Source organism: Drosophila rhopaloa, unplaced genomic scaffold, assembly GCF_018152115.1.
Source record: "Drosophila rhopaloa isolate 14029-0021.01 unplaced genomic scaffold, ASM1815211v1 contig_163, whole genome shotgun sequence".
Classification (NCBI taxonomy): Eukaryota; Metazoa; Arthropoda; class Insecta; order Diptera; family Drosophilidae; genus Drosophila; species Drosophila rhopaloa.
The window spans coordinates 15,360,930-15,475,363 of NW_025335043.1; the positions used below are offsets into that span (position 1 = coordinate 15,360,930).

Genomic DNA, 114,434 nt, shown 5'->3' on the forward strand with positions numbered 1-114,434 from the left:
GGATGACCCAGTTTTTTGGGTGCAGCAACAGCGGCAGGACACCCAGCTACCCATTCATCGGCATCCTTGTCGCGTTCAATGACACAACACACGGGGCTATGAATGAAAAAGGGACCTGTGCGCATGCCAACTAGGTCAATATCCTTTGCCGTGACGTCACCAGTGACACAGTTAACCACCCAGAGTCCGCATAGTTTACTCCCCTTTTCCTTCTTTCCGTTTTACAACATTTTTGCTCTTTATTCTAAGTTGGCTCTAACAAAAATCGCAGGCTAAAAATGGATATTCGCAATAAGCGTTTTACAAAAATTTGATTTAAAACCATTATAACAGAGTTCTTCAAGCGACAACTGCGATACGACGACGGCTACGGCTGTAAACCATAAAAATGAAACTAAGCTTAAGAGAAACGATCCTTTTGCTTCCTGAAAAGGACACACCACAAGCGCACAGTCTGTAGTTTAGATAAGTTATAGCGAAAATCTCTCGTCGGTTGTACGTTTGCAAAGTTTGGCAAGCGAATTCGCTTATAAGATCTCGAAGAGCTTCTTCAGTTCCACCATCAGCGACCAATCGGCCTTTATTAGATCATCGCGGAAGTAGTCCTTGCAGGCATCGATGCTCTGTCGCGAAATCTGTAAAGGATAAGAAAAGAAATTGAAGTGAAATTATTGATTGGCATTGGATGATGTGCATAGAAATATCTAAGATTTCTAGTGGATTTAAGATTTATTAGTAATATAGTTCAAAGATTAGTGCCTAATGGATTATGCTTATTACAAATAAATGAATGCATTTTCTATCATTACTGTATCCTTATAATGAGGTTACCAAAAAGGAAAGTTATGTAAAAATATTAATTTGTATTGGATATGCATAGATATATCAGAGATCTCTGGTGAATTTATTGTTTAATAGTATCGCAGTTAAAAATCGAGTGCTCAATGAATTTTGCTTATTAAAAATAAAAGATAAAACGTCTCAACTAATTTGATCATTTCCTTTGAATTTTGTTACCTTATAATTAGGTTGCCAATAAAAAAAGTTACAAGAAAATATTGATTGGTAGTGGATGATATTATAAAGAACTATTAAACTATTATACATATATCATATATATTATAAGAACTATTATATTATTATACATATACCACATATACCATATATTAATATAATAGTTATTTATAATATTATAATTCAAAATGTATTGCCTAATGGATTATGTTTATTAGAATTAAAAGAATTTAAAAGTCTCAACTAATTTGATCATTTCCTACTATTACTGTTTACCTTAAAATTAGGTTACCAACAAAGAAAGTTATAAGAAAATAATGATTGGTGTTGGATATGCTCAGAGATATCAGAGATTTATGATTTAATGGTATATGTATGATAACATAAAATTTTAATATTATAATATTATAGTTAAATATGTATTGCCTAATGGATTATGTTTATTACAAATAAAAGAATTCAAAGGTCTCAACTAATCTGATCATTTCCTTTCATTACTCTTACCTTAAAATTAGGTTACCAACCAACGAATTTGTCTACGAAACATGCTTGCTGAATGGCAATTCGATTAAGCCAAAATAATTAAAAGTCCATTAAAACTCAAGAGCAGAGGCACAAAGTGAAATTGTAATAATATTCTGCACCGTGCGCCTATAAATGCATATTAATAACACGCTGCGCTACACATAAATCATTTGCATTTTGAAATCAGCGAAAATGTATAATTGGAACGTGCCAATTGTCATAACTCCAAAGGGAGATCGGGGATGTCTGCTCCATCAATCAAACAACGGGGCGGCACGTGTCGTTCCCGATCCCCCTTACCCCTTCCCCCTCCCCTGAAACCCCGACATATGCCGCATAACAATTAAAATCATTTTCAACAATACTTTTTTTTTCCATATTTTTCGTATCCGATTCAGACAGACTTTATACTTCAGCAGGCAGCAACGCTTTATCGAAGCTATTTTAGTGTCGCCATTTTTTATGGCGCCTTTTTAATGCGTTTTTTAATGGGTCGCGTTTATGGCGAGTCTGAAGACCTCATGAATAGTTCCACTTTCAGGCCCCCCAAAAGTCCGATTACAGCACGCCCTTGATAAAGACAACACTCTGTCCTTTGTCCCGCTTAATTATTATATTTATACCCATCCCCTTCTCGTTTTTACTTTTATTTTTTTTGGCGCAGCGCATATTAATTAGGCTCGATCAATGGTTTTGATTATTGGAGCCGTATATATTTATGTTCGAGAGATTTCTCTAAACGATAAGCGGAATAATGCCTCTCAAGGAGTCCCCATTTATGGCCATGCATATTAAATGGGCGAATGGGCTGGGCTTTTGTCCGCAGTCTCGGAGTTGAAGGATATCGTTAAAGACAGAGCCTGAATTTAAGTAGCTATTGATTGGTTATCTATGGCAGGGAATGGGATAGTTCAAATCGAAATTTATTTGACTTGCTGATTTTGATTTTACAGCCCATCAAGTCCTGGCATTCAATATGCAATCAGGGAATTTTTCAGAGAATAAAAGAGTCAGAGTAATAGTTCTTAAGGCCCTATTATCAATGGTAGGAAATATATTCATAATTAAAACATTAAGGCAGATAAATAGAGAATATGTTCGTAAAGTTAAATAGATTTACTTAGCAGTATAAAAAAAAAAAAAAAAAAAATTAATGGGTTCAGTAAATCCGGCAATAAATGGAATTAAAATCAGAAATTCAAATTTAATAAGTACAGTAAAGTACATCATGCGGCAATAAATGGAATTAAAATTAGGCAGCATAATTCTAATGCAGATTAATAGAGAACTGAAGGCTTTGTTATCAAAAATAGATTTCCCACACAATAACTGCACATTCTCGATTGCAATGGAATTTAGCCCACTGAAAGCCCATTTAGTGCCCCAATAATCCTAATCTCGACTAATTGCTGCTATTTTTAGCTCTGCCATGGGCCTTGTCCAATTTTGCAACTGAACTGGCTAACAAGGCCGAAACCAAAGCCAAAGTCTATGGCTGACCTCAGCTCCGATTTTCAATGGAGGGGAGTTTCGAGGTTTCGAGGTTTGGGGTTGGCTTCTCTGCTCTCCACTCTCTGCTCCATTTTGGGTCACCGAATGCGTCATAGCTGATAAATTAAAGCCAAAAAAAAAAAAAAAAATAATGCAACAAAAAACGGGCGAAGAAGTCGATATACCCGCTGCAAAACACACGGTAAATTATATTCTCACAAACTGGTTCATGATGCATCCTAGAAAACTGGGTTAAAGCCCGACTTGCTAACTTGATGCTCGGGCCAAAGTAGGTCATTCGAACTGTTGCAAGTGCATTTCGCCGCTATAAGGTAAAATGTGACGTCAGCCGGCGACTCGGATTGTCCAAAAATACAGCGCTAGAAAATGCCGACTTTCAACATCAAAGTTATGTCATTTCCGATCAATCTGGTTGATGGAGGCTATGGGCCATAGCCCCCACGACCCCTTCATAAAATTGGTACGTCAAATTGAATGGCCAAAGGTAACAGCCATAGACATAATACCAACTTTCATGGCACTTTACAAACACCAAATTGCGGCATTTCCCATGGTTCAGCTGATAAGGCAGCTATAGGTATGCGTTCTATAAATAAAATTGGGAGTGTACACTGGGGTGGTGGCCAAATGTACAACATGATGGCTTTTGATCGGAGGCTGCAACTTCAAAAACCCCAAATTAGGCATTACCGATCGTTAAATAATAATAACAAGATAATCAGATTGAACTAGATACCATACGTTGCATTTTTTAATCAATATTGATTGGAAGTAGGAACTTTTTGCATATGCCTTAATCATAAGTTTTAAGAATTGTTAAAGGTCCAAATGATAATCAGATTGACGGACTAGACTTACATTTTTACAGCCGTTACGTCGGATAGAGTAAAAGGGTATATCTGGTGATCCTGATCAAAAAGTATGTATACTTTTATGCTAGGAGGATGTCTCGTTCTCCGTTCACCCTTTGACCAAAATATATATTCTCTGCATCAGGATCACTAATAAAAGTCGAAAAAGGCCAAAATGACCCGTCTGAAAATCACGGCACACAATCTGGTCGATCCGAGGATCTGGGTTAGTCCGTGCTGACGATGCTCGGGGCAGAGGTCAATGATCTGTCCAAGTCATGTCTGTCCGTGGACCGTAAAATGAACGTCAGCCTGAGATCTCGGAAACAAATACAAAGCTAGATTAGATTGGAATGTGTGTATGTAGGTTTATGGAGGCAGGGCCACCCCCAAACGACCCCGCATGCATAAGTTTGTTTCAAAAGGTCAGCCACGACATAATCCCCTTTAACGCCCAGGCAATCAGCTTATATACGATTGGGTTCTATAAATTTAAGGATATTTCTGGGGTGGTGGAACCCAACATGTGCTTTTGATGGTGCTTTATCAATACCTATCGAAAGGTTAGCGAAGAAATTTTAATATCAAGATAATCAGATTGAACTAGATACCATAAGTTGCATTTTTTAATCAATATTGTTTCTATCTACCATCTCCTTTGCACTTGCCTTTAATCATAAGTTTTACTGAATAGTCAGGGCACCCGATGATAATCGTTCTAGATTACATTTTTTAATCAATATTATTGGCCATCCAGAATTAATATGAAAGGAGTTGCAACAAAAGTTGATTGGAATAACGATCTTGAAAGTAGAAACTGTTTGCATAAGCTTAAATCATTAGTTTTAAGAATTGTTAAAGGTGAATAAGTTTTTGGACAATGCAAACTATATCATCCAATTTGGAGGCCTAAGAATACATATATTATATAATACATATATTATTAATATCTTTTGATGGAGGCTGCACTGCGAAAACCCCAAAAGGTTATCGATGAAATAATAATCCAATAACAAGTTAATCAGATTGAACTAGATTAATTTTTTAAATCAATATTATTGCCCATTAATAATTAATCACATCAAAATTTGATTGGAATAATGATCTTAAAAGTAGAAACTGTTTGCATATTCTTAAATCATTGGATTCAAAAGTTTTTAAAGCTGCAGCTTAGAAGGAAAACAATTTTTGGGCAGTGCAAACTTTATCATCCAATTTGAAGGCCTAAGAATACATATATTATAAATAGACAGGGAGTGTGTCACTTGGATAGTGGCATCCAATTTAATGTCTTTTGATGGAGGCTGCACTGCGAAAAGCTCAAAAGGTTAAGGATAAAATAATAATCTAATAACAAACTAATCAGATTGAACTAGAAACCATACATTACAAATTTTAATCATTTCCATTGCCCATCAATAATTAGATTGACTATTTGAAAGATACCACAAACAGGTTTAGTATTTCCTTATTAATAATATTCATAAAAAGTAGAAATGTTAACTGTGTATTTGGCTCTATCGAAACGCTAGCTTTTAGTTTTAACTTTAGATTAATAATAAATAAATTAATTGTGCATTTTTAAAGCTGCAGCTGATAATCAACACCGTTTTCGGGCAGTGCAAAACTTTATCATCCAATTTGGAGGCCTAAAAATACATCAATTCATCTTTATTTTTACGCCGCATTAATTGAATAAAGCGCTCTGCCAACTGAATGGGCAATTAGCGATGCCTGGCGTTTTGACGTCACCGATGTCACCCGCTGATAAGGGACAAAAATGAATCGAAAATTAAGTTAGCTATCGATTTTGGTTTTCAGCCAGCCACCTCCCATCGCTTTTCACCACCCACTACCCACCCCCCGTGCGCCCACTCATCAAGGGCGCTTGACGTCAGAGCTGGTAAGTAATTGTTAATCAAATGATTGAACGAAAGGAAGTTGCAAAGACCTTTCAACGCCACTTAAGCAAGTTAAGTCATCCCATGGAATGGCGTTCCATTCGATTCGATTCGATATTGTAGCCACTTAACACTTAACACACAACTTGGCCATGTAATTTGATAAGCCAACTGGCCGAGGTGGAAGTGCCCAAGGTGAATTGATATTTCGGAGGTGGAGTGCCTTTGCACCTGGCCAGTGATTCCACCCATCCACCCATTCACCCTTCCAGGTGCAATTGACAATTGCTGTTCAACTTAAGTGATTTGCACTCGAATTTGTACTCAATAGCAGACTGGCTTTTCCGCAACCAAAGTAAATTGATACGAGGAGTTCCAAATTAATTGGCTCAATGCAATATTATTCTAACAACCTAATTTCAAACACCTTAATTAATTTGGAGAGTGTGGTTACTTGAGAATTATTGGTATGTGTATATGGTATATGTAGTATTACTTGTTCTTATAATTGGGACAATGAATTGCTTTAAATTTAAACTTGTACTTAAAAAACATTTAATTAGAATGACAGGAATAATTTAAAAATGTAGTTCTAAGTACTTTTAAATTTGGCTTAATTATGCTATGTTTTGAAAATACTTTCAATAATAATTTATACTTGTTTAAAAACTTCCATTATAACCAAAAAATCAAAAAAAAAAAAAAAAAACCCCTAGGCAATTAAAAAGTAATTACCCATTGTTTGCAAAAGCCAAAGCGCAGTAATTAAAAGAATGAGGTTACAATAGCGCCACTCCAGATATCTAATCCGCCTATAAACATCTGCCACATGCCCCACAAAACAATGATATGGCGGTTCCTAACTTCCCGACCATAATGCACTCGAGTCTATCTTGAGTTCCAAGTTGATTCTTCCGCTCCCGAACACTTGTGAATTTATGGCCAGTCTATTGGTTATTGCTAAGGAGTCTGAAGTGGGAGGCCCCTTAAAAAAATCGGTATATCGACTTCAACTTACCTTGCTGATCAGCATGTCCTCGGCCTCGAAGTGGCGACCAAACATCTTGGGTGATTCACCGGGAATCGGGTCGATCTTAATGCAAATCTCTTGGCCCTTGCGCGCCGATTCGATTTGCTTGTGATTCGATTCGATGGAAGTCACGATTCCAATGTCCACAAACTGCAATCACACAAAGAAACAGAGAATAAGTGGTCAGAGAAATTGTGAAAGTGTTTTGCACTCGTGGCTTAAGGGGCGTATGTGTAATATCGCTGCAAACTAGAAAAAATCAGTTGGCCAAAGGGGATTTTTATGGGCTGGGGACTTCCGCATGTCATCGACTGAATTGCTGATAAGTTTCGCCAGCTCATTTAATATGCCAGAGCCGTAAAATAACTCCACGTTAAATGCTAAATAAAAGGTTTGCCAAAAAAAGTAGAATAGGCCGAGTGGGTGGGGAAATGGGTGGGTGGATGGGTGGGTGGGTGGGTTTGCTTATCAGCGCATCTGGCGCGAGTTTCATGTGCGGTGACCACTTCCTCAATTCCACTGATAAACTTGTGGGTGGATAGTTGTCTGTGTTTTTTATGCTTTTTGTGGAGTGCCGAGGGGCTTACTAGATAACATTTAAGACCGAACTCTAACAACTCACTGTTAAAAAAAATTAATAAAATATATTATATAAGACACTAACTTGAGAGCAATACGCAAAATTAAATGACTTAAAAAGTAATTTATCACCAATTATACAATTTCGTTTAAAAGCAGCATGTATATTTTTAAAATAGTTATTTCATAAATAATTAAGTCGGAAAATTGTCATTTAATAAGGCAAATATGATTTTAAATCAGAAAGTTTTCAAATATATTTGTATTTAAAATGTTGATTTTTAAACGAGAATTTAATTTTTTTTCATTAAGTTAAATTTATTAAAATAATTTTTATTTTATGATACAAAACACTTTGATTTGAGCAAGAAATGGGTATCTCTAGCTACTATATTTAAAACCAGTAAACGCTATAATACAATCCAAAGAAATTTAATTAGAATATTAATTGAAATGTAAGTAATGTAAATTAGTTCTAAATTCTTTCAAGAACCAGCAGTTTTCTCGTCGTGCAGCGAGTGCCTATCTCGATGGCCTAACAAAGTCATTGAACCAAATTGTAACATGTTTGTTGTCGTAACCCGTTTGCACTCGACAAAAACAAAACAGGAAACTGTTGCCAACGTCGCGTTTCCTGTGGGCGCCCCAATGGCGGTCGACGTCGCTGCCCTCGTTCGTATTTCATTCAAACCAAATAAATTATTGAAAATCTTTTTTTTTTTTCCTTTTTGTTGGCCTGTTGCTATCGGTGCAAATAGCTACATAGCACATTTACACACCCTCTAGAAAGGGGGGAGGGGAAAGAGGTGGGGGTGTAGCAGCATTTGTCACCATTTCCTGTCGTTGATTACTCATACGCCCCGTTCCACGTCTTCCGCTGCGGCGGCGTCTTCGCGTTTTCGCGCTCTCTTCGAAAATTTTCATTAAATGTGTTAATTTATTTCCATTTCCACACAATTTTTTCTTTCAACATTGCGCTTCTGCGGTGCTAGCCGGCGATTTTCGTCTTTTATGAGAGCAACGAAATCATCCCAGTGGGGAATATTTATGATATACAGATAGATATGGTATATGGCGCGGGGGGAATGGGGGAAAACAACCCGGCCCATACCAAAATCGTACGAAATGATGAGAGGAGAAATTTATGGCCCTGTTGATGCAAGTGGCAAAAAAAAGCGACTTGAAAGGAGATAAATCGGTAAAGAAATACGGATTCTTATGAGCGAATTTTATTACTCAAATAAGCAAGATATATTTTACTTTTAATGACTTTTGAAAAATAATTATCTATTAAAAAAGGAAAGAGCGTTAAACACAAATATTTATAATGGATGTTTACTCTCCAAAAATTCCAGAGAGACGTTAAATGTATTACAAATTACTCCCGTATTTAGCAATAAATTGATCTATACATTTTTTATTATTGTATTAATAAAGGTCAAAAAATGCTTATAAACTTAAAATTTGTTGTTTCTGAAGATTTCCTTTTGAGATTTTGAAATATTATGTTACTGAAAAAACAGTTTTATTAAATATTCTTTAATTATTGAAAAATAGAAGGCAATATTTAAGGATTCGTCCCACTTTCTTGAATTAATCCGCTTTGACTACAATTTAGTACAGCCAAAAATAGTTCAACAAAATTGGGATTTATTTTCGGTTTTGATGCCAAATAAAACAAATTCTTTATTCGATGACGACGCGGCCGTCTCGTGTCGGCGAAAAACCCAAACAAGTTGACTACGAAAACAACATTTTACATTCTGCTTTTTTTTCGGTTCGATTTTGTATATTTTTTTTACAACTTTTTCTGGCTGGCAGATCGTTTGCCCGAGTGTGTGTGTGTGCATCGGCATTTATCTAAAAATATGATTTATATATTTCGTGCAGACCGGATGTCGTCTATTTTCGAAAAAAGCGCTGCCTGTATGAATGAACGAAAACAACAAATCGAAAGCTCACAAAACGAGATTCAAAACAATTTGGCTTTTTGTGAAATATTTGATAGAGAGCGACAACAAGAGAGACAAACAAATAGATTGTCTGATATCATTTTTTTTTTTTCATTTTTGGGCAGCGCAAACATTTTAGTGACACAATTCTCTGATTTCTTTGCAGCTTGTTTATGCTGTTGTCAGCAGGAAACACTAAATTAGTTGACCGTAGAGAGAATTACCCCATATATATGGCGCATAAAATATATATATACACATTTATATGTGTCAAAGACGAAAATTCGCAACATCCGTCGCGCGGGAGACTCCAAAAAATATATTTTTCAAGGTTCTTTTCGCTCTGCGCAGCTGCAACTTCAAGGGGCCTCGAAAAAACAGTAGCCACATCAATTCTTTAAATCTCGGCTGCCGGTCTTGGATTCTACCCATCCCCGCGGGCTGCTGATCTACGCTTTTCAAACGAATCTAGAAACCTGCCTACGTCATGCTTTTCGAGGGAGAGAGAAGAACTTGTCGCTGATTCGAGTTCGAGTTCGGCCCGCAAGCCCCCACAATTTGAGGAAGCATTTATATAGTCATCATCACCGTGATCGCTATGAACATGATCACGATCCATCCGTCCACGGACCACCAGATAACCCCACTCATCTGGCTGCCCACAACATTCGGGGAGGAGGAGTTGGATGGAAGATGGAAGACAGCTTGGGCAGATCTTGGTAGCTGAACAAGTAGGGAAATAGAAAAGTAGGTGTGCAGCAGGGCTGGAAAATGGAAAAATATTCCAGAAATATAATACTTTCCATATTTACAATGTACACGGATTAACGAACAACTTTATAATTTAAAACTTTCTAATGTAATAAGACAAAGCATTCTTTTAAATGTCTCTTCTGGTTTGAGTCAAGATCCAAAAATTGTATCTTAATCTAGTGTTGAAAAGTTGTTATTGATTAATGGCTAATAAGGCTTGTAAGTAATAATAAAAGTACAAAATTGTTTAACCATATTCTAGGATTGAACAGTTAATACTTAAAAAAGTATTTGAAGTTTAATAAATGTATTGATATCTATTGAGACTCTAGAATTATGTGTTGATTAACTTTAACTCACCTAGGCTTCAGTATTGATTAACTCTTTGTAAAGCAAGCAGTGACATACAAATTCTTTTTTTTTTTTTTTTTTTAATACTGGTAGTAATACTTTTTAATTCAAAGCTTATATAAAAGGCATTATTTCCTAGTTATTATCCATCCCTAACGTTCTCCAAAACCTGGCATCTAGAGTCATGCAACGCCCAGCGACATGGCTTTCAACGGCAATAACAATGCCCACAACACCTACCAAATGAGCCAAGTCAGACTGCTCTGAGCCATCCATTCATCGTCTTCGCCTTCGTCAGCAGAAGTCTAGTCATGCTCATTAGCATCTCGAACCTCGAGTCTCGAATCTCCAGTGCAGCGACGCCCACCAGCAACACTTGGTGGCTCGTAGGAGGCCAAAAAGAAAATCTTTCACTCACAGGAAGTCGGTGGGCAAGCTCATCATCGTCATCATCGTCATTGCCATCACAATCCAGCATAGGCAAATCCCAGGTGGGAGTTGTGTTGCCAAGGTGTTAAAGACCTCCGCTGATTAGAAATGATTAGCGGACGCAGTATATCTGTATTTGGTTGTTATTCATTTCGATGTCGTAGTTTGCGCCACTCGAAAAGCAAAAATTAAAGCCCATTGATTATTGTTTAATTTGTTTGGGTTAACGCCGTGTTATCGGACATCGGAAATACTTGATAGATACCCGCCAGCTGCTCGGCATATGGCCATTAATCAGTTGTGTCAATAAAGTGGGTTCCTCTATCCATGCCTCGCCCATATGTATATTAATCCGAGTGCAAAACAATCAATTATGCGGCCAGGTGAACGAAATTGATGAAACCGTTTGATGAACCACCGATAGCAATCGAACAAAGAATATATAAAAATACACAAAAGGCGATAAGAACGCCCCCAAATGCAAGTCAAAATTGGACTCTGGTCTGAAGGAAGTGAATGCGAGTAGTTGAGTTAGGTGAGTTATCAGCCAAATTCGTATCAAGTTCAATGCCTGACTTAATGGCTATTATTAATATTCACTTGATTGGCTGGAATAGGAGTCTCCAAGGTTCTGGCGTCTCACTAAACGACCATAAAATATTATTCCATCGACGGTTTTCCCCACCCAGCCATATAAAATAAAACTTCAAGTACATTTCTCCTGTTCGCCCGACGAAAGTGGAGTGTGCGGAAGTTTTTTATTACACCATCTACATACTTCAAGTTGTGTAAACAAATAGTAAATTCTGTCTGGGATTAAATGGAAATTTGTTGTTCTATTTCACAACTAATGGAATAATTTGTAGTGTTGTTTCAGCTAAGATTTTCAAAAGAGTTAGTACTATTTTTCCTGTATTTTTTAGAAATAAAACGATTTCTTCAACCTGACCTATGCTAACCCTTTTATCTCTGAACTGGCAACTTGTAATATTTATCTTAGAGTCTGGTGCCTCCCACAATATAATCAGCTATCTGAAACAGATGTGAATTATTACGACAACTGAAAACAAACCGAAAACGAAGAAAAAGTCATCAGCGGAATCTTGCCAGACAATTTGTCAGCCCTTTTCTGCTGCCGGTTTATTGTTCCACTTAGTTGGAAAATTTTTGCGTAGGTGTTACGTCTGCTCTTTATAATATTTCTCTTTTTCATTTCATTTTTTTTTCATTTTTCCCCACATGCTGGTTTTTTATTTTTATAGCCTGCACCCCAAGAACATTTAGCGATTAAACAAACGTCAATTAAGTATATTTATTTTGGGTGCGCGTGTAAAATGGGTGGAAATGGGGAAGAAGCAGTTGAGAATAAGAACGTTTTTATGTCAGTTTTCCGTCGGTTTTTGTGCAAATTCAGCATTTCCGGCCAAGAAAAACTGAAATGTGACGAAGGCGACCAACTGACCGAGCAAAGGCGAAATAAAACCAACATAAAACAGAAACAACGACGACGTCAATTTCCAAGCCGCAAAAACAAAGGCAAAGAAAGAAAATACAAAATAACAAAAAAAAAATACAGAGAGCGACGAGTAATTTGCTAATTACGCTAATTTCTTTTGTTGTTGCTGGTCGGTCTGCTTTTATTGCAATTGCCATTTGTAATCGCAGCCATTGTTGTTGTTACTCTGCCTGTTTATTTTCATAGTAAAATAAATATATAAGGCAAGCGTACACAGAAAGAAAAAATAGGGGATAGGATATGGCAAGTTTAAATTTTTGCTGCTGCTACTAGCATATTAAATTGATCTATAAATATATGAATGTAAAAAGTTCATTTTTGCGAAGTAATAAAAAGTAATAAAAAAATATAAATATCAAGTTTTTCTTGATATTATTGATTTTTTATCAACTATTTTTTTCTGTGTAGATGCAGACACATGAAGACGGGGCAAAAAAAAGCGCGTATCTAAGCGGATTTTACTATCTTATCGTTTTGCCCCAATGCATGTGTGAGTATCTTGTGTGTGTGTCGAATATCCAAGTGTGTGTGTGTGTATTTTATGGCCGTCGAAACACGAAACTCTCCCCACCACCCACCAAACCCCCCGCATCCACAATTGGCCTAGGCAATAGTCAAGGCAACAACAGGAAATAAGCATTTTTATGAATGAAACGAAAGCGAGACACAGACAAACAAACAAATAGAGAGACCCGCACACAGACACACACACACCTATTCACACCCATACATGGCCAAAGGCACTTACAGTTATGTGCAAAATGTTTAGCTAAAATACAGTAGGTGGTTTAATTTAGTTGTAGGAAAGTTAATATGGAGGTGATATATTACTCATGTTAATCGTGGGTTTTTAAATTTACTTTCTTTGACAATCATTTTTGATAGAGAAAATTATAAATCAAAACTTAAATTTGTTCATTTCATAGAAGCATTAGTAACACATCAATTACTAGAGTTTTAAAATGTATGGGGTATTGTTACCCCTCTTTTTTTATAGTTACTTAAGAAATCTCATTTGTATATAAATAACAAAAATCCTCTAAGAACGTCTTTTTTTAAACACTTAGTATTTAACAAAAGCACTTTTTAACAAAAGCAATAACTAGAACACACTCCATACTTTCGCCACTTTACCCCAACGATAATATTTATTCCCATTTGGGGAAAACTACTTTATTGTATAAATTTGTATTTGTAGTTTTCATTCATGAGTTGCGAGCGCTTTGTCGTGTTGTTGTTGCCACTATTTGTTATGGTCTGTTTGCTCTATTTTATATTAAGAGCTTTTATTGCGGCCGTATCCGATAGATACAGGCACACTTTGAGATACATTTTTCGGCACGGCAGAGTGCGCCCACATGTCTTCCAACTGTTCTATTATGAAATCTCCGACGCTGCCCCCGCTTATCATAATAAGATACAAATGTATCTCGTAGCTGGGTTGGGCCATTCATAAAATTCCCATTTCATTCATAAGCAAAACTTCCGCTTTCCCGCCGTTTCGGCACGTTCATAGGAGCACACCTGCCTTATCTCGGGGGTTGCTCTGCCCATCCACTCCTCACTATTCGGCATTCGGTGGCACTTCCTATTCGGATCCTTCCTGCACTTCCGACGGAGGCTTCTCCTGACCCCTGACCCCCGACCCCAAACAGCTGGCAACCTCAGCACACTTCTGCCATGAGTAACACACTCAGCTCGCTATCTCTACCTTTTCATTCATAAACTTCTGGGCTTACACTGGAAACAAATATATTACGAATAAAGGTATAATATGGACAATAAAAGTTCGCTTATTATTGGTAGATTGGGCATCCCCAATAAATAAAATAAATTATTAAATAAATTATTCTCGGCATTAAACTAGAAATCTTTTGGGATAGCAAATCATCGGAATTTTAGATTTCTTCATTCTTAAAAACAGTTATTCCAAGAAACCTATTACAACTATTATTTAATCTTATTACTATTATTTAATATTTTTTTAGAAAAAAATTCCTAATAATACTTGGCTCTACTACAAATATCTTACTTTAAGATCATATTCTTATAATTGTTTGGCTTTTGTCTTAATGTGAAAGACTTTATATTCAAGAGTATGATAACAAAATCCAATGTTTGATTTTTAGAAAAAGGGAACAAAAGTAAATGCTAGTAATTTTTCTAGGTGTAGCCAATTATTTAGTTCCTACGTGCGGAAGTATTCACTTCCGTTCTACTTCCGCTCTGCCTCAGCCAGCTGAAAAAACTGCAGCTGGCTGGCTGTCTTTGGAACGCCGGCAATCCGCTTCCGCAGCTCTTTCTTTTTATTTTTCTCCTTCTCCATCTAAATATTATATATGTATATACCCACCCCGACTTCTTTTGTATTTAATTACTGGTTCCGGTTCTTAGCGCTGTTTCTTCTATCGCTTCATCACCATCCTCGCCCTACCATTATTATGTGCCCCTTGTTGTGGCATTGTCTAAAGTGTTCCTTTGTCGCACACGTATCCGTAAAACCGATTTGAATTCATAACAATCCCAAATGGCGAAAGATGACGCAGTTCCGAAAACCAAGACGAAGTGTCCGGAAATCATCGATTGTAATCTGAAAAGTGAGATACTCTTCACGGGTTCTCAAATTCGATGGTTAAGAAGATCTTAAGGGATATTGGTTTCCAGGCAGGCAATAATCAGGGTGTTAACTTTATGCGTTGTTTTGAGTTGTTGGGAAATTACCAAAATTCATTCAATATTATAATCTCTAAGAAAATATGTCAATATTTATACTATTTGAAAAGATAGTCTTTGTTTTAATCTTTATGAAGAAACCAATCTAAATTTAATGTCCTACTAAAAAGCACACAATCTATGGGATTTTCCAGTCTATTCATTCTTTTCCCCCATAAATTGCCAAAGCTCGTAAGACTCTTTCACTCAGCGAATAGTCATTCATTCACAGAAAAGAAACGCGTAGATCAACTGGGTTCTTATTGAGGCGACAACGGAAGTCGTAAGCCATGAAGGCTCAACAATTGAGGCGACCGGCGAAATAAAAAATAATACTTAAATCTCGCTCTTAAATGCCCCGACAGGTTCGAGAATAAAAAGGGGGCCTGCGGGGAGTGGTGGAGACACCCTTACCTACTTAAACTTAACTCGCAGCCCATAAATTAGGCAAGATCAACAACAAAAACAGAAAAAACAAGAAAGGAAAGCTAACTTCGGGCGGAGCCGAAGTTGATATACCCTTGCAGAATACTCTGTAAATTATATTCTCCAAAATTATTCATATGATGCATTCTTAATACTCATAAAAAATCCCAACTTTCTAACTTTAAAAACACCAAAGTTATGGCATTTCCAATCGTTCAGTTATATGGCAGCTATAGGATATAGTCGGCCGATCCTTATGAAATTTGGTAGGTCGGATTGGCTGGCCAAATATAACACCCATAGAAATGCCAACTTCCTAACTTTACAAACACCAAGTTATGGCATTTCCGATCAATCAGTTATATGGCAGCTATAGGATATAGTCGGCCGATCCTTATGAAATTCGGCATGTCGGATTGATTAGCAAATACAAAACCCATAGAAAATCCCAACTTCCTAACTTTACAAACACCAAAGTTATGGCATTTCCGATCGTTCAGTTATATGGCAGCTATAGGATATAGTCGGCCGTTCCGACTTATATACTGCGTGCAAAGGAAAGAAGGGTGTGTGCAAAGTTTCAATTCGAAATCTTTAAAACTGAGAGACTAGTTCGCGTAGAAACAGACAGACGGACAGACAGACGGACAGACAGACGGACAGACAGACGGACAGACAGACGGACAGACGGACAGACGGACAGACGGACGACGGACATGGCTTATCAACTCGGAGGTGATCCTGATCAAGAATATATATACTTTATAGGGTCGGAGTGTCTCCTTCTGCGTTCACACTTTGACCAAATTATAATACTCCGGTATAAAAAGAATAAGAAATGGGCGGAGGCGATCGGAACGAACAGCAAGGCAAACGGCTACTATATAAATATGAACGTGTATATATAAATCGAAAAACTGCAAGAGCCCAGGGGCCATTTAATTAACAAAAACCAGCAGTAGCCGCGCTCCGAATGAGCTTTCATTTCCGCTACAGCAGCCAGGCACTTGGGGCATGAATGAAAATATTAAAAGATATCGATCGCCTTTCGATCTCACTACTTGCTACTCCAACTCCAACTCCACCTCGCCACTGCAACCGAAAACTCTTTCTGCCACCAGATTTCTGGTTTCTCTGCGGTTTGGGCAAAAGAAAAGACAACAGCAGGCCGCAAAATAATATCTATATACACATATGCAAGACGATCTGCAAGTGATCTGCCACAGTCTGTCTCCCCGGCTTTGAAAACGGTCTTTAGGAGGCAACAAGATTGCAGCCAATTACAGTGAAGATTCTAAAACGAAAACGAGTATGTGGGTTTCCCAAATCAAATTAGAAAGACTTTTAAAATTGATCTACTTTTTATTTTAATAGGTTTTAAGGGAACTTTAGTTCAATGTTCTAGCCTTAAACCGTTCGAAACCAAAACTGTTCCTCTACTGACTCTACTATTAAAGCCCCTCTTAACGTGCGCATTATGTTCGAATCATTATTTAAACCCGATTTTCTATGGCTATAGAGGAAATAGTAAATATTATTAGTCAAACATTTAAAATTTATCAAAAATAGTAATGGTAAAACTAATAATTATTTCCAGGTCTTTAGATATTTATGGGATTATCTGTAAAACCACACTTTTCTAGTGTCTGAGCTCTAATTTGAGTTTTGTGAAGTTGAATTAGAAAAGTTATCTTTATGGATGTTAGACTGTAGTAGCTTTAGCTAGATATTGCCCCGTATAAATTGCTCGTAGACACGTACACACTCGCATCGCAACGTCCATATGTTAAGTGACTGACGGATTTGGATTTGGCGCTGGGTAACGCCTCCAACTTCCGTTTGCTGTTTTGGCTTTGGTTTTTAAGTGCAGGCAGGCAGTCGGCGAGGGAAAAGCGAAATAAATGTATTCCCCGGTAGATGTAGATGCAGATGATCGGTGATGGTGATGGTGATGGCGATCCTCCATTCGCCGGTTTGGATGATGGTGATGTCAGTGGGAGACGACGCGGATCGCAGATCGCGGTTCGCGGATGAGGATGTGCGAGAGTGGGGCGTGTTTGGCTTAGATTGTGCCTTCGATAAAGTGAAACTCTTTGATGTACGAGCACGGGGGCTGATCGAGGCGGATCTGATGAGATCGGCGGATAAACAACGGCCACAGAGTATGGAAGAGCAGCCAAGATTGCCCGATCGCTGCTTAATTAGCCACGGTGACCCTCAAGGCTAAAGAAAAGGTGGGGTGATCATGAACTATTGGATCGGCGATCAGGGAGAGGGGAACTTTTTAATTGAATTCGATGGGGAAGTTATTTTATGAAAGAGGAAATGATCCTGACATCATCATCATTTCCCTAAATACGATTGATCAGGCGATGGTTTTTTGTTCTCTGTGTTTACCTTAAGTGGTGGAAATTTTTATAAAAACAAACAATCTATTTACTTTTGTATTTAAATCTCTTGCGGTTTTATGAAAGTGCTTCGGAGATCATCATCACTGCCCTAAATAATATTGATCAGGCGATGGTTTCATTTTCGGTGTTTACCTTAAAGCTGTGGAAATTTTACAACAGCAATCTACGTATTTCTTTTTGTATTAAAATACCTGAAGGTTTCCCATTTTCAAGGCTTGATTGAAGAATAATGCTTTTATTTATATACATGAAATATTTATATTGGAAATAGCTGTATATATTTCTTAGAATTTAAGTCGAATCATGCTTTAGTCACCTTTCCCTAGAATGAGGCTACTTCCAATCACTTCCCCTGCTTAACCCCAAAACCAATGAACCCTCTGACCGTCCATTGATCCCTCACCCTTATTAACCCCATTGAACCGTCTGCGGGCATATCGCATTACCGCATTTTGACACTTGCAGTCCCCAATTCTCAGGGGTTAAGGGTTGAATGGTCACCTGTTTAACCCCAAATGGCCAAAATGTAATGACAAACCCCAAAACGGGAAGTGGAAGTGGTTGGGATTCCGTCTGTCGTGTCGTGGCTTTCGTGTGTGAGAACGGATGTTTTGGCCGGCTCGAAACAATTACGCGGTCCGAGAAACAAAGGCCAGAAACCAAGTGATCGGAGTGGCCTGCCATTACAGATTTAATTATATAATTAATAAATGTAATCAACGGCCATGGCAAAGACAAGGGCCCAAGACCAAGACCATCTGGTGGAAAGACTGGCACTGGCACGCATGCGCAGCAGAATCGAAAGGAAGTTGTCGCCGGGAGAAAAGCGAAGAGAAGAGGGACTGGAAGGGGGTCTGCAAGAACTGGAGAGCTGGAGAATCCCCAACCCTTTCGGAGAAGAGCTCCCCCAGCTGCAAGTCAACGGAAATCGCAAAGGCAAAAAGCAACCGGGCAAAGGGGCAGAAGCGACAAAACAGCCACGACGACGATGGCCCAGCATTCTTGGACAGAAATGAAGTGCAGATCTAAAGTAGAATTGGATCAGGATGGGGGGATTGGGATCGGGAATGGGATTGGAAATGGGAATGGGTATATGGGTCTGGGGCAGGGGTTAGCATACGATCACATGTGTGTGCCCGCGGAGTGTAAGCCTCAGGTTGTGGGGACTTTGTGGATGAGCTACCCATGGGTTTTTGCTAGTGTAGGGTTTATTTAAGTTATATTACAAGTAAAGAAGGATATTTATACAGATATATTGATGGATTTTATTAAAGAATAAATGGGGACTATTAAATATCAATTGTTTTGAAAGAGTCCAAAAATTTATGCAATGATCTATTAATAAATAAACATAAGGCGTACTGCTAAAAATTGAGAATGATTCTAGTCCTATAAAAAATTCTGGAAATGATTTAGTGAATAAAATATCTATCTAGGTTAAACATTGCATAGAATATCAATTCTTTCAAAAGACTTGAATTTAAAACGTTGTTATGTTAGAACTCTCTTCTAACTATATAATAGTCTATCTGAACAAATCGTAGGGTATTTCCTGGACAAAAATCAGTATTAAAGCTGGCAAAAAGTGAGAAGGAAGACCCCTTTGAGAGTGAGGGAGAGGGAGAAGGAAGACGTTAAAAAGAATGACGATGAATGACGGGAAGCGCACAGCTTAGCAGCGCTTCTCTTGGATAATTGAGGAAGTTATAATTGCCAATGAATGGTCCTCCTGTCCCTCTTGTTCCTGCTGTTCCTCCTGTCCCCTCCTGTTCCTCCTGTTTCTACTGTTCCTCCTGTCCCCTCCTGCTCCCACTGTCACCTCCTGTTCCTTCTTTTCCTCCTGTTCCTCCTGTCCCCTCCTGTTCCTCCTGTCCCCTCCTGTTCCTCCTGTCCACTCCTGTCCCCTCCTGTTCTTCCTGTTCCTCTTGTCCCCTCCTGCTCCTCCCGCCCCCTCTTGCTCCTCCCATCCCCCCTGCTCCTCCTGTTCCTCCTGGCAAAAAGTCAAGAGCGGGAAGCAGAACATAAACCCTTTGGCACAAGATCGAAGAAGCGACAAAAAGCGAGAGAGGTGGAAAGGAAACAGTTGTTGTCTTTGGCGAACGGGAAACAGGACATGTCGACGCATAAATTGAAATGAGTGTCGTCGTTCCTTCTTTCCTTCTCTTTTTTTTCTGCATTTTATCATCATCAACGGAAGGACAATAATTGAGGGCCTGCCAGTCGGCTGTTATTAAGATGGAATTCAGAAATCGTTTTGCGACGCAATTCGTTCGAGCGATGAGCTAATAACTATTTGTGCATCACGCACATCCAGCGAGAATATAATAATGAAAATAAAGCCGCACCACCTGTGTCAACAATGAAAAGCTGCCCCGCCAAAGGTAGCAAATCAAACAAACAACTCATCGGGCCTCCTTATTATGTGCCTGAATACTTGACACGATTTCCAAGACAACACACCATAATAATATCCAAAGACAAGGACTTCCATTGTGCGTCCATTGTGCGCATAGAAGAACCCAGGTCCCCAGCAATCGCGATCTACACCGCCGATCTGCAGCACTCCTAAATCTAAATAAATGCGTGCCTATTGAATGGAACCTTTTGTGGAGGGAAACGCGCAGAATAGTCAAATATTTGCCAGCAAATTGTGGCCACACAGAAAAATATTGGACAATTTTATAGATTTTTTTCCTATCAAAAAGGTTTATGATAAATAAAAGATTTGAACAAAAATCAGTGTTTTAAGAATTAAGAAATATCCCAAAAAAAGTTTAGATACAATATTTGTCATATATAATCATTTCATATTCATATTTAGTAATTTGTATTTAAAAAAACAATATTTAAGATGTCCTAAACCATGATAAAAAATTTTTTATGGAATGTCATTATAATACACTTTTAAAATAACGAAAGAGTTTATTCTAGGCAAAGAGTTTCAGTAAGGTGCATTGCTTAATTTTGTAAGCCCACCGAGCGATATAAATAGGAGATCTTATCTATTATTAGAACTTATTAATGTTTTTTTCAGTGCACTTACCTCCTTGCTGGGCACGCAAATTGGAGTGCCCACTTTGACAATGCCGTTCTCCACCATCACGCCCATCACGATCGGATCTCGGCTGTTGAATATGAACTGTGGCAGTATCTGTGGGATGGAATCGAAGAGATAAAGATAGAGAACGGGGAATTAGATCAATGACTGTTGGATAGTCGATGATTTTGTGGGGTATAACTAATAAGCGGCTCAATCGGGAACGATCGATAACGATGGGCCGTCTCTTAACTACTTTTTAAATAATGTCCGATAATTATGGTGGCTTAGGCGATGCCAACAACGGATTTCGTAAGATAACATAACAACTTTGTGTCGGTTGAAGTACCCTATAAAAGGGGTATTTTGTTTTATGGGTTTAATCTTAAAAATTTGAATGGAAAATGGAAAAAATTGTTTTATAAACTACTACCTTAATAATATTTATATATTTAAAATAAGTCTTTAGATCTTTAAACCACAAACTAATAGACGTTTAAAGTCTAGACTACTACATTATGTACTAGAATTGTGCTTTAACATCTTTTACAGCACACCTTTCATTTCCCTTTTATATTAAGTGATCTGAAAATTGAATAAAACTTTGAAAATCACTATCTTTAAGATGAGTATAATATTCAAACTCTATTTTCTAGCGCATTTCCGTATCGTTGTGGCCCATTAATGAAGTGCACAAGCAACCTCCGACCAAAAACAACTTTGACTACACCAAGAACAACTTAATTTCCGTTGCGTCAACTGTTGAAGAAGGCCTCAAATGGGATGCCGCCTGCAGCACAGTTGAAGAAGCGGCACAATCAGAATCAGCCGGCATGGAAAATGGATCGTCCGTTGCCGGGGAAAACGAAAAGTGGCCCAGAGAACACGTTTCTCCAGCTCCAGGTCCACATGCACATGCACATGCCCATTTCCCCAGCTCCACAGCAAACTCCTTAAGACAGAAGGCGAGTTAATAACTCAAACTAAACAACGTCATTGTTATTACAAGACCTGCGACTGGGACTTGGACTCCAGAGAATCGTTGTTTTTTGAACTGGCAGAGTGCACTTAAAAAAAATAACCTACTACTATATTACTACCATATTTATTTGATTAAATTATAATCGAATTGCCTTAATCAAGGTCATTGATTCTGATTAAGAACACAATACTTAATAGAATAGGTAAATGAAATCTCTTTTTTACTGCATAACATACATGTATCTAAAGTTATAATAAGAGTAACAAGAGTAATACAAATCGAATTAAAGGATAACAAAATATCAAAAATATTTCAATATTTAATATGTTATAATTTGAGTGTAAAGATCGAACGAATGCTACTAACAGCTGTGCGCTGTGTGTCCAATTACCAGCACAGTGGGAGCCCAGTGGCTAGAAGTGGCCTAGAGTGGACCCGAGTGGACCTGAGTGGACCAAAGTGGCCCCGAGTGGAGTGCAGAGTCGAGTGGAGTGGAGTGTGGCGTGTTGAGTCCCAACATTGCATACGACCAAAATCTAATGATTGCCTATAAATCAAATACGCTGTTTAAACATTATTTGAGCAGGAAGTGTGGACGTGATGCAGGCGTCTGTTGGGATCTAAGGCTTTAATCGCTTGTTGAGTGGTTGTCTTGGCCCGGCTAGTATACTATATCGTAGCCCCCAGCCCGGAGTTTGGGCCAGCTCCATTCTTGTTGGCCAGCATCATTAGGCCAGCGTCAAGACAAGACAAGCCACAGCTGGAGATCCATTCTGCGTCTTTCTTGCAGTCGCAGTCAGAGTCGAAGTTAAAGTCAAAGTCTCAGTCTGATTCTCATTTTCCGTTCGGGGCAGATTGCATTTTACACCTGTAGCTTTTGGTAGTAATTGCAGCTGAGCGGAGGGCGAAGAAGTGGGGAAATGGAACACGAACATGGCCGCATTAAAATAATGCCCATAATGACACCGAATCCTTTTGGTTTCCGTCCTTAATTCGTAACAACTGATACCTAGTACAGTTAACAAACTAGTTGCAAGTTTTAAAACAGACACAAACTATTCACACATTTCAGATATCGCTTCTTGAAAAAAAAAAAAAAAAAATGTTCCGGTCGAAGCACTTCAGTTTCCAGTGCCATTTTCTTTCCATTAATTTTAGTATTGTATACTAGTTTTAATTTGACAAAATAAAAAAAAAAAATAAATAAAAAAAAAATATTTTTCTGCCGTTAAGGCTCTTTTCAAAACTGGCATTTTAAATTATTGGTTTGATTCCCATACAACTCAGTTCTTAAATTATTATTATATTATTTTATGACTTCGCTTTGAGATCGGTTTTTTTAAAGTAAAACAAATTTAGATCGACTTTTCCCCTTAAGACCCCACATATTTTAAATGCAAATAAATTATAAAAACAATTTAAAAACTTACCCTTAGTTTGCAGGGGAAGACAGCTACGGAGCGGAACTCTTCGCGCTTCTTCTGCTTGAGTTCCTCGCGGAAGGCGGTGAACTTGTCGAAGAGATGATAGATGATGTCCGCTTGGAATATTTTCACGCCCAGGGAATCGGCCATTTCCTGGGCTTCCCTTTCGATCTTCACGTCGAATGCCAGAATCGTTGCATACCTGAAGGGGAGAGCGACACAAAGAAGATAGTTAATAGAGATCAGTAATTGAAAACAATTAAAAGTATATGCACTGAAGAGACGGGCGACCATCCAAGTATAATAATAATAACTATAACCATAATGACACTGCTGCTGCCTCGATGGGCTTCCTGTCTAGAGAAGAGTTGGCCTAATGATCGGGCCACATGGCGATCCAAAGCACCAGGAAGCGTTAATAATTGAAATCACAAACAACCTCCCGACGGACGAAATCCAACGAAACGAAAGCAACTCAAGATGTTGTTTGTTTAGCTTGGTTAACTTTTGCCGTGTGGGGCTTTTTCAATGACAGGAAATGGTTGGCATTTCGAGAATCGAAACTGTCCGTCGACAGGAAAAGGTACCCAAGTGGAGTCAGCTAATGAGGGGCACTTTTTGGGATCTCTCCCGAACACACATCAAAATGGAAATGGGCTGGGGATTAAATTCGTTTGGGTAAAGGCGAAAACAGTTTAGGATAGAGCCCACGACTAATCGATCTATGAATTATGGGCAATTTGTGGAGCAAGGGGAACTAATATGGAGAAGATTAATAAAAGCAGGGCTGAGAACACTATTAAATTGTGATATATCTTTTGGTTTTGGATGCCAAAGAACACCTCAACTTGTTAAACACCTTCCAATTAAAAAAACGATTTGAATATATTGTCCAAAACAAGGGTTTATCTTTTTTATCGTTTTTCTTTTTGTTAAAATCAATTTAAGATCTTAAATTCAATAAGAAATAAATATAATTTTATAGCTCTTTCAAGAAAAAAATCACTATCAACATATTATTAGATTTTATTAAAAATTGGATAGAAAAATTAATATTTTCAATAACTGTTAATGTATTCATTTTAATTTAAATTAAGATGCACCTAATCCGCCATAAGAATAGTTCTTTCATTCCGGATACATTATAAAGTCATCGAATTTATGAATATCTGAGCTCTAAAAATTAAGACCCTTTTAAATGCAAACACTTTCGAGGCTAGCTTTTACGAGGATCGATTGGGAACCTCTCAAGGGGCAATAAATAGCCCACCATCAGATCACTTTCGAGTGGACGAGCCAATTTTATGCATAAAAGATCACATAAAAACAGTTAAACATTTTATGGGACTCGTAAATGCGACAGGAGGGCGATACGTACGCATATAAAATAGAACCCATTGAAGGCACTTTTTTTTTCCCCGGGACAGACTTTATTTTTATGGTCGCTGCTCGCAGCGTAAAATGCAAAATTTTATGGTTCGAAAATTCCACACGCGTAAAAATCATAAATAAATGAAGAGCAGCCACACATAGTAAAAGATAGTGGGGCGTGTATCTTTCGGATGGGCGGATATGTGCCCAAAAGTGGACATAACTCAGGCAGAAGTCACGCATGCGCAGGAAAAAAAAAAGGGCCGGAAACGGAAATGCTCCGTCTTGAGACACACAGATACCAGATACATTTTGTGACTGCATTTCTATTCGAGGTTTTTTCCGTTTTCGCGCTTGTGACAGCGTAATTTGAGTGGGCCGTAAATGTATCTGTATCTCCATTTGCATTTGCATGTGCAGCTTTTCTTGTTGCCAAGCAGAGCACGAAAATAGTTTTGCAATTGGAGACCGGCAAAGTAAAAGAGACAGGATTGGAACTGGGGACTGGGGAAAAGAAAAGATATAGATACTTGGACTGGACTATTTGGCACCACTTAATGCCGCTAATGAGACAAAGCCGCCGGCCCAAAGGTTTCGCTCTCCACAATAAATCATGGCCAGCCCATCCCGCTTAGCTTTATCCATCCCCCCGGTAAAGTGCATTTTGTGATTGCCGCTAAATGAATCACTTAACCCGACCATCGGCTCCTTCGTCGGCTAATATCACACACAATCTTCAAAGATCCGACCATATTGCGTTGTTTATCAAGTGGCGGGTGGAAAAGCAGGGGGGAGATTGTGTTAATGAAGTTAAGCGGCAATAAAATTGCATTGTTCGTTGTCATATATCAAAAAGTCGTTTATTCTCGCTGTCTCGCGGACCTCTTGCTGCCTTAAGTATTCGAATATAAAGCGGCAATGGCCTACAATGTAGTCAAAAGTGCGGATACTATGGTGTCGAAATGTGTGTGCCATGGCAAATGGAATGGGAAAGGTGTTACATGTAAGTTGGACACGTTCTCGAGAGGAAGTTCTAAAGTTGTAAACCAGAAAGGTGGTAAAAAGTAGGGGTTCATTGTAGCGAAACAGAGTTTAAGTGCATTCAGCAAAAGCCTTTAAAATGGTACTTAATATTTTTAAGTCTGATTAATTAATACAAAAAGTAATTGGGTACTAACATGTGTAGATTAATTTATGCATAATAATTTCTATTCAAGTCACTGATAATGAGTTCAACAACTTTGACTTTTCATTTCCGTCTCTCAACCCAAACTAAATAAGTCAAAGTGTGGAATTTCGCTGATTCATAATATTCATAATGTTATTTCCAAATCTTTTGTGTAATCTCTCTGAACCAGGAAGTCTGCTAATCCGCAGTGTCTGAAATATAATTCCGATGAATAATTGTCGAAAGAATTCCCCCTCATCACTTTCGTTGCTTTGACTAACAAACCAGCCGTTTGTCAATTATAGAAAACAACCAATGGATCAATTTCCCAGTTGTCGACACAATTTCTGCTTGCGAAATCCCTCAATGGGGGAGTTCAATAAACCCCCTCGAAAGTGAATTTGATAGTGGAAGTGCCACTACTCCAAAGTCGTTTTGGGGGACTCGACTGTACAAATTTTCGCATTCAGCGAATTCCCAAGAACTCTGGATATTGTATTATTCCATATGACACATCCGCAATCAAAAAGGGGGAAAGTGAACATAGAAGTGGTTAATTTGGGTTTACTTACTGCGCCTCATGTTCCAACATCGTGGAGGCCTTCATCACATCACGTTTTACTACGGGACCAATGCGAATAGCAGAGTACTGGAAATAGTAAATAAAAAGGGTTTGGGGTTATTATAAGTTTGGATTATTAGCATTATATATTTAGGAAATATTTCATGAATATATGACATTTTATTATAATAGAGAACGAACAAAAAATATTACTAGGCATGTTTTTCTATAATATTACCTATTAAGATTATTAGAATATCCTTTTCAATAGGATTCCAATGTATCTAATTATTTAGTTTTAACATCATTATTTATCTTTGGTTTTTATAACTAAAGATTCCAATGTATCTTATTTTAGTATTCTTTGTTGTTTAGATAAAACCAGCTCTTTCTGTTTTTAGCAAATGCACATTGTATATTTATAAAAAACTTTATTCATCAGAAGGCAGACATGTAAACGTACTTTGAGATACTATGTTGTCAACCATGTGTGGCTGCAAAGTTTTTCTTTTTTATGTGTGTTCTTCTCTCTTTTTGTTGGCCCAAAAGCATTTGACCCAAAGAAAACTTTGGCTATTTTTAGTCGCATGGCCATAAAAAAAATAAACGAAATAGAAAACCGAAGAGAGCAGCAGAATCTAAACTAAACAAGCAGTCCACTAAAGTGAAACATTTTTAAAATGGCCAGGAGACACTAGAACGAGACGGGAAACGCCGACGATGGGTTCATTCACATCGAAGATGTTCAATTTTTATTTTATTTTTCCTTTTTTTTTCGTCGCCAGATGATTACAAATGATCATTGATAAAAATAACAGCAGCAGCGCCAGAGTCTGACATGAATGAATGGATGGATGGTCGGGTGGTTTGGATGGTTTGGATGGTTTGGGTGGGTCGATGTGGTGCTGCGGACTCCAATGAGTGGGGCAAATGGAATTTGCTGTCGATAGCGACTTAATTGCGCCACCGGATATGCACGCGCCGTTGATAAGACCGAAATAATGAGAGGCTCCCGATTGAACCCATTAGCCAACTGGCACAGTGCAACTCGTTTCACTCTCTCTTTTACAGCTGCCTGATAAATTGAAATGTCGGCTTATCGGCCAGATTAATCGGATTAATTTAAATGTCAGTTTATCGCAGGCATAAATTAAGCATTATTGTAGGGGCTTAAAACGGAATGGTCTAAAATGGTTTTGTATATAGTACCATACTGGTATGCCGAAGTTTATATTCCCCTTCAGGTCTTACAGAAATCAAATATTCTATTCAATTTGGGTCACCTTTTTATATGTCATAGAAAACTTGAAAATAACTAACATAAAAATGCAAGATAATAAAAATTATATATTAAATATAATATATATAAATATAAAATTTAATATATATAAATATATAATATAAATATAATTTAATTATATATTAATTTAAATGACAGTTTATCGCAGGCATAAATTAAACACTATTGTAGGGGCTTAAAACGTTATGGTCTAAAATGGGTTTTTATGTATTAAACTACTGCAGCTTTTACAGAAATCAAATATTCTATAAAATTGGGGTCACCTTTTTACAAGTCATAGAAAACTTCAAAATAACTAACATGAAAATGCAAGAGTATACAAATTATTTATTAGTAATCATTATGAATTGTAATCGTAGCTTTTTTATAGACCTATGGTCTGCTATATGTGAATACCATAAAATAAATAAAACTCACAATTTTCTTTGCCTTCTTTGTAATAAATTTTTACCAAAACCCTGCTAAATTTTAAGAAAACATTTTTAGAGAGTCCATTGAATCTCCGCTGACGTCATATTAAATTGCTGACTTTCTGCTCAAGTGTTTCGATTGTAAATGGAATTCAATTACAGCTTAACCCATTCATGAGCATTTCATTCATTACTGCGAAACGCCTCAGCTGCTGACGCTGTTATAAAAGAAATTGTGTGTAACTAACGGAAAGCAAATAGGAAAAAAATAGGAAAATGCGAGAAAAGCGGGAGAAAAAGAGTTTTGCAATCAGCAAAACAATGAATGAAATCGGAAGTTTATTGTTGTATGCAATTGTGGCACAGTGGCAACAAAAGCGAGCAAGAAAACTCATAGTAATTGAGGAGGCGAGAAGAGAGCAGTCCTCGATTGCATGTAAAACGGCTGCAACGGAAGTGATAGCCAAATGCCCCCATTGCTGCACTCAAAACTTTTTAGCACTTAAATAAAATATATAAATAAAAATTTTAAAAAATATATATGATTTCAATAGTGAAAAAAATTGATATTTTTATAAACTTATTTTTTATTAATAACATAATAAAAATATATATATTTTGTATTTCTATATAAGATATTTTATACTCTTTTTAGAAAAATAAATAATTCAAAAAAATATTATTTCAAAAGTGGTAAATGTCTAAAAACCATTTTATTATTAATAACATTTACATTAAAAACAAAAAAAGACTAATGAAAAATACTTTTTAATTTTTGGAAAAGGTAAAAAGACTATTTTGAAAAATACTTGAAAAGTCTGGTAAATTAATCTTATTAGAATAAGGAAAAATAAAATTTTTTAGAATCTAACTATAAATATTTAGTAAATTTATATTTATTTAAGTCCATTTTTCAGTGGGTTGCTATGGGACTCAAAAGAAAGGTGTGGGTGTGTGGTGATTGGGGCTGGATTTCCACGTGGCAGCCGGGCGTCGATTTCCAACTGAATATCATTTCCCACGAACAATCAGTACGTGCGGCTGACTGACGCAGCAGCATTCACAATTCCACAATTCCACAATTGGCATCAGCAAAAAGGCCAGAAAAGCCAGAAATCGGAGACGAGAAAAGGCGTTTGCGAGGAATTTGTGGGCGGGAAATGCGTAAGTGGCAAATGAAAACGCAACCCAACGTTGAGCTAATTAGCAGGGAAGCTTGGAAGCCAAAGAGGGAAGCACACGCCCACCGCCCACCTGCCGCCCCTTTTCTGCTGACGTCAAGTGGCAACACCACTCAATGTTATCGATGACACGAGCAAAAGGCCAAGGCAGGTGGGTACACTGAACGAAAAGTTGTGAAGTAAGGGAATACAAGAATACAATTTATTTTCCCTCTTTAATGATAATATCTTACAAATTAATTAGTAGACCTAATGATATAATATACAATTTATTTAACACAATGCACAATTTAAACTTAATCTTCCTCTGTTAAACAATATCTTCCGACTGTCTATAATTTCTTTTAAATATTTAAGATAAATACTTTATTGATATTGCTCCCCATTTTAAATACATAGGATCTAAAGCAATATTACATCCCAAATCTTATTTATTTCAGCTATTCATTCCGTTTCTATATGTTTTTCTCGGTGCACAAATCGATTGTTTAGTTATTTAAACGCTAATGATGCCAATTTTGATGAAAAACAACTAAATTAATGGCACATGTCGACTCGACTGACTGACAGACAGCCTAAACAGGTGATTAATGTCGGGGGAACCTGCCTTTCGGAATTGGAAAATTGCGTCGATTTCGAGAAAATGCTGCACGTTCTTTGTGAACTTCCGTTTCGATTTTTGGGGTTCTTAAATGCAAACACATAACTATTATTTCAAACTTCCTTTCCTTCCAAAAATGCGGTCGCTACGTGTTTATGAATGAAAATTAAGCAATAAGCTCTGGAAAGTATCTGTGAGTTGCTCTCTGCATTTGTGTGCGAGTGATAGTGTGCGTGTGTGTGTGTGTGGGGCAGGAAGAATTGCTTCCGTTGTTGTTTTTGTTTTCGTCTTTCCATTTATACATTCATTCATTTACTCATTCACTTGGGTTCACTCATTCATTCATTGTTTTTTTCACTTCTTCCTTCCTTCTGTTTTTATACTCTTGCAGAGAGTATTATAATTTCCATAAAAGCATATATATTCTTGATCGGTAAATACAATAGGCAAGCAACTGTCCCAATTTTAAATCTATATTGTTGTATCTCCAAAAGACTTATTTTTATCGTTTTCACATTTATAAATATTTTGTTATTTAATAGATGAAAATATGAAATTATTTTTAGGATTTTAGATATTCATTTTAAATGTTATCAAAATCTGATGGCTATGTCTTATATTTATAAAAATTTAGGACAAGGTAACATAACTTAGTTTTCTCTTTATTTATTAATGAGGAAAAATTAATTTTGATCAAATTATGAACATTGCCCAATTAGTTTTTATGATAACTGCAAGGGTATTGAAACTTCAGATTCCTTTCTTTCCCGAATTATTTTTTTTTTTTTTGTTTTCTTGGTGGGGCAATTTGTTTTTGTTGTTTTTGGCAACTGCGTCGCATTAATGAAAACATTGGCATTGTCTGCTTCTTACCTCACTTCCTTCCTGCCGCCGTAATGCCCATCTAGTACTACGAAACACGCTAAGCATGAGAAAAAGAAGAGCCACGACCGCAGCGAAATGAAATTCATTCATGAAATTCAACGAAGAGCGTCCAAAAAAACACATAAAGGGGCGGAGGAGAGGGTTTAGCACCCAACAATGGACATTTTCAGGGTCCAGTCTTTTCTTCGGGGTCACCCTTTGCCCCCATGCCCCCCTCCTCCATCGAACCACTCATGAATGGGCCTCCGAAGACGTCACGCCACTCGATCTAAACAGTTTTTATGCCTTCAATGTTTCCCAAGATATTTGCGTGGTATTTTGTTTTTCGCTCATTAATTGCGTAGTTTTTCTGCTATACGAAAACGTAACTTAATCAGCAATAAACAAACTCTACCTAGTATAAAACAAATTCCGAGAATATTTTTAGACTGAATAATTTAGAAATAATATTAGTAGTTATAAATAAATAGGTAGATACACTATCATTATTATTTGATTAAAAGGAATGTCTTGGAATTTTAACATAATTTAAAACTCATTTATATGGTAATTATTAAAAATGAGGTAATTAGGTAACAATTAGTTTATTAAAGCAAATGAAATGATTGATATGGATAATTTAATTAACAAAAAAAAACTGTTATATAATTTGATATTCTTCCTAGCAAACTACAATTTTGTCAGCATTTCTAATTGAAAAGTAATGATTTAGCCAGCGACTTCTGTAAAGGAAACCAAATATCCAACACGGCCAATTATTTCCACACCTGCTGCGATGTAACATTGATGTCCACCCATTCAAATGAGCTGGCCAACAAAATGGCTAATTATCTTAACTGCGGCTACTGCAGCAGGGCTTCTGCAGCGAGTGGGCGGAAAACCGCAACCGTTGGCAGTGGGATTCGCATAGTTTTCCGTTTGCATTTCGCATTTTGCATTTCGCATGCAAACGTGCAAATGCGGTGCCAAATGGCGGCCCCAAACGGACGACAAGTCGCCGAGCATGACGAGCTGTATTTGCGAAACTTTCTGTTGTTTACTTTTAATTAAAATGCATGTGGGAATCAAATTACGTCGGCCATACACATTTGCGGCTGACTGCGACTGCAACTGCGAGTAGATCTGCCCACCTGGCCCACCTACCAAAATCCGAATGCGAATCCGACTCCAACTCTGAATCCGAATCCGAATCCGAGTCCACACCAAAACCAGCAACAACAAGTGGCACACAATTATGGCAAAGGCAACCGCAGCACAATGAATGCATAGGAATAGCTGATGGCTACATAATTACATTTTCGCCCAAATGCAGAGACACAGCATCTGGTGTGGTGTTTTGGAGGGGAGATGAGGGGGATATAGCCACATATAAATAGAGGGGAGGGAGGGTAGGGTAAGGGGTCAGGTCGATGGGTTGAAGAATCAGTCGGTGATGTGAATTTATCTAATTTAAGGAGCAATCCATTAAACATATTTTGTATGATATAAACTTTTCTAGAATTTTGTTAATAGCATATAAGTAGGCTTTAAAGATTTTTTAACTTACAAAAAATACTAAAGAAATTAAATATTTTAAATTTTAAATATTTTAGGATGCTTTAGAATTCTTGGTTTTTCAAGAACTACATGGTTTAATGTAATGGATTTTGGTACTGGACTTGAAATTGAAATTATTTTTTTGTGATTTTTTTAAAAATGCTAAAGAATTAGCGATAGGCCAAGTTTTCTTTTATAAATTTGATGCTTAAGAATTCGTGGTTTTTCAAGAACTACATGACTTTTATATGAAATAAATTTTGGACCACCTAGTCTTGAAATTGAAATACATCTTCTTTTAGCCTTTTAAATTTAGCAGCACTGGTAGCAGTTGAAAAAATGAAGAGTCTAGCCATTTTTCGAGTGCGCAATGTTTTCATTCATGAAAAAATGCAATGAAGAAAAGGCAACAAGACAGAAAAGAGTTGCGGGAAGCATTGTTGTGCAAAGAAAATACAGGTAAATGTGAGCGAGTGTGTGGATTGCAAAATTGAATGAATGAACATGAACCCGGCCACGTTGCGGGTGTGCGAACAGCAAATGCGGCCCGTTGTATAAGCCAAATAGCAAGCTAACCAACACAACGGCCTTTTTATGAATGGCAGACGGCAGCACCGCTATATTTGGCCGTTGATGGCTACGAGGTGCAAATGTTAATGAAGCCAACGCTGCAACATCCACACCAAACAGGCAGTGATGTGAGGTGCATGTACCGGGATGCAAAAAATGGGTACTTAATTGGCGGGATTTTGAAATATTTAACCAGCTTATCATGGAAAAACCAGCAATTTAAGCTAGAAATCTATACAAATGTGTTTTAAAAATATTAACAATAATTCTTATAATAAATTGTGTTAATATAGATGCCAAACATAGTTACTTAATTGGCAGGATTTTAAAATATTTAACTAGCTTATCATTGAAAAACCACCAATTTAAGCTAGACATCTATACAAATGTGTTTTAGAAATTATAACAATTATACGTATAATAAATTGTATTATTAACGATGGGTGGTAACAGGAATTCTGAATATGAACCTATTAAAAATGCTCAAGAATTCGCGTAACTATAATTCCTTCTATTAAAATGTTATGTTCGTCAATCCACAAAATAACCAACATTTGTTTCTAAACCTTTTATTGATTTTAATTACCTATATCCCCTTTGATCGTAAAATATACACTATTTTGGCCTGAATTTGTACCACACCCAGGTGTTCCCATCACTGAAAACGGCCAAAGAAATTGCAGGCCAAATGCATAACGGTGTTTGCAATGGCCCAAAGAGGGAGACAGGGCGATTGGAGAGTGGTAGCAGCCGCTCATTCATGTTGTCTTTGGCATGGTTTTTCCGGCAGGCGATCATAAAAATGTGCAGCCAACGGACCATAAATCTGGCGAAAACATTTTCCATGACGTAACCGAGGAATGTCTGTTGACTGGAGGCGGAAAAGTGCATTTTAACATGGATTTTTATCGGTTCTGCTATTTGCTCTGAAGAATAGATTTCTTGCACATTGTTTTTTAAAGCAACTCTTAGAAAACGCCAACACATTTTTGTTAATTTTTCAATGAGTTTAAGGTTTAAAAAGCTGATAATTTATAGTACCTTCCGCAAAAAGGGGAATTTCTTTTACAGAAATAGAAATCTATAAATAGTTATTTTCTGAGAAGCAAATCTGGAGAGTTATTAGAAAATAGAGAGATGAGGAAATAGAAAAAATTTAAAATGGCGCCAAAAACCAAATGAGTTTATCTGTATAATCGATTATATAGGACAATTTGTTTAATCCAAAATAAAGGGAGGTAAAAAAAGAGAAGCCATTGGAGGATGGGTAATGGTTAATCGTAATTGTGACGCACATTCTCCACAAAAAAAAACACATGGCCACGAATAGCTGGGTAACAAGTGCAATCAATTTTTATGAATGAATCGAAGACGCGGCATTGATCAGTTGCTTTTGTTGTATTTAGTGTGCTTGTTGTTATTGCTACAATTACGCCCTGCTGGGCAGAGGGAAAAAAGGGGGCGGGGCAGGGTGTGTGTAATTTATCTAAATGTGTAGCAAATGTTTATTTGATCAATGAAATGAATTATTGTACGAGCACATGTGTATGTGTGTATCTATATCTTTGTATCTTTGTATAAACGAATGGAAAAACAAATATCAACTATAGATACAATATCCATAAATGCGGCTCAATATGTGGGACGCAATTAAAAACAAAAATGAAATAAAAACGGGAGAGCAACACATCTGTAATTGATTTGTTTTCCATACAATTCCATTGTCCGGCTTGTTTTCATTTTTGCTCTTTTCGGAAACTGGTTAAGGCTTCTTGTTGCTCTCACTCATTGTTCTTTTTTGCCGCGGTATTGTCCATTAATTAAATGCAAAAACTCAATGAAATGATGCACGAGGCTGTCCAAATTAATCAGGCGTACAACTCAATTAAGCAAACAAACAAGTTTATAACAGGCGATTTTTTTCTGAGTATATGGAAGGGATTAATTTAAGAAAATTATAGAATTAATGCAATTAAATTCATATTTAAACAGTCTTTTTGCATTACTATTTAGCAAAATTGTATAGAAAAAATCATTGATAAAGAAAATTCCATTTAATCTTCAGCAAGCCTTGCAGTTATTGGAAATCGACTACATTTCGATTACTGTGCCTGTATTACTAAAAACAATGAAGCTATGTCGATTTTGCGCTGCATTTGGCCATCGTTTCTATGGCAACTATATGATATTGTTGTCTGATTTTAATTTAATGAAAACCGTAATTCCACAATATTTAAATAATACCAAATCTTAAAGAACAAAATAAAATAATTAAAAACAACAAAGTAATAATTTTTTAAAAATTTTTTTTCCGATTGTTCATATGGGAGCTATATGATATAGTCGCCCGATCCGTCTTGTTCCGACTTATATACTACCTGCAATAGAAACACAACTTTTGGGAAAGTTTCAAGCAGATAGCTTTAAAACTGAGGGACTAGTTTGCATAGAAACGGACGGACGGACAAACGGACAGACGGACGGACAGACGTACATGGCTAGATCGACTGTCCTGGTGATGCTGATCAAGAAGATATATACTTTATAGGGTCGGAATTGGAGACATTTCACTGTTTTGACTGAAATTATAATACCCTTTGGCAAGGGTATAAAATATGTATAATACAAATTTAAATTTTTGCAGAGGAAACCACCTGGTTGACTTGTTCATGTCGCATTCAGAGTCGGTGGATTTATGTTGCGCCTCGGGTGACTTAAAGGGTCCAGGTCGGTTGAATACCAATTAATGGAACAGTGCAAGCGCAAGATTGATTGGCAATCGCCAATCAACGCAACCTGCGACGTGTCAGAAATTAATGGGCTAAGCGAGACAAAACTTTAGCGCGGTTTTTCTTGACTTTTTTTCAAACGGCAGCAGCGACCACTCAAATGACAATTTCCGGCCGTCAGTTTGGCAGTGCCAATAAATTGGCAACCCTGCTCGTATTTCAACGGCCACGCAAGAAAAAAGCTAAAGCAAAAGCACCGAATCCAATTCCAATTCCAAAAGGCCGCCATCATATGTGGGTGCCTAGAAAAATGACTCTGGCAGCGATAACCATAAAGTTTTATGGCATTTTACATTTTACATAGCATTAGTCGCTCCAAAAAAAGGTAAAGAGTCGAGAGTGTCTGTGAATGTGGTTAGCCAGTTACTAAATTTGGCTTAAATGAAGGCGAAACTTGTTACGTAGCCGGCCGGTGGTCGTCGGCCCACATGGTCAGCATCTCTAACTCGGCTCGAATCATGAATGAATTCAGCCCCCGGCAGAAGTCTGTCACTCCGTCCGTTTGTCACTCATTCACTCAGTCAGTCAGCAAGCCAAGTGAGCTGGCCATAATTGATTTTCGAAACGAGCGCAGTAAACATGACGGCGACAAATTTTTCGTCTAAAATGTGACAAAATCGGAGGGAAAAAAGAGCAAAAACCGACGACAACGTATCGAAAAAGCGACAAAAAGTCGTGGCCATATGGACAACATGTGCATGCGACTGCAGAAATTGTTAATTCATTCATTAAGAGTTCAAGTGGACGTCCAAAAAGCGATTCCACATATAATGGGCGCGACTCGGAAAAATGACTTGGAAATTATTTCAGTGGGCCGCAAAGACAAAAGGAAGCCAAGATGGTTTTACTTAAATACGAGCGGAGTTTTCTTAGAAAGGTTTAAGGCGAAAATGTATAAAATTAGCTAGAGATTGGTTTAGGTACTTTTAAATATTACTAAATGAGTTTTGAGGAACTGGTCCAATTTAAATTTAAATTTTTATATAGCATTTTTATAAACCATTTCAAGAAGATCTATTTTATATCCATCCTGTTGTTTTCAAAACTATACTTGTAAAGAAGTATGAAAATTGAAATTGACAGTTGAAAATGTTTTTTCTATGGGATTTACTTTATATATCTTATCTTAATATTTCCCGCAATTATAAGAAGATTTAAGACCACTTAAATGAAACTGCGAAGGTGGACGCATTAATAGCCAATATCCATTAAGCCGCTTAAACCTCCTAAAATCTAGTGTTTCCACGGGCGGATTAAGAACATATATATATATAAATGTATCTGAAAGATGGCCCCGTTGCGGCCTGAAACGTCCCTGGCCTCGTCTCATCATTCAGTCAGTCGCTCATTCATTCAGTCCACAACCACGCGCCCTGTGGCTGCATTTGGTGGCTAATTTGCATAGTTTTTCTGCTCGGTGTGCTTTATATTGCGTTGGCGTTTCGGCCCGGATCGTATTGGATTCGTATAGGAACCTTAAGGCCTGGGAAAGTGTTGCGGCCTGCCGGCGATAATGATGCTACATGGAGATGATGATGACACTGTGGGAAACCTTAGCAAATGTGGGCTGCTGTCACTAATGAGCTTGTAGTGTCAGCAGAAACAGAAAACAAATGTAGGTAGAGTATTTAGTCAATACCAAAAAAAAACAGAAATAAATATATAGATGCTAGGATTAATCTTTTGTTTATTACTCTGATACTCAAAAAGTTTGTAACTAATTGATAATTGAAAATTAATGTATTTTATTTTAATTTATTACACTCACTTTGTATGCATTTAAATTTAATATTAATTTTTAGGGTGTTTAGTTAATACCAAAAAATAAAGAAATAAATATATAGATGCTGGGATTAATCTTTTGTTTATTACTTTGATACTCAAAAATTTTGTAACTAATTGATAGAAAATTAATGTATTTTATTTTAATTTATTACACTCACTTTGTATGCATTTAAATTTAATATTAATTTTTTCAATGAAAAGAAAGGAAATCTTTTATTTGGCTTAACCCTAATTGTGTGTGTGGGGCAGAAAAAAAGACTTTGCTCGGGAATAGAAAATTGCTGAAACAACAAAACGCTCAAATATCGCGGTCTTGGATCAAATGGCCCATATGTGTTCGTCTGTTTATTGTTTTGTTCACTTTATCCGCGCTTCCGTTGCAACATTTCCGCAGCTGAGGCAAGCGAAAAATTGAAATTAAATTAAATAAAGCGAATAATTCTGATTATCTAATTCCCATTAAAAAGCCAAGCAAACTCGATTAATTCATTCATTTACGGCGTGTGAAATTGATTAGGCGCAATCGTTGCTAGAAAATAAATATTTGCTAAATTGGAATTTGAGTTGTCATATCCGCTGCGGCCATATATACACCGCCGGACTATAAATATATATATCAGCGAATGCGAATGCGAATGCGTTTGCCTTTGCGTATCTATATGGTGTATATAGAGCGGCCAGTATTTTTAGTTGGGTGTTCAATCTTCTCGAGACTTTGAGACTGGGGGGCAGACAGCGAAATGAAATGGTTACAGTGCGTGTTCAGTTGGCTGGGCGCCCGCCATTCGGCTTCTTTTGGCATGAATCATCCCCACGATCACCATCATCATCACCATCACCATCATCATCATCATCATCATCATCATCATCTGGTGGCTAGAACGGCCGGGTTTGCATTTTACAAAAATACGCATTTTTATGTTTACGACGTAGTCCGCCAGACAGGAGCATAGAAAGTCGGCGCCCCCGCCTCCTCACGCACTCATAATTCCCAAATCCGAAATAGTTTTTTGGCCAGCGCCAAATTTACAACTTTGTCGCAGCAGCGAATTCAATTTGCCGGCCACATATCGAAAAGTGGCCAGGGGAAAATGGCAAATTTTCCAAACTGCGTACTAGTTGCTTTTCCGACTTTTCGACTTTTCCGACTAGCGAGATTTTGTTTATCGCCGGACTATACGAGCTGTTAAAAATATCCCGCCATGGGCAGAAAACAAATAATGTGTACATAAATTGCAGAGCCCACCTATTATCTCACCCTCCGTTTTTCTGCGATCTACTATGTGGCTGGCCAGAAAATATTCTTTTGGCTAATTGTCTAAACAAACGGTGCGAAATTATGTTAGCGCATCTTTCCCTTGGGGGATTTTTCTTTTCTGGTTGTTATTCATTTCGAACTTGTTGCATGGGCACGTGTGGTCCATTATTTGGCAGGGGATAGAAAGGTATTGCGATGATTTAAAGGGCGGCCATCAATTGGCAAGGAAATATGGCCAAACCTGGTTTGCATCCACTGCTTGTTTTTCTAAGTGCAAATACATTTTGCAGAAATTATTGGCCATTCTGGTATGCGTTTGCATTTTGAATAAATACGACTTCAAAAAAACAAATATTACAAAATAATTTAAGGCTTTTAATTGATGTTCCTAAAATATTTAATAAGCAAATAAGATATTTTCTACTTAAATACTATTAAGAACTAAATAGTAAGAGTGATTAAGGTACAAGGTGGGGAATTACTTACCGGAATTTTAGATGTCCGCAGGAACTCCAGAAGGGCCTCCAGCGAACCCAGTGTGGAAGCCTGGACATGAACGCCTATCTGGGCAAGTTTAATGTGACTAAGGGCGCTCTTTAGCTCCCGGGCAACTTCATCTCTGAAAAAAACAATAAAGAAGATATAATATAGTACATGTAAAAAAAGGACAAACATTAAGAACATTAAATTACTACATTTTTTAGGACTACAAAAAGAACAATACTGCATTAAACAAGTAAATAACTCAAATAAACGCACGTGCAAATCTCGACTTCATCCGGTTTGTGGGCAACCAGCAGATTGATGCCTGCAATGGCCTTCTCCAGATCCTTGGCGGCGATTTTGACGCCCTGCGCGGCCTTCACCTCCTTGTACTCCACATAGGCGTTCTTCACGCGCAGCTCCTTCATCGGTTGGGGCATCAAAAGCGAACGGATCTGGGTGACAATGGGTCCATCTGTTCCGGCAACGACCATGGTTTGACCCTCGCGCAGCTTGCCATTAATAAGGATGGCATCGATGGTGGTGCCCAGGCCAGGCAGTGCCTTCACCTCCAGCACGGTGGCCTGCAGCTCCTCGGAGTACATCAGACGCTTGGCCAGCATATTCTGACAGAAGTCGGCAATCATGAAGAGCAGATTGCCCATGCCCTCGCCCGTAATCGCACTGGTTGGCACCAGCGAAATGTACGTCTTGGGATCCGTGTTCTCGTAGAACAGAGCCGCGTTCAATCCCTGCTCCGCGAACTGCAGGATCACCTCCTTGGTGCGCTGCTGGAACTCCAGTTGTGTGTTGCTCTGCTGCTCCTTCAGGACATCCCTCACATCCCGCCTGCCCAGCTGCTTCCAATCGTACAAACGATCGATCTTGTTGAGGGCCACTATAAACGGACACTTCTTCTTCTTGAGCAGCTGAATGGACTCGATGGTTTGCGGCTCCAAGCCGTGCATAATATCCACCACCAGGATGGCTATGTCGCAGAGCGAGGATCCTCGGTTTCGCAGGTTGCTGAAGGACTCGTGGCCGGGTGTGTCGATGATCAGCAGGCCAGGCAAGCGGTGCTCGAAACCAACAGCTGACTTTACATATTTCGTCTGCTCCTTGATGGCGTCAATCGGCACATTTGTGGCTCCAATCTGCTGGGTAATGCCACCCGCCTCGGAATCCTGGACGTGAGTCCGTCTCAGTTTATCCAGGATCTTGGTTTTGCCTGTATCTACGTGGCCCAGGACACACACGACTCCTGCGCGGAGTTCATCGGTTGTTCGCTTCTTTTCCGCCTCATCTTGACGCTTCAGGATTCGGGCTTCGGCGCGGAGTCTTCGCGACTCTGGGTCATTGGCCAGTGCCGTTCCCTTCTCCTGGGAGTCATCGCTGTCCTCATCGGAATCCTCGCTGTCATCTTCATCCTCATCATCCTCATCCTCTTCCGTGTCCTCGTCGTCTTCCTCAGCAGCCTCGTTCTTGCCATTGTTGGTGGTCTGCGAGGATTCCTCCTCGGGCTCCGCCTCCGCCTCGCTGTCGGTGGCATCCCAGCTCTCCTTGACCACCTCCTCCTCGGCTTTCTGGGCAGCCGCTGCAGCAGCGGCCGTGGCAGCCGCTTGGGCCTCCGCCGCCTTGGCCTCCTCCTCAGCGGCCTCTTCCTTGGGACCCTTCTTCTTATTCGGACGGATTCGGGTTCCTGAAAGAGATTATTTGGGTAATTAGGTTGAAACAAGGCATATAATTCGCTCAAAATTATTATTGTTACTGTGTTGAGCTGTTTTTGTTGATGCTATAATTAATTCACCTAACAATATCTAAAAGTGGCCTAAAACTTGCACTTCTAGGCCCATAACTTTTCTTACAGAAATCCGATTTCCAAGAGGCTTACTTCTAAATAATTGTGTTTTAATTCTCTAAAAATCTGCGTTCTCAGTTTGTTTTGTATTTTGGGCTCGATTTTCCGTCATTTTAACGATGTTACCCCTTTCCAAATTTTGGAAAAATGGCTTTGCCGAAAAGTCACCTAAATCCTGCACTTCTAAGCCCATAACTTTTTTTACAGACATTCGATTTCAAAGTGGCATACCTCAAAATGATTGTGGTTTAATTCTCTAAAAATCTGTGTTTTTAGTTTGTTTTGTATTTTGGGGTCGATTTTCTGTCATTTTAGAAAAATGGGCTTGCAGAAAAGTGGGTTAAAACCTGCACTTCTAAGCCCATACGTTTTCTTACAGACATCCGATTTCAAGTTATTGATTATGTAATGTTAAATGCCAACAAAAATCAAAATGAGTTGTGAAGTTTAACTTTTACATAATAATTTCTGTAATGTTTTTGTTTAGTTTATAAACATTTGCTGATTTAAAATATAACTTTCACTTCAAGTTGATTTAATTATATGATATTTAAAGTATTTATATTACCCCTTTCACAAATTTGACTAATAAGAAAAATGGGCTTGCAGAAAAGTTTGTAAATTAATTCTCCAAAATTCTTCATATGACCCATACGTTTCTCTTACAGACATCCGAACTTTAAAAACACCAAAGTTATTGCATTTCCAATCGTTAATGTTAAATGGCAGCTATAGGATAAAGTGGGATCCTTATGAAATTTAGTATGTGATTGACAGTTGGCCAAATATAAAACCCATAAAAATAACTTCCTAACTTTACAAACACCAAAGTTAAACTATTTGTATCAGTTACTATAAACCATCCGGGCCTTCCGACTTATTTACTTGCAAGGAAAGAAGGGTGTTATTCAAAGTTTCAATTCGATATCTATAAAACTGAGAGACTTTCGCTGATTTAAACAGAAGAGGAAGAAGAGGAGGGATATAACTATATCACCTCAGGAGTTGATCCTGATTAATTATATGATACTTTATAAGATCGGAGATTTATATTTCCTGCGTTGCACACTAATGCCCAAACAGATGTGACTAGATAAAAAACAAACGTACTAAACCTGTTACCCAGTTCACAAAACAGTACAAAATTAAATTTCCTGATCATTACAACAACAAAGTAAACCAAATCACCTGGTCGCGTGGGTCGCTTGTCGTTGGGATCTGGAATCTCCAAACCTTGGGCCTTCAGAGACTCCAGCAGAGCTTGTGCCCTGGCCCGATCCTCCTTCTGCTTCTTGGTGAGCAGTTTGCCCTCGGCCTTCAAGCGAGCCTTGCGCTCTGCCTCGCGTTGCTTCTTTTTCTCCTTTTTCTCCGCCTCCAGGCGCACTGCCTCCAGACGGGCCTCCTCGCGCTCATCTTCGCGGCGAATGCGCTCTGCTTCCTCCCGCTCCAGGCGCTCCTCCTCCTCCTTGCGCTTCTTCAGCTGCTCCTGCATGGCGGCAACCATGGCGGCGGACATGCCCTTCTTTTTGGTGTCCTTTTTCTCCTCTTCCACCTCGGCCTTTTTGTCTTTTTTGCCCTTCTTCTTGTTCTTGCTGGACTTATCCTCATCTTCGACGGCTTCTAGAGGGACTTCCTCGGGAGTTGGAGGTTCTGGTTCGGGAGCAGGTTTCTCCACGGGCTTGGCTTTGGGTTCCGTAGCTGCCTTTTGCTTGGCCAGAGCAGCCTCCCTCTTCTGGCGTTCCTTCTTTTCCTTTTTCTTCTGGGCAGCTGACTTCATGGTGCTGCCGCCCTCCTCATCATCGCTGCCCTCATCGTCCACCGCATTTTCTGCCACAGCAGGCTGCTTGGTCTGCTTCTTGTTCTTTTTCTTCTTGGAAAACTCATCGGCAAGCTCTTCGGGGGAGACAACAGCAGCAGGGGCAGCCTCGCCGGCATATTCCGCTTGGAGTTCAGCCAAAACCTTGTCCAGATCCTCGTCGTCCTCGTCCTTGCCCTTGCGTTTGGCCTTCTTGCCCTTCTTCTCGTTCTTCTGGGGCTTGGCTACCACCTTTTCCTCCTCCTCTGACTGGCTTTCCTGGGCAGCCGGCTCATCCTGGTCGTCGTCGTCCATTAGGAGTTCAAATGCGGACTTCTTGGCGGGCTTTCCCTTAGGGGACACCACTTCCTCTTCATCGGAGTCCTCGTTCTTGGCTGCCTTGCCTTTCCCCTTGACACTGAGCTTACTCACTCCTTTGGTAAGGGATTGGACATCATCCTGGCCAGCTTTGTTGCCTTTCTGGGGCTGGTTCTTCTTGTTGTTGAGGCTCACCTGGTCGCTGTCCACATCGGAGCTGAAAGAAAACAAATAGACTTTAGAAAGTTGCCAAGTTGGCAGGTGGTTGGCAGGCACTCACATTTCATCCGCCGAGGAACCGCCTTCGACCTTGGTCAGTATCTCTTTCTTGCCCTTTTTAGCTTTAACCATCTTCCCGTTTGCGACTGCAACACGCTCCTCCGCTTGCCAAAAACCAAGAACCCTAGGTTATTCACCGCTGAAAGTTCCGCACACGCGACGCTTCGGCAGTCAGAGAAAAAAACCGAGGAGGACTTTTCCACTGGGTGTTGCTGGTTGTCCTGCTGCTGATTTCCTGATCAGGCTGTTCGTGATCCTTCCACGATGTCCTGCTCCTGCGGATTTGGGCTATCGAAACCTAAGTTTGGCACGGTGGCTTGCCAATTTTCAATCGGTTTTATTTAGCCGTGGAAATTCTGCACACAAACACGTTGGACAAGTGGGTGGGTGCGGGAGGGGGTTTTCGTGTGACCGTGCGAGGGAATACTGAAAATGGCATAACGAGTTATCGATTGTTTTATACCCTTTACTTGTGAAGCGGAAGAGTATATTAGACCTGGGAAAAGTAAGTAACAGGGAGAAGGAAAGTATATACTCCGGATCCGTCAGGTTGATATAGCCATGAATCCATCTCGGGAATCACAAGGGTAAAAAAGTCAATATTATACGATTCTTATTGTAATAATTTAGAAAATAAAATAAGTCAATATCTATCTAAAAAGCTTTCTTTATGATGTTAACTGTTTTCATAGTTTCCAATTTTAAACAATTGATCCATATATGGCTGTTTATTTTTAATTCACTCTATTGTTATTAATTTCTTCGCACAATTTTCAACTGAAATGTGTTTCGTAAAGAATTGTTTGTATGGCCTTTTTTGGGGTTTCCATTAGTTTTAATCTACTTGCCCAAAAAAAGATCAATTATAAATATTTTTTAAAGAAAAGTGTTTCTTAATTGGAAAAATGTCGATGTAGTAGAGTGTTTTTGTTCAATATTTACCGTCGGTGATTAGTTTTCTCGCAGCCAGAGTTGCCACTGCGCGGGCGTGCGCTTTGTAGGGTTGACCATTTATCGCCGTTTCAGACTTGTATTTCTCTTCATCACAAATATCACCGTGATCTGTCGACTTTTTGTTTTACCAATTTAATTGCGGACAACTTTAAACATATTATTGAACTTCATTGATCACTGGAATTATGCGTCTTGCGATGTCTAAGGTGGACCATTTATCGGCTTAGAAATTACATATATTTGTCACATGTGCCGCAAAGGTCTCTTTACGAATTTAATGATGGAAAGTTTTAAACATATTCTTAAATTTTAAAAATCACAGGAAATGTATCGGATTGAACAATTTGGAATATAATTTAAGTATATATCAGTAAGATTTGTTGTTAATGCTTAAATGACATGAAACTGAAGGATATGCTCGATACTGGAACTTATATAAAAAACTTCCAATAAAGAGCTATAGTTGCTATAGATTATGAATATACTATAAAATAAATTTTAAGCCGTTAATAATGTATACCTATTTTGGATATTCTATTTTTAAAAGATTGTGTGTTAAAAAAATTTCTTTGAGCATATATTTGTATCACAATTTAGATGACGTTGATCAACAATATATATGGTTTTCAGTGCGCTGCCAAACCATTTAAAATATTCTTAGAACTTTCTCTTAGAGTATATAACAAAGGTATAGTTTTGGTATATACTGCAAAGACTCATGGGTATATTTGAGACTTCAAACGGCAGCCACACCAAAATTCCTTTGCTTAAAAAGTTCGCGGAGGGAAAGACGCTTTTCGTCCAGGATTTCGATGCAGAGATTTCCGAATGTTCATTTATTTACTACCAAATTTATTTCAATTTCTGTGGTGGATCGGTCATTGATTCAAGAACGTTAAGATATTAAGTGAGTTAACTGAAATACTGAAAAGCCGGCAACGAAATCGGCAAAAGCCGGCTGGACACTTTAGATTTTCCCTCGTTTTGTCCTATAGCTTGGAACTCCAGGTAAATTGATGATTGGAGGATGTCTAGCGAAGCGTCCGGAAGCATTACCATCAAAGAAGAAGCATCCACGAGCGGTACTGCGTCCAATATTCCAGTGGAATCTACCGAAACAGAGGTTTGTTGTTGCTTACTTTATATTGCTTATGAGTGCGAAAGAGAAAAAAACCGTAAAAGGGATAACTGTAAAAGCATTGGCACTCTTTTTCGCATTGAAACATGTGATTTCTTGTCCTCCATTCAAATTTTGAATTTTACTGTTATCTTAATGTTACACTGAAAATTGAGCGTCAAAATATAAAAGAGTACATTATTTGAAAAGTTAAAATTGATAAACTTAATTTATTTTTTGAATGCATAATATTGTATTTATTCATAGCCTCTAAATGTACAGATTTTATAAAATGTGTTTTTTTTTTCTGAATTTTCTGAAAAAATTAACAGTGGCGAAAGCTTTTGTTACTAATAGCAAAACTATTTTTAACCATAATTTATTTATAACTTTTAAAAAATTAAATTATTGTTGAACTTATCTATTTGGAGGCTACTTTAATATACGGTTCCCACACTCATTTCTTTTCACTACACTTTGTTACCAAATGATTTCGTATGAACTTCCATTACTGGAAGCGCCCAATTTCGAAGTCTCCCTGAGACTTAAAAAAAATATGTATATAAAGGCATAAATAAGCATTTCAAAAGATTTCTTAAGTGGTCGAATCATTTTTCCCACTTCATTGTGTAGCCCCTCAAATGTTTACAATAACGCTGGTTCTTAATTTCAGGCTAAGAAACCGGAGATCGGAGCTGACAAGGCGGAATCGCTGACAGAAGCTGAGGGCGGGAAGGAGGCGGACACGACAGAGACCCATATAAAGCGACTTCAGAATCTGCGCAAGGAATTGGCCTACCTCAGCGAAACGGACTGGATGTACGAGAGTCTCGACAATAAACCCGCGCAGTAGAAACAGAACCCTAAACGAAAATGTTGACACTTGTACGCAAACTTTTCACCAACGCGGACCGCGAAAAGGAGTTTCTCATGGAGCGTTTGGAGCAGGAGAATCGCTTCTTGGATCAAAAGCTACTGGAAGAGGAGATCGACCGCCGGCAACAGGCAAATCCATCCGAAATGGATGGTGTTATTACCAACCAGATGGGTCAACTCACACGGGCATTATCAAATATGGACATAAACAAGGAGAGTACCTGTTCGTCCAGAAAGGGAGTAATCACCAGTTTGACCAGCAACAGCGGAGCCATCGATAAGGCCTATTTCTTCGATAGTAAGGTAGCAGAGGATATCTTCCTGGATTTGCACGTCGGTTGTGTGGTGGAATATTTGACCTTTCAGAAGGAGCACGAGGAAAACTTACGCGTGGTCAAGGTGAAGGGCATCCTGGAGCACAACTGGGAGGATACAAATCAAACCCAGGTGGGCACTTAAGTTTAATTTAACGAAAAAAGGAAGTTTAAATAGTCTATTCTAGATCGAGGAAGCTCTGGACAAACTGAAGGACGAAAAGCCCACCTACTTCAACACCCAAATAAGGAGCGTGCTTGGGCTGATTCAACAGCGCCTGGCATCCTCAATTGACATCGAGACGGAATACGGACTACTCACCGTCGAGCTGGATAACATTGAGCTGTCTTTCATTCCCAAGAAGGGGGATCGAGTGCGCCTGGAGTGCAGCATCCAGCTGGACGATGGTTTCGTGGACAAACAGGGAGAAATTCTGCAGGTGACCAAGGTGTTTCCAACGCGAATCGAGCAGGCTGAGAAGTGTTTGGTGGAGCGCGTGTTCACTGATCTGGTTGTTCTGGGTCCGGAGATCTACGTCTTAAAAACGGACGTGCCTACGGGTACAGACCTTCACTTGGGAGACTTTGTGCTCGCCGATCTCATCGAGTGTCAGTATGTGAGTTTCAGGAATGTAAACATAATTTGTAGAATACGTCTTAATGAGATTATTTAATATATCAACAGTCAAAATTCACCAGACGCGCCATTAAACTTACTCCGCTGGAGAAGAACTTCGGCGAAACGAGGGTGAGATCTCAGAATGGCTTTAGCTCTTCAACCAATGGGCAGGCAGTCTCGGTAACAGGTGCAACCCGCTTCATCACTACAGAGCTCTGGCAGAAACACACTATTTCGCTGAACCTGAAAAACAATCTGAATAGGAATATCCGCCTTGAGAGCATTGTTGTCTTAAACGACAGTGAATCCCAGTTGAGCGTAAAGACACCCCTTGAACCTGTGGACATTGTTGTTGGCGGCGACATAACAATTGTCTTCGAGATCCACACCCAGTTTATGGGCGAAGCGAACGAGAAATACGAGCTGAATTTCGATCGTTTCAAAGTTAAGCGCTCATTCACAGTGATAGTTTGCGAAACCAAAGAGGAAGCCGCCGAGGCTGAAAAGCGAATAATAGCCGCCGACAGTCTCGTAGCAACTGGACGTACGATTCACCAGAGATCCCGCTTTTATGCTAACCAAGTTTGGTGCAACAAGGTGGATGTGGTTCCGGGCGAATCCATTACCCCCAAGCGCAGATTTTTGGCCCTGCGTTTGGGTTTTTTTGAGGTAAGGAGGATTGTAAGCTAAAAAAACCTTTTCATTTGCTATTGTAAAATGCAACTCAGTTCGGCTTTATGCGTTGTTTCTTATTATTAATGCTATATTTATATCTGTTGATAAAATCATTAATTCATTTTTTTAAATTTACATATTTAAGGTCCCTGAGAAGTTGCGAAAAATGTATTTGACCGTTGAACGGCGACAGGAACTGTGCGACACCATCGAGCAGCATTATCCCAGCATCAAAAATCCCCTGGACTTCCAAAACTATGTGCAGCGTTTGGGTTTATTCCTGCACCTGGAGGAGATCGAGTGCTTTGTGAGCTTCCGAAACTATGATAGAGATCGAGCGCATTTCGTGCGGGACGGGGAGTACCTCGCGTTGCAGATCGAAAATCTGGCCGAGCGTCGTCCATCGCTGGTCGTGGGCGATGTTGTGCGCACTATAAATCCCTGGGTGGATGCCAATTCCCGGGAAAACAAAACATACGAGGGTGTTATCCACAAGGTGCTCTTCAATCGCGTCCTGCTCAAATTCAACGCCAGTTTCCAGCAGAAATACAATGGAGAGGATTACCGGCTTGAGTTTTATTTCTCCCGATTCGGTTTTCGCAAGCAGCACCATGCCGTCTCGCAGATTAGGAGCGTCATGGGCGAGCAATTTCTGTTTCCCAGTAAGGTAACCAAGCGCGAGAATCCCCAGCTGGAGGTGAGGATGGTGGATGATGATATGTACCTGTACGATTCGAAATTGCCGTGGTACAATCCTTCGCTCAATATCATCCAGAAGCGAGCTGTTTATAATATCTTAAGGGGAGATGCAGAGGACATTCCTTATGTGATATTTGGGCCACCTGGCACTGGAAAAACTGTGACGCTTGTCGAGACCATACTGCAGTTGGTGCGGAATCTACCAGGTGCTCGGATACTAGTGGGAACGCCATCTAATAGCTCCGCGAATTTGGTGACCAAGCGACTCGTCGATTGTAATGTCCTGCTGCAGGGAGATTTTATTCGTCTTGTGTCGCACAACCAAGTGGAAAAGGATTTAATTCCTCCCGAACTAATGAGCTACTGTGCCACCGTGGACCTTGGAATGGATGGCTCGTGCGAGGACAGTGTGAGTTCAATATTCCTTTGAACTGGAAACCAATAAATTTTCCTCTTTTTTCACAGATGGTGACCACTGATTCGGGGCTGAAGCTGCGCTGCCAGATGAAGTTCATAGGCAGCCACCGAATCACCATCTCCACGTGCTCCACTTTGGGAAACTTCCTGACGATGGGTTTTCCGTCGGGGCACTTTACCCACGCACTTTTCGATGAAGCGGGTCAATGCACCGAACCGGAGACAATGGTGCCCATTGTATTGCTCACAAAAAAACGCAGTCAAGTCGTTCTGGCTGGAGATCCTCGCCAGCTGCAGGCTATTGTGGTCAATAAGTTTGCGGGCGAAAGTGGATTCTCCTTATCCTTCCTGGAGCGATTGCTGGAACGTTCGCCCTATCGAAAGGATCTTCAGCGATATCCCAATACCGCGGGCTACAATCCGGCGGTCCTGACCAAATTATTGTACAACTACCGAGCATTGCCATCGATTATGAGTACTTATAGCAAGCTCTTCTACGACGACGAACTGATATCAATGGTCTCCGAAAAGGATTCAAGGGAATCTAAACTACTTTCCAAACTACGTGTGGTTTTCGAGCCAGAAAAAGATATGCCCCAGGCGCATGGCACGTTCTTCTTTGGAATCACTGGGGAGAATAGGCAGGAAGCTGATTCCCCTTCCTGGTTTAATTCGCAAGAAGTAACGGAGGTGTTCCTCATGACAATTGCCTTGTATCGCGCCAATGTGACTCCGGAACAGATCGGGATACTCACACCTTATTTGAAGCAGGTGAAGATGCTCCGGAACATGTTCATTGGCACTGACGTGGCCATGCCAAAGATTGGTACCGTCGAGGAGTTTCAGGGACAGGTGCGTTTCGATTGAGGAAGTGCAGGAAATCCAGAGTTCCAATCATATCAAAAACCAGTTAAAAAAAAATTGTTGTCTTAAATATCATCTGAGATTTCTTGAATTCCCCTGAATTTGTTTCGAAATAAGCCTATTAAAAACTATCTCTAATTTCCAGGAACGTGACATTATGCTGATTTCCACAGTACGCTCGACGGAGTCGATCTTGCGAATGGACGCCCGTTTATCCTTGGGATTTGTTGGCTGTAACAAACGTATGAACGTGGCCATTTCCCGGGCTCGCGCCATGATGATCGTCTTTGGGAATCCTTATCTCCTTGCCGTCGACCCATGTTGGCGACAACTGATCCTGTTTTGTGCTAACAACAACGCCTACTTTGGATGTGACTTACCACAATCTGTCGTAAATCAGGACGATGGAGATATAGGCACATTCGTGCCCTAACATAATCACCAAATGTTCTTAAGACTAAATGACAAAATGTATTCTCTGCATTCAGAGTGCTACTTATTAGACAATAAATGTATTCCAATTGTGTTGGATTCAACTGAAGCAAATGTCTCCTTTCGTTTAGGGAAATAAGAATGTTTAAAGTTAAATACTCAAAAAATTAAATTAGGGTCACCAAACTTTTTATTGAGTATATCATAACTTAAATTAATAAAGTTAGAAACGGGATTTGTATATCTTTCGCATTAAATTGGAATTAAAAAGAAATAACTGCTATTCGCTTATTTTAAAAATATAAATAGCTTAATATAAAAAAAAATACACCAGTTCTTGTAAGAGAAATTACATACGCCAAATTTGTTTTAAAGTTGTCATTGGATTAAAACCGGATTCGATTATTCCTATGATAGCTCATTGTTATGGTCTAAAATCGTTAAAAATATCTATATACATACATACATAAGTACAAAACAAATTAGCATTATACAAAACGCAATAATGGCACTTTTGAAATTAGGTTAAATCTCAAGCTTTCGCAAATCTGGCAACTCTACACTGGCGAGCACCGTTATCCCCGCCATGTTTTTACCCGTTTTGTTTTCTCTTCTTCATTCGCATACTTCTCGGTAAAAGTGTTAAATGCTGGATAATTTATATCTGGGAATTGTGAAAGAATGGACCAGAACTCTGCCGAGGAGAACATCTTCGTGGTCAATGGAAAATCAAAGAAGAATCGCTGGCAAACGGATGTTGAGGTACGGATGCTCGGTTTTAATTAAACGGAATTAATCCCAATGGATTTTCACAATTTTACCAATCCTAGCGCCTGGCAAAGTCCCATTGGCTCAGCGATTATGCACGGGATATATTTTTAACCATGAAGGAGCAGGAAACGCGCCGTATGCCGATGTATTTCCTTTCGCCGCAAATTAATGAACGCCAGAAAATGCTGCAGTTGCTCCAAATGGTGGCCAGAACCCACAAAATCAGCCGATGTGCTTTGCATTTGGGTAAGCAACTACAGTAGAGTCTCCCTAACTCGAAATATTAGAGATGTCTAAGTATAATGGATCAGAATATGTACACAATTAAGGCTTCTATACATACATATGTACATATGTCTAGGAATGTAGCAATAGTCTCCTATTTTTGAGAAATTACGCATTTTCATCGCAAGAAAACTTTAAAATGTACTCTAAAATTTTAATTATTTTCGTTTTCAAGTTGAATTACTTAAATTGCGAAACAAGTTCCAATCATGAAGGTGTATTTTCCAAAAAAATCTTTATGCAATACTCTCAATGTTTAAATAAGCATAATACCTTAGCTACATTTATTTTAAACATTGTTGTTTTTGGATAAAACAATTAAATTATAATGAAAACTCATTCAATTTAGATCTCAACTTCATATTCTTTGCAATGCAAGATCGAAACATAGATAATGATATACATAGGTATCTAATATATATTCTTATACAACTTCAAATATTCCATCAAAACAACTATACATTGTACTATCAATAGGACATTTATTATGATGTCTTATTGATAGGACACGATAGGACATTTATTATGATGTATTATTGATAGTACCGTGACAAGCTCAATTAATTAATATTTTCTTTCAGCAATGTACTACTTGGATCGCTTTGCGGACCACTACAAAATCCGGATGGACAAGCTGTCCTTGCTGGCGCTGACCTGTCTTCATATAGCAGCCCAGATCGAGAACACCGATGCCTTTATACCACACTATAGCGAAATGAACCAACTGGTGAGGAATGCCTACACAGCCTTCGAATACAAAGCAGTGGAGAGGAAACTTCTGTGCTTCCTCAATTTTGAGCTAGTGCGTCCCACAACTGCCAGTTTTGTGGAGCTCTTCGCCTGTAGTTTCCTTACTCGCAGCGATTTCGCGGTTTACACTGGGATGTTGGACGATTTCGAGAGCGATCAGAATATCCAGCCATACCAGCGGTATGAAAGCTTCGAACAAATGCTTGCTAGTCTAGCGCAGTTGCTGCTCCGCATGGCGGACTTTACATTAACCAGTAAGTGTATGGTTTTCTGTGAATAACTTGTAATTCAATATATCCTTTAGTTTCCAGATTTGCCGATGAACGGCCCTCACTTCTGGCCGCCGCCTGCATTGCCGCAGTTCGCCAGGTGAGCGGCGTGAAGCGCTGGTCGACGTACCTCATTGGATTAACCTCCTACACCGAGGCCCATGTGGAGCCCTTTATAGACGCGATAGCCGGCTACCACTCCTACCAAACTATCCAGCCAATTTGCGAGATTTCCCCTGTCCAGATCAACCAGAACGTATCCAGTCCCGACTCAGGATTCGAGCAGTCCCTCACTGAAAGCACAGACTTGGTGGTCCCCGATGAAGTGGTAACCGTGGAGGTGGGCACCTACAACATTATCACTGTGCAGCTCCAGGACATAGCTCCAAACTCAACCCCTTCCGAAGCTCAATCAAAACTTAAGCGACTGCGGATCGAAGATAATTCCGAATCCCCGCAGCCTTTTAAACAAGCCAAAGTTGAATATGAACCTATAGATAAGTAACAGAACGAAAGTCAAAACTAATACCATTTGGAGAAAATCCAAATAGTTTCCAGGAGTCTTAACAAGATCGTTTTACGCAGATATGCCTCGTTCAATTGATTTGAACCATCCGCCATATCGTAAACGTACTATTTTGCTTTAATATATATTTGTTTAATATATATTTGAAATTATGTTATAAACTTATGGATACAAAATGTCAAAAACTCAACAAAAAATAAGCATTATCAACTAAAAACAATAAAGACATTATTTATAATTTAATACAAAAACAATGGCCCTTGTTAAATTTTATCAGAAATTTTAGGGAGCTGCCAATTTCAAAACTTCCTATAACTAAAAATGTACATTTACATTTTGGAATAATAAATGAGGGCTGTCATTTAAGGAACAATCAAACGATCTTTAAGGCTTTCTTATTTCGTATCTTTACATATTTTCTGAGACTTAATAGTGAGTTTTTACGAAAAAAAAAGAGATAGTTTTTGGGACTAAGAAGTTGACTTTGGACTGTTGTTATTATTTTGTTAGTTAAATAATTACAATTAATTTGGTTGACAGAGGGTTATTATTGACTTTTTTAAAGGTCTTAAAAAAATTGTGAGAAGTGTTTAATTAATTTAATAAATTCTATTATGTGTAGAAAGTGAACAAATTTATTACAACTTTCAATTCCCTGAACTAAAATAAATGCCAGAACCTGTTGAAAGGCTACTTAATATTGTCCAAAGATAACCTTTCGTCCCTAAAATTGTTTTTCATACCAGGATAGCTCATACACTTAAATTTGATACATATCTCATAATTCTAGCCTAACAGCTAAATGCACAAAGCGGAATAATCGGGAAATCGTCTGTTTTGAAAGGATTGGGAAATCTCAAACTAACTAACTTACTTAAACCTGCATTGCTATCCCAGTAGTTTCGTAAGTAGTTTCGTGGGGTAAGTGGTTTGTAAACATAAATGTCTTTTGAATTTACAACATTTACAGGACATCTGTACAGCGAACGACTTTCATCGCTGCATGTCGCGTCGTTTCAGCACATCAAAGATCACATCGGAGGCGTTCTGTTTGTTGTTGGGATCATGACCAGATTCGTCCTCGGAATCGGTTTGCTCCAGTAATGGCACCGTCAGCTTGGAATGCGATTTCACGTGCACACCCACATTGGCATTGCCCTCGATGAATTTGTACTCCTTTGGGGATGACTCCTCCAGGTCGTTATCGAACTGCAGGTCCCTTTGCTGCTTCTGCGTCTCCTTCATACTGGTGTACTTGTGCAGCAGGTGGCAAACAATGCCCGCCAGGCAAATCGTCAAGCCAATGTAATTAATAAAACTCAGTTGGTCCTTTTTGAGGGTCACAGCCAGGGCCAACTGACAGATGTCCTTGAAGATGCCAGCAATCGAGAGGGTCAGGCTGGAGGTCTTACAAAGCACCAAAAACTCGCTGAATTCCATGAGGAAGGCCAATAAAGCACCAGCTGTTATCTTCCCAATCGCCCAGATTATCTCATGCGAGGTGTGGTTGTGCAGATGCTTCAGGACTTCGATGAGATTGGCACCTGAAAACAGATAAAGATTTCTTAGTGGCACGTCTTTAGTTAAAGATCTCCACACCCACCTTCGATTCCGATAACCAGAGGCACCAGCGAGGCAATCATCCACGGCTGCATGTAATATATCATGTCGATGGGGTTGTGTAATCCCAGCTTCGATTTCTGCATTATGAACTGCGCGAAACTCCATCGCAATCCGCTGCTCAGCGAGGCGAACAAAATGAAGAAGAAGCCCAGGGCATTGAACTGCGTGGACTTGTAGGTGAACATCACCAGCCCAGTGCCTATCAGGCCCACAACCGACACCAGATACCAGCTCTGAAAGTAGATAATGCATTTTAACGTACAATCTTTATGGAGGTGCGAAATATATACATTTGCTGCAGCGCATTTTCGCGATGCCTAATAATACACCTAATTATTGAGATTTCAGTCATATTCAAAACAAAAAGTAGAATTATCTTAAACGTTTTGCGGTTTACGAAATCCAAATTATTTAGTTTTAAACTTCTTAAACTATTAAACAAAATATTTTACTTTCGTCCTCCAAAAATATACGTATTTAACTAGATTAAACGTGTTTTTGGACAGGAATTGTTTATCAATACGTGTTTTTGGAATTGTTTATCAATACACAAAAATCAAACCAGTTTAACCCTATTTGCACTCATTTCATATCATCTAGCTGATAAACATCTGCAGTAAAAAATAAAAGCAAATCCACTTCATGTTCATAAATTAATAAAATGTCCTTATCTACAAGTAAATCAAACATATTATGTTCGTCGATGAAGCTAGTTATTTTTAACTGATAATCTTTACAAATATTTCCGAGATATTGTTTTTATATTTTTATTATATTTATATAATGATTAATCATTAATTGCAATTTTATTTGGATTAAACAAAAAATTGTGACATTATTTTTGGAAGCTTAGTTTTAAAAATCTTTCAAAAACCTTAGTAAAAAATTTGACGAATTCATATTCCACATTTTAGGAGAAATCAATATAATTAGGAAAAGAATGTAGATAATAAAGAAACACAAACATATTGTTTACCAATAAATTATTCCACATCAATACGAAATGGCCTCTCTTTCAAAAAGTTAAATTGTCGCACATGAAAATAATCGTTTCTATTTGATAAGAAGCTTAACAAATTGTGAAGTTTTATCAGTTCTTAATGGACATGGTTTTTTTTTTCTTAACATTGGAGCGCTTTCAGAATAATTAAACGATAATGATAAAAGCTAAACAGAGAACTTCTTAACGTGGAACTTAGTGAACTTGAAAATTTAAGTAGTTTAGTTAGTTCTATAACTAAAAGTTTCATATTAACCAATTTCTCTTTATATCAGTCAGTTCTGTTATTAATTAGTCTTCGTGGCATGCTCACCTTTTTCTCCAGTCCCAATGCGATGGCGAACAGCAGGATAAAAACAATGGTCGAGGATTTGGTCATGGTGTATAGCGAAATCGGGACCAAAGCCAATCCCCAGTTGGAGAATCCAATATCGATGGCACTGGCAACTCCCGTGGGTGCCATTTTTCTCAGGGCCACCCGCCAATCCAGTTGAACCCTCGACCTGCCCACCCGCATCCTGTAGATCCTTCTCGCCAAGGCAGCCAGGAGGAATTTGATTACCAGGTGATAGGACACAATGGCCAGGGGAAAGTGCATCTGCCGGTTGATGTCCGTTTGGTAGAAGGTCAGCGATATGGACAGCGTCAGATACAAAAGGATAATGAATAGAGTGCCCACGGCCATTTGCATCATCATGTTTTCCTGTGCCGAAGTGGTGGCTTCCGTGCTTCCCGGACTGCCGCCCGATATCTGCCGTAAACGATTTCCATTATTCAACTGCGAATGCTGCGTGAGATCGAGTTCGATCTCCTCGTCTTCCGCATCGCTGGCATTTCCGATTTCACCCACCTCAGCACTGGAATTTAAACGCTCGTACTTCGCCGCCACCATTATATATTATCGGGAATGCTTGGGAATACCTGGCAAAATAGATATCTATAGTAGAGTACTGTAAATATGGCAAGCGCAACGCGGCAACTTTACTTGTTTCGTTATCTTAAAGTCTACGTCCATATGTTCCGTATATTTTGATGTTTTCCCCTTCTCCGTTCTTTATCTCCGACGTTTCTATGTACACACACATTCATATATGGATATTCTGAGTCGTTCTTGCAAAATGTGAAATGGGATTAATTGGTTTTACGATGCCATTTCAACACAAACTTCTGTTTTTCGGTTTTGTTTCTTGCCAACTGTTTATACACAGGCGGTGCTGACGGCCTGGCTAGTTTCTTGCTGGATTTGGCTCGCGAGGGCGGGCTAGTACAGCGATTTTGGCTAGAAGTGTCAGTTCTGGCGGCAGGTTAGAGTGTTGCTATCGATGTATCGATTGCGCGAACATGACAGTTTATTTAAACAGTCTTTGTTTACAAAAGGTTTTTTTCTTTGATTTACTAAGAGGTGTTATTTGCTGTTAACCCTAAATGGACTTACCGGCTTAACACTTTATTATTTATTACCAAAAATTTTAAATGTTAATTGTCAGTGGTCCCCGAGTTGCCTTCAACAGTCGAATTCAAGTCAATTGTTTTGACAGGGAGCGATGCCGCAAATATTGCAAATCAAATATATATAATCAGCAAATATAACCTTATATTATTTTTCTAAGCTAAGCTTTAACCAAGCGAAAATGCGGAAGCATAAATCTATGGCGGCGAAATATCCCGTTCAAAATTGGGCTCAAAATCTATACAATTCAAATAATATACCAGATGTACTAAAAAACTATCGGCCGTCGACATTCGAAAATACATATTTAGTTTCCAACATTCAAAAAAGGTTGTGTTTATAAACAAAGATAAATAAAGCTATGTCGATTTACCAATAAATTTGTTTGATCGTTCATATGACAGCTATATAATATAGTCGTCCGGTTTTTAAACTAAAACCGTGAAATTATAATACCCTCTTTAATAAAAATGTACTTTAAAAGTCTGTTACAGCTTTTTATTAAGGAATATGTTTTTTATTCACTTTTCCATTTTGTTTTAGTTTCTTTTTAGAAACTTTCTCAATATAATCCAAACTTAAAAAATGCATTGATTCAAACATTAAACGCTTTCCAATTAGCCAAAGTGCTTTTAAATAAATGCATTTTGCGTGCCAGTTGTTTAGGAATCCACTTAAATTGGTAGAACAACTAGGTAATTGATAACTGCTTGATATAATTATGCTTCCTTTATATAGTTAACTTTGTTCCTATGCTGTATTTAAATGCTGCAGGACAACAGGAGCTGTTGAAATGAGGAAAACCAATGGTTATTAACAAATGCAACATTTTACATAAGATTTTTGATATACCCAATCGAACAGCTGCGATTATAGCGCCAAAAAGGATGAAGTTGAAGCGGACTTCTGATTTTACGCGTTTCTGCTCCTCCGCGGGGTCGGGTTGTGATTGTTGCAGACGGAACATCTTAATATTTTGTTATTATTTATTTACAAGAAAAACGTGCGAAACGGCACTGAAAAATTGAGGTTTGAAGTATGACCGTTGCTTCAGTGCCTAAATATACCATCCGCCAAAATATAAAATACTAAATTATAAATTATTTAAAAATTAAAAATATAATTTTAAAACTATTTTTAAGTAACGCTTATATATTTCTTAGGTATCATGTATATTTATTTATTTTTTATTTTTTTATTCTATTATAATCTTAAGTACCAATTTGGTTTGTTTGTTGTATTTCAATGTCTTCAAAAATTACATTACAAATAGGGCATTATTAAAAATATTATTAGTAGTTGATATTAACATGAAAATATTTGTTTTGAAATATAAAAACAAATAATATGATCATTGTATAAAGAGAAAAATTAACAAATATAAACATAGTTCACAGTTAGTTAACAGAGCTCTGTTATCTAACGGCTATATATCAAAGTTTTCCACCAAAATACTTCCTTTGGCACATTTTGGTATATCCTGAAGGCTGGCCACACTCGACTATTGGGTAGGATAAAAATCCGTGAGTATCCTGCTCGCCAAAAAAAGGATTTTTAGTTGATTTCAGCAGCAGCAACCCGTCGCATTCGTTGCGTATCTTAAGTTCGCGAATTTTCCCTTAAGCTCGTACAATTAAAATCGAAGCAAAATAAAAAAAAAACAACCAAAATGCGGTGCGGCTTAAAAAAATAAATTTTAGAATCCTTTTTGAAACGAAAAGTGCAGAGAGCACAACGACAAAGTGAGATAAATATCGAGGAGTGCAGTAAATAAAGAAAAACATACATCAAAATGTCGACAGTTGTGGAACAGGTGAGAGGAGTGAAAATAATACTAATCAAATATAAAAAAGGAGTCTTACTGGGATTCTTTCTTTATTGTTTTTCCGGAGCTTATATAAACGGAGATTATCAGCCAATTGCCGAAATGTTACGGTATTTCTCCTACAATTCCGCCGACTGCGTAACATTCAGTGTCAGTGTCTGTCAGTCTGTGTCTGCGTTTGTGTGTGTGAGTGTCGCTTAGGGTGGCTCAATTCCAAAGGACAAACAATAAAGAGATAAATAAAAGGGGGCAGTTTTCCCTTAATCAATACAATCGGTATATTTCTAAAAGTTAAATCTGATTTGTACTTTTTTTGAGAGTCAATATAATTTTCAAATCGGTTTTTAAAGATTTCATATATCTATAAATATTATAATATATATTCATTTTATTCGTAGTTTAATAACTGGTTTTCTGAAGCAATTCGATTTAATAATAAAAAGCTGTTGAAAAATTAATAAATAATAGTTAGGACCTATTTTAAAACTTTTTAGCTTATTGAATAATTGGCTTAGACAAAGGTTTTATTTTTTAAGTAGGAATTAAGAAAAAAATCAAATTAGTATTTGAAATTTATTAGTAAAGAACTTTAATGGAATAACATCTCAGAGCCTTTCCAAAGTTCATTACGAGTCACCCTAATTCGCAGGATACTCCCGCCTTTGTGTTTTAGTATGCGTGCGTGTCTGTGTTTGGTTGTTTTTGCATTTCCATGGCAACGTAGGGCGAACTTCCTGAACGCCCGCCGCTTTCGATTTGACAGTAAAATTCGATTAATTTCTAATCGGCAGAAATCAGTGTGACAAGTGCAGACGACTCCTCGCCAAATATAAATAGCTGCCATTTCGCAAACCAATTTCAATTCCCCATTCACACACATATACACGATACAAACACTATGGTGCGATGTAGCATGCAAATTTGGTTTGCTTTCGGTGGGGGGGTGTGTGAGTGTGTGGGTGAAAGTGTCCTAGTGTCGGTGATTTGACATTTTGTTGCACAAAATCCTTCATCCTTCATCCTTCGACGTGTGCCTTGGGCGATTTTCAAGTGCAGTCACACTCCCAATCGACTCGACTTGACGTCATAAATGCTAAATGAAGCGGTCACTTTTTCAAGTACAGTAGAGCTTCAATTAGTTAGCCACAGAAAGTTTTTATGTCATATAAAAACATTTAAAGTAACCTCCCACCAAACTCAAAATTTTAATGATTAAGCTTTAACATTTAAAACATTTTTAACCTTTCAGCTTAAGCATAATATATTATTTACTATAATATTTACAATGATATTTACTGTTTATTGCAAATATAAAATGGAAAGGTGATAATAAAAGAAGTAATTAGTAATAGTAGTAAAACCCTCAATTTTTATAGAATACTAGATAAATGTATATGTTTTTGGTACTACATTCTCGTTTATAAAATTTTTCATTTAATTGAACCAAACACTTTTGCTCTCTATTTGTAAATATATTTAGCAATTAGCAAAGGTTGACTTGTTTTAAAGCCAATAGAGAAAGAAAAATATAAACAAGTTATTAATTTATTGAAAACAATTTTGTTTGACCCCCTTTGAACAAAATTGTTATTGACATTCATTTAGTAAATGGGAAATGCCATTCGGCTTTATTATTTAATTTTTGTTTGATTTCATTTCTGCTTCTGCTTTTGGCATTTATAATAAATAAATATTTTTGTCATAGAGGTCAAAGTGTCTTTTGAAATTTATGAAAATATTGCTTTGATAAATATATTATCAAATTTATTTTGATAAATTAACATAAAAGACATACGTTTCCAATCTGCTGCATAAAAGTGTATATTTTATAAGCATGAAAATCCCATTAGCCACATTAAGAAAGAATCATTGGTACTTTGGTAAATTACCCACAGCCTAATCTGATTTAAAGACTTCCTTGCGTTCTTTGCGTTCAACTTTTCCAATTTCGTTTAATTCCTGCACCAAATCCGTCTCATTCCCTTGCCCACAGTGTCTTTAATCAATTTCCTCCAGCTGGGATCCGAGTAAAACTTAATATTTTCCTGCTGGAATCTCCTATACTCCTGTGCTCCTCCTGAATTTTCCTCCTGATTTTCCTCCTGTCAAGTCAAAGTCAGTGGAACTTTTGTTGCATACTTTTCTGGGTGCGCATGTAGCGCGAGTCATTACGTTTTATAGACTTTATAAGAAGTTTCGTTTATGCAGTTTGCTCAAAACTTTTCACCTAGGTAAATGCATGTATGTATCTTTGGTTTTTTGTTCCGCTCGGAATTGTGGCGGCAAGATAAACATTTCGGCGAGTTTCCTTCTTTTTATGGCCAGCCATTAAAGTTTTTCCTGCCAACACTGATGGATGTAAAGTCGAAAATCGAAGCGATTTCTCATGCGGTTGTTGAAGCCACAAGATTAATTTTTGGGTCGGAAATCCTCATCAAATGTTGAACAATTAGGTTCACTTTAAGTACAAACAAAATCTAAAAAGTAGTTTATTCTATAGAAAAGGATTCCCTTAATCTTGCTTTTTATAAATTTATGTCTTTGAAGAACTTTTGACTGAGCACTTTAAAGTAATTAAGTACTTGCGAAAAGTTTTTCAATTATGAAGCTTGGGATTAAAAGTTTATAATCGCATATGCATTATTTAGGGATATATAGAGACCCTTTATCTAGGGAAGGAAACGAGAAATAAGATTTATTCTTGTTCTGTAAAACAAATTCTGTAACGATATATATATTATCTGGCTGTGCTACTTGACCTGAAGTTCTCGTAAAACCTTAACTTGGAATAAAATATTTCAATTCGTGATGCTTTAATTTATGCGGCCATAAAGGCCAAGCGCCTGATGTACATATATAAACATAAATACATAAAAGTAGCTACCCCGTCAAGTGCAACACATAGGCCAACTATGCGTCCTTTTTGGCCCCCTTTTTTCCCCCTTTTCACCCCCATTTCTCTCCACCTTTCTCTCCCCCTTTTCACCCCCCTTTGTGTGACGTGAGAGGCTTCTTTCTCCCACTTTCCACCCCACAATTTTTTTTTGTGTGTGCGCCATTTTGTCAGAGCATAAATTACAACTTCAGGTGTAGTTTTCGCAGGAGGAGAAAGGTGAAAGCACTACCGTCTGTTGCTGCTGTCACAGTCGCCGGTTGTTGTTGTTGTTGTTGTTGTTGCTTACATAATGTTAATGATGCTGCCCCAGCCGGCAAAACGGAAAATGGGGGAAAATTCAAGGGGGGGTTTTCATGCTCTCTTCCAAAAACAAAAGTCAAAAGAAGCGCAGGAACTGTCGCTTGTGACCTACGTGTGTACAATGGCCTCTAGTTTACAGGACCTGCGTCCTCCGGCTGGATGATGTCCTTCGTCCTTGTCGTAGCCATTATGCTGCCATTTTTCTACTCTTTCAATTGAGGGGTATTATACGCGAGTACAAAAGTACAAAATAACTTTAAATTAAGAGGTTTATTGTGCTTTATTTTCTTATGAAAACAATAGAGTATTTACATTTGTATTACCTCATATGATATTAAAGTTGTCAAATGTTGAACATATTTACTATTCATTCGTTTAAATACAAATATGTACATACAAATTCATAACAAAATGTATTAACATTTTTGATAATTAACATATGAAATATGTCTTCATAAGAAAACAAATTAATTTGTAGAAGTTGTTAAATACTATTAAATTAAAAAACACAACCATTTTGGCCTTTTGTTTTATGGCAGATAAATGGCTCACTTTTAATGGGAGATAAAATTGTAGGACACAAAAACATTGTTCTGCTTATCCAGCATTTATTAAAAGCGACATTTCCGTGAATATATAAACATAACTTCTATTTTTCAAGCGACCACATCACCCTTAATCCTTTGGCCTCATATCCTGTGATAAGTGTATATATGGAATGGCATCTGCTGACTCATGCTTTTTCATCTCGCACTGCTCGCTTCTCCATTTCCTTTTCATATTTGCTGTCCCCTGCATATTATTTCAATTTGGCGGTGCAACAAAAGAGTTTTCCCCCAGTTTCCCCCCCGCTTTCCGTTGTGAGTCACATGGCGTATGCGTAATGCAAGAGCAAGGCTGCATCCCAAACCAGTTTCCCCAAGGATAATGGAGCTCGTTATGCTTATTTGTCCGCCCACAAACACACTCGTGTGCGAGTGAGTGTATGTTGCAGAAGGAAATTGCCCCCGAGGTCCTGACATGCACACACACACACACACAAAAGGAAAGGATATCTGCTGGGTTCATGGCCCCGAGCTGACCGCCAATGGACTGCACGCCGTAAAATTGCTTGCCCTTTGTGCATCCTTGATGTGTTCATCTGTCCCGGCCACTCAAGGTCAAATCCTAGATGTTTTGATTTAATTTATTGCCGCATACATTTGAGGGCTCGTAAAAATCGGATTGGCGGCCAAGGAAAAGTCTCACAGTCAAAATACCAGCAGGAAAACCTAAACCTAGATTTCTCTGCAGTTTTTCTGAACTAAACATATTTATTTTTCATTTTTATATTTAAATATTTAATACATTTGAAGACTATTTTAAATAAAGTATAGGTAAAATAAATAAATAATAAATAAATTGATTTTCTAATTATTTATAAAAATTATATAAATAAATAATAAAATTGGGGTTGCAATAAATATTTTTGGTTTTTATTTGTCTTTCTTAACCTAGATTTCACTACAGTTTTTGTGAACTAAACATATTTATTTTTCATTTTTATATTTAAATATTTATTAAATTCGCACACGATTTTAAATAAGGTAAAAGAAACATTGATTTTATAATTATTTAACAGCATATGTGATATAATAAATATTTATAGTTACACTTGCTTATGGTTTTCATTTGACTTTTTTAAAAGTTGATTAACATGACTCTTATTAAAAAAAAATAAATTTTATATTTATACCTACATAGATTTCTGTCTTCACATACATTTTTTTTCGAAAGGTGGTTTTCCCACTAAAGCTCTTCAGATTTTCCTGCCCCATTTCCACTGCGGTATCTCTTTCCTCCTGTTGCCTCGCCACTGAAAAGGCAATATTTTGCTTGTCTGCCTCTATTTATCTTCGCCTTTGTCTCTGCCGTATTTTGATTGCTTTTCCAGCTTTTCCACACTCCCACAATTTGAGGTGACTCAATGTCTTGCTCATTTCCTTCGTGCGGCCGGAAAACTCACAAACTACCAGAGTGTGTAGTGTGTGTGCGGAATTTTCTTTATCTGCTCTTTGTGCTCCGGCGGGGAAAGCTGGAAAAGTTCCAAGTGTGTATGACTTCATATATGTCTTCTACTCGAATCTCTCTCGAATTTCGGTTTGTTTTGGCCGGCTTGATTAGCATTCCTCTTTTTTGGCATTGGCCAAAAAGAAAAGGGGGAATTAATTTGGGAATGGTTTTGTCTGTGCGAGAAATCAATTATATTGAAGTTTGCCAAGCGAGAGCTGCTTAAGTTGATGGGAAATGTTTGAATGATTTTCGGGCAAGCGTTCAAACCAATTCAATTTGCCAGATTCATACATATATAATGTGCGTAGTGGTTTTGTAAAATGTTTACCAGGAATTGCATTTACTTTTTTTAAGAAGATAAAAAAACTTCTGTGCTTCTTTGTAAATTGATTAAAAATTATTAAGATGATAAAGACAAAATTGAATTTCTTTATATTTTAATCTGCTTGAATATATATCTTATAATATTTTATTTAAAGAAGAAATTGATGAATAAAAATTTGGAAAAATAAAAATAAAAGTAAAGTTTCTTACCTTTTTTTGAAAATATACAATGATAAATAATTTCTTTCATATCAAACAATTTAAAATATTGTAATGGAAGAGGAAAGTTTCCAACCCAATGTTATTGGATTTAAAATTAAATAATCCAATCATAAAAACACACAAGTATATTTTTCTATTGCGCAGAAATATATCTTCATTTAATTCTGAAACAATAAGGCTTTTCCCAACTAATTCAGCTGAGCCAAAATCAATATTTTCATAACTTGCCTCGATTCCAACATTCGTGTGCCAACATTTACTCATTAATTTGTGATGTTTTCCCCCCATTTTCTTGGCTTTTCTTAATCAAGGTCCTTGGCACCACTGTTGGCACCGCCATTTCCACCACATTAAGCGTTATCTCACGCTTTTCTCCCCTGACTTTCCCTGACTCGCTTTTCCCTCCCGAATTTCCTGACTCTTCTCAGTTACTTCGATTGCGATTGTGTTTGCTGTCTGTTTTTGATAGCAACGAGTATTTTCATTTTCCCATCATTTTCTTCATGTGTGTATGTGCGTGGTTTCTTTTCTCATTTTCGTGATTTTATTACTTTTACTTTTTACGATTTATTTGCTGAAATTGCTTATTTCCCTTTTAGCCAAAAACACAACGAAAAAAAAAAGGAAAAAAGAGAAGCAGGAGTGGAAATTGGCATTTTGGGGCGGGGTTGATTGTTGTTATTGTTGCTGCCACTGCATTGCTGCTTTGTCTTCGACTTTTCTTTATTTTCCTCCTCCTTTTTTGTCCATTCTCCTTTTGTTCGTCATAACTGGTTTTGGCTTGGAAAAATTCAATCAACGATTTGTTTTTAATCGATTTATATTGCAATCCCCTATTTTTCCACTTTTCCTTGGCGTTTTCCCTAAGCTTTATTCGCATTGCCCTCTCAACTTTGTCCATATGCACTATGTGTATATGATGCGCTTTCTCCTACCCCTTTTCCATTAATCATACGCCACGTTGCACCCACATAAATACTCGTAGTTCCCTCTTCTACTTCTTCTTCGTGGCAACTGACATTGCACACGGATTTTCCAAGTCCCTGAACACACACAGATAACGAGGGGTCCAAAAAGGACATGGAAAACCGGAGGAAAGCCGGCAGGAAAAGGAAGGATGCTGAAAGACAAATAATGCTACAACAACCATGGCGACACAATTTGCATAGCAAATATTTTAAATGTCAATTAAAATTATTAGAAAAGTTGGCCGACTTGCCTGCAGCATTATCATGAGCAAACAAAAGTGTTACAAATTGTTGTTTACTCTAACAAAACTATGCAGTTGTTTGGTCTTGCAATTTATTTATAAATTACCAAAAATAATATGTGTACATTTCCTCTTAATTAAATCAAAATAATAAATGAGCGTGATTGTTATTTTCTATTTATTTTATGGCAATGTACTATGATAGCTCTTAAAACTATTTAAAATATTACAACCTAAATTAAAGTAGGAAGGCGAGAGAAAATCAAAATGGTTTAATAACAAAATGGATTAATTATGAGTACATCCATTTCCACTAAAGATGTATGGCCAACAATTTATTTGTTATTAGGCAACTCATCTAAATTTCAGCAAACCTGTTTACTTCTAACGAGATTTGGCAAATTTTAATTTGCCCCAGAAATTTTGCGCTGAAACAAATTGAGTTCGCTTGCATACTAAAAAGTTGGCTCTTTAAACATTCAAAATTTGCGTAATTGACTAGAAATTGGTATTAGCCACGCACATACGTGGTTTTTTGCCCCCTGCGCACAATTTGCCAAATTGCATGAATACTACAAGTAAAAATGAAATAGAGGGGAGGAAAAACCACAGAAACACGCTAAAATTTTCCTCGCTGGTTTTTCCCGCCTGGTTTTTCACGACCCTCCGTTGGATTTTAAGCTTGACTACCGTTTGCCGTTTTTAGTTATGCAGCATGGGCAGCAAATTAAATGAAAATCGAGCTAAAAATAGCCGGCTGAATGTGTCGCAGCCACCGAGCAGATATCCTTGACGCCTCCCATTTTTACCATTTTTCCCAGCCATTTTCCACCCAGCCATTTTCCCCCATCGTCACTTTCCATCTTTCAGCGGCACAATTACAAGAGCGTTGGGGCAAAATGCCTCAATTTACGGCAAAATGGCCGTCATCGATTTCCGCTTTCGTGTTATTTGATATGTATTTCCCCACACTGAGAAATCATCTATCTAATAAGTTTAAGTATAGAAATATTAGAGTCCTTAGTGATTTCTAGAAAAATAGTTTAACATTTCAATTCTTAAAAAGTATTTTATTATTAACACATTCAGTGTTTATTTAGAATTAATTTTTAATTTTAATGACCAATTAAATTAAATAACAAAATTGGGTTGAGTAAATTTGGGGTCATTGATCATATTTTAAGATCTTGAAAAATTTGTTGGAATCAAAAGATGATTTAATATTTAATATCTTAAAAAACAACAGTCTTAAAGAATTTTTTTCTCTGTAAAAAGGAGACATTGGCTGTTTTGTGGAATGTGCGTGTATTGGATGAAATGATTTCGCCATTGGTTTACTCTTTCACTTCGTTACTCGTTTCGTCGGCTTTTCATTTTTATGTATTTGACATTTTGCGTTATGCGTTCAAAATGCCATCAAAATATGCATAAATTTCGCGTGTCTTTCGTTGTACGTGTGTGCGTGTCTGAGTTGAATACATGTAGCTCAATATATGCCAGCATTAAACTACAAGCGTATTAACATAATGTGTCAGGCGCAAAATGTACGGGATATTCAACCAGACTCACATACGCACAATAAGAAATATGTCGGGTTACATACAATTCAAATTTGGGACCATTCTGTGGGGTTAACGATAATGCACAGTGGTTTATGTTTATAGGTATCTTTGCGAAACTATTATTTTGTAATAATTCAGTTGGGTTTTATAATATTATTTATAAAACATAGGTCTAAGAATTTTAAATAATTGATTAGTAAACCTTTTTAAGACAAGAAAAGATTGAAATTATATTTTAAAATATAAATAAGCTATAAATATGGAAAACCCATCTAAATTTAAATTTTTTGAGCTTTAAGATAATAGCTTGAATCTTAAAAAATCTTTAAAATTTTCCATGGTCAAAGAAAAATTAATTACCTATAGCATCAAGCAGTTGCATAATGCTTAAAACCCGATTTGAAACACAGTATACTACATAGATATTTGATTAAATAGTCAAGCAAAGTCATACATTTTTAAAAGGCCGTCCTGCAAATTGCGAAAGAACCTTAAGCGATTGCTGCACAATCTATAAATATCGTATTGAATGTTGGCCAAACCCCCGATGGTTTGCCACTGCAACCATTATCCTAATTACACAAGCACACAAATACACACACGCACACACACACACACAATCTAGGACCTCCGCACATATATCCTTATATCGAGGAAGTCATAGAGAACTTTCAGTTGACTGAAAAATATGACGACAAGTTGACGCAACTCGGCGAACTGTCAGGCCAAGATGAGGCATTTTTCCAGCTGAGGGAATTCGCTTCTCCCGCTGCCAGGACCTCTCGCTTATTCGTGTTCCTTCAGCTGTCAGTCGCTGCACATCGCTTCCGCCGCTTAAGGACACTGCGAAAAATATTTGCGTACTTGGAAAACATTATTAGAAAAGGGAGAATATTATTTTGTTTATCAGCTTGTGGTTCAAAATAAAAATCTGAAATCTAAAATTGTATAAAAACATTGTGTTTTAAACGCTTTTATTTTTCCAACCTATTCTCACATTTTCTAATTTACATAATATATACATTTATAAATATTTGAAAACGAATTCTTAATTTTTTAATATAACTAACTTAACAGCTATATTTATTACAAAATCAAAAATTTTCAATTGTCTAAAAATTTAAAAAAATTAAGCATTTTGACTGATTTGCTAACCAAATGTTCAAGAATGAAAGGCTAATTTTAATCAATTGGTTCTTATACAGAATTATTAATAATTTTCCATATCAGACAGATTTGACGACATTTTAAAAATTATACTTCATGGAAATTATAGGTTTTGCATCCTGAAAGTAGCTAATGTTTTTTTTCTGAGTGCAGGGCTTACATGAATAGAAAGAGAGGGCACAGAGTCAACGTAAACGAGGTGGGGAAAGGGCAGAGGGGGAGGGGGAGGTGTAGGAGAAGAAGAAGGAGGCACGTCACGTATGTTTTTGTGCCCAAGCATTCGCATAAACATTCCTGGTCGGGATCTCGAGTTGCTCCTTCTCCTCTTCCTGCTCCTCTTTCTTCTTCTCCTCCTCCTTCTTCTCCCCCTCCGCTTCCTCGTGTCCTGGCTTCTCATCCAGGACATTGGCATTGACAGGCTCGCGTCGCTTTGCGTTAAATGTCAGCGCTGCTTTTGGCCCCAGTTTTCTTTTATTTCTTTTTTTTTCGCCGGGGTCACGGCAATTGACCTTCCATTCATCATCCAATGAGGTTGTTTGCCCAAGCACTCTTGTGTGAGTTTCCCGCTGGGTCCTTTCCCGCTGTCCATTGATGTTTACCGCATTTGTTTATCGATTGAGCCAGGGAAAAGTCGCGAGTTTTGGGTTACTTAAACAACAAGGAGGAAATCGTGGTGGCCGGGGACTTTGCCAGATCTGTAATTATCCCCTCAAATGAGGCTGAACCGTAAAAGTTCGTTGGAAAGAAAATATATAGGCAAATGTAACTAAACTTTATTTTCCACTTCTAACTTTTATGCAGACCGCCATATTTCAGAGCAGGGTCCTTTTCATTCAAATTTTTTTATTGCAGTACTATTTTAACATGGAATAGGAATAGAAATATAAACACTCTAAAAATGTAATCTTCAAGTTGGGAATAATAATTCGCTAGTATTGTATTTATTATTTAAATTTAAAATGCAAGGATATTAAAGTATTGCGTTTACAATAGAAGTTAAAATTACTTCCTTATATGTCAACATTTGTTTAAAACTAGTATTATACTAAATATGTTTATTAAAACCCCATTTTTCTGTAGGCAGATTCAATGAGTTCAAAATGAACCTCGAATTTTTTAATGATGGGAATTATTCTTATATTCATAGTCTACACTTCTGCGTCACACTTTCTTTTTCCCCTTTTTTTTGCAAGTCTTTGTGTGGGTGAGAAGAAAAATGGAGGAGAAAATGAGCAACTGAATAACTGTAAATAAGCAGTGAAGGAATGTGACAACGTCCTCGGTTGATAAGAAATTCTCCCTCGTTTCCTTGTTACTTTTCCTTATTTTTTTTTCGGCACAAAGGCAACAAATGAAAGACAGAAATGCTTGTGTAATGAAAGACTTGAGCAACATAATAAATAATGACAAGGACACCGAACTCCTCTCATTACTTTCGGGGCTTTCCAATGCACTCCAAGCAGAAGGATGACAATTAGAAAACGGTTTTCGGAGAGTCATCAGCGTGCATGGGAAAACTCAACAAGCGGCTTTTCCTTTCCTCGAAATGTCTTCTAACCATGAAAAATGAGCAGCGAAAGGATTGAAGTGGGAATTTCAAGAAACAAAAGGGAATCCTCGGGGTTGAGAAAATGTTTCTGCTAAAGCTTTAACAATTGGAATCTGATGAAAAGTTATGCAAAAGATGCTGACAAGCATGTTTTCTACATAAAAAATTAGAAACTTGAGGAAATAACTTGAGAACTTGGCAAACATTTTATTCGCTTAAAAATATAAAAATTATTAATTTGTATACAACAATTTATGGTTAAAACCTATTAAACGATTAAGGTGTCACTTTGGTTTAATAATGGCAAAACAAGTGGCAATACAAATGAAAACCATGACAGGAAAATTAAAAGCGTTATCAGCAGAACAACATAAATTACGCGCACTAAAGTGGAAATAATAAATAAAATCTATCCCATTATTCAATTTACAACTTAATCCCTAATAATATCAATTAAAACTGATTAACAAAAAGTGATAAAAAAAAGATAATCGCCATTTAGGCCTCGGAAAAGCCCCTCGTTAAGCTTGTTAAACCATTTGTGTGTACATCAAAACAAAAAGCATTTGATAAATTATTGAAAAACAAGCCGCAAGCAAAAACCTAACATAAATGTCGACATAAGAGCAGAAAAATGTGGGAACACGAAAATGGTTTTAATGACCAAAGGCAAACAAATCATAGGGGGAAAACAACTATCATATGCCGGGAAAATGTATGCCTGGACCGGAAACTCTCACATGGACACGCCAAAAGCAAACTTTTTGGCCAGCTCTTTATCATTGTGGCCCCGAAAAATACCACCCCCCACCCCATCTCCCCACCCAGCTCTTTAACCGGTTCCGTTTTAATTGTTACCGCCTTCTTCCGCCCGGCAAAATGCTTTCCAAATTAATTAATAGCATTGTCTGTCTTTGGCAATTTGCCACGCCCACACACACAAACTATAAATTGAATTTTCTTATGCGTTCTAGGCAAAAATGGAGTGCGAAGAAAAATTATTTGGCTTGAGGAAAATGTTTGTGCGAGTGTGTGTGTGTGTGTGTGTGTGTGGGAAAAATCGAAAGAGGCCAAGTCAGCGAAGAAGAAGCCAAGCAACTAGCAGCCAGGCCGAAAATCCTTTTTTAATTAAATTTTCTGTACATTTTGCAGTTTTTAGGTTTGAGCTCGAAAGACTGGCGACTTTCCCCCGCCAATTCATGTCGTTCATACATATATGGTGACGAAAGGAAAACTCATGTGGTTTTCCAACAGAGCCGAAGGATTCCAAGGAGTAACCAAAGACAAAGTTTCCACTGGCGACATTCTGGCTGCAACTCCTTCTCGTTTTTGTGTCAAGTTAATCCAATTAGTTGTTTGAGAACGTAGTTTGCACTTTGCTTCCCCATCAGCCATCTGCGTCGAAACGCCCGACTAAATTCGAAATTCCCAACTAAATTGGACGAGTCGGAGATGGATGAGTATTGAAATTGATAACCGCATTATGGATAGAGGTGGAGTCAAGTCTTGGACGATATAAAAAAGTACTTGAGGAGCTCTTTCTACTTTATAAAGTTACTTTTATATATGTACCTTTAAAGAGAATATTACACATTTTGGACCCTATAACGTATATATGTATATATTCTGGCTCAGGTAGTTTTTAAGTCGGAAAGGCCCGGATTGGCCTTCCATATAATAAACCTTTTTGGAAGAGCTGCAAGGATTGTGGAAGTTTGGGTCTTGCATAATTCGTAATTTGAAGGTTGATAAATTGTTCGAATCATTTTCATGTTAGATATTTTTAAAGTTTCCGATGACAATAATTACACCAAATTTACTTGTGGCTTGATTCACTAAAAAACTGCATTAAAATTTTGCATTTTAACGTTGATAAATGTTTTGACCCTTTTTCATGTTATTTATTTTTGCTAAGTTTCTGATGACTTGTAAAAGGGTGACTCAAAATCGGACTTCGGATTCCAAAAATACCTCATACCTCAAAAGACTTGTGGCTCGATTCTCTAAAAATCTGTATTCAAATTTTTCATTTGGACGTTGATCAATTATTTGACACATTTTCATGTTAATAGGGTGACCCAATTATAAATTAAAATTGATATATATATTATATTATTGTCATTACAATATTAGGACTTTATTTTTTGTGAGTTTTCCAATAATGTTCTAGTAAGATAGACCTACAAAATATTTATCTTATTATGCACATGTTATATTTCTATAAATTAAAATGGTTTTGGGACATGTTAGTACCATAGTTCAAAAAAATTAAAATATGTATTAATAGTTATAATAAAGATCAAAATCTGTTTCGGGAGTGCAATCGATGCTGTTTTGTGCAAGAATTTTCGATTTTACGATATTGTCAAGTTGTTTAGCCGCTTTCAAGGCTTTTTTTTGTTCCAGGTAAGTTTTTGAGCACTGGCTATTGGGTTCGAGGGTAGGAAGAATATCATTTAAGTAATTTATGCGATCATCGATGAGTTTTTCAAAAGTTAAACGTTGCTTATCGTAATCCTGGAACTTCGAATAAACCGATATCTTCATATTGATACTCGTGGGACTACTGTCAAATTTTAACGCCTCCTTAACTTGGTCCAGCCATAAAGATAACTCCACGTTATTATTACATTGCTGACTATATTTGGAAAGGATCCATTGTAGATTTTCTGTTGCTGTTTTATTTAGTACCGAAATAGGATTCTCCGTAGTAGTTGAAGTTGTGACATCTGGAGCTCTTTGTATTAGACGTATCTCCTGTGGAATATGTTATACATATGTAAGTTATTCACCCTTTTAAATGATTTTAAATGTTTAACCGGTTTTGCAAATTCCTTTCCTGTTGCACCAAAAATAATGCCCAGGACTAAAAGGCTCGAAATCCATTCCATTTTCTTTCTTGTTGATGGTTGAACACTTTACAATATTTGTCGAGCAAATCACAGCGTTTTTATAGGTGTCGACCTGGTTTTGTTATTCCTAATTTAGATAAACCAAACAGAAAATTCCTAAAAGCGTGTCACATACACTTTATCGGCAATAAAGATATTGCTTCATTAACATTTCGTAATGAGCTAATATATTTTGTTGGCATTTGTAAAAGAAATGTTAAGCTCATTTTGTTTTGTTTATTTATATTTTTAAGGCTGTTATGTTATTTAATAATGACTGGCTTTGAATAGAATAAAATTGCAGTTTAAGCCTTATGACTTGGCAGATAATGTCCAATGATGTTCTGTATACATATATTATAATATGTATGTATATATATATATATATATATATATATATTTATATAAAAGTACGTATATTTGGTACTGATTAACCGTTCATAAAAACCAAAGCTCTGTGGTATTATCTGTTTTCAGTTCTCTTCAGCTGATCTCTCTTGTTTCATTTCGCTCTCTCTGAATTTGTGAATTCCCTCTGTTAGCGGTGCTGTATAATCCACCGTTACACTTTGCTTATCAGTTGTCAACAGCTCTAGGTCCATGTACTATACCCTACCTGCTGAATTGTGGGCTATATAGATCCTAATCTTTTAAAAGTATATTCTTTTATAACAAAAGAAAGCATTAAAGTTTTAAGGTTTTAAATAAACTTTATTTATATATATAAAATATTAAAATATGAAGACTTTTAAATGATTCAAAGGGTATTCCATCTTTCACCCTAACTTAACCCCCTGATTACCAGCAGATGCTGCACGTTACGGGTTAAGTCGGACCTTTGCTCCCCTTGTCCACAAACTGCCGGGCATGACGTGCATTTTTATGACACGGCACGCTCAAAGCTTTTTAAAATGTTGTTTAAAAATTAAGCAGAAAGAGATCCGCTGGTAAAATAATGAAGCTGTCCGGAGCAGCATTCTCCGGATCCCACTTTGTCCGGGGCTTTTCAGTGCGGGTTTTGCAATCGAAAGCGTGTGACACTTTGCGTCCGGTATGCGTTGTTGTTTCTCGCTCCCCGGAAGCAAAATTAATTACAAAATATTTGCAGCTCATAATTTCATTTCGTGTGTTTACTCAATTGCAGGCTGCCACAGCGGGCACACCGAAAACAGCAAAAGAAATATCAACTGCAACATCGGCAGCGGCATCGGCATCGGCTATATCAGCGGCAGCCACGCCCCCTGGAAAGGCGGCCACTTCCGCCTCCGCAGCAACGGAAATTGAGCAACTGCAGCAGGCGTTAATCGAGAAGCAAACGCAACTATATGCCCTGGAATCGGCCTGTTTGAGGGAATCGGAGCGGCAGGTGGAACTGGAGGACAGTGTTATAGCGTGGCAGGATAAATACGACCGGCTCTACGAATCGCACAAGCGGGTTCAAAAGGTCAACCAGAGTCTGGAGGACAAGATGCTCAAGTTGGTGGATCGCAATGCCGGCGAAAGGGCCCAGTTAACAAGCGATGTGGCCACTTTAAGTGTAAGACTCGCCCAGGCCAACTTCAATATCGCCAAGCTGCAGAGGGAAATAGTGAGTAGAAATGAGAGATATTATATTTCAAGCAACTAAAACATATAATAGTAACGGGTTAATTTGAATTATATAACAGATAACCATCTATTGTTTTGTCAGTCACTTCAACTGATTCTCAAGGTTTCCTTATCTCCCCCAGTAATCAAAAAACCTGTTGTCAATGAAGTCATTTTTGATGATTGCTCACGGCTATTTGAATATTATGAATTAAAGAGCTTTTAAAGCGCTTTAAAATTCAATTGTTGTGAATGAATCTGTGTTTAATCACAAACTAATTTGCTGGTTGGGAGATAATACAATTTTAATAGTCGCTTTGCACCTTTTTTAATGGGGCAACCCAATTAATTTACATACAAATAACAATTAATATTTAGTTTCTGAGATGAATTATAGCATAACCTAGAATTTGTTACATTAAATAGACCAAATAGGGTATAACCTGGTTTTTTTTATCTTTATTATTCCTTTTTTTTTTTTTACATAATTTATTTTTTTGGATGATTATTCCTAATTGTTTTAAATCCTATATTCATTTTAGTTTTATTTTTAAATTTTAGTCTTATGAAAGTCTTAATTTAAAACAAAATTTACAACAACCTTAAGATTTTTCCTTTTCAAGCAATTCACTTGGCAAAGTCCGAGCAAAAATTCCATTTCCTTCACTTTATTTTATGACAATTTTCCAATCGCAAAAAACGCAGCAGCCCAAACAGCTTAGAGTGGATTTCCGATTTGACCAAGTCCAAGTCTCGAATATAACAGCTGCCACAACCAGTTGAAGTCCCCAAAAACCCCTACTTTCCCCGAATTGCAGTGCAACAAACTAATTGGCCGCCAAGTTCTGAGAGAAAACACAAACACACTTAAGTCTGGCTCTGAATTTGGGGTGGTTTTTTCCTTTTTTTTTTGTGTTTTGGTGGGGGTGGTAAGCCACTGGAACTTCAAGCTTTTGAGGGAAAAGGGGGAGGAGTTGAAAAGGGGGAAGAGGGGAAAAGGGGAACTGAGGTCTAAACAAATGAAAGGCGGCAAAGCGTTAAAAACTCAGAGTTGCACTTCTACTTACGACAACTTTCCACACCCCATTTTGTAGTGTGGGAAAAACTAGAAAACTTTTCCAATTCAGTTTTGTTTTTGCCATGCTGTGAAAAATACGAATATCTACTCGCAAAAAAGTTTTCAATTAACGCAAAACAGTAAAAATGCTCTTGTCGGTGGAAGGGAGGGTGATATTTAGAGGGGTTGACAGGGAAACCTTTTAACGGGAGGTGTCCTGCGGGTGTCCTGGGTTTTTAAGGTTAGGTGTTGGCCCAAAGCGATAGACCATGTTGCAAACAATTAGTGGGACATTGGTCAAAGAGATTGCACTGAAGACAAAAATTAAAATGAAAAGAAAACCAAAACAAATTAAAAATTCTAGAGTGCCATAAAAATTACGAGAGACTTGAGGACATCAGTTTTTTTAACACCATTTAAATACGTAAAATAAAATTTTAATAAATAATTTTTAAAAAATTTTAAAATTTTATCATCTTTATAATATTTATATTTAAATTTATGTTGAATACAATACAAAAATGATTAAATTACTCTGTGAATTTTATAATAAATGAATCAAATTACGAATTGTTTCAAACCAATTTAGAATCTTGAAAAACAATGCATATACTTTGCATAATTGGTTTTCATATATCTTTGCCAGCACTAAAAAATCTGCACACTTTCTAAATTGCAATATTACATTTTTAAGTTTAAGTGCAAACAAACAAGGAGGTTGAAATTGAGGAGGTGCTACAGCTGCAACTGCTTTATTAACTTGTTTTTTGCCTCTTCTGTTGTTTCCTCGTCGCTTTTTTTCGCTTTTTTCGCTTTTTCGTTGCTGCGTCGAGTGTTTGCGCAAATTAATACTTAAAAAGCATTTCCACCTCTTCAAAAGTTGCGCAGTTTCTGTTACGTTCCGCTTGACTTTGCTTTGTTTTTCTGTTGCCGTTTTTGTGCAGCGTTTTATTTTTATTTCTGTCCTGACTGCCGCTTTTTATGCTTTTTTCCGTTGTATTTCTCAAGGAGGCGCCTGCAAGTATGCAATGCTTTTAAGCGGTTTTTGGACCCGTTTGAAGGATCCAATGATGTTTTCAAGGGGTTTTGTCACACACAAGTGGCGAAGCTTGCATTTTGATTGCTGGGCGGAATCTGGAGTGGGGGGAATTTTATTGGTGATCAAAAATAATTGAGCTTTTGTTTTGAGTGCCTTGGGAATTGATGACAACTTTGAAGCAGTGAAAGCTTAACATTTTAGTTTTAAGACCTTGACTTATATATTATATTAGGTATTGAATTTATATGCTTTATAATCTTATCAAGTTTTTAAAAGACTATTTTTCAAGGGAAAGACCACACTGCGTATGAGTAATATATATTTTTGTGTGGGTGAATTTTTGTCTTTTAAAAAGTTAATAAGTTTCAATGACTGTATTTCAAATATATTTAATGGGCAGCACTTTAAAGAAATATATTTTCTAAAAAATAAATGATGACAGCAAAGACACCTCTACGTATGCGTGATAAAACTGAAGACTTAAGATGCTTTTAAATATTTTTTTTTTTTGAATTTTTAATTTAATTGTATGCTCTGTGTACAAGTTTAAGTTGAAATCTTTGTTTTCTAAAATATAAATAATGAGAGCAAAGTCACCTCTAGTATGCGAATAAAACTAAGCGATGTCTTCTGTTTTATCACCGTAAAATTTAAATTATTGGTTTTTTAGAATTTTAATTTAAATTGTATGCTCTGTGTACAAGTTTAAGCTTGAAATCTTTGTTTTCTAAAATATAAATTATAAGAGCAAAGACACCTCTACGTATGTGTGATAAAACTAAAGAAATGGTCTTAAATATTATTACGCATACGTAAAATACTAAATTATCTAAATTATCTGGTTTTAAAATATCTTAAAATTTTTATTTAAAGTGTACGCTGTGTGCTTAAAATCTTTAAATTCAGCTTTTTGAATAAGAGTTATTTTATCCACCTTAAGTCCCAGCATTCAGTTCATTTTTCATTTTGCATTTTTACGCCGTTTGTTTGCCTGCAAGTCTACGAATTTTTGAAGTGAACGAATCAGACGAGACAGAAATGCAGATAGGGAGTTGGGAGGGGTGGTGGAGTGTGGTGGAGAAAAACAACAATGTCAATAACCTTTCGCAAGTTTTCGTTCAGTTCGTGGCCCATCTTTCTCTTCCTGTCACTTCCTCGCATTCCGGCTGATAAAAAATCAGCACTTGGTCATGGACTGTCGCTGCGTCACGTGCCTGAAATGCGGATCTCCCGATGCCGTTTACCTTCTGGCTACCTACGTTTCCACCCCCCCTATCCCCTCCATCCCCTTTTCACCCCCATTCACGCCCCTTTCATTCCCTTTTCACCCCCTATCTGTTTTGGCCATGGTTCGTTAATCTGACAGTGGCTTTTTGCATGATAGCTCGGCATTTCCGTTGCAAAACACTTAGTCGCATACTCGCCCGATGCTTCAGTCTCAGCTCTTGGTCCTGGCCCTTCATCAAACCCACCTCCACCCCCCCCAAATCCCCTCCATGAATGTGTCCTGTAATCCTCCCAGGGCCATCATGCTTCATTGTTGTTGCCTGTTATTATTGTTTACCGCTCTTACGGGAAAATGCTGGCTGAAAAGCGGGGAAAACAGGGCATTACAGAGGAAAAAATAGACAAACTGTGCTGCGATATAATCTACTCAGTCATTAATATCATTGCCCGTTATCAAAGCTAACCAATCAATAAGGAATTATTTGTTTATTATTATAGAAAGTGACTTTATGCTTCTTAACATTTGTAGCTTAATTAAAAGAGAGATAAAATTGAAAAAAAATGTTTAAGTGTCGTGCTAAAAGAGTCGTTTAAAAACGATTATGTCCTTAATTTCTGCCTGTGTATTGCACACTATGATGCTTCCGCTTATGCTTTTAAACCTGGCTGGCCCCTCCTGCTTTTAACTATCTATCTGCCTGGCTTTTTGCTGCGGCTTGGTTCGAATATTTTAAATCGCCAGCCGGGTGGCAGAGTCACCAGAAGCTACAACCAAACAACCATCGCTGGCCACGCCCTCCTTTTGTAATTCCCACTTGCATTAAATGCCGAGCAAATGTAAATATGCTCCGGGGCTGTCCCTGTCTCTTTTACACCAATGTGTTGGTCCCTTTCGCTCTTGGGAGACTCCCACTGCGGCACCTCCGTTGCAACTGGAGCAGATAAAATGCAGCAGGAGTTTACGTGGCGAGCTATAAAACGATTCCCAATTCCCGACGGCCCCATCTCTGCGTCACTCTCAATTCCCTGTCCCTTTTCCATCCTACTCCCAACCTCTTTTCCATTTTCCATCTCTGGTTTTCCCAGTTTTCCCTGTTTTCCCTGTTTGCCCTGTTTGGTAATGACGCGCTTGTGGTTTGCCTTCTGGTCTGGCTGCACTGCATAGCTCCTGGTCGGGACTTCGAGCTCTGGACCTTTGGCAAACGTGTGTGTAATTAATGTTTTCTACCTGGCACACAGAGAGAAATCGGGGGGCCAACAAAAGATATTAGGCCTACATCACTTTCAAATGTAAATACAACAAATACCAATGTCTGGTGTCAAATTTACTAAGTATCTTCGCCTTATAATCACTTTTAATATCACATTTAATCCTTATTATTGGGATAAGATAATTATAACATTTAATTTTAAAATTAAGAGGCTAGTTTTGTTTTTTAAGGTTTGGTTTAAATTTGTAGTGTCTTATAAAAAAGTATAAAAAATCTATTTATCTCCACTTCTAAATAGATTTACTTATCTTTTAATATTAAAATAATTTTCTTTAAGTTATTACCAACTTTCTCGCAGTGCCCAAGGCACTTCATTCCTTTCCGGTTTCCCAGGGATTTTCCCCTGTTGCATGCCCCATTTTGTTGTCCAACAGACCGGTGCAACATGGCGTATAAGTGATTGTATTGTAGGCCTTGTTTATCGGCTGATAAGCAAGGCCCAAGAAAGTACGCATTGTCTAGCCTCACTTTTCCTCCAGGGTCCTCGTCTTCGGCTTTTTGTGTGCGAGTGCGCTTAATTCCTTAAAAGTTATTTACATATTTGCCTAATGTGGCATCCCCACTAAGCACTCAGCCAGCCGGCTTATGTAGGTGGTGGGTGGTTGGGTGGTTGGGTGGCTTGGGTTGTTGGGCGCTGCTTTTTGTGGTTAAGTGTGCTGAGTTGGCTGCCGTTTGGCTTGCCTGTTGGTTAGTGGGCTTGTTGGGCTGTTTGGCCACTGATGAAATTGCTTTTTGGCCCCAAAAACCCAATCTGTCTGTGATTTAACCGACAATAAGCCGAATCAAATAATAGAAATTCCGGAGTGATTAAATTATCAAATGTTTTAAGTGGGTCCGCAGTTGCTAATGAGATAGAGTGGGATCAAGATATTTAATGAAATTTTGCAGAGGATTAAGGCCGATGGTTAAGGAAGTGAAGAGCCGAAAGAACCAAGCTTATTAAATATTTAAGTAGGAATTTGGTAAGCTAATAGACCATTATGAATTTCAATTTCGTATGATTTAATTTGTGAAAGTCTTTCAGCTGAAATTAAATTCCCAGTTGGAATGTTTCATTTATGCATTGTAGTAAAATACTTCATGGCATTGCATCTAAACCTGCACTGAATTGTAATTGAATATTTATACAATCTGTTAGCTTCAATCAACATCTATTATTATTTTCATGTAGAAACATTCGGCTTTCCATAAAACTGCCCGTTCGCATGTTATTTTTTTATAAAACGTTCAGTTTTAATTTCGAAAAGTCGGTGAGAAATATTCCGCCCTTTATTCGGTGCAACTCCTGATCCCTCCTGAATATGCGAAAATCCGGCATTCAATCAACGGGCATCGCCGCTCTATAAATCCCCCGTGCATATCCCCTATAATGCCCATAACTATCCGCTATCTGCTATCTGCAACGCGAATGCCAAAGTAAACAATTCGGAATTCCTTTCCACTTCATCCTGGACTGCCCACAAACATTTTTCCAGCTCGTTTTGCGTGTTCGCTTTTTTTAATTTCCCCGCTCAAACAATGCCAATGGTTTTCCGGGTGCATGGTGCATGTGAAATGAACCAAAACAACGACAGTGGCAGTAGCAACACGACCGGAAAATATGCGGCCAAAATGCACGTAGACCGTGGAGCAAAACCGTAAGCCGTAACCCGTAAAACACACGGACCATCGAAATGAAAGTTGAAACGCTCTAAAACGGAAAACACGAAAAAGAAAAAATAGAAAATAGAACACAAAAAATTGTTTCATATTACAGCAATAACAGAGCGGAAAAATCAGAGCCGAGTTTTCAGTCATGATAGGAATCCGTTTTGCCTTTGGCTTGGCGCACATAAAACCTAAATGCTTTCAAAAAAAAAAAACCCCATAAGCGGTTGGCAGAAATTACCCAAAAAACACAGGTGCAAAAAGGAGAAGTTTGCCCAAAAGGTGAAATGGGAAGCACCCAAAAAAAGACAGGCAAAAAAAGGAAAGGAAGCCATAGACACACACTAAATAGCCAAGGCAACTGGCCAGGATGTGCAGGTTTACATTCGAACTTTTCGGGCTATAAATGTCTATTCGGGCGAAGAAAACACAGAAACAGATACCCAAAAAAAAATAAAAGGTAAAAAGGAGTTTGAGGATAGATAAATTGATGGATTCTACCATGCAGATGGATGGCTTGGATAAATTGCACACATAGTTCGGCAGACGGATAGGTGCAAATATATATAGATCAGCAAACAGATTAATAGATTCACAGGTGGATTGATGGATAAGGAAATTTGGAAACAGATTAAGTGCTAACTATCAATGAAGGGCAAATATTTTAAAAGAGTTTGGCATTGATCGCCAAAATCGTAGTAATAAAATGAAACTAAATACTCTGGCTCTTTGAATTAAAAATCTCCCTAACATCGATTTCTTGTTTAATAACTTACCCTACTATTAATACACCTTTTTAGGATGAACGATAAATTTAAAGATATTTATAGCCCTGTCTCTCAATTTACCTAAATATAAACGATTGCCCTCCTCAAACGCTTAACTCGAGTTCTCTCCCTTGTTTTATGATTATAATTGCTGAAATATAAGATTTATATGTATGTATCTCAAGAAAAGCGGAAAATCCCTCTCTTGTACCTTTTCCCTATTTCTGCCCTTTTCAAACGTTTTCCTTTGGCCATTTAAGTGGCAGACTGTTGCTCGTGCGCCGCGTTTTTGGCCCAAATGGCGGCCTTACATTTTCAGCCTTTGCAGCGAATCGATATTTTAAGCATTTTAATGTCTGCGCCAAACGCAAAATGTTGGCGCCAAGTTCCGAGTTTTTTTTTGTTCCCAGGGTTGAGTGTCCGTGTCCGAAGCATGTCCATTGTGGCGCCGTCTATATATAGTGTAGTACACTGAAAAATGTGCAAAGCCAAGATTAACGTTCTTAAAAATGAAATAAAATAATGAATTTTAAAGAATTACCTTAATACTTTCTGAGTTGGAAATTATGTGGAAGAAACTTTAGAGACATACAAACATTTACCAAAAAGACAGTGTTGATTTAAAAATATACATTTAAAATATATATAGTGCAGTACACTGAAAAATGTGCAAAGATTATGTTCCTCAAAAATTAAATAAAATAATGAATTATGGAGAATTATATTTTTACTTTATGAATAAAAAATTATGAGAAAGAAACTTTAGAGACATACAAAAATTCACATTCAACATTGATTTAAAAATATACATTTAAAATTCTGAGGAAGTATTTTGCATTTAATCCATTTCCCCTACTTCTAAATTTCAAATATTTTGATTTAATGTTTATTTTACTATATATTAATGTTTCCAGTGTAACTTCATAGCTATTTTAGCCTTAATTGAGCTTCAACCCTAGTCCTGCTACATGTGCACCTCATATTTTTTATGCAATTAGCCTTAATTCGGTGAATCAATCATGATAGCAGCTTTACTTACTTCACTCCGGTTTGGTCTCTCATTTATTTTTAGTGGCCGGAATTCACATTTTAACCCTCTAGAGCCGTTGGGGGTGCTGCTATATTTAGTGGGACTGTGTGTGTGTGTCTACATATGCCAGAGCTTTAGTTTTGAGAGCAATTTAAGCTGAAGTGGGTTGATTTTGAACGGTTAGTGGGTGAAGTGGAGGGGGGATTTGCATGCCAAAAGCAGAAAATGCTCAAGTGGCTGGAAAGATAAATTAATGTGGCAGGTAGAGAGGAAACGTTCAAGTATACTTTACATAAATGTGGCCAATTTCAGAGCTCAAGATGTTGGCAAACGCTTATCGAGGCGAGGGGAAATTAGAAGAAGCCTCTGATACGGGCCAATTAAAGGGGATTTGAAGTGTAATTGCACAAGTGTGGTTTCAAAGGACAACTCAATCAAAGTGGTAAGAAGAAAGGGTTTTAAAATGCCTAATTTGTAAGGCCCTTTTGTTATGAGAGTGTCATTTTAAAACCAAAGTTATGATGTCCTAAAATATAATTAAAGATTTAAACTTACCATTATATTTTAATAGAATTTTTCCAATTAAATGTTCTTTATTAAAACTAGCACATTGAGAACTCTATTCTCTGCTTAAACTTTAACATTTTATCACCTGTTCACAGATTTTCCCAACTTGCTGTTTCCGCTTAATCTTTAAAACTTGTTGAAACTGTTTCAAAGCCTCAAACCCTCCCAATTTCTCATAACTCGCAAAGCCTGAAATATATTTTTATTATTCCTAGTACAACAGCACACACACACACATTGCACAGTGGCTTCGTTTTACAATGAAATCTGCACAATGCAAGGCGCCCAAATTGTTGATGTAAAATCTGTTAAGCAAACAAAATGCCAAAATGAAAAAGGCTAAATCAAAAGCTGTGAATACAAATGCATATATCACTGCATGTGCAGCCATATTCCAGGAATTACATGCAACTTTCATGTGAAGAGGGTTTCAGCCCACTTTGCCACCATTTTATATGTGTCTGCGTTTTCCGAGTGGGGTTATGACCAGCTCGGAGTTATGCAATTTTCATTCCAGAGTTTTCACCCTCTGCCATTAATGCCAGTGCCAGTGTGGCCAAGTGCGCAAATGAGTTTTTGGTGCGGACCATTAGTTGGCAGCTTTTTAATTTTCTCGCTTTTCTTTTTCTTTTCCCCGGTGCAGCGATTAAAGCCAAGTGTCAACTGTTGTTAGCATTCTCCACCGTTTAAGCGAATGGCTCTGTGGCTGATTGTCCTTCAAATTGAAATGACACAATTGGTCCACGGGGAAACTGGCAGATTGGCAGGAAAAAGCGGAGCCAAAGGCTCCATTTAAAGAATATTTTAAGTATTCAAATGTAATTTGATATAGTTGTTATCTTAATACAAATATTAACTTCTTAGTTATAAAATAACAAAAATTGGAGTTAGGGACTAAAATCCATTCAAATTATTAAAGTGACCAAATCGATTTATTAATAATGTGCCCAGTCCTTTACGTTATTTAGGCATATATTTTAATCTTATCATTGGGTCTCTCTCTTATACTTATATATAACTTATAACCGATACTCTTCTAACTTTTTTAATCTAAATTATCGATTGTACTATGCATAATAATGGATAATAAATAATAATTGGTAGTCGTTCTTAAAGCTTTCTTTACCCATTCATCTAGAAACACAACTTTTGCAATTGTTTCAGTAGACAACCCCCCTCCATCGTCAGTGTTGGGCATCAGAAACTTCTCTGTTGATACATCATGAAAACTTGTAGCACAACTAAGCAGATCTCATCTTCAAACACAATAGATCTTTAGGCGGATTGGAGTTTTCCCATTAGTGAGCCCCAGCCCCGACCATTTGTCAAATCCGATGCGTACTATTTGCCATGTACCATGTAACAACTTTGGAATGGGGTCGTGACCCGGGGGAATGGGTTCGGGATTCGTATTCGGATTTGGATCCTGGAACTGGCAAGCTGGCAAGTTGGTAGTCGTGTCTCTGCACTTGATGTATGCATATCGAATTGCCCTTAGCGAACTGTAAAAGGAAACTTCCTCGACTGCGGCACGCAAATCAGCAATATATCATTGTGTCTGCCGCTGCCTCACTATCCCCGTCTCATTCACGTCAGCAGAGGCCGTCTCTTTCACGTCAGCAGAGGCCGTCTCTTTCCTTTTGTTCTTCGCTAAGAGGAAGGCTTAAGTGGCATGCAAAAAATTCCCAACGTCTGTCTGTCAGTCAAAAGCCAAAAGCCAAGTGCTGCATTACGGTGAAGTTTCCTTTGGGTTTTTATTCCTTCAGCCCGTTGGTTTTTATCACTTTTGTTGTCTCTTAGTTTCTGATTAGTTTCCATTGGCTCCGTGGGGATATTTATTATCTGGCGCAAAGTGTGGCAATCATTTACATAAATCAATCTTGATGGCCTCTGCCGGCATCGCCCTATAGAATGTCCAGGCGGGTTAAAGTGCCAGTTCCGGTGCACTTAAAAAATTGGAGATGGAGGTTCATAGGCGTACACAAAATGGGAACAACCGTCTCACTAAAATTATGCACAATTGTATCTTGAAGATAAATATAAATAATATATTTCAACAATGTGGTACTTCTAAAAAGCTAATCCAATGTATTTATTGTTAGGAAGCACTAAGGTATTTTTTAAATAAATACGGAAAGCATTTTCTTTTATAATTTTGCGACCATATTATTTGGACATTATTTTATGTCATTGATAAATTATTACATTTAACAAAACTAACTGTATTTGTGCAAAAAGTGAGAATTTTCGGTGAATAAAAATCCATTACATCTTTATTTAATGCATAGGCAATCCGATTTTCTCTACAAATAAGCCTTGCATTTTTTTTCAAGGAGCTTTTGCAATCCCTTAAGTAATTGGAATTTATTAAAGTTTTTCTAGGCCCTTTTTCTTCTTTCGTTTATTGTCTTGTTCTTCGATTTAATCCCCAATCTTCTTTGCATATCGTTTGTGCGATTCAATTTAAGCTGCTCTGCTTTTTCAAATAATATTATTTGGTTTTATTTACCAACGCTACTTATCCTTTATGCATTTACAGCCATTGGGAGACGGACATTGCGCATACGCCGTGTGCACGTGCGTGTTGTAAAACAGTTGTATTCGTCTGTATTTTTCTTCCATTGTAGTCATAAAACTTGTGCAACTGCACAAGATAGGGGAAAAAATATCCAGCTTAACTTTGTTGTTTAGTGTAAAAGCTTTACAACTCGCTGTTGTTGTACGGTTGTTATTTGTTGGTTGGCTCGGTCGCCTCTACTTTTACTTTGTGCACATTATCACTCTGCTCTGCTGCTTACCAGGGCGAAAACTTTCTTCGATCTTTCCCCGCAAAATGGAAAACGTGGAAAGCCCTGAGAAAAAACAAGAAAATTGTGAGCAAATAGTTTGCCTGGCACTTTAAGCACTTTGGCAACACATTTGAAACACCTTTGGTTGGTCTTTTAGCAACAACTGGCCTTATACATATATATATTGTTGTAGGCCATATATATATTGTATATATATATATGTATAAGCCTCCCACTCTCTTTCAGTTTTTCCGCCCCTTTTTTGAGGCTTCAAACTTTGAACCCCCAAAAATTGCCTTTTTTCTGTGTGGTCCTCATTTTTGGCATAGAATTTTCTCCGCACGAGTGTGTGTGCTATTTCTTTTTGGCCTTTTTTCAAGTGTTCGTGGCGGCCTGCTAAATAAATAAATTTGAAATAAATATTAAATAAATAGAGCAGCAACGAGAGGCAGTCAACCAAAAAGAGTTATGAATTTTGCTTTGCTAAGCTGCCTTGGTTTTCCATAGATCAATAAGGCTTTCCGAAGGATTTTCATTTTTGAAAGATTTGTTATTGTAGTTAAGTTAAATTTAATAGTCGTTATTTAAGTTTTGTGTGTTTTTGCTCGGTTCATGAGCTTTAAATAAGCTGTTGTTGCTCAAACGGTAGCTTTTATGGTAATAATAATAATCATTTAAATTGCAATAACATAAATATTACAAATAAATTGAATACTATATCAAGAGACCTTCTATAATGAAATATAAATCGCTGTTATAAAATGATTTAAATTTTAGAGAGATATTAAACTCTGGAAAACACTCTAAGCATTTATCAAACTGTTGCTTTTGCTCCGTTTTCCCTTCAGGAATTTAACTATTCATTAGTTCGATCTGGGTTCCGCACCTTTCCATTTGATTTATGGCTGCTTCCCGGTTCACTCACTCACATTCATCAATTTGGCTAAGTTATTCACACACGCCTCGAATCCTTTTCAGCCATCTCACCGTAACCAAACACTCCACACTAATTGCAACTGCTTAACGTTGCTCTCACCAAAACACTCGGCTCCCATTTCCATTTCCACGGGGTTTTCTTTATTGTTTTCCATGCCACGCATTTTCACGGGATGTTTTCCTCCTGTTTTTCCCTTTCTATTTGGCCACGCAAATAAATTTTCTTTTCCTGTGCAACTTTTACTGGTGAAGTGACGAAACAAAAAAACAACCACAACAAATCACATACGTTGTTGGTACACAGAAAAAAAGAAGTTTTCCAATAAATCCTTTTTCCTATAAATGAATTTTCTTTGATCTAAATAAGTTCGTTAAAAAAGAGTTTTTTATTTTATCCGCTGAAAGCTATAATTAGAATAATTAGAATGATATGTCAAAAGAAGAATTTTCACAATCTAAAAATCCAATTAATTTACTATTTAAACATTATGAAAAATGTTTTTATTTTGGATAAACTTTTCTCCGTGTGAAGCGGACAATCGCTTTTCCTAACCCTGCAACACGTGCACGTATGAATGTAACAATGCGTATACTTAATCCCGGGCTTTCCTTCGGCATTTGTAATTACACTGATTCCTTCCATTCTACTTACGCCATCCTTTTTTCTGGGGTTTTCCCCGCTCTCGGTGTAAATCATAATTTGTTGTGTTGCTTTCATTGCGAGGTTGCATTGTTTTTGACATTTGGCGCCAACTGGCTGCATGATTCATCGTGATATGTTTTCCCCGGATTTTTCCCGGTTGTTTTCTCCTCAATTTTCCGCGCTCGACTTGTTCTTTTCAGCATTTCGCACGTTTCGCTTACGCAATGTCGACGGCCTTTTTGTTTCGTGTCTGCCTCTCTTTGATTTTATTTTACATTTTATATTCTGTATTTTTGTTTTTTGATTGAAACGCATTTTTATGGAAAATCTGTTTTTTATCGATCCGTCAATTTAATTTTGACGTGATTCCCACTTTTGTTTGGCCAAAGGGTATCTGAATTATTAAAGGGCAGATCGATTTCAGGAGGTCTAGGCTTTAATTAAATAATTTCATGCGAAATTGGTTTACCCATTTGTAGACTCTATTTCAAGTTTCAAATTTAATAAATCATTTTTTTTAAGAGATAATCATAGTATCAATGAACTTAATTTTCTTTTTTTTTAATTATTTCTAAATAAAGTAGTGGTAGTATTTATAGACTCTATTTAAAATTTGAAATTAAATAAACAATTTTTTTAAAAGATAATCATAGTATCAATTATTATTTAATTATTTGTAAATAAAGTAGTGGTAGTATTTAAAAGGAATTTTGTTTAAACTTGTAAATCTTTTTGAAGCATTATCTCATTGTTGGGAAAACTTTAAGTCCAGAGGTCGATATAAATTAAGCAATTCATTTGATGACCCAAACTTTTCTTGGTCATAACACAGTCGTTGCCATTATCCTCGTACTCCGTCCACCTTAACTGATTTTCTTGTGTGCGAATCCTGTCGTCCTGATATCCTGAATGTCCTTGGCTGCTGCTGCTTTATGGGCCAGCTGTCAGCTGCGTTCGTCTCCGTCCATGTCATGCAAATATATTGTCCTTTTTAATTAAAACACAAGCCTCAAATTAGTGCCGCTCACACAGAAATTCACACACACAATTTTCTTGACCTGAAACCGAAATAAGTTTTTCCCTTCACTCCCTCGTTTTTTTTTAATGAAGTCACTGGGTTGATGATGTTACAATATTTGGACTTTAGATTGAAAGATTTGATGGCCTTTGGGTCTTTTGCTGATGTACACGATGATTTTCCACATTTTTCACTCTGATTTTTGCCTTTTCTTGCCTGAATTATGGGGACATTTTCCTTTTTATTTCGCCAGACACACTTCGACCCATATAAACATTTCTTTCGCCCTCCTTGATGTGTTTCATGTGTAATTTTGCAGTCGCTCATTAAAAATAATTACATCTGCTTTTGGTTGGAACAAGAAAAAAGAAACGCCAACCCACAAAAAGAAAATAAAAGGAGGTTAAAAAGAAAAGGCAAACAGGTGCAGAAGTTCTGGTTTCTCACTTATGTATTAACCAGACCTCTTGAAAAGGAAATTTAAATAAATAAATAGCAAGACTCTGAAATTCTCTATAACTCCATAAATAAATGACAATAAGAATATTTAATGTAAACTAAGCCTTGAATTTAACTGCACAATTGCACAAAACTTTGATTCAAAATAATTTCTCACTCTGTTTTGTGGTCGAAACTGTGATAAAGATATCCTTGCGAATAAATCAACAGAAACACACGCAAGGACGAAAAGATTAGCCTTTATCTTTCAGGGTTGACTTTCGCACTTCAGAGCAAGTGGATCTTGGGTTCGGACTTTGAAATCGAAGCAACATAAACACAAAATACAAAATACAAATGCAAACAGTACATATATATTTATGGCCATTTTCATGATTGACCGACTCGAACGAGTGTGTGGATAAGGATATGTGTGCGATGTATGTGATGTGGAAATGTTGGGGGTGCCACACAATAATGTACGACCATGTCCTTCTGTCATTCAGACTGTGCGTGATGAATAAATGATGCGCCCCATTCAAGTTTCAATGATTTGGCTTTAGTTTCGCCTCTTTCCTTTGCAAAAGGCAGTCGCATTTCCCATGGTTTATGTGGAAAGGTACATTAACTTTGTCAATGGGAATGCGAAAAGTTCGCCACGAACGAATCGAAAATGATTCGGGTTTAACTGTTGATATATGGGTATCTCCTATGTTGGCATTGATTGCATTCCCAGGAAGTTTTGCTCATAAAAGGAATTTATTTCGGACTATTATTGTGTTCCAATACATGTTTATGGGTGACGTAATTTATTCAATGATTATTTTTCGATATGAACAGGGGTTTGGGTCTTAAATATACAGATATCTTTTCGAAATTAATTATTGATTATTATTTGAATTAATATACCTACTAATACGAAATAAAAACATAAGATTTAAAGCCCAAATGCAGCAAAAACTTATAAGCGCTTAAAAGAAAATAAAAACAAATATACTTTAAATTTTTTGAACGACTAGAATTGTTGAAGATAATAAAAACAAAACTATTTATATATTTATAAAAAATGTTTATATATGAACAGGCGCTTGGGTCTTAAATATACGGATTTTTTTTTGAAATTATATATTGATTATTATTTGAATTAATAAACCTACTAATACGAAATAAAAATATAAGATTTAAAGCCCAAATGGAGGAAAAACTTATAAGCGCTTAAATGAAAATGAAAAACAAATATTATTTGAGCTTTTTTAACCACTCGAATTGTTGAAGATAATAAAAACAAAACTATTTATGGTAAAACACCTTATGCTAAGCTTCTTATGGCAAACAAAACCACTTGTATAATGGCTCTTTGTCCATTATAATCTCTCTTTTGGATACGATAACCCCCATACCAATCGACTTAAGGGTATTCGGCCCTTCAGCCTTCATTAGCTCCGCCCCTTTTTAATGCTCGCCATGTGTTGCATAATATTTCTTTGGACGAGAAATAAAAATGTAAATTCTACAAATTTGCCACGCACAAGCGAGCATTAAACCCTTGCCACCGAAAAATGTATGTGGCAGCAACATGGGGCATAGTGAGTCGCCCAATCATCAGTGGGTCCTGATGCTTTTTTGGCCAATTTTATTTGCTTTTTGGCAGTGTTCAAACCGCCCCCTCTTCACCGCCGCCCATGTCTGTCTCCATTTGGGCATTGTGCAAACTTTGTGTATTTAATGCAGTGCCAAAATGTTTGACTTGGCCCCCAAATGCCACTTGGCAATGTTTACGCTTATGCTAATTTTTGGGTCCATGTGTGCGTGTGTATTTATGGGGAAATGTTGACATTTCAGCATTTTCTTGTTGTTTCTGCCGACTACATTTTTGGCCGACACATGCAGCCCAGTTTTTCCCTGATTGTACGGATTTGTATTGTAGTTGAGCTAAACTCCTAGTTAAAACGGGTGGAGGAAGCACCTTCAGATTAATCACATAAATCCAAATGCCCGAATGCAGCCAAGCTCAAACTAATTGGGCGGATTCATAAGCAGCAGCTGCAAAACACTCGGAGAAATCGGTGTTGGGTTTTGGTTTTAGAAAACTAGGATACACAAAAGAAGTTTTATTTGAATTCTATTTTTCCATTTTGTTTTAATTATTTCTTATACATTTTTAAATGTAATAATATTTAAAGGATTTTTGGGAGTATAGGAAAAGCCTTTCTGTAAATATTTGGTATTTTCCAATAAGACCATTATAAAATGTTTGTCCAAATGAGACTATAAAAAAATGCTTAAATTATAAGTTTTTATTTTATTTAGAGATCAATTAAGTTTTTCCCAGTAAACAAAAAAATCATGTTTAATGTAATTTAATTAATTTAATTATATGGAATTTTGAAAGATTTCAAGATTGTGATTTTATTTTGTACTCAACAAGATCATTTAGTTAATTTATTATAAATAAAAAACTCAATCAATTGTTAAAACATGCATATATTTAAGAATTTCAATATTTAGAAAACAGTTTTAGAGTAAATCTCAAATGGTTAATTGGAAGTTTTTCCCGCAGTGAAGCAGCATCAACTCGACGCATCCTGCTGCACTAAATGTCCTGACATGAATGACATGCAGATTCACTTAGCTCAAATGCCTGTCTCCGTCTATCTGCCAGCAGTCCATCAACCCACTGGGTGGTGCACCCTGCCCACTGAGCCACCACCCACATTTCAGCCCGCTGAACCACCCACCGCCCACCGCCCATCTAAACCCTTCTACGTTGGCAGGGCTTTTGAGCAACTAATTAGATTCAGCCGCCCCTGAGCCAAAACCCCTTTTGCACTAACTTAATTTACTATGCAATTCTCCTGCCCTTGTTGTTGTCATCTGTGGAAATTAATTTTCTCATAATTTAGTTGGCATTTGCATTTGTGGTTTGGATTTTGCGGTTGGTCGAACTTAAAGACAGCAAAACCGCATTCGCATTTGCAAAAAAAAAAAGAAGATGGAAGGCGTGGAATTGCAGAGAAAAATGTTAATTAGAGTTGGGAAATTGCCGTGTTCTGTGGGAAAACTGTGCCACATAATTAACCATAATATTTGTGCACATGCATCGGTAGTTATGGGTTAACATGTGTGTGGGCAGCCGAGGTTTGTTTGTGTGTGTGTGTGTTTGTGTGGGGCGGAAATCTCTCGTGGACCAAATGACACAAACAGAGGCTCCAACTGGCTTTTCCGGGGGGCATTTTCCACCCACAAACAGGGGGAGGGTTAAATGCTTATGCGGGTCTAATCGGAACTGAGTGGTAGTTAATGGAGATGCAGGGGGGAAATTATGTCTCTAATTCAAATGACTAAAACATGTAGGGATTATTTTTATATGTATATAACAATATATGTATAAATAAACATAAGTGTTTGAAGTGCTTATTGATTGGGTTGAATCCAAACTGACCGTTTAGCAAGATTTTAAAAATGTTTCTTCTTTTGATGTTAATCAAAAATCTATCCATACATGTTTTAAAACATTTTGATTTAATTTGGCAAGATTTCAGAAATGTTTCTTCTTTTGATATTAATTAAATATCTATCCATATAGGTTTTAATACAACTTTATTTAATTTCTCATTAATGATATTAATTAAATATCTATCCATATAGGTTTTAATACATCTTTATTTAATTTCTCATAATTTATATAATATCTCCTCTATTGCTTGGTTTTTATTGCCTTTGTTTTCATTGTCTTTTAGAAACTGTCAGTTATTTTATGAAATGTAAACAAATTAAAAAAAATTTAAGACTTTTCAGGGAACTTTTAAACTCTTTGTGCTGTAAAAACCCAAACTGTCGGCTAGTTAAACGCAATTTTATGTGTATTTTAACCTGGCTATAAACACTTAAATAGTTTATGACCACCCCCAACTGCAATTGGGGATTTTGCTTGCAGTCCATTATTTGATTTTCCTAATTGTTCGGTCCCGAAAACTCGCAGCTAATGTGCAATTTCCTCCGGACCAATTTGATTGTTTTCCCCGGGCATAAGGATTTTATTATTCATTATGAAGCTGGCACCTCGCAGTTATTTGACAATTTGGCATGCTATTCATAAACTGGCGCCCCTGGTCGTCTGTCATCGCGTTTTATTGGCGAATCAAAGGCCACCGCAAATGGCAAAAACACATGCATGTCGCCTCCGTGGAAATGCCGCGCTTTTCCCCCCCTTTTCCATCCCATTTTCCACCCCAGAACCTCTGGCTTTGGCTTGCGGTCAGCTGTTGGTCAGCAAACAAGCGTGAAATTGCACAAAAGCCGTGACGGACTCTAAGCCACCGGAAAAAAGGGAACCTAAACAAGAAAGGAAAGCTAACTTCGGGCGGAGCCGAAGTTGATATACCCTTGCAGAATACTCTGTAAATTATATTCTCCAAAATTATTCATATGATGCATTCTTAATACTCATAAAAAATCCGAACTTCCTAACTTTAACAACAACAAAGTTATGGCATTTCCAATCGTTCAGTTATATGGCAGCTATAGGATATAGTCGGCCGATCCTTATGAAATTTGATAGGTCGGATTGATTGGCCAAAAATAAAATCCATAGAAATCCCAACTTCCTAACTTTACAAACACCAAGTTATGGCATTTCCGATCAATCAGTTATATGGCAGCTATGGGATATAGTCGGCCGATCCTTATGAAATTTGGTAGGTCGGATTGATTGGCCAAAAATAAAATCCATAGAAAATCCCAACTTCCTAACTTAACAAACACCAAAGTTATGGCATTTCCGATCATTCAGTTATATGGCAGCTATAGGATATAGTCGGCCGATCCTTATGAAATTTGGTGGGTCGGATTGATTGGCCAAATATAAAACCCATAGAAAATCCCAACTTTCTAACTTTACAAACACCAAAGTTATGGCATTTCCGATCAATCAGTTATATGGCAGCTATAGGATATAGTCGGCCGATCCTTATGAAATTTGGTAGGTTGGATTGATTGGCCAAATATAAAACCCATAGAAAATCCCAACTTCCTAACTTTACAAACACGAAAGTTATGGCATTTCCGATCAATCAGTTATATGGCAGCTATAGGATATAGTGCCGATCCCGGCCGTTCCGACTTATATACGCGTGCAAAGGAAAGAAGGGTGTGTGCAAGTTTCAATCCGATAGCTTTAAAACTGAGAGACTAGTTTGCGTAGAAACAGACAGACGGACAGACGGACAGACGGACAGACGGACATGGCTATATCAACTCAGGAGGTGATCCTGATCAAGAATATATATACTTTATAGGGTCGGAGATGTCTCCTTCACTGCGTTGCACACTTTTGACCAAAATTATAATACCCTCTGCAAGGGTATAAAAAGGAGGGCTGCAAAAAAAACTGGTCGAAAGCCACACAAACAGAGGGACAAAAGGCAATCAGACTTGCGGCCTACGAATGTGCTACGCTTTTCCTTTGCCGCCGAGCATCGCACTCTCGTTTTCCAGCGCTTTTCCTTTTTTATTGCACGTTTTCCGCGCGCCTGCAGCCGCAAAGTATGCAATGAATTTTATGTCGCATACAATATAAAGGGCAAATTAATCAGAGCTACGGTTTACTGCAGACGAAAGGGATATTAAAAGCTTAAAAGGACATTTCGGTAAGGATGTGTTGTATATCTAAATATATTTAAATATTCTAAGGTGTTGTAGAAATCTCTAGTGGTTATAAATCACTTCAAAATCTATCTAAGAGAAGGAAATATCTTGAAAGGATACTGCATACGTTCAAAACAATAATGTATTAATATGAAGAATGATTTGATAAGCAATTTTAAATATGTTACAGACAGCCCTCATAATTTGTGGGATCATCTAAATAAATTCCTCACCATCTTTATATTCTATATATTCTTTATCGATATTTTACTGTACCTATACAGCTTCGTCTATTTGCGATAAAAAACCTTTCCCTTTCCTCACATCGCTTCCAATTAATCCCGCTTTGATGATGTTTGATTTGGGTCCAAAGCCAGCATATATGCAGAGCTTAGATGAAGTTCGTTTAGGCGATGGGGAATTTTTATGGGCTGCTAATTAAATGCATACAATTTGCCACACACGCTAATGATTCAATTATCTTTATTACTTCCCCGACATGCACATTCGCTGCTGCAATCACGCAATGCTAAATATGTGGAGCAGGGAGCTCTACTTTTAATTAAAACCGATTCGAATCGATGGCCAGTCGAGGCACGTTTTAAATTTAACGCCCGAGTCCTTGGAATCCTTGGGAAACAGAGCTCAGAGCCCAGTGCTCGGAGCACTTCATTAAAGAGTGTAAAGTTGGGAATTTATTTTGCATTTGGCGTGCATCGAACGTGTTAAGGCCAGATGCACTGGAAATAAAAATATCCGGAAAACCCTTTTCTATTTTAGATAATTGCCTTTCAAAAATTAATTTCTGAAATTATTTTGAGGATGCTTTTATATAAATTTAGTAAAAGGATAAAGTTTTTATTTTAAGTTGGGTAGAAAGAGATGAGAAAATAACAAGAAAGGAAAGCTAACTTCGGGCGGAGCCGAAGTTGAAATACCCTTGCAGAATATTCTGCAAATTATATTCTCCAAAATTATTCATATGATGCATTCTTAATACTCATAAAAAGTCCCAACTTCCTAACTTTAAAAACACCAAAGTTATGGCATTTCCAATCGTTCAGTTATGTATATGGCAGCTATAGAATATAGTCGGCCGATCCTTATGAAATTTGATATGTCGGATTGATTGGGCAAAAATAAAACCCATAGAAATCCCAACTCCTAACTTAACAAACACTAAAGTTATGGCATTTCCGATCAATCAGTTATATGGCAGCCATAAGATATAGTCGGCCGATCTTTATAAAATTTGGTAGGTCGGATTAATTGGCCAAATATAAAACCCATAGAAAATCCCAACTTCCAACTTTACAAACACCAAGGTTATGGCATTTCCGATCAATCATTTATATAGCAGCTACAGGATATAGTCGGCCGATCCTTATGAAATTTGGTATGTCGGATTGATTGGCCAAATATAATACCCATGAGAGTCCCAACTTCCTAACTAACAAACAGCAGAGTTATGGCATTTCCGATCAATCAGTTATATGGCAGCTATAGGATATAGTCGGCCGATCCTTATGAAATTCGGCATGTCGGATTGATTAGCCAAATATAAAACCCATAGAAAATCCCAACATTCTAACTTTACAAACACCAAAGTTATGGCATTTCCGATCAATCAGTTATATGGCAGCTATAGGATATAGTCGGCCGATCCTTATGAAATTCGGCATGTCGGATTGATTAGCCAAATATAAAACCCTTAGAAAATCCCAACATTCTAACTTTACAAACACCAAAGATATGGCATTTCCGATCAATCAGTTATATGGCAGCTATAGGATATAGTCGGCCGATCCCGGCCGTTCCGACATATATACTGCGTGCAAAGGAAAGAAGGGTATATGCAAAGTTTCAATTCGATAGCTTTAAAACTGAGAGACTAGATTGCGTAGAAACAGACAGACGGACAGACAGACGGATAGACAGACGGACAGACGGACATGGCTATATCAACCCAGGAGGTGATCCTGATCAAGAATATATATACTTTATAGGGTCGGAGATGTCTCCTTCACTGCGTTGCACACTTTTGACCAAAATTATAATACCCTCTGCAAGGGTATAATTAAATCTGAAAAACACACCAAAGATCCTTATGAAATTTGGTATGTCTGATAGATTGACCAAATAAAAAACCAATACAAAATCCCAATTTCCTAACTTTAAAAACACCAATGTTATGGCATTTCCGATCGTTCAGTTAAATGGCAGCTATAGCATATAGTCGTCCGATCTTATGAAATTTGGTAGGTCAGATTGATTGGCCAAATATAAAACCCATAAAAATCCCAATATCCTAACTTTAAAAAACACCAATGTTATGGCATTTCCGATCGTTCAGTTATATGGCAGCTATAGAACATAGTCGACCGATCCTTTTAAAATTTGGTAGGTCAGATTGATTGGCCAAATATAGAACCCATAAAAATCCCAACTTCTAACTTTAAAAACACCAAAGTTATGGCATTTCGATCGTTCAGTTATATCGCAGCTATAGGTATAGTCGACCGATCCATATGAAATTGGGAACGTCGGATTGATTGGCCAAAATACAACCCATAGAAAATCCCAACTTCCTTTACAAACACCAAGTTATGGCATTTCGGATTAATCAGTTATGTGGAAGTATAGGATATAGTGGCGATCCTTATGAAATTTGGTAGGTCGGATTGATTGGCCAAATTTAATTCCTAACTTTACAAACACGAAAGTTATGGTTTCCGATCAATCAGTTATATGGCAGCTATAGGATATGTGGCGTCCCGGCGTTCCGATTATATTGCAAAGGAAGGAAGGGTGTGTGCAAAGTTTTTGATAGTTTAAAACTGAGCGACTAGTTTGCGTAGAAACAGACAGACGGACAGACAGACGGACAGACAGACGGACAGCAGACGGAAGACGGACAGACGGTATTCAACTAGGAGGTGATCCTGATAAATATATACTTATGGTCGGAGATGTCTCTTTCTGCGTTGCTTTTGACAAAATACCATGTATAATAACCTGATTAAATATTATATATATTTATACAAATTGCACAGCCTTAAAATCATAAAGAAGTTAAGCTTTAGTGAATTTGAAAAACTAATTCTTTGGTTTAGAAAATGTTCACCTTAAAACGATTTTCAATATTAAAAAAAATTATTTTTTTGAGTGTGGTCCCGTGGATTTTGAAGAGCTGCCAATGGCAGCTGATGGAATGAAAGGGGGTTTCCTGGGTGGGTTTGTTTATGGCTGCAGCTGCGCCACTAAAATGGATTGAAGAGGCGCATCCCCACAAAAAAAATGGGTCAATCAAGTGGCGAAACTGTTAAGGGATCAATGGGAAACGATCTAAGGGAGTTAAGGCTCAAAGTGCTAGGCGTAAAATGGCATTGCTGCTTTACCTGTAAACATTTACCTAAAGAAACTGTATTATTTTACGACTTAGACTTTATCGAAATGGAAACAAATGAGTTTTAAATGGGGTTTTTCGAAATCACTTGTGTTTCGAAGTGAAATTAAAGCCTATTTTAACTTCAAAATACAAATTTTCAGACTAAAGAGATTATTATAACAAACCTGTGTACTCTATTTTGATCCAATTTAAAGTATGCCAGTTCAAAGACATTTTTGTGATGAAAAACTGCAAAGAGGATCAAACACGTTCAACAATTCCAATGCCACATTTATCACAGAAAATAATCTCAAAATCATAATAACAAGCAACAATCGAATAGAAGAAGTTCGAATAAGCTGTGGCTGTAATCCATCAATCAATTTGAAATGGAAGTGGAATTCCATTTCCCAACACAATAATGCCCTGCTTAAAGAAATTACTTTCACGCTTCTTCTGCCTCAACTGACAATCAACATTTTCGAGTTCAATCAATGCATCCGCTTATTTAGCTGCCACTTCCAAGCCGGGCCACTTGCCACTTGCCACGCCCCCCAATGGTGCCCAACGCCCCTCGCCGCCGGCTGCCAGTTGGAATTTTTTTCATTTCTATTCCATGCAATTTTTATGCATTTTTCTATTTATAAAATTGCTGGCAGCGCAGAGCCCGGAGTGCACACAAAATAATAAAAATGCCAAGGAAGACGTGCAAAAGAAAAATAAGGGAAAATGAACATAAAATGCAAGCGGCGTCATTTCGCCGTTCCTTGCGAGGCTCTCACTCGTATTTTCCTAGCCGTTCCCACAGCTTTTCCTTGTTTTCCCTGCACTGGAAGAAAAGCTAAAGGGAGAAATGAAAATACTGTTTTGACTGGTCTTCAAAAAATGAGTTGGCTTTATTTATTTTAGAATCAAATATTCAGACATTGGAAACCTTTCTAAACTATTTAATCATTTATTTTCACAAATAAATTCTAAGTTTTTAGATAAATTTTCAAGTGATTTAAGCCTAGATATTTGAATTTAATCTTATTGTTATTAAAAGAGCTTTTGTTTCACCGTGTGATTTTCCCTGAATTTTCTTTTTTCCCACCGTAGTGTGAAAATGCAGCGAAAGAAAACGAACCGAATCGGAGCTGGAAAAATGGTTGGGCGGTGGGGCGTGTAAGTGTTGGTAAACGTGGTGCAAAATGCCGTTACTGCCATCCTGCATTTTCCATTTTCTTTCCCCGAAGCTGTTGTTGTTGTTTCGGTTGTTGTTACTGTTCTGGTGTTGTTGTATTTGGGTCACCAATGCAGTTGTAGCTTTTCCCCCGCCGTTTCCCCGTGTTTTTCTTTGCTGTTGTTGCTTGTTTAACAAGTTCGAGTGCATCGCATTTGTGAAAATTTAAAAAGGCATCTAAAAGTTCCCTCTGAATGTGTTCTATGTGTATGTGTGTGTGTGCCACAAAAATAAAAGGGAAAAACAACGCAGAAAAAAAAAAACAGGAGCGAACTTTTTGAGGCTCTGCCGCTGACACCAAAATGCACAAAAGCAACAGCGAAACGAACTAAGAAGGCTGTCCTTATGGGGTTAAGGGTATCGGTTGCAAAGTATCCTGGAAAATTTATTTGGCAATACAGGACTTGAAAAAGTGTAAAGGTTTTAAAGACCCTAGAATTTCTTATAAATATTGACCCATTTCTTTGTTAAAGGATTACAATCCTTTAATATACAAAATAATAATGACAAAAATATTTAGTCTAAAATCTTCAGAAATATTTATACATTTTCTTTGATTCCATGCTTTAAACATAGTGTTTTTACTTCACTAAAAGTTCATAAATTGAATAAATCTTTAAAAGCCTTACAATATTTTAAATGTTCTTGCTAACCCATTAAACTTTTGAATCATAGATATACCCCTTAGAAAAAGTTTGCTTAACAATGTGTAAAAGGGTTTTTGGGGCAAGGGATGCGGGAAGTGGAAGTGAACTTTTGCAGTGGCAGGAGTCGAGTGAAACAAAACGAACAGCAAACATATTTGACATTTGCATACGAAGAGTGTCAAAAGAAGCAAGAAGCTACACATACAAACTAACCCAAGCAAACACACTTGCAACCAACCGCATAAAATCAGAACGCACTGAGAAAAACCTTCTTTTGAAAATGGGACACCAATTTTCTTAAAACCTATAAAATTAATATTTATAAATTAAGCAAATATTTTGCTCTTATATATAAGTTTTTTATGATTTAAAGCTAGTTTTCAGGTTAATAAATTTATAAATAAATGGCTTTTATTGCTTCAAAAATGAACTTTTAAAGTTAGTACCTAAAACCTTAAAAGTATTATTCATTCATGTTCTATTCTTTTGGGGATTATAAATTAATGAAAGACTTTACAGTATGGTTATGGTGCTTGATTTTCAAACTGAGTTACTTTAGTTGTTCATTTTAGGAACCAAAATATTATATTAAAAACAGATTAAAATAAAAAAATTATACGGCCATAATAAATAATTTTATTTGTACACATTTTTAAACTAAGTTATAAGAAGGGTGGGTATTGTCAATTCCAAATGTTATTTTTAACTATTAAGTAATTTTTCACAGTGTAAGCCTGCTCGTTTGCAGCACTTCCGTGACGCCTTCTTATCTGAGTCCTTTCTGCTTTTTCCTTTCTTCCTGCACAGGAACGTTACAAGGCCGACATTAGCCTGGCCATCCAATTGCTGCAGTGCAAGCCGGATAGTTTTGTGTCCCAGAAAGTGTCATCGGTGGGTATCCAAAATATATAGTATAAACCCCCCCTTGATTTGAAATCCCCACTAAATGACATTTTCCATCCGTGCAGCTTCCCATTGATATTCAATCGAAGGTGTCGGCTTATATGAGATTGGAGACGAACTCCCATTCCGATTCCGAGTGCAGCAACAGCGGAGTGGGCGTGGCCACCACAGCTTCCTATAAAGTGCTTCCGGCCTCCGATTCGCCGCCCCCCTCCGCCTGCCCCTTCCCGCCCACGGCCATGGTGTATTCGATGCGGGGAATCGGTAGGTGTTAGTAGACCATGTTGAGCCCTGTCCCCATGATTTTTCCCAAATCGCCTTTTCATTTATTTATTTACGTTTTCTAGGCACCGGATTGAATCACGAAGACTGCGTTAAGTTCACAATTTGATTTAATTTTTTTTTATTTTATTTAAGAGAGATTTTTTGCTTTATAAGGAGTATTTTTAATCATTGCATCTTTAGAAAATGTGCTTAATTAATTGCAATTATTTCCATTAAATGTCAGATTTTATCATTATTAAATTTCCATTTTTATTTCACAATTTGATTTCATTCTTTCGATTTTATTTAAGAGAGATTTTTTGTTTCATAAGGAGTATTTTTAATCATTCATCTGTAGAAACTGTGTTTACTTATTTCCATTAACTATTGGATTTTATCATAATTAAATTTCCATTCAATCTTTTTTAGTTAAAGAGTGGTGCTCATATTTTTTGTACCTTTATTATTAATTATTAATTGCAATTATTTTCATTAGCTATTAGATTTTATCATTATTAAATTTCCATTTTTATTTGATTAAATATCATATTTTTTGTACCTTTATTATTTATATTTAAATTAGTAAAGTCTGATAACACTATCTGAGCTCATAGTTGAATAATTAATAGATATTGCACCCTATCATTTTTTGGATTTATTCGCTTTAAGGCTTTTATAAAGGATTTAGTAGAATGTAAAAATATTAAGCATTTTATTGGTAAAAGTTATATGATTTCAAAGCTTTTAATCGTAACAATCACTACTGTCTGATTGATTACTTTATTTATTTGGTTGGCATTTTGCTAGAGACTGCGAAAAGTTTCCAATTTGATTTCTGCCCCATAATTGCTTATATTCCACATCATTGTACTCTGTATTGGCATTCAATACTCTTCGCTTATTGTTCATTTGCATTAATTGCCTGCATTCAATTTAATTTATATTTATTATTTCCATTTTTTCGCTTGATTGTTTGCAGTTTTTGTTGGCATAATTGCAATTTTAAACTACTGCAAAATAACTCTGCAGCATTTTTTCGTTTCGTTCTCGGAAATATTTACACGTTTGTGTGCTGTAAACATATTGTTGGCCAGAATGTTGCAAAAGGATGATTGTGGCTAAAAACTTTTTGTTTATCAATTTTGGCAATTTTTGTTAGTCTTAATATATGCATATTTGATGAGGAACATTTTTTGGCCTAAATTCTATTGTTGAGGAAATGTTGAGCATAGTTCAATTGAAGTACACTAGTTTTTGTTGAGCCTAACACAAATATTTTTTTGTAGAATGGATTTTTGCTTTGTCTTTGCTGTGGAAAATTTAGAATGCTACGTTTTACTTTACAAGTAATAAATTACCTACTTTATTTATTAACTGAAAACTTTACAATTTAATCTATTTTGCTAACAGTATAATAAATTTAGTAATTACTTTAATAAAGTGTATAATAATTTAATTTGCTTATAAAATAAGTTTCAATGGTTTCAAAACAAATTAGTTTGTTTAATTTTAAGATTTATTTAATTAGATTTATTTTAAAAACCTCAATTATTTTTCTTTTGGTTATTTTCTAAGACCAAAATCTTTATTTCTCCCAATCCTATTGGGTTCAAATGGCTCTAAAGAGTAATGTAAATTTAAAATCTAATTTAAAAGAGACCTTACTAATTTTTAAATATTTTTCAAATATTATTTAGACGGCGAAAATGGAAATACGGCTACAAATCCCAAGCAGCAGTCAAATCAACCCACTAACAACACAAAGGACACTCTGAACAACAACAACAATGGCAACAACAACAACAGCAACACCAGCAGCAACAACAAATGCAACAATCAAACCAACACCAATATTAGCAATAATAACAATGGAAATCAAGTAACCAACTCCGATATGATATCGCCCACAATAATGGCGAAATTCCTGGAGGACGAACTGAAGGCGAATGAGGTGAAACATTGCGATACATGCCAGTGTGGCAAACAGGATCTGCAGGTCCTGGCGGATGTATCCCGTTCCTATTCGGTGGCCACCCAAACGCCACACCAATTGCAGCTCCAGGGATCGGGATTGAATGAACCTTTGACCCAACTGTGTCTCCGATGTCACAGTAATCTGAACTCCCCGTCGCGCACCAACAGTCCGTATCTGATGAAGATGGTGAAGTCCAGTGATTCCGTGATTTCGGAGACCAAGAGTTCCGTTTCGGATCTGAACGACATGGACAAACTGTTTACGCCGGCCAAAAAGGACGATCTGATGGTGAATCCCATATTGGGACATCATCGTCTCTGCGAAAGAACCGCGATTCCGGGTCAGAACGGAGATTATGGGAATGGAAAGTTGACCACCTCCACCATGATGTATCCGACCACCCATCTGGGTGCCTATGCCGCCGAGAAATATCTCCTGGAGACCAGTAATCTCGGCCAGCTGCGGAATGGCTACCAAAGGAGGTTTCTGGATGGCGGAGGAACAGCCTTGCAGCTTTTGAGTAAATTCGAAGCTGGTGCCGTGGGAATTACCCAGGATGAACTGGAGGACGAGTCGAGTAAGCCGCTTTTATCCGGTGTTTCGCAACCCAGTCTCTTGGAAGCGGAACAGGCTCCTCAACAGCAAACAGTGGTCTCTGTCAAAATAGAGGACATTTGCGAACCAGCGCCCAGCAAGCCAGTTGCTCCAGTGGCTCCTCCAGGAATTAGCACTGCTCCTGCTGCTCCATCGGGCACCCAATTGAAGTCCACCAATTCCGGAAGTGTCCAGAGTTTGTGGAGCAACAAAACCAGCAGCTGCGAGGGAGCCAAAATGTTCGAGACATTCAACAGGAATCTCATCAAAACCATTAAGGTGGGACTACTTTAGTAGATATCACTCTGGATTAGTTAAAGAATAGCTTAATAACTTACTAAGAAACTACATTTCTCTAGTTTAAATGTAATGTTCAAATTCAACTTTTGTTTTTGTCAAGAAGTCTAATATGTAAATTAAAAGTTAATTTAAATTATCCCCCAAAAAGGATATAAAAGAATATAAAGAATATATATATATAAAAGAAATATAATTAATAAATTTTAAAACTGTTAAAAAATCTAAATATAAATAACTTATTTCAAATAACTGAAAGCCTGATTTAAACAGGAAAGAATTTTGAATTGTATTGTCTTAACATTCAAAACATGGATCAGTTTTTTAAATTGCTAAGAAGCTTGTCGCTTCCAAAAAATTAATTTTTAATTATAACAAAAACAGTTATTTATAATACAGTTGATTGATTAAAATTCTTCAAAAATAAAGATTTAGGAGTTAGAACTTAAAAATAAATACAAATTTCCAGATATATTTTTTACAATACTCAGAAATGTTAAGAGAAAGAGCAAAGGCTTAAGACATATTCAGTTGTAAAATGTTTCAAAAAAGCTTGGTTACTTAAAATATAGCTATTATAATAAAATTCAAAGAAATTATAATAATTTGTTCTCACTTACAGGCGGAGAATCCCAAGTACCGAGGACCTCGTCTGTGTGCCATGCGAATCCAGCAAAACGGGCAGAGCAACATCCTGCTGGACAACCTGGAGTCCATCGAGACCTACACGCCGGTGATCTACAAGCGGAGGGAGAAGCTGCTGGACGAGGAGCTGAACGACGGCAAGGACATCATCACCAGCAAGGAGAGCAATGCGCAGTCGGCAGTGGAGGCCTGGCAGGGACCGGCCAATCCCCACGAGAATGTGGCACTGCAGCCCGTGCTGGAACCCCAAGTGGAGGCCCCGGAAGTTGAGGAAGTGGAGGTGAAACCCGGCGAGGCAGCCACAAATCCCCAAGTGAACTCGCCCAAGCACTCGGCCAACTCCAGTTCCGTGAGTGATGCCATCGACTACCAGGAAAGTGTCCTTCTGCGGAGGCAGCAACTCAGCAGGGTGGCCGAATGGGTGCAGCACAATACACAGCAATTGGAGCAGCGGAATCTCCAACAGGCTCCGCCCACGAGTGACTCGAATTCGGGAACGGAAAGGCAGTCCTCGTACTCCACACTCGACCGCATGGACTCCATATCCATAGAGAAGCTATCCATGGACTCGGGCTACAAGACAACGCCGCAACAACTAACCAATGGATATCCGGAAAAGTCCACCGAGGACTCGCTGTCGCCCAAAACGGATATCACCAGCAATTCTCTGCCGGAAAATCCAATGGGAAACCCAGCTCCGCCGCAGAAAACGGAAATGTGCACCACCTACTACAGGAGAACCACGCGGTCGGGACTGCCAGTGGCATACACCACCGTGTCCGGGGGCCCCAATGATTCCAGTCCGCCCGGGGAGTCCATCTCCTCCGGATCGGAGGCACTCGTCTGCCCCGAACAGCCCACGTGTGATATACTGAACTACAAGTACTACCCCAATGACACGGACAAGACGCGATCCGTGCAGGCGGAGCTGCACACGACCACCCAGAATGTGGACATTGCCCAGATGGAGTACAATGTGAAGCAGTTCCTGCTCAAGCAGAACGAGTGGTCGATGAATGGAGGAGGATCGGGCAATCCGGGATCGGCCACTCGGCTGCTGCAGCGCAGGATTCTCGGTCCGGGAGTGGGTGAGCGGGTGAGGATGGCCACTCCGGGCGGAGCCGTGGCCACCAAGACCAGCCAGTAAGACCACCACCCAGTCAGCCGGCATCCTGCCACCCCACAGAACTGAAACGAATTTATAAGCAAACGGGGTCTCAGAGTGCGCCACACATCCGAAGAGGAAACCAAACTGTATTCTAGGCTAGTTTTGCTACTTTCAACTCCAACTCCACGGTCTATAACAATACGATATAGCAATGCTTAAGTTGGGTGAGGGGCTCTCAAAACAAAACCAAACACAATGCTAATAGCAATGATACTATACATATGTACGATAAATGTAATACACCACAGTCTACAATCTAAGCTGCTTAAGAGTTGCTTTGGAGCTATAACTAAGCTGATAATATGGATGTCAGGGGTTTAAAAATATCTAGGCGTTGGCTTAAAAAATGTATAATTTAAACTACTTAATTGATTTTCTATTCTGTCAAACTCCTGGAAATGTATGCTTATAATTTAATATATTACAACATTTAAGAGTTGTATTTTGTTACAGTTTGTAAGGTTCAGAATTAATAATTTGTATAATAATAATTTTGTTGTATTTTCTCACGGTTTGTAAAAAGGCTGACTATAAAATTCAGAATTGATAATTTAATATGTTTGTGCACAACTTTTACAAAACGCATTTAAACAATCCAAATCATTTAAAATATTTTTATAAATTGAATTGTTTCTTTAAAAGATTAAAACAATTATAGTGTTTATAATGTCCAAATGCTTTAATTATTTTCTACTTATTCAAGACATTCTTCTTTTCCCAATTTGATATGATTATTTTCTCAAATGTCTTCCCTAAATCGAATGTTTCTACTTTCTACTTAAAATAACGCCACAAATCCAAAACCCCTTAGCAAATGCAGCTTAAACCAAAAGCAAATCTAAGACATATGATATGGTACTCCTTACGATATAACAGAAAATTATATACAAAAAACTAAAACCGCGTAACTTTTTGATGTCTGCATGTTAATATAACCCACAAGAATTCGAAAACTTTACCAAAAACAAGCTTAGGTTACACTGGAAATATATAAATTATATTTATAGGGATATACAGATAATTATGCTATATACGATGGATATTTGATAAGCGCGTTATATTTTCTAGATTCCGATTGTGCAATATTTTTTGGTAGTGTGTGAGAAGCGAAAACGAATTTTTATTTTTATAAAATGCGACCAAAAAACGGGGAAGAACTTTCTGATATTTGATTTCTATTTTCTATTTGAGCATTTTGTCCAGCCGCAAAAAGCTTAGCGCTTTATAGCAAAACCCGATCAGTCTATCGAAGATATATATACAAGTATTGTACCTTTTTGCCGGAAAAAAAACTGTACTCATTCCTGCCCGTTAGATGACCTTCATATAGAGAACTGTATCCTCTGCTAACTGCTAAATCAAAGATATATTAGCCACGCTATATACACGTACACCCAAAAACAGAATCAGAATCAGAAACACTTGCATTATAAACGTATCTGAACAGACATATGATTGTAATACCCACATATATTTACATCTAAAACATAATATATATATATATATTCACCCTATACGTGTATACCCGACCCACAACAACACTCAACGGCTTCAGATGAACCAACCAAAAATACTTTTCTACATACTCCCCACATAAATCATGAATCAAAATTATATTGAATGCCGCGATACTAACTCGATATTTACACGCATGTATGGCTGCTATCTATATCTCTATATCTCGATTACTTTACCATGTATACACTGAGCGAAATGCTGAAATGGAAACGCTTTAAGACACTGTTATGTTTGGCCTACTTATATGAACGTTTAATTAGCATAAATTCAACTTCGAATAGAGCAAAGAAAGACCCAACTGTATTGCTTACTATAAAACTATTAATCTAGGGATCCAGCTCTATAGATCCCCGCCTGTTACGCACTTTATCCTACGATACTATCGAAAACAAATCAAAAACTCTTATTAAGTTCATGTACCAATCTCGAAAAAGACTTAACTTGGATAAGTAACTAAATCATTTCCGATAATCACCGAATCACTCTTGCTCCCTCACCTGTAACTCACTGCTCAACGATCCAGTTTTCCAGCATTACGTATGAATATCAAAGAATCTCGCAATAGAACACTGCCCCAAGTCCCATACACTGCCCCAAAAATCCCCATCTTCCCCTAAAAAGCCCAAAACTAACTTTAAGTAGAACCATTCTCCAGCTCAACAAACCACAAAATACTTACTTAAGGCAGCCTAATTATAAAGTCGAGAATCCCCAAAAAACCTTAGCTAAAGAATAACTAAAACGAAAAAATTGAAATGGAATTTCAGCAAAAAAACGGAAATATATGAAAAACTAGCTTAAATATTTGGGCATAAGTTCAACTTCAGCTGCGACATCTAGTTTAAATTGGAAGCCTTCGTTCTCTCGCCTAAGTTCGAAACATTTCAGATACTTAGCCTTATATGAATGTGTACATTTACTGCGCCTCTCGGTTGATGTAACCATTTTTGAGCTATTGAACCACCTTAATGTGAAACAAAAACAAAAGAAAACACAAATAAAAAAGACAACATCAAGAATAATAAACCAAGAAAACAAATGGAAATAATTCAAATAAATATGAGATAATTTTTGAATAACTTTAATGGTGTCCTATTTTTATGGGGAGTTTTCTTATATAAATTATATTATTATTATTATTTTAATTCCTATTTTTATAGTAGTTTTAGTCTCCAAAAATCTGCATTCATATTTTTTAATTTATCTTTAAATACAGTGACTCAAAATTGGTCTTCGGGAGTCCATAACTTTATCAAATTTTATCCGATTCCAAAGTGGCATGTCTCTAAAGACTTGTGATTTGATTCTCTAAAAATCTGCATTCAATTTATCGTTAATCAAATTTTTGACCCATTTTCATGTTAGTTATTTCCAATTTTCCGATGTCTTGAAATACAGTGACTCAAAATTGGTCTTCGGGAGTCCATAACTTTACCAAATTTTATCCGATTTCTAAGTGGCATGTCTCTAAAGACTTGTGATTTGATTCTAAAAAAAAATAAAAAAAAAATTTTTTTTTTTTTTTAAATTTATTTTTTTTTTTTTTTTTTTTTTTTTTTTTTTTTTTTTTTTTTTTTAAAAATCATAAATTGGTCTTCGGGGTATAACTTACCAAATTTTATCCGATTTCTAAGTGGCATGTCTCTAAAGACTTGTGATTTGATTCTCTAAAAATCTGCATTCAAAAGTTTCAATTTATCGTTGATCAAATTTTTGACCCATTTTCATGTTAGTTATTTCCAATTTTCCGATGTCTTGAAATACAGTGACCCAAAATTGGTCTTCGGGAGTCCATAACTTTACCAAATTTTATCCGATTCCAAAGTGGCATGTCTCCAAAGACTTGTGATTTGATTCTCTAAAAATCTGCATTCAAAATTTTCAATTTATCGTTGATCAAATTTTTGACCCATTTTCATGTTAGTTATTTCCAATTTTCCGATGTCTTGAAATACAGTGACCCAAAATTGGTCTTCGGGAGTCCATAACTTTACCAAATTTTATCCGATTCCAAAGTGGCATGTCTCTAAAGACTTGTGATTTGATTCTCTAAAAATGTGCATTCAAAATTTTCAATTTATCGTTGGTCAAATTTTTGACCCATTTTCATGTTAGTTGTTTCCAATTTTCCGATGTCTTGAAATACAGTGACTCAAAATTGGTCTTCGGGAGTCCATAACTTTACCAAATTTTATCCGATTTCTAAGTGGCATGTCTCTAAAGACTTGTGATTTGATTCTCGTAAAAATCTGCATTCAAAATTTTCAATTTATCGTTGACCAAATTTTTGACCCATTTTCATGTTGGTTATTTTCAAATTTCCGATGTCTTGTAATATAGTGACCAAAATTTGGAGTTTCGGAATCCATAACTTTATCAAATTTTATTAGATTTTTTGGGGCTCTACATATGTATAAATAAATTCTTTATTTCCTCCCAACATTAAATATAAATATAGCAATTAAATTTTCCCCCAATTAAAACGCTTCCCATTTTATTAGTTATTTGTTTTAATTAATGATTTTATTCTCTCATTTTTTATAGATAAATTCCTGGGCTGAGTATGAAATAAATAATTTGTTGCGGTGCATGCACTTAGAAGTCTAAAGAAGCATATTCCGTATCGATCTCAATTAAAATCGAAAGATATGGTCGAAAATGCGTCAGTCGGTTTGTGGAGTTAACTACTATTGAATGGTAACCCGCTTAGAGAGCCACTGCATCGGTGGCCAGAGGCTGATTCTGGACAGGATCGGCGACCTCTCCGCCCTCGCCGGCATCATCGTTGACCACAATGACCTCGTTGGACGGAACTCCTGCCTCCTCGAAGGAGTCATCGATGGTCTCGCCACTGGAACGTATTTCATTATCGGATTCTGGCACAAATTCAGCCACCTCATCCTTGGCAGGATCGATTTTGTCATCCACAGCGGGTTTCTCCGGAGTCTGAGTGGCAGGAGTGGCAGCTGGTGCATTCTGGGGACGATTTCCGCCCAGGAAGTTGATGATTCCCTGGAGGGGATTGCCACTTTGCTGGGCAGCGGGAGCAGCAGCCGTAGCATTGTTGTTTCCCCCGAACACATTGTTCACGAACTGCTGGATGGGACCTGGTGGACGCGGAGTGGTGGACACCGCCGCCTGCTGCTGCTGGCCGGTCAAACTGGACAGGGTGTTCTGGAACTGATTGCCCAGATTGCTGGCGAACTGCTGGATACCCTGGAATGCCTGGGTGGTGGCATTCACTGCACTCTGGGCGGCATTCTGGACCGCCTGCTGGGCGGATGTGATGGCAGCCTGGGGATTGAGGAAACCAGGGACCGTGGGAGCTGGAGTTCCCGGAGCAGCTGCATCATCCGACTGGACTTGGGCAGGAGGAGCAGCTGGAGCAGCAGGACTAGCAGCTGGCTGGGGCTGGAACTGATTCAGGAACTGGCCAATCGGGGAGTTCTGGATCAGTTGCTGCACAAAGTTGCCCTGCGTGGTGCTCTGCTGGGTGGGCGTGGCCTGGGTGGCCTGGCGAACCTGCGGATGGGCGGCATCCTGGATCTCCGACTCCTCCTGGTTCAAGGGATTCGGGGCAAGTTGCTCGGCAGGCACAGGAACGGGCTCTTCAACGGGCAGGGTTTTCAAAATACTTTGAGCAGGTTCCTCTTTGATCTCCGAAGTCTCCTGTTTAATTTCTGGCAACTGAGTTTCCTCTTTGACTTCCTGCTGTTGCTCTTTAATTATTTCCAGAGGTTTTTCCTTGAGTTCCAGAGATTTTTCCTTGAGTTCCAGAGATTTTTCCTTGAGCTTCTGGTTAATCTGCTGCTCAACCTGTTTGTCAATCTGCTCTTTAAGCAACTTCTCACTTTCCGACCTTACAACTTCTTTAACACCAGGCTCCTCTTTGATTTCAGGCTTAAGCTCCTCTTTAATTTCAGGCTTAATTTCACGCTTAATTTCCTGCTTAATTTCAGGCTTAATTTCTTGCTTAATTTCAGGCTTAATTTCCTGCTTAATTTCTTGCTTAATTTCTGGCTTAATTTCTGGCTTAATTTCCTGCTGAATTTCTGGTTTGATTTCCTCCTTCAGATCCTTGGCCTTCACTTCTGGGACAACTACTTTGATCTCCTCTGGCTGGGGCTCCTCCTTAACCAAAGGTAAGGCCACTGGAAGAGCCTGATCCTCGACAATGGCCACTGGGATGTCAACCGCCTCCTTGGGCAAATTCAGCACTCTGCCTTGGCTGAAAGCCAGAAAAACCAGGATCAAGACAACGGGCTTCATTTTCGCGCTTCAAGTACTTTTGATTTACTATATTTTGGTCGATTTCAAGATGCGTTCACTAGCGCCTCACGGCCGCAACTGTTTGAAATTTCTTTAGGCCCAACGCATTTTATACAAACCGCCGGCTGCGCAGTCGCAGTCGACTTTGTTGGCAGGCAAACAAGCCAACGAGTTAACAGGGCTAAGAAAAAAGAGATGGGGAAAAGTGCTGGTATCACCGTCTTGGCCAATTCTTGTGCTGAATGTCATTGAACTGGTGCAAGTTGGAATCGAGATGGCAAGAAGGAGTCGGGATCCAAAAGGGTTTTGCCCAAGAAGCTGCACTCGTAATTGGCCAAGAGGATGTGGCTGAAAAAAGGGCAGCAATCGGGCGACCATCATCAATCATGTTTGTTTTATCGAGTGTAAAGCTATCAGCATTTGGTTTACTTAGGGAAGATCGCAGAATTGAACAGGCGATCAGTTGAGTTCTTAAGTGGATTATACTGTGCTTAAACATAATACTTTTGGATTAACATTGTTATACTTTCCATAAAGAAACGTTTAAGGTTTTTGACTGGTTTTCAAAGATTTTTAGTATAACTTGTTTACATGGTTTTAAGGAAAAACACCATTTCAGCATAAATAAAATAAGAAAACAATAAAACTATAATACTATAAACATAGGGTTCTTAGTCTTGATTTTAATAATATTTACTTTATGGCTTGTTTGATTTGAAGTGGATCAAAAACAAATAAGTTTCTCTTAAGATTTACAAAGGATATTTCGCAGGGTTTAAGAGAAAAATAACATTTGCGAATAGCAATTGGGATATTCACAAAAAAAAACATTTTACAAAAGAAAAGAATTTCTGGGAGAAATATGCAGAAACACATTTATGGATTAAGAAAAATAGGTTCCATGAAGGACATAATTATTTAAAATGACTTTAGTTTAATGTGCAATACCCATTAATAAAATCAAAGAAACAATTATTTAAACAATGCTATTTTATAAAAATAAAAAATTTATTTTACAATTTTGAGTTTAAGTTTAATGTATTTTAAAGAGCACCTTTGTTATCCATTTAAGTTGGAAATCAAAAATTGTGCAACTGTGCAGCGATTGTCTATTAGTCTTTATTTCAGTTTGTCCCCCATCATCGACTTGTTAACTCCCCCTTTTCTGCTACTTTTCCACCTTTTTTCACTCTCGTTCCCTTTTGTTGACTCGATTGCATTTGATCGGCAGATTTTTCTCGTTTTCTTGTTTGGTTAAACGCTCCTACCAGAAAGCAACCCATTTGGGCCGTCTTTTTACTGACTGGATGGTGCATCTTTGAGTCTTTAAGTCTTTGGTTCTTTGGCTCTTTAACTCTTTGCCTCTTTGGACTTCGGTGGAAACCCGTTCCCCAGTCTTGAGACTTAAGATTCAGACGGAGAAACCTGCTCCGGCTATTTTTAGAGTCAATTAGCTTTGGAGCGACTGTCTCTGCAGGGAAGATGCATCTTTGGGATGCGTTTTCCCCCGGTTCTGGGTTAATAATTCATTAGAAATGCACAGAAACCGAACCGAAAAACGCCCACTAGAGCGGCCAAACAAAAGTCGAAATGTGTTCTATGCAAATCAGTCCATTTAAATGTAGTTAAATGGGTCAAATGGTTGGGGAGAAAACGCGGCTCTGCATAGAAGGAAAATGTATCTCCTGTTCATGTGGGACTTTCATGTGGTGATCGATCGATCCATTTGCCACTCGATCGGCGAGCAGAACTTGTTCTTCGTTCTGGGGCCCTTTTGGCCAACAAGAGCTCTGCAAACAGGCCAAACCTGCAAAAGGGCTTAAACCATATACAACAATAAAAAAGATCTCGTAAAGCAAGGAACAAATGATTAAGAAAACAATGGTTGGATACCCTTAAAGAATTAAAATAAAAGGAAATTAAAATATTTAACTGGTATATTTTAATCTGTAAATATTTTAAATAGCAATGGATTTTAGGGCCCCATTTTCTATTTTTTTATATAACTCATTTTTCAAGCTAACTTTTTATTAGGTTTTTTAAAACATTTTTCTTGGTTGCAAAAATAACTGTATATATTTATGTGTTAATATATTTTATATAATTTAATAATATATTTAAAAGCACTACTTTATATTATGAAAACAATGATTGAATACCCTTAAAGAATTGAAATAAAAGAAAATTAAAATATTTAACTGGTATATATTAATTTCTAAAAATGTTAAGTCGCAATGGGTTTCTAATGCCCATTTTCTTTTTTCTATATAAGAATTTTTCCAATATAACTATTTATTAGTTATTAGAACTGTATTTAAAAAGAATATATTTAAAAGCACTACTTTATATTATTTTCATATTTAAAATAAAGGCTTTCTTATTTTTTAAATGAATAGCCAAGTAACTATGCTCTTTTTGAGGGAATCAGAAGAAATCAAAGATCGAAGTGGATTGCTAAGGACATTGACTTGTTTCTGGGATCTGGAGAGCGATCTTTTCATGTGTTTTTATGACCCCCAGCTTGTGGCTTTTAATTCTGCAGCTCGAAATTGATTTCGGCACGGGCAGAACACGTTTTTCTTTCTGTCCCAAAAAAACCCATTTCGATTCTGCCGATTTTTATGGCTTTTCTTGGAGTTGGTTAATTGTTAAGTGCTTTTTTTTTTTAGCTGTCTTGGCCCCTAAAAAA

The 114,434-nt window shown here is 37.5% G+C and overlaps 9 protein-coding genes and 1 pseudogene across 11 annotated transcripts; 5 read left to right on the plus strand and 5 right to left on the minus strand.

Annotated features, from left to right (window-relative positions):
* Positions 1–213: 213 nt before the first annotated feature.
* On the minus strand, positions 214–44,863 carry LOC108047606 (eukaryotic translation initiation factor 5B). Its single transcript, XM_044457823.1, has 10 exons — positions 44,497–44,863; positions 43,556–43,980; positions 42,351–43,492; positions 39,581–41,003; positions 39,308–39,440; positions 26,517–26,593; positions 23,412–23,607; positions 21,006–21,113; positions 6,822–6,983; positions 214–635 (listed from the first exon to the last, which is right to left on the minus strand). The coding sequence occupies exons 2-10, from the start codon at positions 43,624–43,626 to the stop codon at positions 528–530; spliced, it is 3,420 nt and encodes a 1,139-aa protein (XP_044313758.1). The 5' UTR covers positions 43,627–43,980; positions 44,497–44,863; the 3' UTR covers positions 214–527.
* Positions 9,865–10,735, plus strand: LOC123037409 (annotated as a pseudogene).
* A 420-nt stretch (positions 44,864–45,283) lies between the features above and the next one.
* Positions 45,284–46,478, plus strand: LOC108039362. Its single transcript, XM_044457950.1, has 3 exons — positions 45,284–45,415; positions 45,504–45,631; positions 46,299–46,478. Exons 2-3 carry the CDS (start codon positions 45,536–45,538, stop codon positions 46,476–46,478), a joined length of 276 nt encoding a protein of 91 aa, XP_044313885.1. The 5' UTR covers positions 45,284–45,415; positions 45,504–45,535.
* A 20-nt stretch (positions 46,479–46,498) lies between these two features.
* Positions 46,499–50,630, plus strand: LOC108039363 (probable RNA helicase armi). Its single transcript, XM_017116342.2, has 6 exons — positions 46,499–46,948; positions 47,004–47,432; positions 47,501–48,103; positions 48,255–49,217; positions 49,274–50,077; positions 50,235–50,630. Exons 1-6 carry the CDS (start codon positions 46,499–46,501, stop codon positions 50,520–50,522), a joined length of 3,537 nt encoding a protein of 1,178 aa, XP_016971831.2. The 3' UTR covers positions 50,523–50,630.
* Positions 50,631–51,140: 510 nt separating this feature from the next.
* On the plus strand, positions 51,141–53,200 carry LOC108039364 (cyclin-J). Its single transcript, XM_017116344.2, has 4 exons — positions 51,141–51,283; positions 51,352–51,538; positions 52,159–52,581; positions 52,632–53,200. The coding sequence occupies exons 1-4, from the start codon at positions 51,203–51,205 to the stop codon at positions 53,099–53,101; spliced, it is 1,161 nt and encodes a 386-aa protein (XP_016971833.2). The 5' UTR covers positions 51,141–51,202; the 3' UTR covers positions 53,102–53,200.
* Positions 53,201–53,357: 157 nt separating this feature from the next.
* Positions 53,358–56,969, minus strand: LOC108037021 (solute carrier family 35 member C2). 2 transcript variants are annotated; one of them, XM_044458034.1, is made up of 5 exons: positions 56,731–56,969; positions 56,596–56,666; positions 56,059–56,496; positions 54,726–54,978; positions 53,358–54,666 (listed from the first exon to the last, which is right to left on the minus strand). In XM_044458034.1, exons 2-5 carry the CDS (start codon positions 56,635–56,637, stop codon positions 54,116–54,118), a joined length of 1,284 nt encoding a protein of 427 aa, XP_044313969.1. In that variant the 5' UTR covers positions 56,638–56,666; positions 56,731–56,969; the 3' UTR covers positions 53,358–54,115. The 2 variants fall into 2 exon arrangements, with proteins under 2 accessions (XP_044313969.1, XP_044313968.1); XM_044458033.1 differs by having other exon boundaries at positions 56,059–56,666.
* Positions 56,970–57,679: 710 nt separating this feature from the next.
* LOC123037423 lies at positions 57,680–58,238 on the minus strand. Its single transcript, XM_044457991.1, has 2 exons — positions 58,048–58,238; positions 57,680–57,980 (listed from the first exon to the last, which is right to left on the minus strand). The coding sequence occupies exons 1-2, from the start codon at positions 58,160–58,162 to the stop codon at positions 57,946–57,948; spliced, it is 150 nt and encodes a 49-aa protein (XP_044313926.1). The 5' UTR covers positions 58,163–58,238; the 3' UTR covers positions 57,680–57,945.
* Positions 58,239–72,384: 14,146 nt separating this feature from the next.
* LOC108037020 lies at positions 72,385–73,231 on the minus strand. The gene is made up of 2 exons (XM_017113452.2): positions 73,122–73,231; positions 72,385–73,059 (listed from the first exon to the last, which is right to left on the minus strand). Exons 1-2 carry the CDS (start codon positions 73,191–73,193, stop codon positions 72,583–72,585), a joined length of 549 nt encoding a protein of 182 aa, XP_016968941.1. The 5' UTR covers positions 73,194–73,231; the 3' UTR covers positions 72,385–72,582.
* An 852-nt stretch (positions 73,232–74,083) lies between these two features.
* Positions 74,084–108,532, plus strand: LOC108044216. Of its 2 annotated transcripts, none has more exons than XM_044457791.1 (6): positions 74,084–74,244; positions 74,338–74,781; positions 100,920–101,003; positions 101,081–101,285; positions 102,977–104,127; positions 104,768–108,532. In XM_044457791.1, the coding sequence occupies exons 1-6, from the start codon at positions 74,149–74,151 to the stop codon at positions 105,935–105,937; spliced, it is 3,150 nt and encodes a 1,049-aa protein (XP_044313726.1). In that variant the 5' UTR covers positions 74,084–74,148; the 3' UTR covers positions 105,938–108,532. The 2 variants fall into 2 exon arrangements, with proteins under 2 accessions (XP_044313726.1, XP_044313727.1); XM_044457792.1 differs by having other exon boundaries at positions 101,081–101,279.
* A 1,436-nt stretch (positions 108,533–109,968) lies between these two features.
* On the minus strand, positions 109,969–111,816 carry LOC108044217 (20-hydroxyecdysone protein). The gene has a single exon (XM_017123138.2). It carries the CDS (start codon positions 111,743–111,745, stop codon positions 110,183–110,185), a length of 1,563 nt encoding a protein of 520 aa, XP_016978627.2. The 5' UTR covers positions 111,746–111,816; the 3' UTR covers positions 109,969–110,182.
* Positions 111,817–114,434: the final 2,618 nt, after the last annotated feature.

Bases quoted from the DNA above. Each gene is read 5' to 3' on its own strand.
- LOC108047606 (XM_044457823.1), bottom strand. From the start codon at position 43,626: ATGGTTAAAGCTAAAAAGGGCAAGAAAGAGATACTGACCAAGGTCGAA. The intron at 43,493-43,555 runs GTGAGTGCCTGC...GTTTTCTTTCAG, and splicing joins GGTTCCTCGGCGGATGAAAT to CTCCGATGTGGACAGCGACC. The intron at 21,114-23,411 runs GTAAGTTTTTAA...TCCATCCCACAG, and splicing joins TCTTCCCCTGCAAACTAAGG to ATACTGCCACAGTTCATATT.
- LOC108039362 (XM_044457950.1), top strand. From the start codon at position 45,536: ATGTCTAGCGAAGCGTCCGGAAGCATTACCATCAAAGAAGAAGCATCC. The intron at 45,632-46,298 runs GTTTGTTGTTGC...TCTTAATTTCAG, and splicing joins TGGAATCTACCGAAACAGAG to GCTAAGAAACCGGAGATCGG.
- LOC108039363 (XM_017116342.2), top strand. From the start codon at position 46,499: ATGTTGACACTTGTACGCAAACTTTTCACCAACGCGGACCGCGAAAAG. The intron at 48,104-48,254 runs GTAAGGAGGATT...TACATATTTAAG, and splicing joins TGCGTTTGGGTTTTTTTGAG to GTCCCTGAGAAGTTGCGAAA. The intron at 50,078-50,234 runs GTGCGTTTCGAT...TCTAATTTCCAG, and splicing joins TCGAGGAGTTTCAGGGACAG to GAACGTGACATTATGCTGAT.
- LOC108039364 (XM_017116344.2), top strand. From the start codon at position 51,203: ATGGACCAGAACTCTGCCGAGGAGAACATCTTCGTGGTCAATGGAAAA. The intron at 51,539-52,158 runs GTAAGCAACTAC...ATTTTCTTTCAG, and splicing joins CCGATGTGCTTTGCATTTGG to CAATGTACTACTTGGATCGC. The intron at 52,582-52,631 runs GTAAGTGTATGG...TATATCCTTTAG, and splicing joins GGCGGACTTTACATTAACCA to TTTCCAGATTTGCCGATGAA.
- LOC108037021 (XM_044458033.1), bottom strand. From the start codon at position 56,637: ATGGTGGCGGCGAAGTACGAGCGTTTAAATTCCAGTGCTGAGGTGGGT. The intron at 54,979-56,058 runs GTGAGCATGCCA...ATCTACTTTCAG, and splicing joins CATTGGGACTGGAGAAAAAG to AGCTGGTATCTGGTGTCGGT. The intron at 54,667-54,725 runs GTGGGTGTGGAG...ATCTGTTTTCAG, and splicing joins TCTGGTTATCGGAATCGAAG to GTGCCAATCTCATCGAAGTC.
- LOC123037423 (XM_044457991.1), bottom strand. From the start codon at position 58,162: ATGTTCCGTCTGCAACAATCACAACCCGACCCCGCGGAGGAGCAGAAA. The intron at 57,981-58,047 runs GTATATCAAAAA...TCATTTCAACAG, and splicing joins AATCGCAGCTGTTCGATTGG to CTCCTGTTGTCCTGCAGCAT.
- LOC108037020 (XM_017113452.2), bottom strand. From the start codon at position 73,193: ATGGAATGGATTTCGAGCCTTTTAGTCCTGGGCATTATTTTTGGTGCA. The intron at 73,060-73,121 runs GTTAAACATTTA...CATATTCCACAG, and splicing joins GAAAGGAATTTGCAAAACCG to GAGATACGTCTAATACAAAG.
- LOC108044216 (XM_044457791.1), top strand. From the start codon at position 74,149: ATGAAGCTGTCCGGAGCAGCATTCTCCGGATCCCACTTTGTCCGGGGC. The intron at 74,245-74,337 runs GTATGCGTTGTT...ACTCAATTGCAG, and splicing joins CGTGTGACACTTTGCGTCCG to GCTGCCACAGCGGGCACACC. The intron at 101,004-101,080 runs GTGGGTATCCAA...CCATCCGTGCAG, and splicing joins TGTCCCAGAAAGTGTCATCG to CTTCCCATTGATATTCAATC.
- LOC108044217 (XM_017123138.2), bottom strand. From the start codon at position 111,745: ATGAAGCCCGTTGTCTTGATCCTGGTTTTTCTGGCTTTCAGCCAAGGC.